Source organism: Falco cherrug, chromosome 2, assembly GCF_023634085.1.
Source record: "Falco cherrug isolate bFalChe1 chromosome 2, bFalChe1.pri, whole genome shotgun sequence".
Classification (NCBI taxonomy): Eukaryota; Metazoa; Chordata; class Aves; order Falconiformes; family Falconidae; genus Falco; species Falco cherrug.
Window position 1 is genome coordinate 83,584,882 of NC_073698.1, and position 144,179 is coordinate 83,729,060.

The 144,179-nt window shown below is 44.9% G+C and overlaps 1 protein-coding gene across 1 annotated transcript; it reads right to left on the reverse strand.

Moving 5' to 3' along the window:
- Nucleotides 1-11,385: 11,385 nt before the first annotated feature.
- Nucleotides 11,386-114,925, reverse strand: TSPAN7 (tetraspanin 7). The gene is made up of 8 exons (XM_055703116.1): nt 114,774-114,925; nt 30,631-30,819; nt 28,339-28,413; nt 26,792-26,887; nt 24,838-24,993; nt 20,341-20,424; nt 12,828-12,900; nt 11,386-12,505 (listed from the first exon to the last, which is right to left on the reverse strand). The coding sequence occupies exons 1-7, from the start codon at nt 114,852-114,854 to the stop codon at nt 12,832-12,834; spliced, it is 750 nt and encodes a 249-aa protein (XP_055559091.1). The 5' UTR covers nt 114,855-114,925; the 3' UTR covers nt 11,386-12,505; nt 12,828-12,831.
- Between the last annotated feature and the right edge of the window lie 29,254 nt (nt 114,926-144,179).

The window sequence follows — 144,179 nt, forward strand, 5'->3', positions numbered from 1 at the left end:
GCCTTAACGAGCCCTGGCTGCACTGTGTAGCGGGCAGAGCTCTGCCTGGGAGAGCTGGAGCTGCTCTGGGCTTCAGACGCTGGTGAACAAGCTTGTTTAACAGGAGGAATATGTAAAACCCTGGTCTTGTGCTGTGGTCATGACTATATAATGAGAAATCTTTCTCTTAAGCCTGTGGTTTTGGTGCTGAGACCTTCATGTTGAGTCCCTCCGATGATCAGTGTCTGTGTGTTTCAGCAATACCTCGTCTACACGTGGGCTCATTAGTAAGAGTGAGATTTACAGAAACAACCACCGCTGGAGAGAGGGGGGCTCCTCTCTTCCTGCATTTGTCTCCCTGGCTCCCAACTAGAAGTGTTCCTGGGATGAAGGGAGTGGACTCGAAAATATTTGGCATCCAGCATAACTTGTTTTCCCCCGGTGGAGCTGGCAGATCAAACAGCAGAAACCAAACTGGGACCAGTTTCAGGTGACTGCCCTTTGTTTCCCATGGATTTCAGAGCTGCCTCCATGACAGGCTAATGAGGGCTGCTGGGTGCCAGGCGCTGCCGGGGAGTGCCACTGCGCATCCTTCCCCGTGATTGAACTGCCACCGTATCACAAAGCAGTGAGAATAACTTTGATACACTCAGGAGGTGAAATGGCAAGTACAACTGTGAAGCTTGAAAGGGAAGCGCCAGAAAGCAGAGTACAAGCTACTGCTTGTCATTTAGCAGAGACAAACATGAGTGCAACCAAAACAACAGTGTTATCCGATTAGCAAGCACCTGCAACCCGACAGGAGCAGATCTGCAAAGGCAGGGGATCTGTCAGCTGCTCTTGCAACACCACTGCAAGTGCCACAATACATTAAGTGGGAATAAAGGGTGGTGGTGTAACAGGTGTAATTGCAACAGTGCTGAAAGGGACACTGTCAGAGCTTGCAGACCTGAAATTAGATCTCCCAATCTCCTGCGTGGGTGTGTGGGAGATGCAATGTTGTATTGCACTGAGGCTCTGACTGATGGCTTTGCTGTGGCATCCAAGGATGCAACAATCCTGCGCTCAGGCACAGGGCTTGCAAAACTCAGCATCCCCTTTGCTCGTGGTCCAGAGCAAACAGAGGACTTACGCGACTGGGAATACTTCAAAGAAAGCAGCTGGTACACACATGCTTGGGACCTCTCTGCTGCCCTGCCAAATACATCTCTGCTGCCCTGGAAAGCCACCTCTCAGAAACACGTATCAGCTTTGAAAGCACTCAGTCACTTTTAACTGGTCTTTCCCTAGCCACATATTCTCCCCTCTGATAATGCAAAAAATGTATTCAATTTCAGTCAGAGTATAAGTTATACAGGTATATTACACAATGATGATGATGATGATGACAATGATGATATGTGGCATAATAGCTGTCTTTTACACACATAATACAGAAGTGAGTAGCACCACACACTTACTTCACACTTTACAGAAAATACTCAGTATATGAAATGTCACCTAAGCATGGTTTATCTGATCATATTTCTTCCCTGAAGGATAAGTGGTGAAAACAAACAACACTGATAAATTGGAATGTCCTTATAGGGTTTTTCACGGCTAGGAGTTCTTCTGCTGATTAACCTGCACAAAACAGAAAAGATATGGTTCACATGAGGGACCGGTGTATTGTGCCCATCTTCTGCTTTAAAGATTTTACAAGACAGCCTATTAGGCTGCTACCAGTTTAGTCAATCAGCCCTTCGTTGTTAGGCTGTCTTGAGACAGTTCCTTAGATGCAAAGATGTGCCTCCTCACTAGTACGTTCCCCAGGTGGCACACGTGTGCATCTTTCTCAAGGAATCAAAATGCTGAGAATGCTAACTGGGGGATAAAACCCAAAAACCTTGGTCTTTGCACATGGTGTTGAAAATTGCACTGTCAGTACCAACATGGGGCTGGAAGGGACTGCCAGGGCTGGGAAACACCTCTCTTCTAGACCCCTGCACCTGGGCCTGTGGGTTGTGTCCTCCACAGCATGACTCTGATTTGATCAACTAGACTGGAATGTCAACTCCAGCATGGCAGAAAAGCCAGGCCCTTTGCTGTTTGCCCCCATGCCATTTTGGTGGACTCACCACAGAAGGGCTGAATTTCCAAATGTCTTTTGGGTGCTGGAACCCCATAACGCTGCCAGGTGAAGCCCTGCTCTCCACCAGCCTGTGTTTGCCAGGGAAGGGATGGACATGCCCAGTGGGGGGAACAGGGGATGGGGACTTGAGCCTTCTCTGGACATTGGTTGGCAGCTCCCTGGCATGTTGGTGCCCGGGGGAGCAGCTCAGCCTGGGTGAAGCGGGGTGTTGATTACACCGTGCTATGCACAGCTGCCCTTTGACACAGCCCAGCAACGCGGCCTTGCCAGAAGATGAATGAGGCCCTACAGATGGAAGAGGCCTCCTTACCTGCTAAACCTGTCCTTGCCTTCTGCCGGCAGTAGGAACGCGCTACATACAGTGCCTTGCTGCGATCCATGTCTTAAAAGCAGCTTATTTTTCCCTGGAGAGATGACAGTTTGCTGTGAGTTTTTGGACATGTACGCACACAGCACACCTTCCACAAGCACAAGACCACAAGCAGAGAACTAGCATGCCCTTGGAAAACTTACTCTGCTTACAAAGAAAAGGGGCTCCAATTATTCTCAAATGCAAGACACCGGTTGGCAAGAGAGAAAGGGAGGCTGAGGAACAGTAACAGCCACAGTTTGTCCACTCTGGGAATAAGCCAGTGGCAAACACAACAGCGCATTTGTGTCCCAGGTAAAAATTCCCTCCTGTCTATTGTAACTACGCAGGGTGTCCAGCGTTTGAAACTCTGCTGGGACAAGCAGCTGTGTGCAAACACCTTCAGCGCTACAGGCAAGTTCATTGCAGGCAGCAATGCAGCGAGAATGTTGGCGCTGACCTGACTGCTGGCTGGACAGGTTGAGCTTCGACCTTATACCGGACTGTCACACTGCTGTGCCACCTCAGGCCAAGAAGAATAGTTCACGGCATTTCCAGCATTCATTTTTAACACAACCATTCTTTGAGCATCCAGCTGCAGGCTGCTCAAGGGGAAAGCAAGAGTGTGGCCATCAGGGACTAGGGGCTGGAGCCCATGGCTTGCCCTGCAGTACTGCTGCTGCAGCCGCTGCCCTGATCTGAACCAGGTACGTGGTGCTTGTTTGGGCTGGAATTTCAGTGCCTTTTGCAGAAACATGGTTTGACTCCAGAAAAGAGCTATTATTAATCATCTCAGTCATACAAAGAGAGCTGCATTTGCCATTATTTAACCAAGCATCAGTTGATCTACTAGGAAATAATAAAAAGAAAACCAGCAGAAGAACAGTTCAGGTTCAGAAATTACTGCAATTTCAGGGTTGGGTTTTGGTTTTTTTTTTTTCTTTTTTGTTTCTTTTCTTTTTTAAAGGGAGACTGCAACTCTGTAGCTGGAAGAATCTGAGCTCCTTACTCCAGTGGCAGCCTGCATTTCTGTGTATTTCCCACCCTACCGTTACTACATCCCTTCCTATTAGGGAAAGTTAGGCACATCACATTCACCTCAAGACTTACTCGAAGACTTGGGATAAAATGCAAAAAATGAGCAAAGCTGTCCATCTCCTTGCTCTGCCAGCCTTTACTCTTGAACTGCTGCTGTGCACAGCTGTCCTCAGGAAGCCTGGCAAAGCCATCCGGGCAGGGAGCCAGGGCGAAGAGGAGGTGCTGGATGTGCTGCCCCACGGCAGTGGCAGCATCCTGGGAAGGACAGCGACTACCTCACAGGCTGCCAGGGGCTGACAGACCTGGCCCAGGGGCTGGTGAGGGGTAGCCTGTAGGTAATAGCTGTCCAGACTTCACGTTTGCTGTGCCTATCTGGGATAGGTTCCTTAAATACTGTATAAATGGGAATTTTGCAGGGCAGGTAATTTATAGGGAGGGTTTATGAGCATCTCCCACTTCAGTAAGTGCACCTGTGTACAGGGTCTCAGCTCCTACTGGACCAAAACATACTCACCCTGTAACTCCACTTATTTTTGAGCATGGAGCTGCCTTTATGTCTTAAGAGTCTGACCTGTCCTAGCTGCAGATATTAGTGGCTACTGTTTCTTGGCACTGTGGCTATGATGGCATTAAAGGATACTTTCCTCTCCAAGCTTCAACCATTCCTGCAAAATTTCCTTTCCTGATATTGCAAGAAAATGAATGATGGAAAATACAGACTCCACCATGCTGTATCGATCCATAGGAGGCCTATCGAGCCCTGATCTTCCTTGGTTCTGTGGTAAGATCACACCAAATCTTTACCCATTTTATTTGTTGAAAAAAGCAAAAATCAACCAAAAAAAAGAGGCAACTCTCTAAGAAGTGAAAACTGCAAATACATTATTTTTAAATATCATTATATCATCAAAATATATAAAAAACGTAATCCTTGAGCCCAGATACTTTAAATGTGGTAGTTAAGTGATCACTAATTCAAGTTTCAAATCTAATTACAGTCAGTTGAACTTCTGAAAACTTCTAAACTGAAAACAATTATTCCCCCCCGCCTTGTCTGCCAACCTTTCCAGCAAAAACTGAGGAATAAAACTCTAGTGAATATTAAACTGAGGGACCTTTTCTTTCCCTTTATATTAAAATCATGACACAGCATGGGAATCAGCCTCCCCAGGGGGCAGGTGCTCTGTGTGGTACCTCAGAGGATGGTTATGGTTCCACATGAAAAAAATATTTTTCCCGATGTCCTTTTTTTTAAAGTTAAGTAATTACATCCAAACAAATACATGCTCGAAGAAGCTTACAGATGCAAAATTAGGCATCCATAATCTATGAAATGCCAAAATCAAGACTGCCTAAAGCAACTGTAGTGCAGCCCTGTGCTCATTGCACTGATCCCGATCGCCTCCACACTGCCTAATTCTCTTCTTATTTTCTGCCCCTGTTTGTTCCTATCCTTACACCGACAGCCTTAGCTCCATGGCGTGACTGTATTTCCTTGACATATCCAGTGAGACGGTGCTCTGATACTGCACTATTGCCTCCAGGCAGTACCACAGTGCAAGCTAAGCAATCATTAACATTTACTGCTCGTCCGAATGTTTTATCTTGCTGCACACAGCATGGAGCAGCAGTGGAGCCACGACCACTGCAGAGGCGTTTGGTACAGCTGGCTATTAAAGTTTGTGTTGGCTCCAGAGCTGGCTGCCATGCTTGCCTCCAGCGCTCACATGATGCCCCTGTGGCTGCAGCATCATCTCCCAGCAGCCCTTGTCCCCACCATGGGGTGGAAGGTCCCTGCTCCCAGGAGAGCACAGAGGGGCCTGGAAAGGAGAAGAGGCTGGAGGTGTCTTTTTGACTTGGAGTGGGAATGGGCTCCCTAGCAAATAAGTGTACGATGGCAGTGGGAGAAGTGGGCAAGGAAGATCTTACCTGCAACACGTAAATTTGCTGCTGGCCCCCTCAATTAGACCTCCCATGACCTGCTGTCTTTCCACAGGGAGAATGCCCTGAGGGCCAAGCTCCCCAGCTTCATCCTGGACCCCTTCTTCCTAATTTGGTAGCCCAGCTTGGAGGGGAGGATTCAGCTCTTCGCTTGAATCATCAGGTTCATAAATGTAATGGGGAAGCTTTTGAAGCCTGAAGTGCAGGATGCAACGCCAGCAGCCCCCTGGTAGGCAGCGGCAGCCTGGGTCCCCACCAGATCCGGGCTAAGCAGGGGCCACACCTGGGTCCAGAGGGGAGCACTGTCCCAGGGAGCAGCACGGGTGCTCCCAGGGCAGGGGAAAGGGAATTGCTGTTTCTTCTGCTTAGTCTGTGAGGGCTCTCCCCTGACAGAGAGTACTAGCCTGCACCAGGCTTACCACCTTGAGGAGAACCAGGCAGCCGTGATGACCACGGATGGGCTGTCAGAGCAGGCCAGCCACTGAACTGAGAAGTCAACTTGATTTTTGCATTTGTACCAATGCTGAAAAATCTCGCTGAAAATGCCAACAATCAAATAGGAGCAATGGGGAAGGGCTGCTGTCACCTGGTACTGTTCCCTGTGGTGCCAGTGGGTTTAGCAGTGAAGGGAAGGCAGCAGGGACACACAGCCCTCCACCGCTCAGCTGCCAAACAGCTCTCAGACAGTAAAATCACCGTGTCCAGACAACCACGAGCCAAATTCCACCACCACATGTTCCACCCTGTCAAGCTGTATGGACACATTGAGCAAAAGGTAGCAGCCAGCACTAGCGCATCTCCACTGGCTTCCTAAGCTTTGCACCCAGGGACAAACGAGGCACTAGTCTTTTTGTATGCTTTGCTTCACCTCCTTAATGAGTAAGAAATCAAGTCTATTGCAATAATGCAAGCAAATTATTAATGGCCTTTCATTCTGAAGCAACCAGCTCCAGTGTTTACCAGAGTAGGATTGCCTCCTGTTTGTGACCATCCTGCTGCTCGCGTTGTCAAACAACATGGTTTTAAAACAACATTCATCTGAAGTGGATTATTACTGGGTTGACTACCCCTTGGGGTGTAATGAAAAGCATTCATTAATTCTCAGGGCAGGAGGGCTAATTACTTTTTTATAAAAAACCGTGCTAATTGCCAATAACTTCTTTATTAAATGGGTCTCATAGAGATGATTTTGATTGGCTTTTTGATTTCCCTTTCACATTGTAGCATCTAAAAAGCATAGGCCAAACAAGAAGGGAGCATCTAGGTTATCCTGGTAAGCATCGGGCAGACACCCCACCATTACAAGGACCAGTGGACTACGCCAGTCTACTACGCTCAGTTCAGCACTCGAGCTTGCTGTGGTGCCGGCCAGGGATTTCTGAGCCTCATACCTTCACGCTGCCTCATGCTTCCACACGGCAGGTGGGGACCTGTTTTCCACACTCCACAAGGCACGGCACTGATTTTGGCAGGCTCCTTGTGCCGGGGCGGCAGAGGGAGTGCACAGGGCTCGGACTGGTTCCCTGCAGGGCTGAGTTCCACCTTGCCCGCAGGGAGGAGACAGTCCCTGGCCCTGCAAGTACCAGGGCTGCAAGAAGGTAAACGGAGTAGCACACAGCCGTAACCCACGGCCTAAGTGTACCAGTTCCTATACTTGGTAGAAGGGCTCATTCATCTGACATTTGGGTCACACTGAACTCCAGGATGATGAAAATTCTGGGCAATTTTTTGTTCGCTTTTAATTACAAACAACTACAGGGCTGAAGATACCAAATAATCAACATAAGCACTAACTGGTTCTCATGAGCAAGCAGTAACTTACAAATGCGAAATTAAAGGTAAATCCCGCAGAAGCACGGTAAGCCCACGGGAGCCAGAGTAGGAACCTACCAGTGTCAAACTGCTCCTGCAAAGCCTCAAGTAGTGCCATGGATTGATGCTGGCCATGAATTTCCTTGCATGTGCACCACAGTAGTTTCTAGCAGTCTGACACCTGCAGACTCCCACAAAAGGCTGCTGTCACCATCAGGAGGACATAAGAGGTGTCCTGGCAGGCAACATTCCCTCTGGACCAGACCACAGACCTCCCTGCTGTGGGCCTGAGCTACTGAGCCTGCTCATCTTGGAGCTGGAGATTGCTGTGCCACCGTGTTGGACACATGATCAGGTTGAAATACTTCCCATTTCAAAGCATTTTGCCTGAAAAAAAAAGAAGTTTATATAGTTTTTGCTCTTTTTTCTCCCCCTATCCCAGCCTCACAGTTCTCCTACTGGGCATCAGCCTTCTCTCACATCAGGTTTTCTGATTCTCTACCCAAGAAGATAAACCACACAAGCCATGGCTTCCATGCAAGCCAGAAAACTGTCCTTGCTTCCCCCTCTGGAAATGATTGCAATTTAAAAAATATGTTTTTTACTTGGATGAATAATAGGGCCTTCAAAACCAACTTTTCATTTCTGAGTGTCCTGGGAGGTTTTGATAGGGCTGGATTCCCAAAAGGTACGTTGCTCAGCACTTTTTGAAAGCTAGAGCATTTTGGAAATGCCTCCAGGGGGTTGCCCAAAATCTCCTGCTTCTGAAAGCCTTGCCCAAGATACTGTTATATGAGCAAGGTGAATAAAAAATAGCATTGTGGTGATTTAGTAGTTGCATTGGGAATGTACCTCACATTAGGAGTTACACTGTCATACAGTGCACCAGGGATGTTATATATGTGTGTGTATATACACAGCCCAGTTATCAATTACAAAACCCGACTGCAATCTAAAATAAATACTCAGTGTCACCTATAGATAGCTTCAGCAGAGACCAAAAATAGCCACACCGCAGTTACCATGGAGCAGAACAGACTCCAGAGCTTCAGGAGATGCTGCTTCGGCATGGCTTGCTTTTAACGAGCTTGCATGTACCAAGTATCTCCAGTCATGCCAGACAAAAATGAAACGTCCTTTCAATAAAACGTTTCCTGGCTGCAACAGGAACAGGTGCAATGACAAGCAAAAGGCAAAAGCAACAGCTTTTTTTCTCCAAAATTAGGCCAAGCTGGTAAAAGCAGCTTGCAGAAAGTTGAGCAGATTTTACATGTTTGGGGGGCAAAATGCTTTTACTTACAAAAAAGCAGAAGTGTCATTTGTATGCCAAGTCATGAAGATTTCTATTTTTGTTACACAGGTTCATACTGAAGCAGCCCTAACTCAGCCCTCCTAGGAGTCCGACATCCTGATCAATCCTGCCCCTCCAGCTGGATGCCAAATATTTTATGCACGGGGCTTGGCTGGCAGCCAATTGATTTGCTAATCTTAAAATTATCTTAAACAGTAAAGAGCCATTAAAGTCGAGGGAAAGAGCCACAGAAGACAGAATCATTTTAGCCCCTGCACTGGGTCCTCCAAGAAGCAACAGGCTGAAGTCCCATAAGCAGTCCCGCAAAGCCAGTCTCCGCCGTAGCGATGCTACTGGGGACGTGTAGGGATGGCAGCAGCCAGCAAGGTCCTCCAGCACGGCCGCCTGCTCCTTGAGCCACAGTTTAACACTATGGTGAAAAATCACCTCCACAGCAACATACTATCCTCTTGGCAGTGCTCGAGGCTGTCCTCCTCAGCAGAAGCAAGCCCTGGGAGGCAGCTCAGGATGGGGTGCATGTGCCAGCTAAGGCCGGTGGTCCACCCTGCAGCCAAACCAAGCTAGCAGCTCACCGGGACCAAACGAGGTGGTCTCAATGCCCTTTCTTCCTCCTCCCAGAGTCCCGCTCTATCTCCCACTCTCCTCATCCACCAGTCATGCCCCATTTCTCCCACCCCTCTTGGGACTCATCCAGTTGCCCCATCACCCATTTTGACTCCCAAACCTGCCCAACCTTCTTTTGCCCAGCTTGGGTCTGCTGATTGCAGTGAATGCAGTTTGCCCGGGGAGGGATCACGCAGCCCAAGCCAGCCCAGTGCAGCAGGAGCTGGCTCCCTCCACCACTGATTCAGTTCATGCCAGAAGGTGGACCTCAGCCCCTGAGGCAAAGCCCCCCTGGTACCCTGTGACAGCTTCACCTCTGGAGGGAAAATCCTGCACATCTATGCTCAGCTGACATTAATGCACACTCAGCAGCTCTGGCTTTGTTTCCTTTCCATTGCCACACTTCTCCCTCCAGGACAGAGGAATGTAAGTGCAGCAATGCTGTGCCTGGGGAAGGGGATGCCACAGTGCCAGCTCGTGCAGCCCTCCCTGCCAGAGCGGCTGCGTGGCCCCAGCCTGAGCCAGGGGGATTTCGCTGGGGATGCCCTGGGTGGATCCTTCACCAGCCTGATCCACTCCATGGAAGCTTTCGAGAGCCCAGTCAAAACACCTACCCCATACAAGCAAGACTACTGCTGGGCTGACGGAAGCAGTTGAGCACACACTGAAGGGCTTTGCTGAGTAGACTTAATTCAATGCTTACACCTTAAAGGTGAGCACATGCTTTACTGAATGGGGATGAGCAAGCTGAAGCAGTTTGGGGGCCCGCTGACCCATCATCCAACATCAGCATCTTCAAAAGAAACAGCTCTTGGCACAAACAACTCCTTCTTTCAGGAAAAAGAGAAAAAAAAAAAGAAAAAGAAAAAAACCAGAGTAAAGGCTAGTGCTTTTCCACTCTGGAAGGTCATTGGTGGCTCCTGAGGGAGGAGGCAGCAGCCTTGTCCCCCTCCCTCCCCTCTGTGGGGCAGGGGAGACCTGCCCAGGGATGAATAGGGAAGGGAAACTGGGGCGGCTGCTGGGCCAGTTCTTTCTGGTGTGGAAAAATATCCCCCTGCGAACTTCCTGAGCCTGCGGGAGAAGGGCATCACTCCAGCATGGCGTAGCCCCAGCAACCGAGTGAGCAGCTGCAATTTTTTAAGCCCTCAGAAGGGACTGCAAATGTGAGTGCTGCAACCTGTGCCGAGTGGCTTTGTCCCCAGAAAAGTACACACAAACTACACAGCATTTATGCAGGACCTGTATTGCTGTTCTCTATGTTTAAAGATGGCCCGCTCCCTCACAGCGGATGCTTTATTGCAGGCAGATTTAAATTTGTGGACCAGCTTCCTCTTCCCTTATTTACAAATCTCTATTTGTAGATTAATAAAAAAGTTGATTCTCTTTCCTGCTTTGGAAGCAGGCTCTGAATAAAACCAAAGATGCCACCAGGGTTTTTAAGACCTGCCGCCTTGGCACATACCAACAGGTTTTTGCCCGTGTGGCTGCAAGCCCTTTTTATAGTTGTGTGTGACAGCACACTGACCGCACCAGCACCACTCAAATGTCCATCGAGGGCTGATGCTGGAGACACCACGTAACTGGGTGGATGGCACTGATGGATGGACCCTGGCGGCTGTACGGGCTGTGTGGACACAGGCGCTGTGCAGCTCCTCCACAGCCAGGAGGCTACAAGGCATCCCTCCTCGAGTCTTCTCTGTCCGTGTTGCTAGTGTAAAGGCTTGGTCCAAAACTTCCAGGTTTAAACTTTCATGGGCTTTCCATCAGATCTTCAACATTTCAGGTATTAAATGAGAAAGAGGTAAGTGTCTGCCTTTCCACGAATGCAGCAAAGACGCATTCCTCCCCAAATCTCCCTTCTCCCCACCCTCACCACAACCAGAGAAATGCTTAGTGCCAGAATCACACACAGTGCTAAGGATGGGATAATTAAATATTGCATACTGTTATCAGTCACAGGAAGAAAAATTGCAAAGCAGAGGGTATGTGTCTGTCACGTGGAGAAACCAGCTGTGGAAGGTTTTTCTAGGAGATCTGAAACGATTCCAGCTCTTTCTCTTTTTTTCCCAGGGTAGTAACATTTTTCTGTCACAAGCAAGTTAGTTGTTAAAATATGCATAAAGACATGTCACTCCAAGCTATGCACTTGTATTTCATGTTCACTTCCCCACTCGGAAGAGTTTTTCCATGACTAAGGAACAAAAAGGAAGCGGCTAGAAATCTGTAATGGTTCCATTTATTAATACGTATATCACAAATACTCACAATATCAATGCATTCTCGTTGGCATGCTAGACAGAGGCATTATTAAAAAAGTCCTATTTTTTTAAAAAGGTTTTAAACTTTTGCTTTCCCCCAAAAATATTTCATATGCCTGTTTTTTTTTTTTGTGATTTTTTTTGTGTGTGTGTTTTTATTTTGATTTGATTCAACAATGTATTTGGTGGCTGCAACCTCAATGCAAAAGAAAAAAAAAAAAGAAAAAGAACAGGAAAAAAGTAGGAAGGCCGCAGTACAGCACAGTTCAATTAGTTCATAACTACCTAATAAAAATAAAGGAAGCAAAATTCCTGCCTTCACAGTAAGCAACAACACAGCTTAATAACAGTATTACACAGGATCAGGTTCAGAGGCAAAATGCACTAGACAAAGCCTATCGGGATACGCACTAGGCATACAACACTGAGTAAGAATCAAAGATGTAGAAGAACATCAGGAATAATGGTTCCCTTCAAGCACAACATTTTAACATCATTTTCAAGTATCTTTATGTTATGTTACTGATTCCTTTGTTTTTGGGGAAGGGGGGCAGGCGTGGGGAAGGGGGAAAGGATGAAAATCTTAGTAAAGCAATAAACAAAACAAGAAATTAAGATAAACCCAAAAGAATATATATTTCATATACCGGTTTATATGGAAGTGTGCAACACTTATTAACCATGGTGAAAGGCTAATTATGCCCTCCAGTCACTACATGCACAGCCCAATCAATGCTGTTAATGAATTACCTTTGTTAACTTACGATGCAACTACTGTGTGACCAAGAACATACATACGGTGCCGTCCTACACCGAGCCGCGGGGATGGGGTCTGGGTCTGGAGGCCGAGGGGACTCGGCTGCTCTTGGTGGCACCGCGGTACTTCACAGAATGGTACACTACGCATGGGACAGAGTTCGGGAGGTGGGGTGCGAGTGTGCGCGCGCACGTGCTTGCTTGTGGGGGTGTGGGTGTGCGTGCGTGCGAGAGACAGTGTGTGCTATAACATTCATTTTAGTCTTTCTCCAATTCTGCAGCTCCTGATCTTCAGACAGGCTCTGGACTTCACACTCCTGAAAGACCTAGAGAACAGGGGGGATAAAAAAAAAAGACAAGTGGGTTGCTTTGGCTGATAACAGTGTTCATGGCAGTTATGTTGTCCTCTCTTTTCAAGAACAAAACTGAAATGACAAAACATTCAACAGGCCATTTCCCCCTTCTTTTCCCACCAGACAGCATATCAGGATGAAAAACCCAAAGCAAAGAATCCTGTGGGAAGACTAAATTCTCAATGAACACACTAAGCATCTAAAACTTGCCCGCCACGTTCAGCAGAAGCAGCACAGCCACAACCATGTACCCGGGTGTACACGGCACGTTGCACAGAAAGCGGGGAAAGCTCACCTTGTTACACCATCTCGTACTGGTTAGCAGTAATAAACCGGGACAGACAGCATGCCAGCAGCATCCCAATCAACTGTTCCAGAAAAGAATAGAAGAAGAATAGAATTTAAGTTAAATTAAATGAATGCAGAGCAAAGGAGAGGCCATGGTAAGCAAAGACTTCATGTTCTGGAGTTACTATGCACAACATAGTTATGCCCTGTTTTAGGGACTGCTCTAATCAGAAAACCAGCATTAAAGCCTCCTGTCTTTCTTCATTGGATCTTCTTGATTTTTATCAGAACGTCTTTATTTAATAGGCAGCATGCCTTTTTGCTACTTTTCAATCCCGTTGTCATTGCCTGGCCAAGTCAGACGTGGATGGGTAAACCGGTGGGGGGTATCAGTCAGCACACTACCAGCTGAGCTTCACTCATGAGGTCCACATGGGTCCCTCACCACCACCCACCACCACCACAAGCTGGCAGCCCCCTTAACTTTGTTACCAGCGTGCTGGGGAAAAGCTTCCTAATGCCCCAGAGCTGTTATGCTTTCTTTACATACGATGCAGCACTGGAGAAATGAGTGTTATAAATCTGGAAATAAATAAAAAAAAAGGTCTTTCACTATTCCCTTGGCTGTCACTCAGATTATTGAAAACAGATCCCTGGCTTCCACTCGTCAATAAGCACTCAGTCATTTCAGCGTTTTGCCTATTGCAGTTTGTTAACGTTTCCTGCATATGCCAACAGTGTTAATATACTATAAATAATTCAACCTCGCTTTTCTCATTTGGATCGGTCAATTAATTAACTTATGAGCATATCCAGATTGCTACAGCTCATCCCTGCCTACGGGGGTGAGGTGAGAGGGCTGTCCCTGCAGATGGACCAGCCTTCCCAGGACCGGGCTCCAAGCGAGCGCTGTCACAGCTGCTCCAGCTGGCTCGCCCCTGCCCGTGGGGTCACCTCTGCCCATCTCCTGCTGCGGGCAGCGTGCATCGCAAGGGAGTGGTGCTTAAGAAGGGGGATCACAACCTTTCAGCAGCAGCCAAGTTCCCTCAGATCCCACAGAGCACGTGTAGATAGCTCCTGGCTGGCTGCTCGCCCAAACCGGCTCCTTCTATTTCACGCTTGGGATTGCATGTCCTTTCCTCTCAACTGTCAGTGCTCCCCGTTAATGTGATCATCATCAAAATATACATCTTCTCTACCAGCCAATTGCTTGATTTGAGCTGGCATCAGCCCAGAGCAAGACCAAGCCAGGGTACCTCAAATCCAGATAAACTGTTTTCTGCCTCTGAGATGTCACATTCCTGGTCAGGCCATGCTCTATTTGACAGATATTTGATCCCTCTCCTGTTTCAGTGTCCACCAGAACTGTTCTGGGCATCTCAAAAGGGTACAGAGGCACCTTTAAAAGCAGGCTGAACCCCACTGTCCCCAACAGGAACTCCCCAGTTCTGGCACCAAATACAAAGGATGACACTGCCTTGGTTATAACCAGATATGGGGCAGAAAACACCTGACCAACCTCCAATAAAAACCTAAGCTACTAGGGTTCAGGGGCTGTATTTTCAGCTGCCAGAAGAGATGTGGGCACTGAATACCCTCTTCAGCTTTGAAAATCTCACTTGATACCAAGAAGACATTTTAGCCATCTTGTTGTCTCTTCTACTAAAGTTCTCTAGATGGGTGTTCAAACAGGAAACTTATTTGGTAGCTGGAATGCTCATGCCCTCACCCAGGAGTCCATGGGCCAGTGATGATGAGGATGCCAGCATTGCCTGTCTGGGCTTTGGATTTCCACGCTTAAATACTCCAGTCACTGGGAGGATGATTTTACCAATCTGGCAATTTAGAAAGTGTTGCTGAAACCCCACCACATTCTGCAGGTTTACTGGAGAGGCTTCAACACTCCCACTGCTGACTTGTGTGATGTTTCTTTAGCTCAGTTTTGTATTAGAGAATGACATTTCCATGATCTCCATTTTGGAGAACAGTATGTATTTCTCTGCATCGACAGGCAGAACAGAGTAAGTGCCTCTGGGTGGCCCTGTCCTACCCGCTTCGCTATTGCTTTTCTGTGTTTGTGGTAACTTTCAGTCTTTTTTCACCTTCCTCTGCTGGTCTGAGAAGTTACTTCTCTGCCTTGCTGCATTTTTCGTTACAATGAACTTCACAATTATTTTCACTGAGCAAACTGCGGCCCAGACCCAAGTCAGTTCCTCCCTCATCCTACAATGGCCAACAATGTGCATGCATTCAGCCTTTTCTTTTTTTTAAAGCCTGTGCCATGAGTTATCTAGTATTGCTCCCGACCACAATCTGCCTGTATCAGATTTACAAGGGGAAAGATGCTGCAGCCCGTACAAATAGGGAGCCATGGGCTTTTCTTTCCCCCTACAGCTGTAGCAGGCCTCCCCAGATACATTTAATTAGAGATTCTTCTGTTTTACATAGGCAGTAACTCTAATTAATCAGTGCATCTAAGCTTTGTAGCATTTGCAGGCATGTGGCAATGTTTTGATTTACTCACGTTACTTGTAAGATGAATGTCAGGCTACACATGAATGTAACTTTCTGGTCTTTGGCCCACATTAGTTCTTGGCTCTGAATGTATGCTGCTTTATGCATTTAAGTGGTTACAGTACCATAGCATTAAACTTCTCTGTTTCAAAATTTCAAGAATAATGCCACTGCATACACATTTCACACAGCACTTCCAGCTATTACCAGGATATAGCAGAGCTAAAGTACCTTAAAAGTACTTTGAACACATATAAAAACATGTATTTTCCAAGGCGTGCAGACTTCCACGTCTAACCACAAGAGCACTGTCCCTTGTGCAGCCAAGAAGAGGCAATACTGTATTAAGCTGCTGAATTTTCCTCATGGTGCTCATTACAGTCATAACTACAGTTCACTGCATTTAAATCTGGTTAGAGGCTCCCAGTCTGCGAACCACAAATGAGCGCTCTCCACCCCCCTCAGCTCTCTGCATTTGCTTGATCACTTGCAACCTCTGCTCTTCAGACAGTTGGAAGCCCCTGTGCAGCAGGTCCTTGCAGCTCCTCTGAAAACACAGAGGAACTGGCATGAAAGGATTCCTGCAAAGAAACTACTTGCTAGAAGTTGCATTCATTTCCTTTCACTTCCATTGTCCCTCAAATGCACATCTCAACTTTTATCCACTTCTTAAGTTTTTTTATTTTATTTTATAGTCCTAGTTTTTTGAGTGCCAAGATGCCAGACTTGGTTCTGGTTTTGTATTCTTCCTCACTTTCCCCCATTCTTCCCTTTTTTCTAAGATTATCATAGTCTTCTGAGCTATTACATGGAAAACTGAGATTTGCCTTGGAACCTCTGGTCTTGCTGCAGGAAACTTGAAAATACTGACAGTCTTTGGTTTAGAGCACAGGGAAACCCACATCCCTCAGGCGCATCTCCTATAATATCATCCTGTTGGCCAAATCTCATTCCAGACAACAGAATGCAGTGTGTGAATTCTTCATCTCTCCATGGTTTCAAGGAGTCATCACAGGCATATCTCTGTTCTGACCACTGAAATCCACCCAGAGCAACTTCTTATCAATCTTACTGGCCTACCATATACATGATAACTATTTTTTAAATATAGTTATTTTGCAGGAGTTAACATTGACTGAAAGCTGTCCTGCATGACATATTTATTACATCTTACTATACTGAAGAGAAACTGAACTGCAATTTGAATTTCTATTTTATTTCAGGTCTTGGTATCTTCACCATTTCTCATTCTTTGAGAGAATTTCTATAAATAGAAATGTGTTGAACTAACTTAGAATTCATCAGCAGATCAGGTAAGCTAAAACTGGTTTTTTTATTCATCAGGAATATTTTTTTAGCTCAATGATTTACCTTGCCATATTCTGAAAATGAAAATCTCCAAGCATCCAGGTTCCCTGGTTTTATTTTAGAAGACAGACAATTTTCTACGTCACATTTTGCTTACCTGAGTCAGCCTCCTGTGCCATGGTATGCCTCTGGCACAGGTCCTAACTCCATGCTGAATCCACAGTGATCAGTTTTTAGAAGGAACCCAGTCTTATATCAGATTTCAAGTTGCATACTGGGTCCTGATATGGAACCCACTCCCTAACCCTGGTGCAAGGGTGACAGAGGTGTGTAATCCTGTGCTAGGGCCAAGTCTCAGCCTCTCTATACTCAGACAGGAGTTGCAGCAGACAAGGATGATGTCTGTGCCAGAACTGCGCCCACAGTCAGGCAGAGCTACTCACATTAACACTGACAGCAAAGAGGGCAGGTGGATGTGCACTGTAGAGAGGGACTGTAGCTGCATGAGAACTTATCTTCAAATGACAGGAACCGTGCGTGCTCAACAACTGGTTCTGGGCACGTGGACAACTCCTGGCTTCCAGTCCTTCAGTACAAAGGGAGTAACTTGGCATTAACACTTCCCTGAGACTCCCCTCCTCAGGGAGTCTACTGCAACCATAATCTATAAACCACTCCAGACTCTGTCTTTTGCATCCCTTAAGCCAACGCCTACACTGTAGTTTTATCTGGGCAAAACTCTTCATCATCTATGCTGCTTGCATAATTTTATTCTCTGTTGGGCACAACACTGCGATCACTCTGCTGCTCTGAAGAGCACGTGCTAAACTGAAATTATTCCAGCTGGAAGTCAGCACTGGCATCTGAGTCCAAAAACAATCAAACTGCATTTTATTGTTATTATTTCAAACCCAAGGAGCAGTGCAGACAATGTCAGCAACACATCAGGTTTTTTTTTAAACTCTGACTCTGACTGGGAGGTCTGTGCCAGGCCTGTAAGATGTGCAATGCCATTACATCAACCTTCCCTATTTCTGGGAATCAGCACATTCCCCATGCTAGTCAACACCTAACAAATCATGTGAAGGAAAGGCCCTTGAGCATGCTTTACTGTAGAAGAGCAACATGATCTAATTTGTCTTCTATTTAGATTAAACCCATTCTCAGTAGGAACGGCGAAACCTCGCCTACAGCTGGAGCACTGCCTGCATTACTGCCAGCCACAGTTAACCTGAAATCAATTTGTAAACAACGTCCTTAATTGGGTCCAGCAAAACAGATTAGGCAGTAAATTATAACTGGCCGCCTTCTATTCTTCACACCCCAGGAGAGCTGCATTTTTGTCCTCTGCATCCCCTCTCTTCTCCTTTTTACACATTCCCAAACACCCCAAGCAGCTGGATATCTACTGTGAGTGCCAGAGCCTTGCACATTCGCAGGGGGAGGCGCATCCCCAGCTGGCAGCAGGACACACACTGCCATCAGGCAGCACGAGCTGCCAATGCCACATCAAAATATACTTTGGTTTTCACCTGGACTGGCAGTGGCAAAGTGCCCTCCCCGCTGTGCTGCCTGCAGCCTGTCATGCTAATCTCACCCTGTGCCAAAGGGCTCCTGCTGCAGGGGCCACACTGCCTGCACTGCCCGCACTGCCCGCCTGCCTTGTTGTACGGAGCTCACAAACAACTGGTGACCTAGAGTAAACATCCAGACACATCCCAAAATACTAACAATTCCAGCTGCACTCTTGCAATGGTCTCCCTTCCAGCTGCAAACAATTTTCAGGCAAGACAAGATGATGCTTTGCCTGTTGTATGTATGACATGCTGATTAAAGGTTTTCAAGTAGCACTGGTCCTGCTCAGCAGCATATGAATTGTACAATTCTGCTCATCTGTTTTTCTTTTGGATAGTTCTATGAGATGCTTTGTAACTGCCTGGCTGTCTAGAAACCAAACTGAAATAAGAGCTCAGAGTCCCATAGCAGTAATCAAGTCATAATCAAGGTTGGAGAAGAGAATCAAGGTAACGTGACCATTCACCAAGAACTAGAGTAGCCTATTAAAGAAAAAAACAAAAGTGAACTCCCCCTGCTCCATGCACCAACAGCTCCAGACTGGTGGTTTCACCGCTTCAGGATTCTGAAGACCTGACACTCACGCACATGCTCTGGGCGGCTGGCAGTATGATGAACCAACATTTACGCCCACATGAAAAGGCCTGACAGGCCAAATCATGGGTTTCTCATATCTAACACCTAAGCTACAAGGCATCAGATTTCCAGATATGCCCACAGCAGTGCAGTTAGCTGGTTTGAGGCCAAACAGGTTTAGGTCTTGCTCAAGTTGTGCATATGTTGACTGAGAGGACATGGTGGCCATTTTCCACAGGGCTTGGGGACAGTTTTACTGAAGAACCTGGAGGCCATTGTAACTGCTGAGCAAATTAAAACTCAGAGATGTAACTAAGCCACCTTGCAGCCAAGCATGGGCTGATCACATGGGGCAGCAGGGGCACGAGGGCAACCACAGCCCTCCCATTAATTCACCTGCCCATCACTGGCAACAGCACTGGCAAACCTCTTGTTTCCAGTGCAGCACAGTGTAAACCTATAACTTGCTAACTGAATTAATGAGTTTTAAGAAGTCAAATAATTTTTCCTAGCACCTCATTTTTCCCAACAAGTGGATAAACACAAGACATTCAACAGATACATTCGTATTTTCAGCGTTGCCTCAGGACCCAGATCTGTAATATTTGTGAATGAAGCAAATGAAAGTTGCATGACAGGTTTTGAATATGACATTTGCCATTGTACTATGTACTGTCCACAGAGAGAGTACTTCTCAGGTAGAAGTGGTTCAGGCATCACACATGTCGCTGTATGTTTTGCTGAACCATTCTGCAAACACTTTTGCATTGCCCATGTTTCCCTCCCTCTCATTTCTGCATGTTTCCAGGAGAGTCCTAGTCATCACACACGAAGTGACTAGTACAAAGGACCATCTCACTGAAAGATGCAGGTGTTTTCCTGCCCCTTCTTCATCAGAAGATTCTGACCAGACCTTTAGTTTTCCTAACTAATGTCTAGGTCAAGGCAGTCTGAGCATTAGGGAGCAGCAAACACCTTCTTAGCTCCCTTCTTGTCCCTCCCATGCCAAACTCCTTTTGGTGCAGGCAAGATGTTTAATAACCTGATCTTGCCAGATCTCTGCTCAATGTTCAGTGCTAAAAGAAAAAAAAATAAATAAAATTGGTCACCGAAACCAGGTGACCCCTCCAGACTCCAGGTCTAGGATAAGGAGGCCTGAAGGTATACTCTTACTTGAATTCTAGACTCCTTTAAGAAAAAATAAGAGTGCTTAGAAGATAGAAGCCTATCCAAACAGTGGATAAGCTATTTGTCTTCTTAGCTGTTTATGCTCCATTTAAGCCAATGTTTTATTGGGTTAACCTCTATTTGACCCAGTGGAGGGACAAGTTGTTTTCCTTGAGCTAGTCATTAGCTCAACCGTAACTGATATTCCCAAGGAGAAACTTCATTTAAGTTGAAAAAAAGAAAATCAATGAACAGATGACCTCAGGACTAATGAGCTTGCTGAGTTCAGTCCCTTTCCATAATCCTTCCTTCCTTGAAGTCTGGGTACAGAAAAAGAGAGGGGGGAAGAAAGGGGGAAAGGCAAGCATTTATGCACTTACCTGTGAGAATGCAATCCCAAAAGCCACTCCAGCTATGATTCCCATATTTGTCTCCATAAAACTGGTCACCAAGTCATAACAGCCCTGGAAAACAAACATAATCACTCCTTGTATTGACCTTCCCTCCCATGAATGCATACATACAAATTTCTCATTTAAAATGGGCTTAAGCTAGACAATATTTTTGTGGCAATTTCCGAAAACGTCACTGTTTTATTTAATAGCAAATCTGAGTGGATGATGGGAAATGGTGGCAAAACCAGTGCTTAGAAACAAATGTATTTCAGTACTTTTTAAAAGCTAAGTGTGATGCTACACTCATTTTTATAGGTCTTATTAAAGAAACCCAGTCTGCATTATTTAAAAATACATTAATATAGCCTTGACCTGAAAACAAACCAGTAACAGTATAAGGTAATGTTACAGTACAATACAAGTGTCAAAGATGAATACATGATGCTGATTTCCTCATACTTCATATATTTAATACAAGCATGCTTCAGGTGTCCAGTGAGGCAATGTGCTTGCCTTCGCCTGTCAAAGGACACCAGGCAAGGTACGGAGTAGTATGTACTTTAAACCTTATAGCAAAGTTATCAAGGGTTTTGTACAAAGTTTGTTGGTTCATTTGCCCTTGGACATAAATTCCCTGTCCTGCTCCCCAAACGTAATTTTTTACCTCTAGCTCAGACCCTGACTCCATCAGCTGACGTGCTTCATTGTGCCTCAATTCACAGCCCACACTGAGGCCAGAAGATTCATATATATTTCTGCCTTTCTCTTGGATAGGCTTTTTTGAGATGTCCCCTTCAGTATGACAATTTTTGCCAAATTTCTCCCCTCACCTAGTCTACCACTCAAAAAAGTATTTGAAATCATCTTTCCTAGTTTGTGATGCCTAAATGAATCTAAACAAGTGAAAAGAAGAAAGATGACATCTTGAAGAAAAAGAAGACAACGTCTACTTTTTCTTTCATTACTAACGCATCTGCACACCCAATCCAAAGCTACCTCTCAGCCCCTTTTGCCATTCTTCCTTAAATGACCAACACCACTCACCACTTAAGGCCAGTCCCAAGGCATTTTATTTGATGTTATAACTTCATCCACTTTATCAGAAGTTGGAAAAAGCAAAAGTAACAGTGATTTCCCTTTCGCAGTTTGGACTTCCATCCCATAAGAGAGCAGTGTCTCCACATTCCCCCTCCATCCACATACCCCTCATTTCTGCAAACACTGTAGGAACTCTTTACGTGACCTCAGAGCATTAGGTGCTTGTAAAAAATAAGAGCTAGAAGGAAAGGACAATGTCCTTTGTTAGATACAGGCCATTCATTAACTGAATTGTACCTCTTTTATAATATCAGAAGACATTTTATTTAATCCTGAGAGTAATGAAGTGGTAAACCTAACAGTAGCTGAGGACCAGCACATTCTGAAATACATATTAATCCTTATATATGTCTTACAACAGTGTACCGTATGTCACATTCAAGCTTGCTTATTTAACACATCAAGCAACCACAGTTGTGTGTGTCTTACGTATTATGAAATGAGATTAGATTTCTCAAGCAGTATTTTCATTCTGTCTGACATTCCTTAATGTTCTCCCAGCTCTTCTGAAATTTGTTCTGTTCAACAGCCTTCAAGAGATGCAACATCTAACAGCAATGGTAATTTGAGGGAGACAGAAGATCATGTTAAAAAAACATGCAAGTGAGAGAGTTTTGATCACTCTCCTCATTTGAAGACTATGCTTCCCAAAATCACAATAATCTCTTTCCTGAAGTACACTGCAAAAATACAGCTTAACTGCTCAGTCCTTACTGTGTACCGAGGGAGAGTGCAAGAAGCACCCAAGAGTTGCATACACAGTACAGATGTATGTGAAGCACTGTGTGGGCACATCCTTGACTCCACGCATCTGGTCCTTTATTAAGATTTTAGAGAGAAGTCATTCTTGAGGTTTATTGGTAATGAACTCTGAGGATTAAAAGCACTATATGAACATTAATTAGCTAATCCTAATGGCAGCTCTTAAAGTTAGGTATTAGTCCCATCTGAGATAAAACTGACAGAGAGACTAAATGATTTACCCAAGGTCACTAAGCAAGTTTGTAGCAGAATTGGCAAAGAAAATCCAGGAATGCTGTCTTTTAGTCCTGCAATTAGATCATTACTTTAATCCTCTTTGGATAATTCAATCATTAGTTCTCATAAATTGCTAGCAATGATTAGCTCATAAAGAACTTGCCTTACTGATAGTTTTGCAAGACCCACCCAAAAAGATGTACCTCAAATATACTTATACACAGGAATGGTAACAAAGGTCTTCCACAACACAGAGAATATGTATCTTCCTTTTTCTCCAACACACAGAGAGCAGAATGCCAGTTTCCCAGACAAGCAAGGGGCTTGGGTCAGAGGCAGTGACATTTGCTTGCTACCTGAAGTGAAAGCACTGGTCTACACAGTATTTCCTCCTGCTTGCTTTTTATTCCCATGCCTCTTTCAGAAACATCCCACCTTTCTCAAAACATTTGGGACAACTGTGATCTCACGACTGCTAAACAAAAATATTTACAACGTTTGACTACAAATTGCTATCTCAGTACCACAGGACATCCAAACTTCCTCTAGGTAATTAAATCAAGTAATTAAATCAACTGCTTCCTCAGGAACTAGCAGTCCTTTTCTGTCAGGTGACGCATGCATTTGACAGGAAAGCAAGGAGCAAGCATGAGTGGAAGTGAGTTACTAGCCCTGGACTAGCACAAGCTCATTCATCCCTCATCCGCTTTCTACAATTTAGCAGGCATCCTTTGCCAAGAGGAACTCGCAGGGGGACAGGGATTTCTCTGTGCATGCAGAGCATACAGAGCAAGCCTGGCACTTCGGGAAACACTGGATCACTGCTGGGAATGCAAATGCCACCTGCCCAGTTATGCAGCCCTGAAAAGTCCGGAGCGAGTGGCCATCCCGAACTGAAGAGGTGGGACCTGCTGACAGAGTACCAGTTACACCAGAAAGCTTCCTGGCTGGAAAGGTGGGCAGAAGCAAGGGCTCAGAGTGGGCTGCCCAGGAGGCGCTCTGTCTGCAGTGGATGCTGGCTGTACTACATATCCCCTAGATCCACCCCACCGTGCCTCTCACCCTCTTTCCACTTCTGCAAAAACAGAAAGTTCCTGCAAAGTCACAAAGTGCGACTGGATGAAGTGGGTCCTCCTTTACACTCCCGTAATCCAGCAAGATTCTTTTGCTGGTGGTGAGTGAGTTTCTTAACAGGGAGACGTCACTAATGTTCCACATATGTCTGCAACAAGTGGCTCTCATTAAACTATTACAAAAAAGAAAGGCTTAATGGAAAATAATTCCCTAGTCTCTTTTTTTTTTAATACATGTTGGAAAATGTCCATTTGACTAGTTTTCAAAGAAAGGTGTTTGAGGCTGTGCTCAGCCACCACTCCAACCTCCTGATTCAGAAGTGACTGAGGTGAAAAAGACAAGAAGAGAAGACAGAGAGGCATTTCCATATTTCCCGTTACCTACTCAGGACTTGCATTTATTTTCTTAAATTCAACTCTGAAAACAAAACCAGAAAAGAAAATAATCCTCAAGTCTCACTAAAAACTATGCTGCAACTTAGCATGGTAATTTGGCCACAATATCATTCCTTTTGCCAACAAACTTGTCTGTTGCCTCTCTTGCAAATCTCAAGTGAGAAAATAAAAACTGATGATGCACTAGCACTTAAAGCAGTAACTTGAGCTGTATTTCTGCAATGCTGTGACTGCTAAATACGCTGCATTATTTTCTCTTTATTCCTCTCTTTCTTTGTGTTTTCTGTACTTTTATTCTCCAATTATGCCTTTTCTTCCTGTTTTCCCAACCTGCTTTCCCAAGCCTATCCTGTTTTTGGCTGTGCTATACTTGCAGCAACAAAATTTCAAAGATTTTAAGAGTCACTGTAAACGTACCAGCCAACCACAACACTTGTTGTCAATTACCCAGTTTTTCCTCTGTTTGGGATGACAGTTGGGCTCCGGCACTGAAATTACTTTTTGAACATAAGCAAGAGTAAAACCTGTCCTTCCCTCCACCTAGCTATGTCTTTGGCCTCAAGAAAACCCCACAGCATTCAGCAGGAGCAAACAGGGAAGCAAAGAAGCACTGACAGATCTAACCCTCAAGGGCACACTCCACCCTGTGCCTAGCCAGTGTTGTCTCTGTGTGCAGTGCCATATCTCAACCTCTGCTGTGAGGAAGGGGAACAAATCCCCTCCTCATCAGAAATGCTGCTGCACCTGGTCATTTGAGAAATTCCGGCTTAAAGAATTTGCAAGCAAGGGTGAGGCAAAGCCCATACCATCACTCAAGCCCAATATACACATTATCAAACAACCATTTGAAATGAAATGCAGTTGTAAGCAGCCATATGCTCCACTGGTGTACTGGACGGTTTCATAATAATTGCCTCTGGCACAACATTACTGGTACCTTCTGGTTTACTTTAGTGGCAGCCACAGTCATATTGCGCAGATCCTGAGTATTACAGTCACTGGAGTTCATGCAACAGCTTGTAGGAATGCCGTGTTTGAAGAAGTAAGGGCTGGTGCTCCAGTTGGTGTAACTCTGAATGCCGCAGCAGCTCAGCTATGAGGAATAAGAGGCAGATTTTAAACAAACAAACACAGAATCATCACTGCTCACTTAATAAGCTCATAATTGAAATAAAGACAGGTTGTCTTCAGTTTTGAAAAGTAGATACCACCCCCTACGCCATTTATCACAAAAGCATCAGGAACGGCATTTACAGAAGATGGGAGCAGATGACCTACTAAAAAAAAGGTATTTTATAAGCAGAACTATTATTTGTAAGACTTGACAAAGGTCCAGCTATAAATCCATTTTTTTTCAGTTGAAGGTCTGTTAGTTTTCTTTCTCATTTGTTTATTTCCTTTGTTTATTTAGCTACTGATTAAAGATGACCCTGGGAATTCAAGACAGAGCCTCACAATGCAGTCAAAAAAAAGGCCTTAAAAACCCCAAAGCATTACATAGAATTACATGTAACACATACAGGGTCAAACTAGTACAAATTGCTAAGGTGAAGCAAGTCTTTCTAACTCATCAAAATAATTTCTAGGAGAATTTACTGAGCTGTGAATAGAAGGAGACCGTAGGTTCATAGAATGTGTCTATGAAATCAGCTGAAAAAACCCTAAGTTGGGAAGAATGTTCTGCTCTGGATGCTAAGCTAGAAGACAGTCACTCAAAGATATACAGTATGTGCTGAATTTTCTGTCATGAAAAGGGCTTATAAATGCAGTTCCTATACAAACAGAGCTACAAATGCAATGAACATTTTGCTACGACAGAAACACTGAACAATTACTCAAAACTATTTAGTTTAGCCAACTCCAAGGAATCAGAATTTCAAAATACAGGTTAACGTTAGGCAAACAGACAATTTGATGGCAGAATATACTCAGTTTAGAGCACCACAGTCATCTGCTAACCCAGAGAAGCCAGGTGAGAGGTACAGTTTCAAACATGCTAAGGGGTCCAACATAACATTTGTAATTTCTAAAGAAGATCCAGAAGTCATCAATACAATCACATTAAAATTTCAGCCATTCAGCAAGTTACAGTCATATGAAAAGCAAATTGGCTCATAGAATGTATGGCGAGCTGAAGGGATAGCTTCTCGCTATGGTTTCCAATAGGAATTTAAATGTGAATTTTATTGCTCTGTGCTGCAGCTGGTGGACTTGGTCCCTTGTGGTTGGCATCTCCAACTAGTTTGGCTGTGCTGTGGCATTTGCTCATGCCCTGTGCCCTGCTGGAAGGCAAGGCAACCTCCCATTGCTCTGCTACCGCACGCTATGGGTCAGAAAGGCTCTTCCACTGAACACCTATTCCACCCCTCCAGCACGGCCAGAGAACAGCTTTCATTGCCAATCTCAGCAGCACATTTGTTCACCCCTTTTTCCTCTGGAGAAAATAAACTCTGTTCCTCCCCTTAACTTACTAATCCCCTTTGCCAGCATCTCACTGTACTAGTGAAGAGAACTGTGGCAGTTTATCCATGCTACAGGATGCAAGATTATAAATCTTGTCTCATCCAGATCAAATTTACAACATTTCGTAATACTATTACAGATCCCCTAAAGAACAAGGTGTGTTCTTAAGAAATAAAACTGGACCCTAAACCTAATTCAAGATCTGGGACCAACAACAAGCAAGTGGGACAGTCCCTGTCTCTACTAGATAGCTTGTTCATCAAAACTTAGGCATCTTGGACAAGCATATCAGTTGAAATTTTTTTTCTTTAGATCTGCTTTTCCAGCTTCTAATTTTGCTTGCAATATACAGCTTGCAGATTGATCTAATCTAGACGTATGCTTTGTCTCTCTTTATTATTAATTTTAATATCCAATTTTAGACTTACACTTTCCTGTACGTTATCCACTGCATGGCTCCGCTCATCGTTCTTGTTGTAATTCTGGATTGCTTCAGTATATGTCCTAAGGAAAGTATCCTTGATCTGTGAGGGCAAGGAAAAAAATACAGCCCACATGAGCAATGAAAAGCATAACATTCGAGGCATTTTTTGCAGGAAGCAAATACAATACCTAACAAGGCACTCAAACTACCCCTTCACACTCATTTTTAAGTGTGCTTTCAGAGCTGGCAGAACTCTCTCTTAACTGTCAGGAGTAATTCATGCCATTTTTCAACTGGGGTCTACTGGACATAGAAAGAAAACTACCCCAGCAAACTGCTACATTTTAAAAAAACAGAAAATGACTTAACCTTTAAGAAAGATATCCTTTGATGCTTTTTTCCCCAAACACTTTGTTCCAGCACTAAGCTGAAGGAGATTGTGTGCTTCTCTCAGCCCACGGATGCCCAGTGGGAGCCAAAGCTTGTGCAAGTGCCTTAGTGGCAGAAGTCAGTGGCATCAAATGAAGACATGAATTCCCTGACCAGGCAGCAGCCCTTGTCCCCAGCACCAAAGGTGTTTGGGTAAGGGACAAGAGGTCTTTCAGCTGAAGAAGTTCAGGCACATCACCAGGGAAGGCACAAGGGTGGTAAAGGGGCTGGGTAGCAGATAATTTGGGCAGCCCACATGGCTGTGACCTTCACAAGAGACTTCCTCTCCTACAGAGGGGTAGCAGCCTGGCACTGAGGCTGCCACAGGTTAGGCCAGATGAAATGGCAATCCTCAGCAGATAGACAGGAATTTCAGGATCAAATTAAAACTATTCACCACTTGCAAGGGAAGACACCTGAAAAGCCTATAGCAAGGGAAACCTCATGTCAAAAGAAGAGACTAGAAATCAAGGAAGGTCTCTGGGGTTGTCCTGGTTCAGCATTAATGGCATGCAGGTCCGTGGACTTAAAGCTGGAGACAGACCTGATTACAGTGGCTAAAGCAGAAGTGCTACTACAAATCTAGACCATCACATTTTCGAAAGCTTCTTCCTGTCCCAAGTTCCTACCTCACTATTTCTAATCTTTCCTTTTTCTCAGGATAGAAACAAAATCCCATCCCATGCACTCCCTCCCCCCGAAATAAAAAGATTTACAAAACATCGTCTGGCCTGATGCAGAAATGCTCTCTGCTTTACATAAACAAGCACTTGCCTGGCTGAAGAAGCTGTGTTTAAGAAAAGTGTTTAATCTATTTTGCAGCCCTCAGCATATGTAAAAGAGTAAAGAAGATCTTACATGATGGACACAAAAAACCTCATAGCTCCAGAGAAAATTATCAGGCAGCTGAGGCCAAGAGCTTTGGCTAAATCCCTTCATCTGGAATTGCATCAGTTTTTAAGAACTGCACATGTTATTGTTGCACATCAGCCACATCCCTGGAGATGCGTATGGAGCCACCGAGCTCAGTGACCTACACATTCTCCACGCTCCAGAGAACTTCCCAGCAGCGCCTGCCCAGGGAGGCACTGACATATGCAAACTCAGCACATTTCCACCTACCTCGTGACGAAACACAAACCCTGAAATGCCAGCCACTAGCTCAGCCAGGAACACCAGGGACAAAAACATGGCATACTGGAAAAGAAGGAGGCAAGCGAAGTCAGGACATGACAGCCTTTTGTCTCAGCACAGATACTGTTCAGTTATCACATAAAATACAACTTTCTGCTCTAGACACCCCTCAAAGATGTTAAGAAACCAAAGGTCTTTTGGAGGCCATACACAGGTTACTACCTGAATATATTATATGTGTTTATACAACTCAGAGACGATATGTATTGTCTAATTATCGGCTTTTCTGACTTTTCTGTTCCCACATTTCTTAGTGTTCTCTTAGGAATTAAAACACACTCACATGCCAGAGACGGACCAAAGTCATTCAGGTTTTGATCTTGCAACAAGGAATACAAACAGACCCTCCATGTTCGCATAGCACTCTGCTATAGTAAATAGGCTTCTCCAGGTGTTTTGGTTCACCTTTATCTATCTTACTGCTAGACTGGGATTTGCTGCCTGATTCCTGAAGTTTCTCCAATGAACGAACTGAACCACTGACTTCACTGGCAATATTCTCATGATAATACTAGACAGATGCTTCAAATACTTTGCTGACCCAAGGCCCATGTTTGGCTTTAGGAGCAGCATTTGGATCTGGAGCTAAATAAACCTTGAAAACAGTGCTTTCAGTGTAGAGACTCAGAAACTATTAAAAATACATCTAAGCAGAAATATGGAAGGTAAAGAAAAAAATGCAAAGTGGGATAGTAAAATTTGAAGTTGGGTATTAATCTTCTGGAGGGAAAATTACTTTTTTCTCCACATGCTAAATAACAATTAATTAAAAAAGGAAACATCTTAAATTAAATTCAGTCCTAGCAGGACTTTGCAGAAAGAGGGAAATTTATTTTTAATGGAAGGTTGTTGGGGAAGGGAAGACAACAGTGAAGGCAGAACCAGAAGAGTAATTCTCTCCAATTAATGCAGGTGTCAAATCACTGCCTGTATTCTGTTCAGAAGAGAAAGAAAATTTTGAAGTATTTTTTACGTGTACAATGAAAATAAAACCATGTGCTTGAAACAGCACATGCCACTGTTAGTGGCATGCCTAAGTTACATGACTTATGGAGCAGCTAGCAGAGCCTGATTTCCTATGGATTTATATCATCATTCACCTTTATCCCTTTCCCATCTGGACTGCAGTAACTCCAACAAGCCTCTACACGTGCCCTGACAGCACATCACCAGCAAAAGACAGCAGTGGTGCACCTATGACAGCATTAGGTACGTGCTGACTGGCTACCAGCATATACCTGCTGACTGCTTTGCAGCTGCTACCTCTCCCCTACTGTGCCATCAACTGAAGAAATTTAACTCTCTTTAAGATGTCCTTTTTTAAAATCCAGTTCAAACTGGAGAAGAATCATCCCATCTCCTTAGAAAACCAGCCCCAAAATACTGTAGCAGCAGATGCATTGTACTGTCAAGCCCCTTTCCACCGTCTCAGTACTTCACAAGTGCTATTTCCACCCTTCAAATCATTACACATGGAGGATTTTGCTCCTGAATATTCCTAGAAACACAGTTTATCATATAGGTTCGTTTAACCTATAGTTATTTTGCATTTTAAGGTAGACTGGAAAACAGAACAGAGAAACTTATAGAGAAGTTAAACTGGACTGAGAGACAGCTGCTGTACCTCTGCTTAGTGTACCTTGAGTCCATGCTGCTTTTGAGATGAGGACAAACACACCATACAAAGCTTTGTTTTCTGGGGTTGACTTGTTTCATTCCAGTGAATGTTAGGAGAAAAAGAAAGGCTGGTGTGCTTTTAGAAGGTGCCAACTATTTTCTCCATATATTTCACATCAGAGTATTACAATGACCCCTTTAAAATATACTTCAAATGAATTTCACATTTACGATGCTTTGGACATTTTTAAGATTGTAAATATACCTATCTGTCTGGCTCACAGAAAAACCAGAATGATTGTAGAATTACTCACAGAGTAATTCATCAGCAGCATTTCACCCTGCTCCCAACAACATATGGGCCTGTACGCTGTGCGGTAGCAAAATTCATTCATACTCAATCAACAGCTGGTTTTGGCAAAGATTTTTTCCCCCTTCTTTGTCCAAAAGACGCATGTGTTGAACATTAAGATCAATAAAATCTGGCTTATGTGCCTAAACCCCCACATTAACATCTGGTGAAGCTTGGCAGGGGGTGAGGGGAATCCCAATACATCAGCAAAACCTCTTCCTCTCTTGCTTAAGGCACTTTGGCATGCTTACCAGTTTCAGCATCCATGGGCTCCCACGACAAGTGGCAAAGCAGCCGAAAAGCCCAAAGACAATGATTGTGGTACCCGTTCCGATGAGCACATAGGGAGCATTGGTCGAATTCTCAGCAATGAGAGAGATGTATGTGCCAAGGGTAAGTTTGCCCCAGACGCCGACTGCGAGAAGGATAACGCCTGTGATCTGCAAAGCAAGAGGAGAAAGCTGTCAGGATCTACCAGGGAAGGCATCCAAATTCAGTACACAGTGACCCTGAAGAGATTCATTGGTGCTGTTGTGTGGGCAGAAGGAAGCCTCAAGACTTTTACTAACTCCAGAGGGATGGATAGAGAAAATTAATTTCCAGCATCTGGAGATGTTATGTTAAGACTGCCGCTGGAGGACAAACATCTAGAACTAATCACTGTACAGCTGACAAGTGGCAAGGGAGTACGCAGTGTACCACCTGCAGGAACAGGCTCTCTGCTCCTACAGCACACTGAGAGAGGTGGCCAACTCCATCACTCTCAACAAAAGCCAACAATAACTGCTGCCACCTCACACCTCCTGAGTTTTGCCACAAAAACTGCCTGAACCTCAAAACTCTGCTGCTTGACATCCCGTCCTTCTCAGTGCCAAAGTTTCAGGAACACAAGCATTCCTTGCAGTGCGTTATTCTGGCAAGTGAGCCTTCCCCAGGCTATACAGCAAGTGACCCCCCTGGCTGTGCAGAAGACTTCCCCCCTGACATGGAGTGGGAGGACACCAGTAGGTCCTGGGAGCACCCAGCCTCTTGCTGGAGGTGCACAAACAGAGGCTGCCATGCTGCAGGGCAGCTGGGGCAGCAAACTCCCAGCACCGGCAGGGATGGCGGGGCAGCCCATGGTATGCTACACACCAACACTGAGCAGTGGCCACAACAGGGATGATGATGCCTGCACCATCTGCTGATCATCACTTGATGCTGACATGCCTGCTTCAAGACTGCACACACATAACTCATTCCCACAGTACAAGCAAAGACGGGACACAAAGGGCCAATCCTAAGTGCCAGCTCTGCAAACACTTCCCGAATTCCCCAAAACCTTCTTACTGGCTCCTCCAGACTACTGCAAAAGGGCAAGAGCAAGAAGAAATGTCCTGACAGTATTATTTTGCTCGCTTTCCAAGTTTTCTCCTGCAAATATCTTTATACTGCTGTGAAATGTTGAAATTCAACACCACTATACCTGGGTTGCTCTGCAGTTGTTTGTGGAGGGGATTCTTACCCAGTTATATTGCACCTAAAAACTCCCAACTGAGCTACACTGTAAGATCTTTCAGCTACTTTTCATATAGGTTGTTGTGAATTAATTCAGGGAAAGCCTTCTCAAAGTAAAAAAGGAAAGCAGCTTTTTGGCTTTTTTACCTAGGCTGGTTCTAAAAGGACTATGCAGGGTGCATCCCCGTCACTGCCTTCCCACCGCACCTTTCCGCTATCCTGCAGCTCAGCAGCAGCAGGTAAAAGAGCCTGTCCTCTGCTCGACCTGTGTCTGCGGCAGTAGCAGCAAGTGCTGCTCTGCTACAGCACTTCTCCCTCTCTGGAGAGGGAACTGCATTCAGCAGAGCTGCTGAATAATCAGAGTCACCTAAGGAAAATACCAGGAGGAGGGAGGATACCAAACAGATGCTCTGAAGAAAGATACAGGGGTAGGAATGCAGGAAAAAAGAAGAAACCAAAGGAACAGAGAATAAAGAACGAAACAGAGGTGAGGGGACCAGGCAGGCAAAAGCAAATTAACATGTCCTCAGAGAGAGAAGAACCTTTCTATACCAGAGAGAAAATAATCCCACCTGGCAATTTTGGCACTTCCCACCTCATCCCCTACCCTTACCCATACCCGTCAGAGCTGTAGGGAAGGCATGCAATCATGGAATCATAGAATTGTTTCGGTTGGAAAAGACCTTTAAGAGCATTGAGTCCAACTGTTAACCCAAGACTGCCAAGTCCATCACCAAACTATGTCCCTAAATACCACATCTACATGTCTTTTAAATACCTCTAGGGCTGGTGACTCAACCACTTCCCTGGGCAGCCTGTTCCATTGCTTGACAACCCTTTCAGCAAAGAAATTTTTCCTAATATCCAATCTAAATGTCCCTGGGTGCAACTTGAGGCTGTTTCCTCTTGTCCTATCCCTTGTTATGTGGGACAAGAGACTGACCCCCATCTCGCTACAACCTCCTTTCAGGCAGTTGTAGATAGCAAGAAGGTCTCCCCTGAGCCTCCTTTTCTCCAGGCTAAACAACCCCAGTTCCCTCAGCTGCTCCTCATAAGACTTGTGCTCTAAACCTTCACCAGGTTCGTTGCCCTTCTCTGGACACGCTCCAACACCTCCATGTCCCTCTTGCAGTGAGGGAGCCAAAACTGAAGAGCATTCAAGGTGCGGCCTCACCAGTGCTCAGCACAGGGGGATGATCCCTTCCCTTGTCCTGCTGGACACACTATTTCTGGTACAAACCAGGATGCTGTTGGCTTTCTTGGCCACCTGGGCACACTGCTGGCTCATGTTCAGCTGGCTGTTGACCAACACCCCCAGGTCTTTTTGCACTGGGCAGCTTTCCAGCCACTCTTCCCCAAACTGTAGCGCTGTGTGGGGTTGGTGTGACCCAAGTGCAGGGCCCAGCACTAAGCCTTGTTGAACCTCATACAACTGGCCTCGGCCCATCCACACAGCCTGTCCAGATCCCTCTGCAGAGCCTTCCTGCCTTCAGGCAGATCAACGCTCCCCCTGCAATTTGGTGTCACCTGTAAACTCACTGAGGGTGCACTTGATCCCCTCATCCAGATATTAAACAGAACTGGTCCCAATACTGAGCTCTGAGAACACCACTGATCATCTGTCACCAACTGGATGTAACTCCATTTACCACCACTCTGGGACTGACCATCCAGCCAGTTGCTAACTCAGCAAACAGTACACTCATTCAAGCCACAGGCAGCCAGTTTCTCCAGGAGAATGCTATAAGAAAGGGTTTCAAAGGTTTTACTGAAGTCCAGGTAGGCAACATCCACAGCCTTTCCCTTGTTCACTAAGCAGGTCACCTTGTCATAGGTCAGGTTAGTCAAGCAGGACTTTCATAAACCCCTGCTGGCTGGGCCTGATCACCTGGTTGTCCTGCATGTGCTGCATGATGGCACTCAGGATGACCTGCTCCATAACCTTCCCCAGCACCGAGGTCAGGCTGACAGGGCTGTAGTTCCCTGGATCCTCCTTCCGTCCCTCTTTGTAGACTGGTGTCACACTGGCTAGCTTCCAGTAACTGGGTCACCCCTGGTTAGCCAGGACTGCTGATAAATGATTGAAAGTGGCTTGGCAAGCACTCCTGCCAGCTTCCTCAGTACCCTTGGGTGGGTCCCATCCGTCCCCATAGACCCGTGTGTGTCTTAGGTGGTGCAGCAGATCGCTGACCATTTCCCCTTGGATTGTGGGGGATTTGTTCTGCTCCCTGTCCCCGTCTTCCAGCTCAGGGGGGCTGGGTACCCTGAGAACAGCTGGTCTTACTATTAAGGACTGAGGCAAAGGAGGCATTAAGTACCTCAGCCTTTCCCTCAGCCTTTGTCACTATGTTTTTCCCTGCATCTGATAAAAGATGGAGATTCTCCCTAGCCCTCCTTCTGTCACTGATGTATTTGTAGAAACATTTTTTATTGCCTTTTATGGCAGTAGACAGGTTAAGTTCTAGTTGGGCTTTGGCCCTTCTGATTTTCTCTCTGCATAACCTCATGACAACTTTGTAGTCCTCCTGAGTTTCCTGCCCCTTCTTCAGAAGGTCATAAACTCTCCTTTTTTCCCTGAGTTCCAGCCAAAGTGCTCTGTTCAGCCAGGACAGTCTTCTATCCCACCAGCTCATCTTTTGCACATGGGGATTGCCTGCTTCTCCGCCTTGAGCATTTCCTTCTTGCAGAATGTCCAGCCTTCCTGGACTCCTTTGCCCTTCAGGACTGCCTCCCAAAGGACTCTGCCAACCAGGCTCCTCAACAGGCCAAAGTCTGCTCTCTGGAAGTCCAAGGTAGTGGTTCTGCTGACACCCCTCCCTACTTCTCCAAGAATCAAAAACTCTTGTAATTTTGTGATTGCTGTGCCCAAAACAGCCTCCAACTGTCACATCACCCACAAGTCCTTCCCTGTCCATAGACGACTGGTCCAGCAGGCACCTTCCCTAGCTGGCTCACTCCCCAGCTGTGTCATGAAGTTATCTTCCACACACTCCAGGAACCTCCTGGGCTCTTTCCTCTCTGCTGTATTGTATTTCCAGCAGACATCTAGATGGTAAGTTGAAGTCCCCTGCAAGAACAAGGGCTAGCGATTGTGAGGCTTCTCCCAGCTGCTCATAGAATATTTCATCTGCCTGTTCATCCTGGTTGGGTGGTCTGTAACAGACTCCCACCATGACATCTGCCTTGTTGGCTTTCCCCCTGATTCTTATGCATAAACACTCAAGCCTATGGTCACTATCATTAAGGTCTAGATAACTAAAACACTCCGTTAACATACAGGGGTACTCCACCACCTCTCCTTCCTTGCCTATCCCTTCTGAAGAGTTTATAGACATCCACTGAACACTCCAGTTAAGTAAGTCATCCCACCATGTTTCCATGATGGCAATTATGTCATAGTTTTTCTGTTGCACAGTGGCTTCTGGCTCCTCCTGTTTGTTGCCCATGCTGCGTGCACTGGTATAGATACACTTCAGCTGGGCTATTGATCCTGACACCTTTTTTGTGGGAGAAGCCCTAACTCCTGTGTGACTGTTCTCAATCACTTCTGTGGTTTCTGACACACACATCAATAACTCTTGTGTCTTTGCTGCTGCATGGATCTCTGTCCCCTACCTCCACTGAGATGGCAGACTGAAGGACCTCACTAGCACACTGTCCCTCAAACACTGGTGTGCTGCCTGCAGGCTTATCTCTAGTGACTCTAGTTTTATCCCCTCACCCCTTCAAATCTAGTATAAAGCTCTTTCAATGAGCCTCGCTAACTCCTGTGCAAAGAGCCTTTTACTTCTTTGGGACAGGTGTACCCCATCTGTTGCCAGCAGGCCTGGTGTTGCATAAACCGAACCATGACCAAACCCCCCCAAATTCTGCGCGGTGACACCAGCCTCAGAGACAGATATTGATGTGCTGGCTCTTCCTGTTTCTCCACTCATCATTCTGTGCAACTGGAGGGATTCAGGAGAACACTACTTGTGCTCCTGATACCTTAACTAGTTGTCCCAAGGCCCTGAAGTCTCTCCTGATTGCTCTTGGACTGCTTGTTGCAACTTCAGTGCTGCCTGCCTGAAAAATGGATAATGGATAGTAATTTGAGGGCTGCATAAAAGTAGGAATCTTTGTCTTCACATCTTTAACCCAGGCCCCAGGGAGGCAACAGAATTCCCTGAGAAGTGGGTCCAGTCTGTGTATTGGGCCTTCTGTTCCCTTCAGATGGGAGTCTCCTATGACAGTGACCCATCTTTTTTTCTTTATGGAAGCAGTTTTGATGCAGGGGCATAGGCTAACTTAACCTCAGTGACAGCTCCATGCCAGATGAACCATCGTCCTCTCTATTGTTCTGTTCTACTTGCAGACCCTCATACCTATTATGCACGGGCATCTGGGAAGATGGGAGAGTCACAGAGGAGACAGCCTGCTGTGCCCGGCTGGACCTTGTCACCATTGCCCCTCATCCCTTCAGTCACGGTGTTCAGCCAGGCAGAGAGAGCACGGGGAATCCTCTCTCTCACGTGTCCTGCCTGCCTGTCGGGCCTGTCCCGGGGAAGGTGGGGTGCGATTCCACTGGTCCCTCTCTCTCTTGCACTCCCTGATGCTCCTCAGCCTGCTCGCCTCCTCCCAGTGCTCTGTCACCAAGCAGGGGAGTCCCTCTCCCTGGGTGCACCTCCCACAGGACCGCTCACTGCTGCTGGCCGGTACTGGTGTCAGAGCAGGGCACAGCCAGCAGCCCGGCACCTGGGGGGCTGCCTGTTCCCACTGGAGCTCTGTCTGGGTAGCTGTGCCAGTCGTGATGTGTGCAGAGCTCAGAGCGGCCATGGCTTTCTACTGGGGGGAAACTATTGCTCCCTGGTCAAGTTGGCAGGGCTTCAGTGCCTGCCCTGGATGCTCTTCTGCCCAAACTGCCATGCCATGCCATGTTTGTGTGCCTTGGTTGCTGGCACTCCCCAGGGGCTTCTTCTATATATAGGTGTGTGGGGCTTGGTCGACATTGCTCCTGTCTCTCCCCAGGTCCCGCCAGGTGCTGTGGCATGAGCTGCGAGCTCCCAGGAGCTCTCTCTGCTCCCCCTGAGGTTCCTCCAGTTTGGGAAAACCCACTGTACACCACGCTGGAGTGCTCCACTGCAGATTGTGCTGGCACCAGAGCCACCTCAGTGACTCCACCGACAACATGGCCCCACCTGGCTCCTACTCAGAGCACACCAGCAAGCAACACTGCCAGGGAAACCCATCACATCCCACTGTCTCCCTAAACCTCTCCTGCTCCCCCCCTACCAGCCACAGCAGGCATCAGCATTTCTGTCACACCTTTGGGACAGGGTTAGCAGAAGAGACTCCTGCTCTCCTGCCCATGGTGGTGGTAGGAATAAATCCAGCTCCTCACTATCTTTCAGTGCAACTGCACAAAAAGTGCTGATTCCTTGCTCTTGTACCCCACCAACTAACAGCTGAACATAAAAAAAATCATCAAGTAGCTTACCTACCCTACAGGCACCAAACACCTCCACTGAGTCTGGTCCCATCCACATACAACACTATCTTCACGTCTCTCCCTCTTCTCCCTAAGAAAAGCTTTTTCAGAGGTGCAGATTAATCAGCAAATTCCAAAAGTGAGCTCTGGGGGACTCGGAAATCCGCAAAACAACTTTTGGTTTCTCGCCTCCAGTTTGACAAAGGGCTGGTTTCTGTGCCTGAGCTGCTGAAAGTTTTACCGCTGTCCCCGGGGAGACATAAAAGCAGCCTTCGCTGCCAAAAAGAACAAGCAGTTTCACATTTGAAAGAGAACTCAAGCCTTGTAATAAAAAGCATTTTTAGTTGGCTGTTTGAAACAATTACTAAACCTTTACCATCCATTTTAGGAGTTTGCTTTCCCCCTGTCTCAGGGGGGGCTATCCAATTTATGGTACATGCAGACTTTGGAAAAAAAAGAGCAAAGTCTCTCAGTGGTTTATACCCCTTCTGCTTCTTAATAGAGCTCTGATTTACATGGATTTAAGGAAATCCCTCAGTTTGTGGGGAGGTCTAAACCCTCAGCAAGTTTGGTACTGTGCAGAAGGGTTGGGATGTTTCCACAAAGACACGCTGCAGATGCACCTTGGGTTGCAGCAGCACCTGCTAGAATTTCACTCATGAAGAGGAAAAACCAGAAGGCTTCCCTGCAAACCTTTTCATGACCTTTATTCAAAAGAGCACAGGCAGTAGTATGACTAACATCCTCCTCCACCCAAAGGCATACCTTGTTTCCTTATTTTCAAGATAGACTTTTAATCCCTATCTCTCTGCTCCATCACACAATCAAAAGGACAATCAATGTACTGGCCTCTGGTTTGGTTTGGTTTTTAGGTTTGTTCTCTTTAAAAGCAGGAGGGACAATGGCAGATGGAAAACCAGGATAGCACTGGCCTGAAAACAAGACAGCAGGAATACACACCGCTCCTGCCACTCACCATCACTACACGCATCTTCTCCTATTCTACCTCTTGCCTCAACAGGCTGTGGAAAACAGCCCTGTATGGTTGTACCTGATTAATTAAACAATTCCTTCATTTGACCCAAAACCACCAGGCCAGCCTAATTCTGTGTCCAGTGTGACCTGTGGGTCAGGCCCAATAGGTGCAAGAGCTTGGTGATGTGGGACCATTTGCATCTGAAAAGTCTAAAAGGAAGCTCAGAGCACCTCCTGCAATGCACAGACCCTCCCCAGTCTTCCCCGCTCCCTTCCCACTGCAATGTTTCCATTCAGACCACGATCATATAATTCACTGGCAAAATGGAAAATGATTAGGAAACCATCAAGATAAACAGTGGCAGATAGATATATGGATATGATCAATACACCTTCTCCTGGAGACGTACAAATTATTTCAGACACCCTGGTAGTCAGAGGAAGAACAATCACAAGCCTTTCAAGTTTTACAGCCCCCCCCACCCCCCCCCGAGCCAAGATTCATCATCCAGAGCAGTTTTATTTATAAACACTTGGAACAGCCAGCAAGGAGCAAGACAGCAGCAGTCCTACTCCACCAGTGGACTTCTACAGCAAAACCTGGCCTTCGTGTGGCCCCTCCAAGAAATAAGATTTGTCCTGGAAATGGTATGATGACTACAGCCTGTGCTTAAGGGTGGCACAACACCACTCCAGATCCTAAGAAGACAAAAGACATGAACTAGCAGCTGCAGAGCCTACAGTTCTCCAAATGAGACGTCCGGAGTGGTAAAGAAAAACAAGCATTAGCACAGGGCAGGGAGGGGAGGGGAGAAGTTTGCTTCTAAAAAGCGACCACGGGAGAGATCCTGCCCAAATGTAAGGAGCTGTGGGAGAACCATCAGTAGCTGCTCTCTGGAGGGCTGGGACCCCGTTCCCCAGGGGGCAGAAGGATCAGAGTGGTCTCCCTGAGCCTTGACCCTGTCTTATGCAACACCAGCTGTGATGAATGCGATGTGATGAAGGCAACCCTGGCTTTTACCGCCTCGCTCAAGCACCTCTGGCTTTGTGGGTTGTTGGTTTTTCTTATGGTTTCAAACTCAGAGTCTGAATATGCACAGAAGCAGCAGATCGGAGGAAGGATGCACAGGGAAGGGCGGCCTAGATAGCTCAGCCATTTGCAGTATTTACCAGCCATCATGTACCAAACCATCCCCTTGGCTAACGACAGGACTGCCTCCATGGCACAGTGCAAGGCAGGAGCCCTGGCACAGGCAGGAGGCCTGGAAGCACCCTGTGGGCACACTGCTGACCTTGGGACAGGGTTAATGAAGTCCACCGAGGAATATCCAGGGCTGGGCTGGCAGCGCCTGGGGTTGCAGCTGTGTTGGGGAGCTCTGCTCACTTGCCGCCATTCCTGGGACCACTGACACGGGGACACTGCCCTCCCAAAGCAGATCTCTGACCACCCCTTCATCACAGCGCTGGGTTCCACATATGGTGAGGGGCCTGAGGCTGAGCAACCGACGCTGCACACGGACAGAGCCAGGCAGGTGAAACACACCCTCCATGCTTACGGATGTGAAACTCACAGCGTGGATGGAAAAACAGAAGCTGTGATTATTACACGATAAAGTTATCCAGCTTTTTGTGCCATCCTGTTGTCTGGTGTGGTTAAGGGAAAGCGAGAGAGAAAAGAACCCCAAAATACCAGGTTTCAAGACCTGTCACAAACACACCCAATGCTTTGATTTGGAAAAGAGCTCTGAAGTTTTCCCTGGACTTTATACAAACCTTGGTTTAAGCACTAATAGCCCACACCTGGATAAAACAGTCAAAGCATGCATCCATTCCCAGACAGCACCATCAGAGATTGGTGCCAGCAGCCAGGGCAGGCCTGGTGTGTCCATGCTTAGGGCCAGTTCCTACTGTCCCCAGGAACTTGGACATGTTTTGTGTCCCCGAATGGGTTTGCAAGCAGTTTGTGCTGGGTTTTGTCGGTTCTTTTGAATGCTTGCAAACTATCCCACCTCTCACACTATTTTGATGGATGCTCTCTTTCTGCACACATTTCCAGGTCAAAGTGCTTCGTTTCTCCTCCTGCCCTATGGCACTCTCCTTCCAGCCTTGTGTGCAGCTGCTGTCAGGAGAGACCTGGGACTCGGAGGCCACCCCGCAAGGAAACATCCCAGCCACGAAATTTTCGTGCTCTGCCTGAGGCACTCCCCATCCCTGACACCCCCCCACAGAACCTCCTGCTAGCAGCCACCACCAAATCTGTTCTTATTTTGCTTTGGTGACTGCCCCACTACCAGCGCTGCTGTAATGCTGCTGCAGCACAAAGGCAACCCTTGTTGACATGGGGACCAGCAGGCTGAGACCCCTGGGGCAGCTTCTGTCCCCTGGCTGCACACCACACCACCAGACTGGGCGGTGCAGCTGTCATCTCCTGCTTGCCCCCGGGTGGCAGAAGTTGCTGTCAGTCTCAGAAAAGCAAAGGTTTGCAAGTTACTGATACCTGCTCCAGGCTTACAGGCTGAGATGCGCCAAACTGAGGGAAGCTGAGAAAATTAAGACACCCTTTGATATACTGTTACTGCACCGACCTTTTAAGACCAACAGCCCTGAATCACTTTTTTTGGGGGACCAGAAAAGGGACACCCACCCACCCACCTTGCAACTTCGGTTTCTTTTCTGTGCTCTTTCTCCAGCCTCCAACTTTATTAGAAAGCTATTTCATCCAGGATTTCACCAAAGGTAGATCATGTCTTCCTTAAAAAAAGTCACTGTGGTGGAAGCCCCTGGGCTCACATTTCCTCAGCCAGAAAATCTGAGATGTAGCATTCAATAAAACATTATTAGGCCTGCCCTTCATTTAGGTCAAACATCTTAAAGGTTAAAGAAACCCCAACGTAGGAGATATCCAAGTAGGACAAGGATTGTAAAGACTACACACAACTAGAAATTGCATTGTTTCCTGCTAGCAGGTCTCACATTTCATTGCATCTGAACTTGGGCTTGGCAAACACACCCCAGAAACCCTCGGCCGTTGAGATGGCAGGAAATGAAGCACCTGGCATCCAGCCAGCATCAATTCACCACAGCCATGCATCTATTCTCACATCTGAATGAACTGGGGATTGTCAGTAGGACAGCAAGACTGTGTGTGGACCACCAAAGCATCTCTTCTTGCCTTGTCCTGCCTCTGCTCAAGCACGGTATCACAGACATACCTTACCAGTCACTAATTTCTGTCAAAGGGAGGCTTTCTGGCTCTTTTGCCCTCCTTCATTGTTGATACATACAGATGTTTCCAATGTTATCTGCAGTATTGCCCCCAGTTCTGGAGCTGATTCGATGTGATGAAAATTCAACATGCTACAGGCAGGCAGAAATACAACTGAACTTAATGTTAGGTCTAACTTCACTTGTCCAATAAACCATCTGCTTTTAAGAGACACACATACAAAGCTATGGCTAACAGCATTAATACAAAGGTATGTGCTGCAGCTTTATAGGAAGCAGGGAAAGTAATACTCTGATAACACTGGCCATTGCTGAAATCAGAACTAATGCTAAACACATGCAGTTTCTCAATAAAGGGCAACAAAAAAATCTCTAAGATTGACTTCTTTCAATAGTGCCAGGACAAAGATTAAACTACCAACCCCCTCCTTCTGGGTAACAGTGATGATATATGTAAATAAGAGAAGAGGATTCAGAGAATAACTTTTCAAAGTGAACTACCTTCAATTCTGTAAGAATTAGGCAGGAAAACACTATGTACTCCTCCAAACTGAATGCACGCTACATCCTAATGGAGTTTGTTGTCTTCATACCCCCAATCTCACAAAGCATTGGTAGCATGGTATAAAGGGAGCTGCTGCCTTAAATTGAGATAGGAGATATGAAAGCTGCTACATCGCACATCCACAGAGACTCAAGAGGCCCAAATGCAGAGGAATTAATTTATACGCAGGGCTTCCATATGGAACATTTACAGTTTATCAATTACAGAGGTGAAGATAAATGTGCAGCAGTAATTGCTAGTTTATTTGTCTACATAATTCATGTCCTCCTGTTCATTACAGATGTCAGCTATTTTGATTCCTAAGCTCTGGCAAAATAAAACTTGGAACCCAATCCTGAGGGATACGGAGCACACGGCAATCCCTACTGCTTTCGAAAGCAGTGGGAAGAGCTCTCAGCACTTCCCTGGACCAGTTCTTTATCCACAGAACTGAGATGCAGGAGGGCAGCTTCATTAATCAAGATCTCATTGTAGGTGTCATTTTTCTATTTAATTTCATTTTTGCAACCTTGCTAATTGAATGTAAAATTTGTGACACTTAAAAAGAGATCCAAAGTGTCAGCAGAGTTAGATGCAAGGAAAATACCCATGTTGGTGATATTTTCAGCTTTTCGATTCCAATACTTCCTTTTCCAGACACCATCCTCCCTGCATTTTGGTAAGAGGTACGCCATCTCTACAGAGCTATACTGCAACCTTCTCCTCAAACAGGCTAGCGGAAGTCTGTATGTAAAATGGATGAAGCCAGGGGAAGGCAGACAAGAACTAATGCAATCCATCTTGGCTGAAGCTGAAAGGTCTAGCAATAGGTTTAGCAGGCTATGAGGAAACGAGAGAGGACTAAGGCACACAGCTAATTAGATCTGCCAGACATTTCCCCAAAGGAGAGAAACTTTTTCACAAAGAAAATGGTCGACCTTGACAGCATCCAGAACGAATCCTGCATTAAAAGCATGTCCAGAGAGGCTTAAAAATAACTGGCCTACCTCTGAAAATTTTATAACTTTCCCAAAATAGGCAAGGGATCATATTCAAAATGTTCTTGCTTTACAGCCTGCCAAGCAACAGCAGTGGCTGGCTTTGAATCTTCTTCTGCCTCAGCCTCTGGGCTCTCATCAGGCAGGCAGGTGACTAAAACAAACATAAATCTTCCTTTGAGCTTCAATGTCTGCTCTTCAGAGGCAGGAGCAAAGCAATAAAAAAAGATACAATGCAACATGGAGATGCAGGTAAGCCAGCAACACGGATGAATTCTCTATTCTCACATCTGGTGATCTTGACACCTACAAAACCAGCTCGGGTTACCTTTTGCACAGGACAGACCTCTGCTGGAGCTAGTAAGAAATGAAGATGTCACAAGCTGTATCTTTGGAAGAAGGCAACTCTTTCATGTCCTTACACACCCAATTGGAAAAAAAAATAAATTACGCCCATTCACAGAAAAAATTCAAACACAAAACCACCACCAAAGGTGTAGTTGCCAATGGTGCTGCCTAGGATTTCCACTAAAAATAAAGATGCTTTACAAACAACAACAACAACAAAGAAATTCTGATGATAGACAGAAACATGTTTCTGGTAAAACTTCCTTGACTGTTTTAAAAATCTGCTGTTATTATACTCTACTCAGTTAAAAGTCTGCTCAAGAAAAACTGCAAGCCAACTAATAACCACTTCCAGACCACTTGCAAACTGAGAGACAGCCTGTAAAGGTTACTATGTTAGGAGAAAACACCTTCAATGGCCATTCCAGTCCATAACTGCCCTAGCACCTTCCAGTCCCTGACTTCACCCTTTCTTAGTACACCCCCCAGTACCCAACATGACAAATTTTTGTCTCCCTGCTCTTCTAACCCAGGCCCAGCCCTCCTCTTCCTTTCCTTTCCTGCTAGAGTTTCCCATGTAAATAATCCCTTCCTAAGAAAATCCAGCCAAAAGGATTTAAAGAAAAAATGCCGTAAGATAGTTAGATTACATTCCTCTCTATGACCCACTGCCTGTCTCACCTGGGTAGGCTGCAACTCTTTGGGCTCAGGGTTGTCTCTTCCTGTTGCACATGCAGGATGTCCAGCACAATGGGTCTTGTTTTATCCCTTCACCCCAGAAATCCGAGTTACAATACCTGCTGCTCAGCATCCATCCAGTACTAGCTGCTGTCACAAAATTGATTATCCACCACAGCTTTTGCTGTTACCATCCAAAACTGTGTTTCCTATGTATTAAAACTACTGGCCCACACCCTCCTTGCCAAAATGGTTATCAGGGATACCAGCACGTGCAAACTACAGCCACCCGGATGCTGCCTCTGTTCTCATGTCACCACTAGGTCAAAGCTGAGTATCTCGTGCCCCTGCCTCAGGGCACAGCCACCAGATTTGCCGTGAAATACAGTGGAGGAGATTTTGGTTAGTCATGCTGATGTTAAGCTTAACAACCTGTCCTTGCACAGCTACTTTCTGTAAGTGGACTACCATCCTACTTCCTTTGCAAAAATATTTTCAAGTGCTTTTCCTTGCTGGGACACTGTACATGAATAGTTGTCCTGGGTGAGCTGCCACCAGATTAACGTCCTCAGAAGTCAAACTGTAGTGCTGATAAAAACCCCAAATATATATGAAAGGAAAGTAAAATACTGACTCTCAGATAGATGCTGAATTCAATACTATGTTATCATGGAGGTGACCTGGCTACTCACCACTGACCCTGCAGACGACAGTGTTTGTACTCATCCCTAACTTTAACAGTGCCTCTATCAACTACAAGGAAGCAGACCTAATGACCTCTTAAAGGAAGGAAACTTTTTATATACAACCCAGGTGTTTCCCAGCACCCCCACCAACCCATACACTAACCATACACCATTTTTTTCCATGCAGGCTAGGGCAGAAATGACAACCAGGGCTGTGTCACTTATTCTGTAGGGAAAACAGGTTAAAAATCACAGAGAGGCAATTGCAACCTTTTCCTTGCAACCAGTAGAAGAGGTCAGTGATCATTTAATGAACAGCAGGGAAGAAAATACCAAGAGTCATTTTGTTTGCTGCAGGTTGAAGACTTCAGTATGGCCCAAGAAGTCCTAAAAGCACTAATTCAGCGTAGTGATGGGGGGGAACACAATGCAAGAACTTGAAAACACTCTTGCAGTGTGGCTCACAACTGATCATGTCTTGCTAATACAGAGGGAAATACCTATTCTTATAGAATTTTCCTATAAGGAAATAATCACATGCCACTTGTAGGAAGATTCAGGAAGAATAATGACAGCTGGGACCTGATATCCTTAATAAGACCATGCACATAATGAATGGTTCCAATAAACAGTCATATTCTTATGGTGAAAACCCAGCTTTATCACACCTTGTACTTACAGAAAAATACTTGAAAATCTTAGTAAAATTAAGGTCTTCATCACGAGGCTTATGCTTATTTTTATGTAAGACACTTCATTAAATGAGAAAAAATATTCTGTTTTACAGTTTAGTCACCAGTGGCTCTATTAATTGATGTATCTTTTAAGTCGGCTGCAGACAAAAATGTGGTCATCTCTGGATAAAAATAAAATTTGAAAATACATTTCTGCTGGGAATTTTCAGACCTAATTTCTTGAAACATATCTTTAAATATGCATGACTGAACGTCTCAGAAAAAGAACTTACAGTTTGGAGACATCAAAAGCGGCATCCCACTCTGCAAGCTAAAATGCGTAATTAGAAAAAGGAGGTGCCTTCAGCACCCATGGTTAGCTTGTGGAGCACGGCGTAGAGCCCTGCAGCCATTCGCGCTTCCCAAATACTGATTCATCATGTGCCCTGGCTCCTACACATGTCAACTGTCATCACTTGTGAAGAAGATGCATGGTGGTCTGTGGCCACCAGAACAAAATACAGGTGGGGGCGGGGGGGGGGGGGGGGGCGGGAGGCAAGACTGCTTTGGACTGAGCTTGTGGGGGCACAGGCTGTTCCCAGAAAGCGGCTGGGCAGCTTCAACTTCGACCTGCTCAGCAGGCAGAGCCTCTGCAGAGCTGTAGCCTGCAGCAGGCAGATGGCTGGCTGCAGGTCACCTTTTGTCCAAGCTGTGATGGAAGTGGGACCAGGCCTCACCTTCCCTCACCTTCCCTTCCTCTGTTGAGCTGTGGTTAGACAGCAGGCAGCCATAGCCTCCCTTCTTACAACTCAGGCTTACAGAGCTCAGTTTTCAGGGCCACCAGCTGGACAAAGGCTAAGGCACAAAGCCAGGACTGAGACCACTGCTCAAGCCTGACATTGTACCAATGGGTGTTTCACATTCCCTGTCTCCATCCCCTTCCCAGAGGTACATGATGACAGTGGAGGCCAACCATGTAGACCTGACACAGCAATGAGGCAGCATCTTTGCAGCATGCCTCTGGTCCACATGTCTCCAGGATGCTCCGCAAATGCTGCATCTGCACTGCTGAAACCTCATCTGCAGCTAAGCTGCTCTTTCCTTGATTTTTCTTCTGAATATGCTTCTTCCTTTATCATGTATTTGCTCTGAAGAGGGCCCAGTCTTGTCTGGTATTTAGCTAGAGTTCTACTCTTGCTACCAAAGTCTGGATATGGCTTGTCCATGGATGTCATTCAAATTCACAGCATTCAAGGAGTGCTCATCACACTGCAACTGAATTCCAGCACAGCAAAAGGCTAATGGACAGGAAAGCAGAGGTGGTGTTCCTGTACATGACAAAAGAAAATGCAAACTTCCTGGCTTAATCAGTCTCAATGGTTCAGGCAGCCTTTGGGATGGGAGGAGTCAAGAAGAGGTAATGAAATCACCATCTAGATTTGACAGCAGGCAGAGCATGCACGGAGGAATCCAGCCCTGGCATCCTATGTGTGGATGAACACAAGCAAAGAGAGCAACCCACATCACCAGTCACCCCATCTTAGTGTCTGTTTCACAAAAGAAGACTTTTGTTTACATCTGCTGCTCTCAAAGATGACAGTGCCCACCTCTCTTTCTACTCTTGGGCAATGCAGTTACTGGCGAACAAGAACATTGCCACAGAGCTTGAGAGTCACTATCAGGACTGATGTCCAGTGAACTACCCTTCTAGACTACAGGAAGATTCTCCTTCCCAGAATTCATATCACAGGAGAGTTGTGCCGCTCTTCAAGCTCTGTCTTTCCGCTATTCATTGTCAGACTTCAAGAGATGGAGCAATTGCACTTGGTGGACTCTCAGTCTCAGCACTGGATTTCCAGGCTCTCCCTTCTGGTCTCAGGTGAGGAACGGGAACCTGCTTTGAAGATTTCGATAGTCAGACAAAAGAGCCCTGTAACAGCTCGTCCTTATAATGAATAAATCATTTTGGCCACCGATGACCTCAGAGCTGCTAGCATAGCTCTCCCCCAGCAGCAGCTTGGAGAGCGGACTGCAGCATCGCCTGCAGCCTGGCATTGCCCTGCCACACCACAGCTCTCAGTGCTGGGGCTGCGCTCTGCCTGGGAGCTGATGGGGCTACAGGGGCAGCACTGCCCTGCCCTGCCTGGTCCATCCCTGCCCTGCCCTGCCCTGCCCTGCACACAGGGTAGCACTGGTGGTACAGCACCTCAAGTCACCAGCTTGCCAAGCTGGATACAGACCAACTCAGACCCTTTCAAATTATTTAAACCTCCACATTCGCTTGGCTAAAGAAATCAGCAGGTCCTCCTCAAAATTAGGAGTCTCCCTCTATGTCTGAAATTTGTGGCCACCATGTGGCCTGTTCTTCTGTTTACTTGCTTGTTTAACAAACATTTAAGGCAAGCTAGGCTTACTTTCTTCCAATGCCCATCTCTTTTAGAGATGTCCTTCCCTCCTTGCCAAACATCTGTGCTTTTAAAATTGTCAAAATCTATTTTTGAGTGATTAACACTGTATTGAAAATTGCCAATTGAAAATACGCCAGCAAGGTAACTTCAGACACCTGTATACTCAGTTCAATATCAGTGAGTAAGCACACTCCTAACCACAGAAACAGCGGCTATTTTGAAGGTCTAATACTATATATAGCAAAATAGAAGGAACAAACTGATCATCAGCAAACTGCGACAGCCACAGAATATTTGGGACCTGAAAGCTTTTGGAAGCTTACATGCAGCCGCTGTCCCTCATATGCACGCTTTCACATCCCTGCAGTAGCGATATATAAAGATGACAGAAATGTGGTTTACACAGCGTAACACAGTTTGACCTCAAACTTTAAAACAGTTCTCCAATATTACAAAAGATAATAAATGCATGCTAATCAAGACTAGAGGTTTTGAAAGAGGAATTTAAAGGTCTTTTCCAACCTAAACAATTTATGATTCTGTGATTCTATCCCCTATACAAATCCTTTATTGTTTCTTAAATGCTCTTGTTGATTGCTTGCCTCCCAATAAATCTAGGCAAAATCTAAACTTCTATAATCTATAATGTGAAGAAAGAAAAGGAAGAAAATGAAACACCCTGAAAAATGGCCTCTAGTGCTATCCATGCCCACCTGACTAGCACTATGTTCAAAGCCCATGCTGACACAAGAACGTTCTAGACTTCAGTGGGAAAGAATCTCTTGTACCTCAGGACTGACCAGGGCAGGGAAGACTCTGAGTCTTGGACAAAGTCCAAATTATTTCAATAGACTGACTTTGGTGGATCAGTCAGCACAGGAATTCCTCCCTGCGCATGTAACAGTCTTCAGACATGCAGCAACAAACTATGGCATCATACTGCATCTTAAACCCAAGCGAATCATCAAAACTTCTTCACCTCTCAACAGGAATAAAACAAAAAACAGAACATGCAGTGAGCATACAGTGACCACATGGTGCAGTTATCCAGCTCTAGAGAGGAAGAAAATATAATGTATGCATCCTGAGTCAAACGTACAGAAAAACCCAGACTCTTTTTGCACTAGCACACGTGTTAGATAACAGCAGGCACCATGAAAGCCGTCAGAACAGATACAGTCAGTAAAGACTCTGCAAAACTCTGAAGGGGAAAAAGGAAGATCTTCCAGGGAATTGTTTCACCCACCTAACACACATACATGGTCAGCACATGGAAAAAGGATTCTCCATTGCACCATTACCAGCAATGTGATGGTGCAAAGGTAGCAACCAGGCCTACTGGGCACACAAAAACTCTTGAGCAGATGCAGAGCCGTATCAGTCCAATTCCATCCTTAAGCAGGCACTAGTCTGCCACTGTCCACACCACTATTATATTTCTGTAATCATGACTTCACTGATCTTACACAGCTTCCTTCTGAATATAATGAGAGGCAGTAATGACATCCACAGCAGCCCAAGACCCAAAGTGATTTCTCACTTTGCTGACTGTGGGGACTGGAGGAAAAGCAGGGTTATCAGTTTATCTGCTCGTCTTACAAAGTTAAGATACAGCAGCAAGAAAACATTAAAAGAATTAAAAAGTGATTTACAAGCTTATTAATCACTGCACACAACAGCAGTAGTGTGAAACTCTTGGAATCACTTCAAGCCTCTATGCTCATAACAACCTCCAGAAATAGCAGAATACAGCATTGAAGTGTGTGATAATAGATACACAATGAAATTCAGTAGTACCAAATACAAGGTCATGCTGATGGGACCAATGCCAGAACTTTCAGGCTCCTAAATTTGCACATAATAGTGGAGGAAAAAGATTTCTGAATGCCAGCTGACCACAGTGTTCATGAGGAACCACTTATGGCATACGCATAGAGAAAAAGTCATGTGCAACACCATGGTGCATCTCCAAAGGCAAGGTACTTCCAGAAGCGGCTGCACACGGGCTGTCACTGCACAAGGCACCAGTGAGCCCCATCTGCAATGGTGTAATGCAATCTGCAATGGATGTAAGACTGGTTATCTCCATTTGAGAAAGGTGAGGTGGTACTGCAGCAGGTACAAAGAAAGACTGCCAGGATGATGAGGCAATGGAGAGTCTCTCTAGCAGGAGGCAAGACCATGGCTTTCAAGGCCTCGTATGAAGTGGGATAAAGAGAGGAGATGCCTGTAAAGGGATTACACACCAAGGCCAAGAGAGAGCTATTTACATCACAGGACAACTGTGCTGGGAACAAAGCAGGCACACGTTGGCCACGAATGTATTCAAGGTGGAAATCAGAGTAAAAGAGATAGTGAGCAGCCACCTCCTCTGGGAAGAGCGAGGTGGGAGGGAAGGAGGTGAAGCCGGAAACACGACCGAAAGATGACAGCTGGGCAGCTTTCATCCCTCTGCCCATGGGAGAGGGCTGCTGGGCAGCTGCACAAGTGGAGAGTAGAGGGGCTCTGCTGAAATCCATAATTGACTGGAGCCTGTGAAGAGGAAGCAGGGGGCCAGGGGGGGGCTCATAACCTCCACCCGTGCAGTGCCAGGCTGCCTCTGCCAAGAAGGTCGTCAGCTGCAGCATTCATTTCAGTTCAATCCGTACAAAAATAAGCTCAGGAGCACATGTAATGATCTGATAAGGGCTTTGTTTAAAGTTTAAAAAGGATTTTATCATTGCAACCAAACCCCTAATGTACTGATTCCATTTTATGGAAAATCACTGGTTATTTACAGTCTCCTAATCATACTCAGAATTAGCTGAAATCTTCCATTCCTACTGCAGGACTGCTGTTATTTAGACAGGATACGTTTCTTTCATAATTGAGACTTCTGGTTCTTTCCTTCTCTCCTTTTGCATGAGCCATGTTTTCCTCTACAGCTCTTCCAGGCGTCGTGCTGCAGTGAACTTCACTGGTGGATACAGGTTTGCTTTCAGTAAGCAGTGCACGTGTGGTGGATCCCCACTAAGCGCACATGGGCCATCATGAGAAACCAAGTGTTCTTGTTTCAGCATCCCCAAGTCAGCCCTTCAAAACCAGTTATGTTCTCCATAACTATCTGCATTTGCTCTCACCCACACCTTGGCTACTGCCGCTCCTCCCAAAAAACAGGAAAGCAACACAGCCAAGTAAGAGAAAGAGGTAACAAAACAAGGCTAAGGAGGGCAAAAGTATGGTTTGCTCCACCCTACACTAACCTGTTTTCTCCCAGTCAATGTCCAGCACTCTGGCTCTGCACCTACACAGCAGTTTTCCATACTGCTCTGTTTTCTGTTTGTGTATGGCTCTGTTTTTCATGTGCTGCTCCTACTAAAGAAGCCAAAGTCAAAGCCAGAAGTCATGTTTAATGCTCCTGCTTTGTTAGGAAGGAAGTGTCTGCCCAAATCCCAACAGAAAGGTATTCCCATGGACCATGGTGCACAGATGCTCTGTGCACTCTCCTGTGCTGCTGGGAGAAGGATTTAATAACCAAGATTGCTCTCTCAAGGCCTACCTTCCAAACAGCTAAAAAGGAGGAGGAAGGTGGCAGATGAAATTCAAATTTGTCAGTTCCTCCAAGCCTACACAGTAGACACACAACATGCGCATCCAGTTCCTAACTTCTAAAGTTTTTTTACGTGTCCAAGTGTGCATTTTTAGAATACACAATCCTTAAAATCAGCAACTGCCTACAGATAAATCAGATACATGGGACCCCAAAACAACTCTTTGTGAATGTCAGGGGCCTTCTGTGTGAGACCAGCTGCCAGCTACAGTGACCATCAGCTCCTTTCTTTGCAGGTCTGGCAGGGATACAATGTCTGTATCTGCAAGCAAGTTGAATATTCCAGGAGGTGATGCTCGACTGTGCATGTGAAGCTATGCAATCAGAATGTCCTTATCCTCAGTGGAAAAAAAGATGACTGCTCCACAAGACGGACTGGTCGAAAGGGGCAAGTGACAAAATGGCAGCTTTGAAGAACTGCAGAAGAGAAGCTACAAATCCCTAGCATGCTCCTAGCATTTAGCACAAGGCTGCAGTGAACTGGCCTTGCATGACACCATTTTATTAAATAAAAAATATTCCCAAAATTCGACATTATCACCCGCCACATTTGACATACCATAGCTTATAAATACTATTTCAAAATAGTTTATGATCTGTAAGCATTCACCAGAAGTCCATGGATTACATTAAAAGAAACAACTGAATTGTGTTTTATATTTCTATACATGCTCACATACTGTTGCTTAAGTGTTGAGATACTGGAGTGCTTGTTTGTTGGTATCGCATTTGTGTATGTGTCTGAAAATAAGGGCATATCCCTCACATATAAGTTGTTTTTTGCTACACATTATAATTGCTTAATGAAAATACTGACATTTTCGAGTGTGTGTATGACTGTATGTGTTTGCAAGTAAAAAAAACCCCAACGGGTGTTTTTGTCTAGCCTTGCACTCAAACTGCTGAAATTTTGTAAATTTCAGAAATTCCAGCTAAAAAAAAACCAAAAGAAGCCAGCCAGAGCAGGAACAAAATTTTTAAAATTTCAACCCAGATGTTTGAAGTTTTGAATTTCTGTGTTGTTATTAAAAAAGACAAAAAAGACAGAAAACACCAGATAATCATACGAAGTGACACTACCAGATTGCTGATAACACACATGTAACTATATTTTAATGCTCTTTTGAGACACAAACTAACCTGCAGCTCTATTCTCCATCAAGATGGGCAGGACATCAGGAAAGCTTTTTAGCCATAGGTCTCCCACCGCTTAAACTCATCTTATGTTCTGGTGTGGTCCAGAAGCTGTAGGACACAGGCAGGATTCCCTCATCCCAGCCAGAAGCTTTGCTGCAGCTCCTGTGGGAGCACAGGGTCTCATGCCCTCGTGATTAGTGGCTGAGCTGCTGTGAGTCCCTTCAGAAGAGCCTCAGGAGGCCAATGGCTGCTGCCCCCAGCTGCAGACGGCTCATCCCCGCTGACGTTACCTCCATCTGTCCTGTAAAATGGCCTTTGTCAAAACCAGTGGAATACCTGAATACTTCAGAGCAGGAACGCTCCTGCTATGTGAGATGCAATGTAAGATTCGCAGAAGGTATGGATTATTATTCATTTTTTAATCAGACTCTTAGATTTCTATGTAAAATACTTGTGGCTCGCTTGCTCCCTTCTCCTTCAAGTTTTCTTTTCTTGAAGCAACCACAATGATGTCCTGAATGACAGGTGGACCAATTGTATGGGACTTTGCATACCTTACTGGTATGAAAGTTGATTCACTTTTAAATACTTTAAGACTTCTTTGTTCGTATTAATCTCATCAGCTCTAATCAGGTTTTGATATACCATTACATATTACTAACCAAATCTGTAATCAAAGCAAATAAATGAAGTAGGTGGATTGTTCGAAGAAAGGAGAGATGAGGACTTTATCATGATCCATAGCTTTGGCACACAGTTTCGGAATCTAACTTGCAGAGCCTGGCTGGGCCACTCAGAGCAGCCACTGGAAAGGCAGAGGTGAGTAGCCATCCCACTGGCTCTTGGTGCTGCTCTTTGGTCCCCCAAATGTGAGATAAATGCCCCACAGTAAGAGAAAGAGATGAGGTTTGTACTGTGTGGCAGCTCTTCTGAGCATCCCTTAAAGCACCTGTAACTAAGAACTGGAGCAAACCCCTCCATGCATTTCAGCTTCACTGGAAATAGGGCTAATAAAAAAAGCCTATGTTTACATACAGCAGGGAAGAAATATGTTGAGGAAGCAATTTCATTTTCAAGCTTGAATGGAAGTACCGCAATTAATGGAAAGTAAAATGATAAATATAAAAATTAGGCATTAAAAAAACTGTTATATGTTTTAGAACAGCAATTAAAGGAAATGATTCAGTGTAGAGTGCCCATTGAAAAGATTAAAGAAAACCATCGTCTCTTTCTCAAGAAGAATTACAGTTTGAAGGGAGGTTTCATGGTAATATAATGATAGTTTATTTACAGATATTAAATATTTATCTTACTAGCATTGATATTAGCAGTAAGGCAAGCTAATGTTACCATCATTATACACATCATTCTGTTTTATTTCATTTGACTGGTTGTTGTAAAATTCATGTTTGCACTGTTGCCAGTCACTGGTCATTTAAGTCTCATCTATGATTTTTAAAGGTTCCAATTTGGGGAGCTACCTACTAACAAGAGAAAATAGAAGGCATTACAAGGCTGAGCATGAGCCATACAAATTCCTGGTTGATGACTCTCTTACACGCGTTTACCAAGCCTTCCTATTTTACTTCACCAGCTCTTAAGACACACTGTCAGCAGCTGTCACTACGATCGTACTGTGACTGGCTCCAGGCAGGGATGTAGCTCCCAAATTTGCCATCCTATCTGGCTGTAGCTGAGGCTCACTCTTAATCAAGGATGACATACCAGCAACATGCTGGCTTACCAAATGGGCTGCACTGGGCTACACTAAGCTTAAGGTATTGGAGCCTGGCAGCCCAGCAATGAAGCAGCAGCTGTATAGCAAGGCAGGCAACAGCAAATGAAGTTGCTACACTCACCCACATATAATGAAAAAAAACCCCAAAAAACCCTTGACATAAAACACTATGGGAGAAAATCTGACATACCTTTTCCATTTCATGTTGCCAAGCACATTGTTAACACACATTACAGTGCTTTTACTTCCAAACTCCAGCCATATACATTAAAGGAGCACATCCTCCTCCTTAATTAACATATAAAGATATAAAGACCTGCATTTTAATATGGATTATATCAACAGGTGGACCTCACGGTGAAACAGAGAAAGGTCTTAAAGGATTAGTCAGGATGGGTTTGGTACCGTGCTCTGTGTATGTTGAGATACAACAGAGACGGCACGGCCTGTTTTGTTCTGCTGACGGTACTAAAGTAAGAGATGGGAGGAATGTACTCTGAACAATCTAGCAGTCATAAATAAAGACAACGTGGGCATTTGAACGAGATGAGGAGGCCATGAGTAAGGAGGTTTTGCAAGCTCTGGAAACAAGTTCAAGTGAGGAAGAAGATTGAGCGACCCCCAAAACTGAGGCGTAAGAACGGAATGACCACCCAAAAGTCTCCCCAAAAGATGATTCTAGAAGACTCCATCTCAAGCTCTGCCTAAACCCCGCCTATTATGAATATGATGATTAGATGACGAAAATACATGAATATGTATGTAAAGATGTTGTAACCTCTCACAAAAACTGTATAAATTATCTGACTTTCACTGGAAACTTTGGAGCTAGTTTGTCCGGTGCAGACTGGCTAGCCTCCCCAGCGTTGCATGAAATAAATACTTTTGCTGCTTAAAGACAAAACTCTGAGCATTTACTCTGTGCCATTTTGGCATCAATGGCTTCCAAGTATACCAGGCTGTTGGGGAGCTCTCCTGCCTTAACATTGTTGAGGGCAAAGCTAGGGAACTGTGGACTTTCCTAGGCTTCACAGGGAGAAAATGCTCAACAGACTGCTTCCAGCTGTGACAGCCCTGACAAACAGCTCCAGTACATTCTGCTTCTTCAAATACATGTTATTCCCATCTAAAGTGTTACCAACAGGAAGTGCTCCAAGATCAATCTCTGGAGAAGAAGACACAGCCCAACAAGTAACAGGAACTTCTCTGAGAGAGTCTACATCACTGTTGGCTTCCTCAGCCTGTAAGTCTTTCTTGGACTTCAAGACTATGCCTACAGGTGTAGATCAGTGTAACAGAAATCAGTGTAAGACTTTATAGAAGCAGAAGGTGATTTTATTTTATGAAACTCCAAAACAGATTTTACTTACTCTCACATTCAAATACTCATAAGCACCAAGACTTATGTGTTCAACCAACTGGTATGGCCAGGACCACCTGTGTATACACACCACAGAGGTCAACAGATGCTGGCTGCCTAGTCCTCAGAACATCTCCTGAGTTCTTCTCAATGGGAGATAAAAAAGTGATTTGGGGCTCATCGTCCATATCATTTAGGAGTGAATATTGTTCAGAAAACTTCTGCCTCATTATTTGTTTTACTCCTTTTGGAAGTCTTAGATAAAAGTTCCTGAATTTCACAGTTTTTTTGTTTTCTTTATCTGGGCATCTTATGGCTGCAGTCTTGTTCTTCACCTTATCCTATCTTTAGGTCAAGGTTTTTTTCCTCTTCTTGCCATTTGATTCCTTGACTGAACTCATACAAAGGGTAATCCATACCAAAACATGCTCTTCACTCTAACCCTTGTTGTGCTGTTCCTTACAGAAGTTTCACACACAGACATTTCCATTCATACTTTACTGACAGTGATCTTGGTACTTCAGTTACAAGTTTCTATACTGCAAAGACCTGATGCATTTTACAGTGCATTTTGCTGCATTGTAGCTGCAGAAATGTCTTCATTATGACTACAAAGCATTCCAAAACATAACATGTCGAGAAACATGAAAATCTAGAATTAATAAGAATGGAACTTTTTTATTTGTGCCCAAAGGGACAGATTTCCAAAAAGATATTTCAGTTACACACTGAATTAAGCACACAAGGGCTGAAACTCACTAACCTGTAGGTTACTCAAACACCATGCATGACATGAATGAAATACCAAATGAATGCCCTCTCAATTAAAAAAAAAAAAAAAGCACCTTTCTGTAATATAGCAAGAAAGAAAAACAGTATCTGATTTACAGAGTTTTTTGCACAATGCAAATCACTCACAGCTAACCCCTTATACAATTACACCATCCCAACAGACCAGGCAACAAGGTTTGTCTTTCAGGCCACCAGGTTCCTAGGCTCCAGGCTCTAGGTTCCCAGTTTATATCTTACTAGAGAAATTACAGAAGAAACAAACAAACAAGCATTTCCATGCTGTTGGCGTTAGAAGGGGACTTGATGCATCTCTTCCAAGAGCAGTATGGCATTGTTTAGTAGCCAGCAACATAAGACAGATGATTGGGAGCTCTGGATGCTCTCTCTGGTCTGGGAAGAGGAGCACACTTTGGTTAGAAGTAAAGCAACCCAGACTTATTTGAACATTAAGATGTGTGCCATTCATAAAGGCAAAAAAACATGACTGGATGCTAAGGCAAAAATGGATAAATGAGTGTTCAGACAAGAACATATCACAAGAATATTTAACATCAGATAAACAATGCCACTGCAAGATGAAACTGCCTACAAAACAAAGCTTAGGCAACAGCATGCCCCAAAAGATGCTTCCTTTTTAGTCAGAGAATTAGTTTCTTTGACTGAGTGCAAGGGTCACAGCTCTGCAAAACTGGACTGACTCATGAGACCTGGAACAAGAAGGCACCGCACAACATTTGTCACATTACTGCACACAGGGTATCCCCTTGGCCCTCACCGGGAAAAAACTTATTAGCACATCCTAGACAAGGCTGAAAACAAACCTGAAGGAAGTCTGGTAAGTTTGGAATAGTTAGATGTGGTCTGCTCTTGCTACTTACTCCCCAGGTACGCCATACACATAATAAAAGGATGTTAAGTTCTCAAAAGTTAGTTTTCCTTTCACTAGAATGTCCCATGTAGACTGGGAAGCCAGAAGGTGAGAATGTTCGTACAAGTACACTGCCCTCCTAGTACCTAAATATTATTGCCAGCACCAGTCAAGGCCTGGCTCTAAAGTAATTAATTCTCGGGAGAAGTTTCACCTTAGCTATTTTGTGCTACAGTTGCCAGCACAGCAGAACACCCTGTTACTGAGGGAGCAAGAACAGAAAGAATATAAATAAAGGCCTACAGGAAAACATAAACAGAGAAAAAAAGCGTATGTAAGTGCAAACAAAGCATATCTTCAAAAGCAAACGTTCTCCTGAAGAAAATCAGCTGAAGTTTGTTATCTGGCAGGAACAGTTTTGGTCTATATCATCACCCACCAATGAAAAATAAACAAAACTGTTTCAAGGAGGCTCTGCCATTTTTCTCTCAGCCTTTTCCATCTTTGGCTGCTATTTTGCTCCATCTCTGTGTTTTATACCCCTCACAGGTGCTCGGGCATCCCCTGCCAGGCATGCCTGCCAGGCACTTGGGATCTACAGCCCAGAGGTAAGTTTGCTCTCTTCTAAATGCCAGTCCAACACAAAGGGAAGCCAAAAAACACCCATCGGGAAGCCACCAAATGATTCAGTGCCTCTAGGTCGCCTCCCTCCATGGAGGGGCATTCAAAAGCCACTCGTGATCTGCTGGGTACAGAAAGATAGAACAGAAAGGCTCTTTTCCACTATGCTTTATTACTTGCTTTCTTACATCATATAAAGAATACTTAAGACTAGCTTTCAAGCAAAGCAATGCTTAAACTATAATGAAAAAATTCCTTCCTACATACTTTGTCGTCTCACCCAACAGGACTGCTCAAAACCAGCCAAATTCCCCTCTGTGCTAAAATGGGAAAGTAGGCTGAACTCACTTTGATTGAATTTGATGATAAATTCAGATCTTCTGAAACACATTTACACGTTGAAGATGTGTTGAAGAAAACATTTTCTTGTTCAAATGGCTATTTTAATGTCAACACAAATAAATACATCCCTGCTGCATCACTATAGGAATTGCACTGTTTAAGGAAGTGAATATAAGAAGAAAGTAAAACCGATTAGAACGTTTTAATATTTTTTTCACTGTGCAAGCTGATCAAGTGACAACAGAAATGGAAAACCAAGCCCTGACTATTGAAAAAAAGAATTACTGCAGCATCTATGATCAGGCATACCACTAGGTATGAGCCATTGCCTCCTCCTTTTGGAATGGCTGGCACCTGGGAGCAAGCCATCAGCAAGGTATTATCTTCACTGTTATTTCTTAAACTCATAATGTCCCATTAAAATGCAACAATATTATGAAAATATTCCTTTCGAAACTTAAAACCAGCATTAATTTTCAAATCAAGATCACCAGTGTATGTACATCTTTAGCAGAATTGCCTGCACTGCCGCTGCTACAAGAAGCCAAAAAAATGTTCTATTAATTTAAGATGTCCTTTTTTAACATAAAAATATTTTTTCTAGCTTGCCTCGCTTGCTTTATCAAATGAAGGCACAGAGGTAAGTAGGAAGTGGGATAAAGCCATGCAGGATGGCTTACTGAAGCTTAGTTATTGCAAATTAACGCAAATAACTCTGAAAAGCTGACTCACTTTTTATACAACAGAAATACTGCTGGAACCATCTAAGTTCCCTTCAGTAAACCTGCTGACAGAGTGCCACATGGAAAACACAAAAAACAGCTGTACCGAAACGGTCTGATAATAAAGGAGCTGGCAACACGGGAGAAGCTGCAATGGCCTTTGCTGATAGGAGTTACTAGAGAAATTCTGCAAGCAATGTAGCCGACATTTTTATAAGCATCACAAAAAATAGGAATATCCTATGGGAAGTTAACGGTGCTGAACCTGGCTAACACTGTCACATAGAGGACACTGGAGGAAAGGGAAGCATTTCCCACCAAAACACAAGGAACAAGATTAACTGTGTAGGGTCCTCAGCATATGAATACAGATCTCTGCCATACACTGGTCTCAGCCATCACGAATTATAGATGAAAGACCTGTACCAGCTGCTCAGAAGGTGAATATTAGCTACCAATGCAATGCAGGTGTGAGAAGCACTTGTGCAAATGATGTATTTCCAGCAGGGATGTGGAAATATGGGTGCTACAGAACAAATCACTGATGAAATCGCCTCTGGAGTGTAGTATGATTCTGGATGTCCATGTTCAAACATGACATAATGAAACTGTGAAAGACCTAGAGAAGAAATGCTCAGCTCTCCCACCCCTGATCAACCTCATGTATGAGGGAAGAACAGAAGAATGTGTCTTGCCCTGCTGAACGCAGTGACACCTGAAAGTAACTCCAACTGTCTTCGAGCTCAGCTAGTTTCCCTTGTTTACTTCCAGGGAACTGCATGGGTACAAAACCACAACTGTATTGTCTTAGGCTAAAATTCATACAAATAACTTTCTGAACGGCCTTTCAACAGGATTCTTGGAGGCAACAGCCAGTTAGCTCTGAGACAGAGTTTGGTCAATACATGAAGGCATCAGATGATGTAGCTACCAGTGGTAGTAGGGAGTCAGGCTCTTTTCTCCAGGAGGTGCTTTTCATCGCACATTTCTACAGTTCTAGAAATATCGACATACTACAAAATCATATTCATGTTAGGTCTTTTTCAGTGTTAAAATGTACCAATAATTAGTCTTTTACCCTGGCTGGCTGCCCCCAAATCCCAGCTCTCTGCAAGAGACTTCTGCTCTGCCTGCCCTGCACTCGGCACAGAGAAGAACCTGAGCCCCGAAGTGGACTAAAGTTTGCAGTGGTCTGTGCTGTCTAGGGGCCCTGGTAATCCTGTATTCAAGATGCACCGTGGTGTACGCCCACCCTGTTTGGACGCCAAGTCTAACGCATGCATTTTGTGGCAGCAAAGCCTAGAAAAGGAACAAAGGTGGTGTGAGAAAGGAAGCTCTTATATTTTGTATTTAAAAACTTCATCAGAAGACTGAAGCTTCCCAAACTCCAGCGTGTGATTCCACATCAAGGTCACCGGTGCCTGCAGGGAGCCTCCAAAACCACCAAGTGCTGCAGAAACCAGTTTCCCAAGCTGTCCAGTGGGTTCCTTGTCTTCCTCCAGCAGCAGCACAAGTCACACTCACAATGGTGCAAGTGCAAACTCTAAGTGTAGTTCCCAGCCATGCTCTTAACTCTTTTTCACAAGCACGCATGACCCATGTGACTATGTGGATCATGCATAAAACTGGCTAAACAGCCAGTTTAAACTAGAGCTGGCTAGAAAACAAAAGGATAGGTATTTTTGTGGGGAAGATCTCATTCCGGTTTACAGGTTTTATATTCCAACTTGACAATGCCTGCTAAACTTTCCACCCACTGCACTGAAGCATCAAGCATATGGCCCTCTCCAAAGCCATCCAGCATTACTTGAACAGAGTTTTCAGGTCTCACCTTTCCTTTTTTAACATGTGAGTCCTTAGCTCCCCCAAGGGCAAAGAGCACTCACATCCATGAAATAATGCCTGCCTGACTCTGCAGAAACACTGAAATAAAGGTTCAGAAGTCTCCATCCACAGAGGCGCTTGGTAGAATATAGGCTGCATACCTGAACAGGTTTTAGGTATCTAAATGCTAAGCCATAGCTGTGAGATCCCATGTCCTCTATCTCCTTCGTTGATCCCTCAGTCCAAAACGCCAGTGTTGACACTTGACTGTCAGCACTGTTAAACCATGAATACTGCACCCAAGGATGGGCATCACAGGGAAGAGGATAAAATACAGAGGCAGCATATATAACTACTATAAACCAGATTATTAGAGGTTATAAAATGTCCAGCATGTAAAGAGGGAAATTTTAAAAAGCTACACAATATTCAGAAGGGATAATGCCATAGAGAAGAGGCACTCCATTTCCAAAGACTCTTTCATTGCACAGAGGTCCAGCAACCAGACCATCTGAAAACCCCAGGACTGGTCTGCACCTTTGGGTACTTAAACATCTTTAGAAACCTGACTCTACATAAATATCACCTTTTCTGACCACTCTTGTGCCTGCATTAATCTGTCCCTTCTCTTATATCACTTGACACTTGTTCATTTTTTTAATTTAATCTTTTTTAGAATAACATACTGGAATATTCAGTATTTCAGCTCCCTACTCTTAGCCTTCTAATATAGACACAAATTACTTACAGTGGATTTTTAACATAGATGTGTAACTAGAAACACCAGCAGAGACGGTTCCTGTAAGGAAAAGATCACATTAAATATACTCTGCAAAGAACAAAATCAGTGACATTTTGACCATCAGGCCTTGAGGAATGATCTGTACTTCCTGCTCACAGTGCTGTGCCTGGTGCTGGGCTGATGCTAAGCAGATGGCTGCCGAGCCTTTTTTGCTGGTGCTGAGCCATCATGTTGTTTTTTCCTGCTTGTGACAGTTGGGTTCTTTATTTATTTAGAACGTGGCCTTAGACACTTGTGATCAGGGCATGATGGAAATGCAAACACACGAACAATAAGATGATGTTGCAGTTGTAAGGGGCTACTCATGATCAAACCTTGATTTTCTGCAGCCAATTTTCCATTTGCCACCTCTCACCTAATAAAGCCTACCCTATTGTTTCTTCAGCTTACAACTGCTAATGAAATGCTTGAGTGCTTCTAGGGGAGCTGATATTAATATGTTTTTCCTAGGAGTCTTCTTCCTTTACAAATAGTGCTGAGGATGTCAGCAGAGCTCCTGCAACCTTTTTTGTTATGCACAAAGGGTAGGAATTCAAACAAAATGGTGCAAAGACAAGAGTCTTAATTAAAAATCTGTAACAGTGAAAGGGATTAAATACAGATGCAGAATTATTAAATGCTAATTTTCACACAATTGTTCAGAAGATACAGTTTTACTAACTAATAAGATGCCCATTTTTCCTTGTTAAATCAGTTCCTCCAAAACCAGTAACTTTTTTAAAGCTTTCCTATCACCAAGCTTCTCACAGATGCTCTTGTTTTGACGTTAGTTTTGAGAAAAAGCAAAACAAGAACCACATACACATGAACTAAAGTAGAAATAAACCCCATTCAACTCTAAACTAAGATCTACACAAATTACGCTGCAAAGAATCAATAACCATTCTGCTTTTTCCATGCATGTTTAAACAGACCTAATCCCATACCTACAGGCGGCAGGTTTAACAATTACAAGATAATCATCAGACAGACTTTACATTAGCCAGATGTCCAGAACTATACTGTTAATCTCAACTGTAGTTTTACCTCCAAATTTATGCTCCAAAATTTACCTCCAAAATTCTGTCTTCTGCCCCCCATGCCTCATTTTTAAATTCTTCCATTATTCATTCCATAGCTTTTTATTATCCTCCCCTTAACTTGGTATGATCAGTTAAGTTCCAGTAGATGAACACATTCTCCATACAAACAGAAAATCCAACATTGCCACATTGCTGCCTGGTATTTACATGTAAAATGGTAAATCTTATAAGAAGAAAATTAAAATGACATCAATTTATACTTTGCATTAAGTGGATCAGACATCTCCTCTCTCCCTTCCCCCGCTCCCTCCCACCCCCTGAAGCTTAAATGACGACAGCAGCACTTAATCTTTTTTGCTGAAGAATGTTAACAGCACTGGGCATGTGTATTGCTCCTCTAAGTTTCTCGGTTATTAAATACTTTTTTTGCTTGGTTGCATTCAGGCTTAGAGTCATGTTAAAAATAAATAAATACAATGCAATTACTAATAGTCAGTTCTCAACCAACTGTTAAGAGTTTCAAAGGTAGCTAGAGAGTGCAGTAAATGTTTAAGCAGAAGTTCTGATGAAATATATTTCCTTTATTTTGATTTTAGAGGTGAAACACAACAAAAATGCAACATTTCTAATGACTGACTGATGTCATGCAGCAGGGCAATGAAAACTTCAGGAATACTCTACATAATTGACCTGCTTCTAAAAATACTTTGATCAAAATTAAACGTGAAGCCGCTCCCTTTACCCCATACAAACTCACAACTAAATCTGGTATGTTTTGCTCAAATGGTTCTCTCCCACAAAACCCCCAATGAGTATATTCAAGTGGCTTAAGCTCCTGCCTCTGTTCTGGTCCCTGGTCTGAAAAACAAGAGGGTGTTTCCCATCCTCTGATCCCAGGCCAGCTCCCAAGGGGATTGCATTTTTTTTCTGCAGGCACCTATGGGTGGCACAGGGAAAGTGGGAGAAAATGTTCCCACCAAAAATTGCCCATCCTGCTGGCAGCACCGCAGGTAGCCCGTCAGTCGGCTTTCTCCGCTTTCTGCCTCTTGCCCTCCTCTCACTCCTGCCTCCTGGAAAGCAAGACAAAACCAGCACATTTTCTAACGCACGTTTGGTTTCTTGACAGTCTGTGTCTCATCTGACAATGAAGAGGCAGGCAGAAATGGGGCAGCAGCAGAGAGGTTGCTGCTGTACCAGGCAACACCTGCCAGGGGTGCACCTACTGCTCCAGCATATTTTGTCATCTCCAACACCGATGGCCACCAGGAGGACAGCAAAACAAAACTCAGGGCAGCAGAGAGATGAGACCCAGGTGAGGGCCAAAACAACCAGGGCCACAAAGCCAGACCCTGCAGAGCTGCAGCGTGGGCTGCTCCTGCTGGTTGCCTTCTTCAGGTCATGCACGGTCCCCAGGCCAAACAGCTCTGACCAAGGCCTTGCATCCTGGAAACTGGGGACTTAAATCAGGCTTTGGTGGGTCAAGAGAGCACCTTGATAGATGATGGACTCTGCAGGTATGGAGCTACATTAAAGTAGGAAACTCAAAGTTGCAAACTTGCTGGGGTTCCAGAAGGTACCATGTAACATGACAAAGCTTCGGTGATGCCACCACTCGGCTAAGCATCACTCACACAGCTCCCACATCACCAACTGCACAGGCATATGAGGCCAAAGAAGCCAAGGAAAAGCAGCACGTCAAAGAGTAAAGCCAGTGGAAGGGTAAACCACTGGCCACAGAGGATTAGTCCTCCCACTCTCCAGCCTCCTCCCCTGCCAAACAAACCAAACCAAACCAAACCAAAATGAGAGTAGAGAGAGCTGAGCCAACAGCCAAAGCTGTGTAGGAGTGCCTGGGTGTTTCTCCTGAAAGCCAAGATGTAAATAAACTGTCTCCCCACCCCAGAGGCCATGCATACTGGTTTCCCTCAGGCAGAGGTGGCAGAACCCAAATGTGGGGCTCAGCGTCTCCCTGCCCAGTGCAGAAGGCCCCAGCATGGTGGGGATGTGGCACCCAGCCCGGACAGAGATGATGGAAAGGAGCCCTGGCTGGGCTGAGCAGGAAGGGCAGAAGGAAGGCCCCTGCTGGGGATTTTAACAGCAAGGGCACAATGCGTAGGAAGAGGAGTGTGAAGGCTGTTCTTCCATTGGGCAGGGGACAAGAGACAACGGCCTCTGTCCCCTGACTTCTGGGGGAAAGAGGAAGACGGGAGCAAGTGATGCATGACGAAGGCACAGCATGCGTGTGGTGTGGATCACAATCGTGTCTCTGACACCGTGCAATACTCCACCTCACAGCAACCACTGGTACCTGCTGGCTCCCTGGAAATGTGATTTGTACTCCACTGAATAAATTCCTCATTTCCTTTTCCAGCTATCTCAAATGACAGTCAGTCCTCTTATCTCAGCAAAGCACATTAGCAGAATGAATATCACCCAAGGCAACTGTGTTAATTTTTTTTTGGAGGAGGAGGAGCTCGCGTCAGAGTAGCTAGCACAAACGACATTGCCAAGAAGGTATAAAATAGCTCCAGGAATGGCCAAGAGGAACCTGATGACTAAGGGAGTGCCCTCAAGAAGGCTTTGGGTTATTCAGTGATATGTAACCCATGGCAGCAGGAAAGCAAAAGGCTTTAAATGAAGAAGGCAGGTCAGCATATGTTGAAGCGACATATACAGGCAGTCAGCTGTGCTGCTAATCAATCATTATCCTTCACCCTCTTACAGATGGAGCTTTATATCAAATGCCATTTATAAGCCCTTTACAAAGGGACTTTGCAAAGCACTTGGAGAAAGATGGAAATGACAGTAATCTGCACCCCACAACACACTGGTATCACTCCAATGTGAGATTTGGGCTGAGTCTGTGAGCTCCAAGCTCTGATTTTCCAGTAAACATACAGGTCTCACACCACAGTTCCCGTGACTGTGAGTCACCCATAAATCTTCTATCTAGCAGGAATGCTTAATGCAGCACAGACTTGACAAAATAAAGACAGGTGAAATTCAGTTCTTACAGAATCAAAATACATCTTTTCAGAGAATGTGTAGTAAGCACGTTCATGGCCAGACTGGTATTTGCACCAGGAACATGCTGATGCAATGTGGTGTTCCTGGACAGATTTCTGTAGTTGTGATCATGTTTTGGTTTTCTTCTTCAGAGAAGTGGAGTCATCAAGCTTGCCCCACAGTTCCTCTCTCATGGCCTGAGCCAAATTTTCTGAGCTCTACACCTATGCAGCAGCACTTCAGCTTAAATGACTTAAGAAAGATGTCCTTTTCATACTCCTCCTCCTCGCAAGGGAAAGCCCACATCACACTGCTCCAGCAGGTCACCATAAGCAGACCACAGCCACCACTGTCCATGCAGCACTGTCATCCTAAATTTGTTTCCTGACACATGATTAGCAACTCAAATGTTTTTCTGGAGGCCCTTCCCTCTCTGTGTTCTCCTGTACTCTGCTTCTTCCCACTGGCATCCAAGCGTCCTGAATATATCACTGGAAAAGGATCCACAATCATGATGACAGCAAAGTAAATTCCACCTTCCGGCTTACCGCCCCTTGTCCATTTGTGAACCGTGTTTTCTGCAGCTCCCGTTCAGCCAACCTCACCAAGACTATGGGCTGCTGGCAGGTGGGGGGCACTACCGCATGATCATCACCACGCTGGCAGCCAGTTCCACTTGGAAATCACTTTGCCAACAAGGAACAGAGGAAATGCAGACTGACAAGACAAAAAGTGAAGAGCAATAAAGTAAGACAGAAAATGAAGAAATGGAAGGAAAGGAAACAGCGACCACTACCACAATGTTTCTATTGATATTTTACAGCCCATCTGTGGAGTCCTATACGCTTTACTAGTGTATCTCTTTTTTAAGAAGAGACGTAAAGAAAATGAATCACTGGTATGGAAATGCTTCTTGCTGTCACTACAGCTGGCTAATATCCTTGTTACGTCTTTAATTGCCCCTGTTCTACTGTAAACCAACCCTCTCCTCCAAAACAATACCATCAGCTATTTAAAAAAGAAAATTTAAGTAAGTAAGACCACAAGTAAGACAGCCCTCTCCCAGAAAAATACACAAAACCCATTGCCCTATAAAGACACCACCAGTGATCTGGTTTATGACATGAAATGCCTGAAAAATTACAGATAAAGCTGATAATTCACCTTTAAGATGGCTAAGTGACCATTTTGTCCTCAGACATCTGCATATGATGTAGGATATCATCCTGTGGAGCTTTGACATCTGCTAAGCAAAGCCCAAATCCCCTCTTGTGTTCCAAACGCCAATAGATAATATAACCATTTGGCTCTTAAATTTAGGTCCACATTTCTAGCGGTCAGTACTAGATGCACAGCAACCTGCAAGCCAGTCTTGCTGAAGAAGACTTACCACAGCAGCCTCATCACCAGCAGAGGCAGCTCCTCCACCAGAGCCTGCTCGAGTGATGGGGCACAGAAAACAGCCCAGGAGCCTGCCCGAGCCCCAGTACACCTGTGCCCACAACCCACAGGTCAGGCGCACCCCACAGCAGGGATGCCGTTGCCCTCCGTTTGGGCTGGCTGGCAGGTGCAGCAGGCAGACCTGAGATGGCAGCATGCTGGGTGGCCCTGGCTGCCCACCTGGTAGAGGAGCCCATCCATTTGGCTCTCAGACCCTGCTGTCGCAGAGGCTGCACAGAGCCACGAGGCAGTCAAAAGTAACAGCATTTCGTTTGGACATGTTCAAAGTGCTGTGCAAATAGAGGGATTAATTAATCCCCACAACAACAGCGCAAGGTAAGCACCACTCTCCAGATGGAGAAGAATATGACAGAGGCAGTGTGGAAAAGCCAAGAATAAAATGCAGGTCTGTGTGCCTTGTCAGAGTTGATTTCAGTCCCTCAGGCCTCACAGGAAAACATTTGCCCTTAAAGGAGGAGTGATTTATGGTGAACTGGATCTCAACCTTGACCTGTTTTAACAATTATAACTGGACAGGAAAAAAATCTCTCCCAAATCTTAAATGAAAGTTTTAAATAAAAATCTGTTCTAATGCAGAGGCACTTTCTGTACAAAAGGAAGCAACTGCAAACCCCTCCTGGCTTAGTGGTGGCATGTTCCCGAGTTAATTTTCCCCAGAGTGATGCTAAAAGCAAGCAGTGCTGGGATGTTTTTACCAATAGGCTGTGCTACTGGCTATTTTCATATAAGTTCATATGCCATGTACAACAGCAAGCAAAGACCTGTCCTGTCACTAGATTGAATCGCTAAATTGCAGCAAATGTAGCTAAAATACACAAAATCAGCACTTTCATACAGAAGTGACTGGTGCAACTACTCCAGAGGTGTTACACAATACTGAAGTGCCATGAAACACCCCCCCTACCAAGGTGTGGGCTACACTGTAGAAGAATTTGGAGCCACTACACGACATGAAACCCAACGTTTCAGCATACCAAGTATTCTGCATTCACACAAAAGCCAGCTGACAGGACGGAGAGCAAAAACTACTCTGCCACACAGAAAACGGTAGTTGCTATGAAGGTGACACTGTTCTCTAAGGCAGGAGGTAGACCAAGACCCCCCTGGGTTCACTGAAAAGCCACGATCTATGCACTTGCTCCTTCCCCACAAAAGCATTGAGCGGACTTACATATGATCGTTTATTCACTGGTGAGCAGGAAATTATTACTATGTAGGTTAAGATTAAGTTGTCTTGAACACAAAAGACTGCAGAGTGCAGTTTTATTGCTTGGGAGATCTTGCAGCAGTTCATAGGCTCATACTGTCCTTCCTGCTGCCTTTGCCTACTAACAAAGAGCTTCCCCTCGATTTCTGCTTAAAAACATCCAAGCATTTAAACATCTAATCAAGTCTAGTTGTCTTTCACAGTGGGAAAACACATATGGTAAATATTTTACCCAATAAACTATAATGGACTTGGGTATAATTCAGACTACTAAACATCCTTGTAAAATCCATGTTTTAATTTTTAGGGGCTTTTTTTTCTACAATGTGGGATGGCACACTGACACTATGAACAAGGATGAAACGTCTCTGTAACAGTCTATCTAGAAAAAGGCTCTGTGGATATCATTACCAAAGTCACTGTGGAAAACAATTCCAAAATCAGAGATTAAACTCACGGTCTTATCAGTGGCTGGACAAGGAAAACTAATCTGGGCACCTTCCTACGGTGTGATTTCTGTTAAAACTTTCCAAAGCAAACCACCAAGGATGGGGATGATAAGATCAAGGTATCATGATGTTACTTCCTTTTTCTGCCCTGACACCTTTCTCTGGTGCTCAGTCCTTTTGGTCACAGCCTGCCTCCATCAGCCAGAGCAACAGACACAACACACAGCTGCCCTTCAAGATAAGATGCTTGGTCCAGAGGCACGGTATCTCCTACTGCGCTGCAGCGTTTTTGTTCTTCCCAAAACACCCTCCGTGGTCCCATCTGTGCTGCATGGCTGGAGCATGTTAAGGCTCATGGGGCTGGGACTTTGCCTGTTTAGGGGAAGGCAGAGGGCTGTGGCAAGAGCTCATCTGTGTCCGTTCACCAAGAGCTCAAGCCTTTATTTCAGTGGTGACTGATCCTGTGGCTAGCGTGGCTGCAGCAAGTTGCTTGAGCCCTGTCCATGATTGCTCCCTTGTAACCAGTTCTCCTAGGAACAACTGCCTGAAACCACAGCTGCTTTCTAAAGCATCTTAGCGAAACCCACTTCCACCTGGGCAGTAGCTTCCCAACAGGTTTCTTAAAGATGTGTAGATGTGGCACTTAGGGACATGGTTTGTGGTGGACTTGGCAGTGCTGGGATAACAGCTGGACTCAGTGATCTTTTCCAACCTAAACAATTCTGATTCTAGGACCTAGCAAGTCTCCTGTGCTGTGAAGTCCGCAGCAGGCTTTGGCATCATCAGCCACTATCAAGAAGCACATCCTGGGCAGCCTGAAGCCCACTGCAGTCTCTCTGTAGCCCTCATAAGTTTCCTTGTGAGCTGGGCCAGGGCTCCACAGGTATTTCAGTAGGACATACATACACATTGTGGCTCTCGTGGAATTCAGGTTGCCATAAAACTGTCCCATCTGCTGAACATGGCCAGTCTTTCTTAAAGTTTCTTCTACACAGAGTTCAGTTCTGCAATGCCAATAGACATAAACCTTCACACTTGCCTCATGTTTTCTTTGGGGGCAGCCAGCAGGGCTGTTTGAAGAGCCATCCCTGTTCCTGCTCTGCCCTGCCTCCAGGGCATCTAGCAACAAACTGAGTGCTGGGATGTGCGGCCACCTACTCTGCCAGAAAAGTCAGAGATGAATAAATGGCAACTGTGTCTGAGAAATAAAGCTGGGAAATCCTTCAAACAAAATCCAGTATGGAGGGGGCTTTGGAACAAGCAAACAACAACAACAAAAAAAAAAAAAGGAAGGGAGAAAAAAAAAGGAGATATTTGTAGCTGTTGGTTCATTTGATTGCCAGAGAAACACGGGGCAAGCTGCTGATAATGCCATGCCATCAACATAAGAACAGGCAAGACGGCACAGATTGCAAAACCAGGAGTCACGGTGGAAAAGCCCCTTCGTGAACACAGTGCTTCCTGCTGCACAGCTAAGAGGCTCTGGGGATTACGCTTCCCAGTGTTAGCTGGCTAGTTTCTTATCTTGGGACTGGAGATTGCAGAGGAAAAGAAACATGGGTTTTCAGGCACTGTGCCTAAAACTGGAACGAGAGTGCAATCTGCAGTATGCCACATGAAATTAATCACTATCACTTTACACTCCCACTGAGGTCTCACTACTCTTACCCAGTGAGAAGGCAGAAACTGGTATCACAAGGGGAACCTGTGAATAGAAAACAAACCATTACAAGCCAAACTGCCCTTTCTATTAACAACACTTTATTCATCTATTCCTGCTACTAGTTTTCACAGAGAAACCACATTATTCGTTAGTGACACAGCACTGAGTATCCAGGGGGGGTTCACTGACACCTTCTCAGCAGCCACATACAAACCTCAAGCCCCTGTGCTGGAACTGCACTGAGCACACATACTGCTGCACCTGCCACACATGTATGCGCATCTACTGCCCATTTTGCTTGTTCTATCCTCATTTCTGTCTCTATTCAGCACTTAAGAAGGGAAGGAAAGGGAAGGAACAAAAAAGACAAGTCATTTCTAGCAAAAGCAAAAATAAGTTTATTTGTAGCTGAGAATGACAACACGATTTTTTTCCAGACTTAGCCATTTTCTTAGAGCTACCCAGCACACTACCTCATTGGGGGAATTAATTGTTAGAGCAAGAAAATATCGAAGAGCCAGCCAACAGTCTTCACCTCTTTTGCAACATTGCTATATTATCAGCCTTATGCTCTCTAAGCATCAAAGCAGATCTTAGTGAAATTTCACTGGCAACATTTTAAATCAAGATGCACCATATTAATGCAAGCTTATGATTTAATTCAGAGAGAGAGATAAACAAACACAGTTTACTGAAGGGTCTGGCCTGCTCAAATCCCATCCTTCTCGAGGTGTTCCTACTCGGGGGGGGCAACCACTCCAAAATACAATACCGAGAGCCAATTCAGTTTCTTTTCCAGCGAAGCTACTAAAGCTTCAAAATCTAATGTCCGAGCTACACTCTGGGCAAGATTTTAAGCAAATTAACTGCATTACCTGGTGCTGCCACCAGATGTCAGAGAGCAATAGAGAAAAATTAGTTGTAGCTGTCCTAAATCAAAAAGCTGGCATTATAAAGGGGAGGTATCAAAGTCAGCTCAACCATGCCATCTCTTTGACAGTTATGTCCACATGATTCTACCCCTATTTACTGCAACATGTCTTATCACACCATAGTATCTTACACGCAGTGAGTCTTTTTCAAATAAACATCCCTACACTTTGAGAGTGCTTGTCAGGGGATAGGGAAAAAGGAAAAAAAAAAGGGGGAAAAAAAAAAGAAAGAAAAAAAAAAAGAAGCAAGCTTGGTTTTCTGAAGCTGGAAATTCAAAAGAAAACCCTAAGGTAATGCAATAGCGTTATGTAGGTCTTAAAGGCACATGGCTCAGAAATACCCAGCTTCCAACTTTTAAGATCAGCTTTGTGCTCATGTAACAATATTATTACATATACTGTTATCTTCTCTCTTTTAATTATGATGCTGTTGGCAGCAAATTTTACACACTTTATTCAGATCCCCACCCTCTCCAAATCCCCTGTCAGTGATGAATAAAATACAGAAGGATGCATTACAGACTTTACAGCAGTCATATTCTTACTGCCAAATTTGAAGAGTCCCTTTAAGACACTGTAGCAGAGACTGAGAGTAGGAATTGGAATATGTGATGGGGAACGAGGGCATACAAGGAGACTGCAGCATGCGTTTGAAACCACAAATCATACACAGTATGTTTTGTACACAGTACAGAAAGTACGCAGTACATACAAAGTACAATTGGATTTGGATGGCAAGCTAGGAATGTTAAAAAAAGCTACCCTTACACTCACTGCCCTGCATCCTCCGTATGTCACCTTTCCGGAAAGGCATCAGACAGCTTTTCAAATCCTACTACAACTATACTTTGTATCCTTTCAATACAATGGATACAAGGCTTGGAGGATGCTGCAGCCTCTGACATGTTGTAAAATATTTACACTTTCTTGTAAAGAGAGTAACAATATTAAAAACTGGTATCTTCCACCCTTTCCAAGTAAGATGGAAGTGCTACAAGACCCAAGGGAAATGAAAAATTCCCACTTCTCTTGCAGTGCAGATCTTGTTTAGGAGTAGTCCAAGAACATGATTAAAGCTATGGCTGTTTAAATTGCAACTTTGACTGGCTTCAAGCAGAAAAATTTGAAGGCCCAGAGGAAAAAAATACTTCTATGGCAGGTTGAGTGACTGAAAAACATGTTTAACACTTGAAGACATTCAAGGACTGAAACAGGGCTGAGAGTGCACATCAGGTGAGGAGAGAGAAGCCTGGCAAAGCAGCCAATAGCATATTGCAAATAAATTATTTTTCTGGAAGTTCCACATGTATGATTTTATACATTGCATTAGATGCATATATATACACATCTACATCCAAGTACGAAAAATCTAAGGAGCTCCATTTTGAAGGGGTAATTTGCCAGCCCCGAGGGTGGAGTTAGTGGGCAACCCCTCACAAAACCTGTCTTAGGACCTGAGCGATACGTGAGAGGACCAGCAGCTGGGAACACAGCTGATGCCCTGGAAACCTGTGAGCAGATGGAAACTGGAGCAATGGATGTCAGCAGGGGAACGGTGCGGGTAGCACTTTGTTCCGGATGCTTCGTGCTGAACGCAGGAGATTATCGGTTATGTGAGCAGCAGATATATGGGCAGCAGTTCCAGCTACAGTGGATGCTCTGCTTCCTGTCCTAATCCCTCTCCCAGGTGATGAGGGCAGCAGACACAACGCTTTCCTTTGCTGTCTGGAACACAGCACAGTATGGAGTATAAGGTAAACAGAGCATCAACAAATTGGTTTGTGCCAGCCTTGGCATACAACACTCAGTACAAGAGGCACACGGTACAGTCTAATGAAAATTGCTTCAGAGAGTTTGAGTACCAAATGTCTCAGCGAGGAGATGGCCCCATCCTTCTGTTAAGCCATAACACCAGGGAATTCCCATGACACTGAAGAGCAGTTCTGCTTGTTGTGGTGTATCTAGCTGTTGCATGCTATAAATACAGCCACTAAGGCTGTACGTTAGTTCCACAGCATGTCAGGCAGCAGACACTTTCTAGTATCATACACTGCGAGCAGTACTTCCTCCCAAAAATTCCTTTGGGTTACGGTGACCTGGGTGTGAAGCAGTTGCTTAGGATTACAGTGTTGTTATCTGATGCCAAATGCTTTTTAGAGCAATCTTTTGTACCAAACAAATCTATTCTATAAACAACATTTGCAAAATTTCCCAAAATGTACCTGCGTCCTTATTTATTTATGAACCAGTGAATAATTCATGAAAGAGGGCAGACAAAGGGAAGATAGGGGAACAAACAAGGTGCTCAGGATTATAACGTATGTACAGATTTGAAGAAAAACATTTGACTTTGAAAGATAAGACTGCAAAGTTATCTGACAGCATTGGCTTTAAAGCCTTATGATGTCATTTCATGCTTCCAAATGCACATCACCAGCCACAGGAGAGATTAATGGTTCAGAGCTGCACCACAGAGATCCAGGCACAGACCCGCTGAGCTCGCTGTGTGCTTTTTCACATAAATGGCCTCACCTTTGCATAACAGAGTGGGAGGCTGTACGAAGTGCACAGGAATTAGATGAGACTCCATCCAAACCAGTAACTTGAATTAAAGGTAAAGCCTGGAGAGCTGTGCTCTAAGGGCGACTGCAGCTGCAAAGGAGGGCCATCAGGGCACAACCCAAATCCCGCGATAAACAAACCTGAACACTTAATTTGACAGATCAAAAAAACCCCAAACCCTGAAAAAAAGCCACCAAAGGTTGCTAGTACCCACTATTCTTCCAGATGCTGTTTGTCCAGCTCTCTAACCAAATGCAGGTCAGGCCAATCACATCCTGCAACTGCAGACACCAAAAGGAGTTCATGTTTCAAGCTCTTACTGCTGGCATTTGAGTTTGATAGAATGAGGTCAAAATCAGTCTTGCTCAGTCTGATATGATGCAGAGTTCTGGATTCTACTCTTCTCACCAAGAAGATGTGAGACCTCATTCTCCTTTCCCAGAGTCATGCTGTTAAAAACTGCCAGAGAAGTGCTAGTGCTGTAGGATGACATGCCAGCAGCAAAAACCCCCACCCCTTAACTATGGTGAACGTTTTCAGAGAGAGGAAGCACATTCACAACCACCACTGAACGAAATAATGGAAATGGATAACATGCCAGACGAGGCAGGTACCAAACCATTTCAGTTAACTGCACCCCCAAAAACCTATTAAAAGGCAGTACAAATCCTGAGGTACTGGTCTATCATGTTGTAAATAAAAAGAAAAACATACTGAACAGGATGTGGCATCCTACTTTAGCTCCTGCAAAAGCAACATTTGGCAGCATACACTGTCACGATCTCTTCTCCATGAAATAGGCTCTGGTAAACGGTGGAAGTCAGAGAGTCAGAGGGTACATAATTTTGCCCATCCATCAGTGCTGAAAGCAATCTTAGCTAAAAATGACCTGGGATTTTATGACATAAAGTAAAAAAAAAAAAAAAAAAAGCCTCCAGTGAAAAAGGAGCTCCCAATCTCGTAAGAGTTCCTGTATTCCCAAGAGGTTCAAGCAGAGCAGACTAACATTGTAACGACATGGGTTAAAGTGATGCACTGAGACCATCTCCAGAAAGGGATCTTCACATATTCTGATTAGTAAGGTCTTTTAATTAGATGAAAGCTTACTATAAAATTGAAGAGTTGCACAGAAACATCAATAAGGCCTCTTAATGCTTCAACATACCTCCTGCAACTTACTCAGACCAATCTGCTGCTGAATTACAAAAATAAAGCCACAAATCAGTCTGAAATCCAGGTTAAGAAAGCCAGCTCGTTTTGGCGCTGGGAACATACTTACAGTCATTAAAGCAAAAACCCTATAGCTCTGCGTATTTACTGCTCCAGACAGTCTGAATCCCTGCGACAGAGGCAAGCGGCTGCCATCGCCGCAAGCTAACCACACTGCTGGTGTCGCACCAGGGCCACCGCCGCTGCCGAGGCGGTGTGAAGGCAGCAGCAGCTCTGTGGCACATTCACCAGTAGCTCTCCAAAAACGACCCGCTCCCACACCACAGCCACCATGTAACTGCGGACCGGCATGCAAGGAGGGACACGGGAGGAGCAGCCTGCCCTCCCAGCGTGGTGGCCCACCTCTGCTCCTGCCGCCTGGCATCCCAGTGGTCGTGCTTGGCTGACAGTGGGTAGCACGGGTGGCACCTGGTCCTTCTCAATGTAAAAAAACCCCAGGGCAAGATCTTACAGCAGGGGAAAGGGGTATTTATTTCAACTCCCTACAGATCTGAGGGACCTTTCAGAGAAAGTGAGGCCGGAGCTGCGGAGCTGGTAGGGCACCTGCTGCCTGCCACGGTCCCTGCCTGCAGTTTCCATAGGAAGGCAGGTGACCAGCAAGCAGCACAGCTACCAGGCTGCACCCGCTTCCCTGGGGCACTGGCCATGAAACAGTAACTGCTGCCCGTTTATTCTTCAACCCCCAATGTTTCACAGGAATGAAAAGCAAAGTAGAGCAGGGGGAGATTATTCTTAAAATGTTTTCCTTGACCTGGAGAAAGCAACCCCTTGGTACAGACCTCCTGCTGGCCTACTCTCGGTCAAAACAACCAAAAGGGCTGCTGAACATATTTCCATCTCAAAGTTGTTTACACAGTTTTGTCCTTCCCTGAGGCACTTTCCTTCCCATGATTAGCAGCGATGTGTGAAGATACTTTGGTATCAGTACCCTTTCCTGGGAAGTGTTCCAGTCCACCAGCCCCGAATGACTGCTGTGAAGGGCAGCATTAGCCCCAGCCCTTCTTCTGGTGCATTTCCCATCCCGTACAGGTCCCCAGGTTTCCTCCAGCACAATCAGAAGCAGGCAAAGAGGCACACGTGGTCTGCAGCAATGGGCAGGTGGTTTTTCAGTGTGACTCTGCCAGACCATCACTGTAAGACTCATACATAATGACAAGACAAAATGATGCCACACAACCCTGAACATTAAAGACTGCAGAACAAGTCAATTCTAAGGAGATACTTAACATAAAATCAGTGCTAAGTAGATGGGGAAAAGGAGATGGAGAAGGAATGACAAATAAAGCTAGCAAGCTAGTGCACCCAGCCATACCACATCTTAGTTACTTTTCAGTCCACGCAAGCTGCCTCGCTTCGAATCAATTCCAGATGCACCTAACTAAATCTGATCAAAGTTGCTGTAATTACTTGTATCCTTAAAGTTATCAACTCATCAGTAAGAATGAAACGGAGGCAGCTCATCAAACACTTCTCATTATTACAGTCTTTCACAGCAGGAGCTTGCCTATCTCCATTCTCCCCAGCTGTCACATCTAAGATGAATATAAAGAAGTGCAAAAGTACTGTGAAAAGTACCTACCGCAAAACTCACACATTGGCAAGGGATCTGGGGATATAAGCAGTACTTGAACCTACATTTGCCTTCAGTCTACGAAATATATTAGCTTTCCAGTCTATGAGGCCATTTACCATGATGGCTTTCAATGCCAATGTTCCTGAATGTCAGCATCTAGTTGCTTGTTCTTGAAGATTTGAAGCCAGGAATGTGGCCATACCAGTATCTGCTACTTGTCAGCTTCCAAAAGGCTTACATTTATGACTGATTTACATTTCCACGCATGATTTTTATGTGAAATTAATATTTTCAAGTGAGGAACCTGCACTTAGACCAACTTCATTTTGGACAATCATTCACTGTTGCAATTTAACTATAGTCAGAATGAAGAGAAAGCCAGCATATTAGCATCCCATGAGTTTTCACTTCTGCAGGAAAGCTCCAGATCCCTCTGTATAAAAAATATTTTTATAGTTTTCCCTTCCCATATAGCCACACCTCTTTGGATGCTGCATCCACGGATATTCCCGTAAGCAATCAAGGAAGCATGATCTTGATGAAACCAGCAAGAAATGGAGGACCCATAAAACTGCCACTAATGCGTCACTGTAAAAGCAAAAAGAGATGTCAAGTAGGTTTTCCCCTTTTTTTCTTGTTCTTGGTTCTATTCCACACTGACATTAGTGAAGGAGACGAGGAAGTAGGGGACATGCTTATTAAAATGTGCAGCACACAAGTCTGGAGGGAATGCAATTATACTGGAGGACAAGATTATATGAGATTATTTCATCATTTGAAGACATGGTTTGAAATTCAACATGGCTAGAAGTACAGTTATTATGCATACCCAGAAATAACTAACTGCACAAATAGAAGTTGGGGAAAACTGTTCAGACAACAGCTCTTCAGAGAAAGATTTGGGGTGGAGCAGACCATAAGGTGAAGGTGACTCAGGGAAGTCACACTGTCACTGTAACTGTTGCTGTTATGAAAACTGAACACGCTAGAATGTATAAACAGGAGCACACATCACCTACAATATAGGTCATCCTTCTGCTCTGCTTGGCTTCGTAAAGTCCCAGATGAGTATTACCTGCTGCACTGAGTACTTAAAAAAAAAAAAAAAAAGGGGGAGGGCGGGTGCAAAGGAAGAGAGGTTAAGAATAAGAAAGATATCTAGAAAATATGACTTGTCAGGAGAAGTTAAAGAAAATTGTGTTGTTTTCATCTAGAGAGGAGAATGCTATGGGCAGGGTGATAATGGACATCTACGTACACAGAAACACGCTACAAAAGTCAATAGAACGACCTGTTCTCCATAACCACAGCAGATAAGGAATAATGGGCTGGAATTGGAGCAAGAACAACTCAGATCAAACATTGTAAAACCTACATATAATGATAATAAAGCACAGGAATAGATTTTCTGCAGTTCTTCAAACACAGGGTAGATTAATACCAGTGATGAATGTCTGAAATATTCATGATCATACCCAGGAGCAGAAAGAAGAACTTGATCACCTCCTGGCATTCCCCCTCCAACCCATTTTTTCCTAGTTCTCCATGAATCTCAGCTTCACAACTGTAAGCACTAAGAGCTACAACAATATTATAACCGTAAGAGCTACAACAAACCCCAGTGAAGTTTACATGCATCGAGTACCTCATTTATACTGAAAATTAAATCACAAACAGTCTGTGCTATCTGGTCAATATGATGGCAGGGAAATGCCTTTTACTAACAACAGGATTCAACTGACATAAGTTTAGCAGAACAACAGAAATTTCAGCCACCTATCACTCTCATCCCCCAGCAGAGCTAACAGAGAAATGCGCACAGTCGGTGCCTGCTTTGGGATGTCAGGGGCATGGACTGTACCAGCTGGGCAGGCAGCTTCAAGGCCAGCTCAGGGTTTGGCTGGAATTGTGAGATTTCGTATACAGGCAATACAGTAAAATTTGTACGTGTGCACCATAACATTTGCCTGTGTATGCTGCATCTCACTCAGAAACCCATGCTTACACTTCCAGCTGTCTCCTGATCTGTGCAGCCAGCCACAAAGCGAAGATGTTCTTACAGCACCAGCACATGAAATCTCAGATGGATTTGAGGTTTCTCTCCTTAAAAGGTTTTGGCTACATTCTTTACTACATAAGGGAGCACAGCATCCCAGTGTGCTTCAGGGCTCTCACCGATGTTAGCCCGTATGGGACGTCAGCGTATTTTTAGAGTAACGCTTCTCTGAAAATTGTATCATTAGCCCTGGCTCTAGAGCCACTCCCCCAACACCTCAGGGTCCTACTGGAGTGGAACAGTTCATGTTATAACCCCACTGAAACACCAGGCCTAACTTCTCGCAAATAAGAAAAGCATAACCTTTCCAACTGTATTTCAGGTTTGGCATCTGCCCATTTTCAAACGGATTTTCTCCTCCTGGGGCATGGCCTCTCTGGAAAACATTACAAAGCAGTGCTGTCCCACAGTTCATGGGCCTTTTGCATTGGTACAGGAGATCAGCAGTTGCTTTCTTACACTGTCAGCATTCATTCCAGCCCTCTTGGGGCAGGGAGGGTGAGGAAAGCATACACAATTCCCCTACTGCGGAGCATGGAGATAATTTCTTCTAATGAGAGAACTCTAAATATTTGGAAGTCAGCATCCATTATTATTCTGGAAACTTCACATGGCTATAGAAGATGGGTTGATTCTGGCAAAAATTTCTTCATAACAGAAGAACATTATCAGGCAAGCACAGAGACACTTTCCTGCTTTTCAGTGTAATAACGCCAACAGATACATTACAGCAGGATTTCTACAGCCAGACAGCTCAGCTAGCTCTGAAGGGGAAAAAAGGCAAACTTTTACATGTGAACATCCCAAATGAAGTGCATTCAGATATCCCTTCTCCTCCCCTAGATGACCCTGTGGAAAAGATTTCTGCCAAAAATGGCACAGAACTTCAACTGAAAAATAAAATTCATATTCACCTGTGTCTTTCAGATGCTGATACAATCTAGGTGACTTCTCCCTGAAATGACTTTGGGAGAAAGGAATAGAGAAAGGAGAAAAAAAGAAAGGGGTAAAAAAAAAAAAAATTGTACTGGAATTTACTTTGGGAACAAATGCTATGTCAGCTGGAAGAAACCCATACTGGGGTTGAAACAGTACTTTGCTCTGTTCAGCTGTACAGACTTCTCTGACTGGAGATGGCTGCGCTCAAGGATAATTGGGAACATGCTGAAATTGGCATCAGAGGCTCAGTCTAGTCATAAGTTGAAGACTTAGAGGCAGTGAGATCACGCTTAAAGGTCTTGAAAACCTGCAGTCAGGACAGCATTTTGGGGAAGGTTTCCTATTTAGTTCCAAAATGTCTTCCTAAGCCTGCTGAAAATGTTCCAGAACAAAGTCGATACTTTCCTCAAATACTTGTCTCAGAGCAACCCCAAGCTACACTTCACTTGATCAAAATGTAGTTAATTCACAGACTTTGCTTAGCCAGCACCACAGACTACATCTGTTGGCCTATTGATGGGACTCACAAAGCAGGGTGATTGCTTTACCTGTTTATCAATTTTGCACATGCCTAGTTGTGGTTAAAAGATTAGCTTTGAAATTGCAAAATTCCTGTATGAGAGAAAACCAGAAGGTCAAACAAATAACAATTTTAGTCACACTCTCTTCTTGATATGAATTTGCATGGTATTGGGAGAAGCAGAAAAGGAAGACACGTAACAGAGATGATGCACAGATTTGCAAGAAATTGTTCATCAACCCAAACCCTGACAGGCAGAGGGGCCAAGAGGAATTTAATTTCAGAGGAAAATTTCAAATTAAAAACATCCAGTCACCAGCACAAAAAATTACAAGAGGTCACATTTCCAGTTGCAAACTTCTGCTTAGACACATAAAATCCAAGGTATTCCTCTTTCCCTTGGTATGCGGTGCAGACACAAATGGGAATTGCTGCTGAAGAAGTTCATTTGCTCTAGGCATTGAAGGTGATCATGTTACTCTTAATTACCTAAGAAAATTCCACTGACACTGTGATTTTCAGAACAAGAACAAATACATGATGCAGGGAAACAACAGTGCTTTGGGACTTCAACAGATCACACTACTCTGTTCACAGGATGCTGTGACCTCTCTTTCTGAAACTTGGTTCCAAGGGAATCAGGGATCAAACAGGCCCACCTACTGTTTCTACCTTGCTGTGATGTGGCTTCCTTTCCTTCCTTGCATCCACCACTCATGAAGGAAGAGAAATAATGGGATTTCACTTCCCATCAGTCTGTGATGATGCAAAGGAGTAATGAAAGTTATAGGGTAGGAGTTAGCAAGAATATTGCATCATTGTTCTAGCTGTTATATAGGATCCACATCCCTGCTAGGATACAATAAACAACTAGTTTTCTGACAGTAACAGCATTAATTTTCTCTTTCCAGCCACCTTTGTTTTGAAATTAGGAACCACTTTTATTCTTCCACAGCCCAGGAAGATAAGGGCTTTCTCTGCCTACACATGTGTTTATTTAGCATGGATCCAGGATACATTATTTGCTGAATTTCTTTGAACTTGCTTTTGGTTACCAGGCCGTCATCCAAAATGCTCTTCAAGAAGAAATTTCTCGCTTCGTAATATCAAAAGCTGGTGAAACTCAGGAATAAAGCAAGACCTTTGCTTCTAATACACGTCAAAAGGACCAGGGAAGTGGGACTGAGAAAACAGTTTTCTTTAGGAATATACTCAGGAGTTTTTACTGACCTTGACTCGAACTGTGATTGTCTAAATCAAGATTTAGATCTTTGTCTTCCAGGACAGGCAGGCAGACAATGGCAGCCTCAAAGGAGATCAATAGTACAGTACAAGAAATGGGCACCTTCATTCATATCATGGCACTCCCCGGGATACCCAAGTAGGAACAGCTTTGTCCTGTTCCCAACGTGGGTCAGACAAATGGTCAGGCACTCGCCCTAGCCAGTGTCCAGCAACCTCCACTCGATCTTCATTCTCCTCACTTGAAATAGTTCTGCACCGTGTGAGTTTCAGTGCAGAGAGGGTTTGTAAGTAGCCATGCAGATGACCCTGAAGCAATCAAAAGCAGCCATGGTCCTTGCCTCAGCAAACTGCATTTGCTCTTGCAATGTTACATTTTCTTTGCTGTCTCCACTGGGGACTGATTTGACCTGATGTATGACCTGCAGTCCTCACCAAAATTGCCTTCTCTCTGTTCTATGTTTTCCTTCCAGGGTGACTGTTTGATCTAGCCTTTACACAGGAGTCTTCAAGGGCAGAGGGCAAAGGGGAGCTCCAGGAAGGATGGAGGAGAGAAAAATCACACCAGCATGTGGATGGCAGCACAGACTGGAGCTGACACCAGAACAGTCAGACCTTTCTCTCACTGGTGGGGATGACTTGCATGGCAGAAGGTGAAAGTTAGTGCCGTTGAACTTTACATTAATCACTGCCGCCGGGAGATGAGCAGCAGTTGCCCGGCCCCTGTCAGTGTGGTGCACAAGGATATCACTCAAGGGCGGCTGGTCGCTCCTGCGATGGCAGCACGCTGCATCAGCAGTCCTGAAAATTGGACCATTGTGTAACAGAGTTGGAAACTGCCGCAGTTAAAGCAAGGAAGGATGACAGCATGTAAAATCAGCACCCTTCGCTTTCCAGAAAAACACAGAACAAAGCCAGAAAACTTTTAAGGAAAAGATACTCAAGAACTTGGGAGCAAAATTCACTCACATTGGTAAAATGTCTTTCCTTCTCCCTGAAGGCTGTCACTGTCTCAAGGGGCAGAGCAGGTGAGGACACCGCACTTTGTCTACACACTACTTCACCACCAAGGACGCATCACTGCATCACTGTAGGAAAAACACACCGTACTAGCACGTCAAGTCGCAAACATGCAGCCTTTTACATTAAGAGCAAAACCAGCTCTTTCGATTTGAAACAGCAGCAGTTTGGGAGCTTCTCGTTCACGAGCTCAAGAGCATGTGCCATTCCCTAAAAAGCTGAAATTGCTATTGCTTCAGAAGCAGCTCTGCACAGGCCACACTCCCACAATATACTTCACATTTCTCTGCCTACACGAGTCCCCCTGCACAGCCAGGAAGAGGGCAGGCACCAGATGCTCTCAATGCAGCTTTCTGTTTCCTAATGCTGTGCTTCCCAGCCAAAAACAAAACAGCCCCAAACAACCCACTGGCTTACAGGTACTGCACATCCCATCTGTTTCATCATCTAAAGCCAAGCTCCATGCTGCAGAAGCAGCTACACCTTGAAAGAGAAAGGTTCACTGAGGTAAAACAGTGCAAAGGAAAATTAAGGAGGGCAGAGGCTCTCGTCAGGAAAGCATTCTGGCACGTCTCCTCCTCAGTGGCTTGGCCCCCTGAGCAGAATACAAATGAAGAGCATCACTGACAAGCCAGTATAACATCTCAGTCCCCTTTACAAGCCATCCATTCGGCTCAAGGCACAGAGACAGTGCAGGCATTGTCAGAAACACACTGGTCACAAACAGAATAAGAGGGAGGCTCACAGACATACATCACCCTATTGAGACTGAACACAGCCTTAAAAATATACTAACAGACACAGCTATTAACATGCCTGCACAAAACGGAATATGGGCAGAGCATTCAAAAGTGCTTGTTCATTCCTTATCCTCCATTTCAAGCTATAACGTCACCCTGTAATTAGCTGAAATAGCCTCTATTCTGCTCAACTTCTCTACTGATGAGAAGCTCACAAGAAGCAAGGATCATCAGGAAAGGTTTAAAAATACACCAGAATTTTACAGCAACAGCAAGAGAAATAAAGCACACACTTACTTTGTCTGCTTTTTTTTTTTTTTTAATCTTGCAAGTGCTCGTTAGCAAGGATGTCACCAGTTTCACTATGCAAGGTAGTTCGTAAAAATTGTCACTCTGGCTTCAGAATGAACCTAGTGGAAAATTTTTATTCCTAGGAAACCTATTTTGGGAAAGTAATAAACCACTGGGCAGGGCAAAGGCTAGAAGCGTTAAAAAAACAACCTGGAGACACTGTGCTATTTCTGACGTTATTGAGGATTTTTGTTTGGTTGCTCCATCACTGCAGGTGTCAAACAGTAAAGTTGATTCTCAGAGACAGCACTCTTCACACAGAGCAGCTAAAGCTGGACCATCTGTTGCGGAGAAACTGCAATGGGGGTGAAAGGAACTACCCTAACCAGCCAGCATCAGTGGCAGAATGGGGACCACCACCCACTCGTCCTACAGTCCAGCGCAAGGGCTTGGCCCACTGCAGGCTGCTCGTGGCCAGTGGCTTGTAGCCAGCGCTCAGTCAGCACAGCGCTGCCCGAAAGGGACGAGGGAGCCTCTCACCCTTCTTTAAGGAGCCTGGCTGTCTGGGGAAACAGGAGGTCTCCCCCTCGTCTCGCCGTGTGATGAAAGGGGATGGCAAGGGTGGGTAAGTGGCAGGTGGGGGTAAAATATGCCTCAAGGGTGTCTGAGTGCTGCCCCTGTGTCCTAAAGTGGGGGGGAGCTGAGAAGCCCTGGGGAAGGAGCCTGCAGGAGCTGTAAGCTGCAGCCCTCAGCTACAAGAGGAGCCCACAGTTTGTGGGTGCCAGGGCGTCTCACCACACCTGCAGCTAAGCAACCACACTGCTGTTCTCATCCAGCTATCCATCTATTGTCTAGGGTGTTTTTCTTCAGAAAGAACTTTTTCCTGTATTATTTCGCTTCTGATCTATATGACTACAGAAAGCCAGTGCTTTCCTCTGCAAAGATACGGACCAACTGAGTTCTGCTTAGGCTTGAAGGAAGCAAACCACTCGTGAAGCGTCGCCCTACACCTCACTTCATCCAAACTGCACCATTACAAACCCCCCCTCTGGAAAGGTGAGAAGCAGCTCTCTTCTGCTGCCAGCAGATACACCAAAGTGAAGAAAATTACTGTACACAGCACAGAAAATCATTCCTTTGGCAGCAGTTAAGAAAATGCTATTCATCCTGTACACAGCCTGGATGCTCCTGCATAATAAGGAGAGCAATTGAACAGTCTTTTAAGAAGTTTACTGGGTCACATTTCTCCTGGACTAAGGCCAGCACTCCCATTATTCCCCAGTGATGGGTGCACGTTGCACAAATACTGTACTGGTCGCAATCCTTATTTCTCACTGATGCTGAGGCTGCCTGAAAACAGAAATATGACCCCTGACATTACTTAGAATGTAAAACATGCTTCCAGAGGTTGTTTAGGGCAAATTAATAAACCCGCTATCCTTGCCTCTTAAGCGGCTGAATGGTCACGAGAAGTGGAGCTTGCACACTTCAGTGTGAACCGGGATGGGTTTGTCCCAAGTCAAAATAGTACACACTGTTCCTCATAGGCTTGGATGAGAACGAGAAGCAAAGTAAAAATACAGTGAGGGGTAGGATAATGTGAGAACTTGATTATGCAAGCCATTAAACTTAATGGCACTAGTCATTTGAGGACAAATTACACCAGCGAGTATGGCTTTGCAGAAAAGTGGACTGAGGATACATTGTACTTTCCAACTAGAGATTCATGCAGCTTTCTAAGGCAGTCAGTCCTCCCCCCTGCCACAATCAAGGAACCACATTTTCCAAACGGCATGTGATGCAAGATGCTGGGGGCAAGAGCCAGTACAGTGGCACTGCCGTTCTCTCCACAGATGAGCTCAATGCCTTGAGACAATCATCGACTGAATTTAGTGGTTCTCTGGAGAGCCAGCAAAACACAGAGACATCAACAGTTGCACAATCAGTGTCTGAGACTCTCTAGGTCAACACGAGTTGCTAGTAAGCAATGTATCTTTTGCAAAAGGAAGCAATTTCTTAGAGAAGGTGACAGAAAATCTCCCTAAGCAAACCCTGGGGGGAAAAAAAAAAGGGGAAAAAAAAAAAAAGAAAAGCCGAAGAAGGAGTTGGAGAAAATGACAAAGGGATACCCATTTTTTGAAGTCCCCTTTGAAGAACCCTGTTTGCTGCCCTGGCTGTGATAAACAGTCCACCCCCAGGCAGCAGCGCCGCAGCTCTCCTGCTCCTGGCACAGCAACCAGCACTGGACCCTGCCGCAGAGCCAGACCCAACCAGCAGTGCTGCCCAACGTTACCCGCCACAGCCTCTGCCCCCACGTCCAGGGAGGAAAGCAGAGCTATGGGAAGGATGCTGGATAGCCAAACAGACTGGGAAAGAGGTAGAACACCTTGCATTCTTAAATTAGCCTCTTCTGTATCTGAACATACAAAGCTACGCAAAGGACACAGAATTAAAGAGAAAAAAACTCCAATAGAACAAAATAAAGAACAACTGTTTTTCCCTTCTGCTTAGCTGTACTATTGGGTTTCCCACCTGTTTAACCAACAGGTCTTCTAAAAAAGTTTTCTTTGTTTTTTCTTTAATGATTCAAAAATTATTTAAAAAATATTTAAGAACACAGTGCTTTGGGTACTAGTATTTAAGCAAAGCTCACGAAGAGCTACATTTCAACAACTGTTTCCACAAACTGAGGGTAATAAAGCTATAGAGAATGGCCTGCGCACAGAAAGGAGAAAGGATCTGTGCACATTAAGAATCAGCAGCTGTTGTGCATCTGGAGGAGGGCAGGAGCAAAAAAAAAACTACCATAAAACCCAACCTCTGATTCAGCCATGGAAAATCAGCCTCCCCCTGCACAGTATCACAGCTGGCTCACTCTGGACATTGTGGACTAAGAAGCGCTGCTGAGAGAAGATGCAACACAGCTCATTCAGTAGCACTTTACACAGCCAACCGACTTGCAGAGTACTTGGTTTAGTGACTTGGTGAGGCCAGTTGGCTTTCCTATCCCGAGCTTGACTGCACGAGACCTCAGCTCAGCTGGGGTGGTGAGCTGTCCCTTCACAAGCAGAAGGCACGCACGGAAGGTAGACTCTACAGCAGACAAAATAAACAGGCACAGAGGTACATTTGCAAAGTCTGGCGAAGAGATTCACTCCTTGCTCCCATTAGACTAATGGGCAGAAGCGCAAGGCGCTGTTGTTTATGCTGCCCAGGTTTAGGCACTTTTGGACAATTTTGCCTAGAAGGTCCATCTGGGACAATTTTAAAACATTTCAGATCTAAAATCAAGAAGGGGAAAGTAAGGGGGGAAAAGGCAGAAAAAGAAAAGAGGAAAAGAACCTTTGAATGTCTTCTATTAATAGAGTTGAAGAGCCCCAGTAGCTTAATTTCATGCCCAAGACCTACTATATAGTAATAGCACTGTCACTGTACTTAGCAGAAAGAGCCATTTCGTGCCATACTGGTGAAATGTATCCTTTAAGGCATTACTGAAAAGCCTGCAGGAAAGCTTCACTTTCTTCTTTTGAAGAAACTATCAGCAGTTGACCCTTTTATTGGGGTAGCTACGCACGAGCTTAGCAAAATTCTGTGCACTCTTTTGCTGATGCTTTTGTAAGAGCTACTAATCAGCAGTGCACAGACTTGCCTAACAGCCCACCTACTACAAAAAAGGCAAACAAGCAGGGCTTTGCTTCTGCAAGAGGCCACGCACTGGCAAGAGCAGCAGAGCAAGGTCCTGCCTACAGCAGTGCTATGGTACTGAGCCCCCCAGCTCCCACCAGGGTGGCCAGCAGAAAGGGAGGATCTCCTCAGCATCCTTCTGCAAAAGCTTCTTGGCTCGGGCAGCTTCAGAAGCAATAAGGCCTCCCTTCTTGTTGCCTGCATGAGCAAGGAGCAATGGCAGCACTTTGAGCAGGAGCTCCCTCCCAAAAGCACCCTGGAGATGGGACAGCTCAGCTCCGAAGTGGCTTCCTCCAAGAGAGATTTAAAAACAGACAGTTGTTCAGGCAAGAGGCAGCAAAACAGGTGCTATGTAGATTTTCTCATTGCTCCAAGTTACATTTTCAAGTCTTCCATAAGCCTCCTCTGTTGGGACACCCACCAAAAACTTGGCTGTGAAGAGGCTGCAGCTGTGCAGGACTGCACTGATTTCTGGCACAACCCCCAACTCCAGGGCAAGGACACAAAAAACAGATGGAAATGTAGACACTGCACCATAGACACTTGCAATGTGCCATCTCTCCGCTTTGCACAGCAGCAGTTTAGTTCTCTAGTTCTACAGACACGCCAAACTGTACCGATACCCTCCTTTTCTGCCTGTCCACTGGTACAATCCAACAGTGTTTCTGCAGTACCATCAGCAGTACCACAGTTCCCAGGAGAAAACCTGAGCCAGCTCAACAATTCTGACACGTTTCCCACAAAAGAGGTAATTTTAACCATGCTGGGTATGCTACAGGCAACATTTATATCTGCACAGGTTTAAACAAGCAGAGTTCAGTTTCCAGTACATGTGGATCAAGCTGCAGTGAAAAACTTAAGCTTGTGACACTTGTAGGAAGGAAGGCTGGGCTGATAAGTGGTGACTCAGACAAGCTGGCACTGAGGAGCAAGCTGACAAACATTTAATTAACAAATTAACTTTCTACTCTCTTAAATAAGCATTACAGACTTGCAAACATCTAAGAATATAGCATTCAATTTCTACCTAGAAGGCTACGCCTGACATTTCTCCAAGCTTCACTTCCCAGTTTCCATTAAAAACAAGTTTACCTACTGCATCATGAGATATTTTGCTGACAACAACATTTTGCTCTGTACATTTCTATGTAGCCGCAGGGTGTATTAGCCAATTCCTCTGAGTCACTTCTAGCAGTGTCTCACTATCAGTAGCACCAATTTGTGCGAGTGCCTGTTTGCTTGGCTGTCCTCCAACCAAACCAGCTTTTTTGACTAAATCTCCTGGTCCCTTTCCAAGCAAATAAGAGTCAGGAGGCTTGCAGAAAGTCCTCTTCCCACCGGGAGAGGGACTCAGCAACAAAATCTCAGAGACCACCTTCAGAACTGACTTGGAAGAAGGAAAAGAAAATGGATAGGAGTAACAGAGATCCATGTATCTCGCCATAGGAGTTTTAATAACTTGGTACCTTTATAAAAATCTCAACCTTCCAAATTTGGGAGGGGTGTGTGTGGAGTTAACCCGTGCCAATAATGACCGTTGAAGGACATTTCCAGAAAACACACAACTTTGAAAAGAAGTGGCTAAAGCTACAAAAAGGCATCTTCATGTGCTAACCTGATCCATTAAGACAGTGAACCAAACATCTGTCCAGAAGATTTTAACTCCTGTTCTGCTTTTTGGTCATCGTCTTTTCCACACTTCCAATGTTGGAAAAAAGATTTACCATTAGCAAATTTTAAGAGCTTTTAAAACAAATTTGGCTCGTGTTTCCCAAGCTAAGTCATCTGCAAGTTCAGGCAGACCTGAGCAGCCATCTTCCTTTTTGAGCATCTGCTCTTACACTGGCCGACACAATGTGTCAAACACAACGGCCCCGATTCCCCCCGCAGCCATTATTCAAGTAAAATAATGACCGTCATCTGCTTAACCAGCAGATGAAAGCAACATCTCCAAACACTGCTCAGACAGGTCCCTTGGGCCAGGACCCTTCTATAACCCTTGCAAAAGCAAGCCACCTATTACACACTTACAGCAGGAACCGGTAACAGACATTTAATTGTAATTAACAGTTTGCTGAAGGGAAGGCAGAAGTAGCAGGGCCAGAACACAAAGGGAAGAGATGCTTCCCCTCTTTTTCTGGGACGGGGAACAAGGACTAGAGAACACCGGTGATTTGAAAGAGCAAACAGTGGCCAGCTGAACTGCCCTGGGGAGTCCTAACATAACGGGGAAAACATTTCTCGGCCAGGAAAAGCAACCTGAGAAGGAGGAGCTTCCCATCAGACAAAGCTAATCCTAAAAGCCCCAACGGACATGCAGTAAGGAAAGTAGGAAGCAATCCCATTCCTCCTCCATTTTCCCCAGGGCACTCTTTCCATCCTCCATGCCTCAGCACCCTGTGAATGCTTCCTCGCTGGAGCAATGGGTTTGCTTACTGCATTACCATCAGCAGGAAAATCTGGGTTGTTTATTGTCCCTCTCAGGGAGGGCGATCCCGTATTAGGAAGATTAAGGTCAGCCTCTAAGCGCATGACATGATAATCTCCTGCAGGCGTCAAAGGGGCTGTGACAGAGACGCGGCACACATCCTTCCCCAGCTCCGCACCCGCAGATAGCAACCGTGCCAGCCAGCCCCCGCACCACTCCTGCACGCTCAGCTCACTCCTTGGGTGCTGCCGGCCATGGCGCACCCCACTAGCTACCTGCCCTTAACAACACATCGATGCTGGAGCCTGCAACCTCTGCCCAGAGCCCTGCAGCTCAGCTGCTCAACTACAGGGCACAAGCCCACGGGGTCTGCAGGACCTCCCCAGGCTGCTGGGCTTGTCTGCTGCCTAACCCCCCCACCTTCCTCACCAAGACACAAAATTTCAGTCAAAATATACCAGCACTGCTTTGGCATCCCCTCCATCTTCCCAGCACAATGCAATATGCTCTCTTCTGTGCTTTCTGAACAGCTTGTAAGCCAAGCTCCTTTTTTCAAATGTTAAACAAACTATACTGGGAAAGTCATGAATGATTCCAGTGAAGTGGGGGGAAAAAAGATATCTTTGTTTTCTGAGAACAGCAGCTGTTATTTCCCTCCTGAAGGAATAAACAACTCCTCTGTACATTTTGGGAGAGCAGGATTTGGACTTTTTAAAACTATTATTTACCTCATAAAACTAAAAGTGTAATTTCATTTCACCCTGAATAAGATAAGTAAACACACACCATAGTTAAAAGCACAGCAGCATCACAGAAAAAAAAAACCACCAAGCCCCACCAACCCCAAAACTTACTTCTTGCCCAGAATATCACTTTACTGCTGACTTAGGAGAGAAATATTCAGGTATTCTTAACAAGCCTGATCAGAATAATTTTCTTCAACAGCAAACCAGAATTCAAGTTTCTGGATGCTCACCCACTGCAGCTCACAGCATTTCTAGTATTTCACAAGCAAAGCCATGGGCTTCCACTTGCACGCTGTCCCGACAGGAGGCCTTACAGTGCAAAAACTACAGTGCAAACCAGGCACACCATAAGCAGGCAACACAGTGTCCGGTTACCCACTGTCTGAATCCCCTTGATGCTTGTAGCTGCTTTATTTCTTTGGTGATGGTCCCCACACTACTTAGATCAACCTTAGATCATCCCTTCCTCGCTGCCTCCATTTGCAGAGGAGACTCCAGCCCATAGCTCTTGTGCACCCAGGGGACTGCAGCACTGATTTTTAGCACACGTTATCACTCTTGCTCTCGTTTCACGAATGAGCAACAGCTTCGTATGCTTGTCTTCCCTCCAAATACTTAATTGCTTGATGTATTGAGAAACCACCTTTTAAAATTATTATGCAGCTCTGTTTCACTAGCCTCAGTCTCCCAGAATCAAAACCCATCATGCACAATCAAGCCAAAGGAATCTTTTATGGTGGCATCACAAGCAAAGGAATAAGATTCCTATGAAGTAAGAAAACTGCTCTTAGCAAGTTCAGAATGGTTGGTACTTTTTGTCTCAGCCTTTCTTCTTTAGAGACAAAAGCATTTTTTCCAGACTTTCCTGGTACCGACTTTCTACCAGAACCTCAAGTGGGCAAATCACTATGTTCATTCTCAAAAGGCCAGCCTTACTGCAGATTTTGTACCTCATACAGAGAGGGAAGAAAATAGCCCACAGTACGGTTTTGAAATCAGTGCAAATGCAGCTAATATTTAAATAAGAAAACTTTCTTAAGTATATCTTTACATATAGAAATCCAACCTGTTTTGATTCTCCTTTTCTAATCCCCTCTCCTATTTCCTCTCTAAGCCAGCAAAGCCAGCTAGAAAGATCAGTCCATGTGATGCAGCACAAGAGTTACCGTTTGGTATTAGAACGTAGCCCCTCCACCCCCAAACCATTCCTGCTTCCAAGGGCTGCGGTAAGATGCTGGCTATACCAGGTATCTGCTTAGCACTAATCTCAAGGTCAAATTTTCTTTTAACATCCACTTCCTCCAGAAAACGATGAGTTTGCTCTACCAAAGGTAACTCAAAATCCAAGTATCTTAGCTACACACAAAAATATGGGGGTGTCAAGTGAGAAAAGTAACGAAGCCCCCTTGGAGAGAATCACAGTAACTGCTGAAATATTAATGAAGCTCTTTATTTGAGAGAGTCTAAAAGGGACTTTGAATAATGCATTGCAAGCAATGGTACATCAGAAGTGGCTTTTTTATGCGAGAGGCAGCTGGCATTTTAAAAATAGACAACTTTCAACTTGATGGGGGTAGCTTACCAGCGGAGGAAATTATCCACAAATGCACCATCATTTAAGGGAACAAAGCAGATAAACAGGCAGAGTACAAAGAAATTTTATTAGTACAAATGTTCTGAAACAGTCCTCTGCTGTCAGCACAGGCTTGCCCACCATAAGCGCAGCTTCACTATTATTGGGTGTCTCAACATATTCTGTTCTTTACTGTCATCAGAAAAGTCTCTTTAAGCTACTCCGCAATGAGCACGGTCTGGCAAAGATCTATTGATTTGCTTCTGTAAAAAGAAAAGATTCTCTGTCCCCCCCAGGCAGCACATGAATTTCTGAAATTTATTTTTAAAAATAGCTTAATAATAGCTTTCTAATTCAATAGAAGCAAAAGAAGTGGGAGAAAATGGCATTGTAATAGGAATGGGGTGGAAAGTAAGACCCCTGGAGCCTGCTCAGCTGTACAGCTAACTGGAGCATGTGGAGTCTTTGGCTTTAGGATTATGGTCCTACCCCCACAGCACGAACACCTCTAGCAGCAGCATATAAAACAGCCACACGCAATGCAGCTAGCAAACTGCCTGGCACATTTGGGGTTTCAGTGTTTACACTTACTAACAGCAACATGACTGACGGACAAAGATGTTGCTGTAGCTGGCTTTGTGACAAGTCCCCCGGAAGGTGTCACAAGTCCTTGCAGTCAGAGACGTTTTCTAAGTATCCTTGATATGCGCTCCCTTTCCCTACGCAGCCAGGATATAAAATGCATCTTTAAAATACAGTTGTGTGGGCATATCCAGAGGCACAGGGCTTGATTCAAGGCACAGGTGCCCGTGTACTGGGCTCTGCCTGCACGTTTACGTTGCTAAGGGCCAACATCATTGGCACCTTTCTTTTTCGGTGGAAGCACATAAATCTCAATGCCCCCAAGAGCCATGACATTACGAAGCTATTTGGGAAAGGGGCTAACGGGAGTTTTGCAGCCACCCAACTGGAGGCTCCTCTCCCCGCCCTCACTGCTGCGCTGCCCCCCCTGCCCCCGTCAGCCCCTCCGATCCTGCTGCAGAGACCGACCTGCAGATAAGGGGGTTTCATGCCATGATGGCATGTTACAAGGCAGCACAGGGATGTCTTCCCCTACCCATTCCCAGGCGTTCTTCTACCCCAACACAATCCCCTGTGAGACCTGCTGATCCCAGAGACTGGCCTGCCCCCACCCCATTTCCCCCTCACACACATCATCACCCACCCCACCCCAGTAAATGAAGTGGGAGCAGCAGGGTAGCAGCTCCCCGCCCTGAGGGATGGGGAGCTGAAGGGGGAGTAGAGAGGAGCATGAACTGGGCCCACAGCCAAGGCTACACACCACGTACTACAGCGTTTTAGTTACCTGGTATCATACACAGGCAGAACAGCAGTGCTCCCACAGTACTGGTACATTGCCCATCACTGCATGTATATGGGCACACTGCTACTGAGGCAGACAACCTTAGGAAAAGTGAAATGTCCCAGCAAGCAGGTGCACAGGGCAATAGAACAGCATGCTTTGCCAGCCCCATCTCCTTTTCCATCTGCCTGATTTATTCTATCTAGCCACTGATTTATTTTACTGGCCATCAAACGACTGGTTGGTTGCCTCAAGCATCAGTTTCTCTTTGCCCTTCTCTTCCCCATTAACTTTTACCTTCCTCCTCCCCACGTTCCCCTCCTCTCTCTTTGTTAACCCATCTTTTCTCCTTTTACATCTTTGCCTGCACAACCGAATTCTGTCAGTCATTTTGCATACCCACGTTTCACATGGCTAGAAGCAGGCAGCTGACAGCACTAACAGCCACGCTCCTGGCGAGCGAAACGATCTGAAGGAAGAAAAGCCCGAAGGAAAGTAAGAACAACCACCCACCCCAAAAGCATTATGTGTTACCACGGCCTTAAAGAAACTTCCAAAATGGCATTAGGAGGTAAGGGTTGGGACCCCTGATGCAGCCAGTTTCCTTGCTCCCAGCCCACACTGAGGGGTAAGCAAAGCGCTGCTGCCCTGCCACAGCCACCTGGTACCCTGAGACCCGCAGCATCGACCGAGGATAATGCACAAACACAATGTGACACAGCCTGGGGCTTGACTTGTTTTCAAAACAAGCTTTGCCTTGCCTGGGCATGGGGGGAGACATCTGGTCACCACTAACACCGCAGGCAGTCTGCCCACACCACCTCCTCTTAGGAATACCTGGGGGGTGCTTCCAATATTCACACGTGATGGTTCATCTATTCACAGAGAGACCATACTGCCCAGGGGGTTTAGCTGTGAATGAGGTGACAAGAAAGCTTTTTAGGGCTTGCAGCCCAATTTGCACTCTCGACCTCTCTGTGCATGCTGGTGCCTCATCCAATGCCATTCCCTCCTGTGTCAGCACAACACTGCACCAAAGTTTATGCTTTTGCATCCCCTTCACACATATTTTTCATTTTTTCACCTCTCCTCTCTTTCCCCTCCCTTTTGTTTAATGCAATGCAGCCTTTTCCCCTCCTGCACACTGCTGAATGTAGGAAAAAAGACCAACACAACTGCAGGGCAGAGAGGGGACTCGAGCGAGAGGGCGAGCAATGCCGCCATGGGCACAGGTGCCAAGGAGGGCAGGGCAGGTGACTGTACTGAGCGTACACAGTAAATAACCATGGCCTCATCGGGAAAGCATTACAAATCCAAGGTATCCAAGGTACAGCTTGCACTGGACAGATTTAGCGTGGTTGTGATATTCAGCATTGGCATAAACCCTTCTAGCCTGTGGCTGGACCCCCCGCCACTGCAGTGCAGTTGTCCCCTCCCTGTGTTAGCAGTGCCCAAGAGCCAGACCCCCTGCAACATGTAACTCTCCAAAAATGTTGAACAAAAGTAAAAAAACACAGGGAAAACAGCCTGTATGACTGTTGGGACTGTACCACAGCCTAAAAGCCACAGCAGCATGTGGACTCCTGATGAGGCGGGTAGTGTTTCACGTAGAGGGAGCCCACAGAGCGATGGCAGTTCAACTAAACCAAACTAAACCCGTATGTTAAACCTTTAAGCTGGGTGGAAAAAAAACATAATAAAAAGAGAGATTATTTACCAGGAGTTTTTAAACAAAAGGCAATGGGGAAGTGCAAAAGCGTACTGTGTTTAGGATGATTCTTTCCCTGGGGACCAGGTCATAAAATCTCTGCAGCCTCTAGCCAGGGACAGGACAAGAGTGGCAAAATGCAAGGGTTAAAAACAAAGAAGTCTGAATAAATTGTTCCATTTTAAAAAGACATGGGAAAATAGCGAACCAGAACAAATGCATATACTTGTACACAAGATGGTGGAAGTCTAAAACACATGATGCAGACTAAGGTGGGGGGGGCTTAAGTGTTTGGTTTTAAATGAGGATGCCAACACAATAGCCACATCAGGAACCTGATGAAATGGAGGTAGTAATGGGGATTGTTAAAAAAACCCTTCTACTTATTACTTGGAAAGAGAAACTGGATCCTATCGGTGGAGAAACAGCACTGCCTTTGCAATGTGATGTCCAAAGGTCATCCAAAAAGCCAAAGAAATCTACTGCCTTTCTACAGAAGAATGATCCCAAAGCATGGGAGCCTGTTGGAAAGGAAATGAGAGAATCACGTCAAGTTGATATACTTTGAGGGGTGTGGGATGATTGCTTAAACATATCCATCTGGAAGTACAAGGCAAATAGTAACTGTCAGAGGAGACAACCGAAAGACCAAACTAAGCTGCTGCCGTGGCTACCCTTATATTAAAAGACAAATGCTGCAGATCCATCCCTCACGCCCCACCAGGGCTGCATCCCAGGTAAGCTTCATGGCAGCTGTCTGGGAAGGGACTACCTGATGGGACAGAGGGAACCTAAAGGTTAGCCAAAGAGAAGTATTAAGAATGGGATAAATGTTTTGCTGCTTTATATGACCAGAACATAAGCTAAAGGCAACAGAAGCAAGTGAACTTTGAACTTCTGGATCACTTCCAGAATATTCAATATTATTGCTGTTGTTGTTGTTGTTATTATTATTATTTAGGTTAGATGTACATACAAATACCATGTTATCATTAGGCATTTCAGGACAAACTGTTCACTACTTGTCTTGCTATTCCTGAAGCTGGGAGCCTCAAAGGTGCAACCCAGGTGTGTTGCAGAAACACTGGCAGGTAGGTCAGGAGCAAAGATATAAAACTTCAGTAGTCAGTAACTACAGCACTTCATAAAAAGGGTTTCAAAACAAGTGATGCTAGAGGTTTTCCTCCTTCAAATATCTTTCTATGTCATCAGAGATAAGTCACCTAAATTCTTCCTATTCTTCTAGATGAATCATCTTTCACATGTTGTTTGTTGGAATACAAAGCATAGTAAAATATTCTGTCTTTAAAGGCATCCTTACTTACTCTGCCCAACTTGAAACATAAATTAGTAAAAGTGTAAAAAATCCACAGTGTCCTCCTACAAAAGGAAACAAATACAAACCTCTACACTTTACAGTCATCCTGTGGTTTTCTTGCCAGTTTCAAAGTCAGGTAAAAAGTTCATGGTTCACTGTAACAGACCTCACCAGTGAGCTAGAGAAAAGGCCAGCAACGGATAGTGTTATGACACCAATATTCTCCTTCCTAAGCAGGTAATGAACTGTCTTTTCCTCTAGCAGTGCTTGCCAAGCCTACACAAAAGGAACCCGCCAATTTTTATCTATCTGCAAGGCTGACTTATGAGGTCAAAGTATTATTACAACGATCTTTTTACCTGTCAACTTGCGATATACACAAAGATCTTTGAAAAGGAAAGAAAGGTACTACATTTAAACTCTGGTGTGAAGTTTTGGAGGAAGGTGGTCATTAAATTCAGAGTCTGTCTAAGCTATACAGCCCTTACCATCATTTCTTAGGTAACTTCTCATGTCCATCAGTAACAGATTTTAGATATATCAGCCAGTGTATGAGCAGCAGCCAAGCTAGTGTAGGGCACAACAGGGAAGCACCTTCCTTGCCACCCAGCTCCTGATCCCTCTGTCAGAACAAGGAGGGGAAGAGCAGGCTCCTGACTGCTACAGGGAGACAAATGACCTGCACTCGTTTGTTAGTGGCTTTCCACCCCCTCCCTCCTCACCAGGGCACTAACAAATTAATGAGGTATTTCTCAAGAGCAGAGCTTAAGGAGGGAAGAGCAAGGGAGAGTTAACATTAAATACTTTGATGCCTTCAGCAGCTTAGGTACAGAAGCAGGTGCTCCCTCCTTTGCCGCTCCCCAGAAGATATGCCACAGCACTCCATCACAGAGCTAACAGAACAGGAGAGCCAGAAAAGGCTCAGCTGTCAGCTTCATCAAGGGTAAGTGCATTCGACCATTTTTGCAAAGCCATGTATTCTCTGGCTCCTGGAGCAAGTGGGGATAAACAGATCTTTTCCTCCCCTGAAAGACCAACAACGTATTTCTAGTCCTATCTCCGCAAATGAGACAAAAAAGTGAAAAAGCAGGGCATGGGACTGGGAATCCAGCCTTTAAATTCACTGCTCTGAAAATACCCTGCAGCAGTTCTAGCTCCCCACAGGAGAGGCAAACTGACCTGAGTTCTTAACCTGGTCAGTTCACAAGGGAAAATAAATTCCCAGTAAGAACTCTGCAGCAATTCATCTATACTGTGTCAAATGCTAGTTGAGGGATTCTGGACAAATTAGAAAAAAACCCAAACAACCAAAAACAAAACCCCAAAAAACCCCAAACCCACAAAATTTAAAAAAATTATCTGACTTCTTAGATAAACTATAAAATAATTAGCTCCTGTGAAGAAATAAGAAGTATATCTACCTACCTACCTGTCTATCCATGAAAAACCTATCTCCTTGAACACCTGAATATCACTACACCGCACCACAGAAGCACACCAACCTGTCTATGAGGTGCCTTCATAGAAACCAGAAGTTCAAACGTTGTGGAGAGTTGAGCTGAGGGACATCTAGGGCACACTTACAGTGCACCATGGAGCACTGTGGGGCAGCTGTGCAACCAAAACCAACAAGGTCAAATGTGTGTGTCCCTGGTCTGCAGCCAACGAGCTCTCCTGAGAAGCAAGGAAGAGCCCAGCTTTAACCACGACCACGTTACTTCCATGATGCAGGTACCTGAGCAATAGCACACTGTGCTAGGAAGACAGGTCTAGCTGAGACAGAGCTCCGCTGCCTTTACAAAGAACTGGGCGTTGCAGTCCTAATTCAAGTTTGGACCTTCCTTACCTTTGAGCTGGTTTCTGCCAGACTAGGAGCCTAGCACAGGATTACTCTCAGAAGGCTGTACCCAGAAATAGGGCTCTGCGGATGTATCGCACAAAGACCGTGCAGTTGTCTTGCGTATGCCCAAGATGGAAACACCCCTAAGGCAGACGACAGACTACTTTCCTTCAGACAGAACAAGCCCTGAAATGACCTTCCAGCTTCAGGCCAGTAAGGTGAAAGTGAAAGGATATAGAAAAGGATATAGAAAAATTGCCCATGGGACTCACATCATATCCAAGAAGGGCTTTTAGTTCATCATGAACAGAGCCCCTCTGCCTTTCTAGTGCTGAGCACAGGCAGAACAGTCTCACTAGTACAAGCAGGCAGGTTTGGGAAGAAAGCTGACAGAATGAGAGATCTTTGTGCTGGAATCCTGTGATCACCTGAAGAGTGATATTTCTGAAATATCTCAGCCCTTGCCTGGAAACTCAGCAGAAGGCAGTACGGTCATTAGAGTCCTGAAAGCTATTTATTTCTATAAGCTGAAGGGAATGCTTCAAAGAAAATGACCTTCTGTGGAGGAAAAGGAGTTCAGAAACGCAGAATGGCACAAAGAAGGCTTTAATTGCCTTTGAGATTACTTAATACCAAATGAGGAAAAAGATGGTTTAAATGGAGGGAAGGCAGTTTCCAAAATAAGAAGTCTCACATTAATTGGCAAGATGCTCCCGATGTACCGCTTGTATCTTTCTATTTCTTGAATGACTAGAAAAGCTTCTAAGGGCTTTACCCTCGACTCAGGCAAGTGTGTCTGCGTGGGGCAAGGGGAGAGGTGGAGTTTTCACTGCCTTGGTTTCCTCTTCTCTCCCAGGGGAATTCAGAGGCAGTCTCCGTGGATCTTTTCATAACATGTTGCCAACTTTTTCTGTTTATGCTCAAAAGACAGAAGTCAAGACAGCAGGAACTACTGTCATCACAGTGATGCAGCACTAGAAAAGTGCAACTTTTGTAAGCCAAGTTGCGAGGCAAATGCTTCCAGGCCAGGCTGAGAAGTGTCCTCCCCTTGCTCAGCAGCCCAAGGATAAGGCTTCAGCCTGACAAGATCACCTCAGGTCATCTTCCACATCATTCCCTGGGTACCTGTAATGTGTTTTATCTACTACTGGTAGTTATCCTACACTTGAGAAGTCAGAACATCACATCATCCCACAGTTGACATAAGTTCTAGATACCTTACATGACGCAAGGACTGCTTAGCCTCTGTCCATCTAGGGGGTCGGAAAAGGGTTTAAATTCAGAACTGTGGTAGGGGGAGAACTGAATGAAATGTTATCTTCTAAACTGGAAGCTCCTGGGACAACAACAACAAAAAGAAAAGATCCACAAAGCGAAGATTTTCCCACATCTGACAGGGAACTTCTCAGTAGGAAGTTTCTCCCACTTTTATTCATGTGAAAAAGGAGTTTCCTGCCTCCCAGATATGTGGTTTCTTAGTGTCAAGAGGAGACAGATACCGGTATATACTGCAGAGCCCTCTGAAAGGCCTGAACTACCAAATCACGATCACACAGCCACATCTAGGATCTCCTGGCCTTTGCCTGCTGGCACCTTGACAAACATCCAACATAATACAGCACACAAAGCAAGCTGTAATTTCAGTGGTTGTGGCCAAGCCTTAACCACCTTAGCAGAATTAAAGATGTACCTCCACAGACTGTGTTTAAGCTCACAGCTTTCTTCATCCACGCTTTTTCCCTGCCCTCTTAGAGATATGCCTACTGCTACAGAAGAAAACCAAGCAAGAGCGTAGAGGATGCTGCCAGGCCAGTGTTCAGAAGAGATGGCCCCAGTACAGGAGCTCTGCAAGGCAGACACTTTCTGACACATCCCCCTATCCTCTTCAGCTTTTTGCCCATCATGGTACCTAAGCATTTTAGTGCCGGAGGAAAGATAAGAGGGGGAAAAACTGGTCTGAAATGTCTGCAACTAATTCTGTTCTTCCTCCTTCAGTTTTGCATTACTTGCTACATTTTAAGGCCATTCTGTGGAAAAGCATACATGGAAGCAAGATTACATAATGGAACTGGCTGCTCTTTTCTGCATACTTTCTCACACAGTACTTTTGATTACAGGATAAGCTAAAAAAAAGGAGAGAAAACCAGCAAGCACAGCAATTTTATCCAAGAAGAGGTATAATTTCAATATTATTGATATAGCCCAACATGAACCACATACGTTCATTTTCAAATATGCCAAGTCTCGGAATAAAGACTACCAAAAATTAGATTTCCACAATTCCAGTGCCAGCTGTGCTCCCTGCTGGGAAACATTCATGATGCAATCCAAAACATGTATGAGGATAACACTGGCTCCTACCCCTATGATCCCCTTCCTGTCCTAGCTAGCATGGGCCATCTGTTACTGTTTAGCAGGCAGCCCCACTAGATACTAGATTGGTACTACTTACACGAAAAGGATGAAATAAACTGCCAGCAAAAATGGCATTAAGAAGTCTTTCCTAAGCAACTTGTAATTTACCATTTGAGAAGTGTAATTTAAACTGCGCCACATAAGGTGATAAAAGATACCAAAGCACAAACTAAGCCACAGGCCAGTCTCTGTCTCCACATGATACCACTTACGGAGAAGCACGAAACAGAAATCATGCTGTAGATTACCTGAAAATTCTCTTTTCTAGGTAGTGAGGTCCAAGAATGCCAGAGAAATTAACAACCTTTTGCTGAGTCCCCTTCCACTCTTGTTCACCAGATCATACAAGAGGGTAAGAACAAAACAGTGACTGCTCTAAACAATTCTGCTCTACTCTCAGCTTGATCAGCTGAGCAATAGCCATTACAGGAGACAAAAGGATAAAACTGCACAAGGACCATCAGAAGAAAACCAGCCTGCCATTCACCCAAACCCACTCAGCTTCAAGATGCACTCTAGGATAAACGGTCACTTCTTTCCATGATTTGTCCCTGCCTACACCCACCAAACAACAAAATATACCTTGATCTATGGCTACTGAAAAATCTTAATTTAACTCTGACACAAAACCAAGGGCAGGAGCATTAAATTCTTCCAGAAGGGCCTCCCTGGGGTGTGGGAGAAACCTCAGACCTACGGTACAGGTTACAGAACAGGCTTTCAGCATGAACAAACTCCCTTCTTCTTGAAGATACCCCCAAACTAAATGCTTCCTCCAAGCAGTAAGTTACCTGAAGCCCTTATCCTCACAACCTGTTCTAGCCTTAAAGAGCAGCTTGGGAAGCCCACTCTGTCCTTCCCAGCGCAGCTGCCACCCCCACATGGACTGTACTTTGTAGCTGCCTGATTAAAATTTAGCAAAGAAAACTGCTGGTAATTCTTTGCAGCTGTCATAGCACCCACTGTATGAGTAAATTAAGAGAGAAATCCTTCTTTAGCTAAGAAGCCAGTCCAATTCCTAGGACCTCTTGAGAATCTCACTCAGAAAATCTGGCAGAATCCACAGATCACACATTCTGCATACTGGTTTTTAACCAGAGCTCCATGTTAGCAAAACCTTGCTCTGTATCTTCATGTCTGCAGCAGGGTAAAAGCAAGCAAACTAGCTTTTTCTGGACGTCAACATTTAAACTTGATGCTGCTTGCCACGCTTGGTGCATAGCATGGAGATAACAGATCAGTGACACATGAGGCGGATGGGGACATTCTGAAGCAGGCACACTGAGTTTCCTTCCTTTGGGGTAGGCGCATCACCGTGCTTGCTCCCCAGCCAAATGATCTTTCCAAATAAGAGGTGGATATCCACCTACAGAAATGGGCACTTACTTCCTTGAAGGAAAACTATCCCCTCTATGCCCTGCATGAGGGCGGAATTTTTTTCCCCCCACGAAATGGCTTGCCTGATCTATGAAGTCAGGAAAGTTGCCTGGATCATCGCCAGCTATGGAAGCCCACTCACCTGAGGCCCTGCTGCCATGCACTGGCAGCTCTGCTCCCTGTTCCAAGATACTGGGCAACCTGGAATGCTTTTTCCAGTGCACTGTGTATGCAACTTCGGAATAAAGAAGCATGACGGTCTAGCAGTCTCATAGTTCAGATACAGCCAGCTGCTCCATCCAATAATCTCTTTCCACAAGCACTATGCGTTAGACTTCTCAGAAATATTCCCATACTCTACGAGCTACCTTAACAAGTTGGTAAAATGCAATTTTTATTTCAGCTTGTTATTCCTGCAATTGAAATAAGATGTCAAAGCGAGTGCTACAATGTAATAATTATTACAGTCAGGGACATAAAATAACTGAATCACAGCTGTGCCAAATTTGGCTGAACTGTTCCTTAGACATATTGCTTGACTTGCATCAGTGTCTCCACCTGTAAGATAGGCATGCCAACCATTATTTTTTAAGGACTACCACTGGTAAACAAACCCAAAGATTTAGTTTTCCCATAAGTAATTACGCTTCTTAAGAACAGCAGTATTTGAAGAACAGAGAAAACATAATAAACAACTGTCAATGTTGTAACCCCCCCACCTTATCAACAAACAGGGAACAGCCAGGCTCCATTTTTTTCTGAATTTAATCCAAAAAACGTGCACTCTGCCATGCCCTCTGATGCAGGCCATAATACTCAGCATTTATTCATCCACCAGCTGACTCACGTGTGACCTCGCAGTACTCAGTCTCATCAACACATCTACAGATTTGAGTCTTTTGCTCCCACATTCTTTAGTTTAGGCTTTGTTTTTATTGAAGCTGCAAAATTTTAAATGCAATTCTACATCTTTTGGGGTCCATGTAAGCTTCAGTGGAACCATCATACTGGAGGAGCACACATCTTGTGAAATGATGTTGTGCTGCAAAATCAAAGGGCATCCGAAGCAAGTCTATAGTGACAGAAGGCAGAACTTAACAAGTCTTCTGTCTTGACAGAGGAAGGGAAAAATGGTTTATCCTGCTGAGATATCCTGCACAAGAATGAGCGGTAAACCCTCCCAAACCCAACTCTATGGGAATTCTGTGGGATCCAAGCCAGAATAACCTTCTGCTTCAACAAACCTGAATATTAAGCACGAGTGAGTTTCAAAAACAACCAGCTGACTGTGTAAGACAGTCTGGTCCTATATGGTTCCCACCGATTTTAAGCAAAGCAAGATGACTTTGCAAGATATTTTATATATTTCATATGGTCAAAACTCAGTCCACCCACATGTACTCATCAACCTCAGCTGATTTAAATGTCTTTAAATACGATATCCTTTTGCTTACCAGTATTGCACTAACATACAATATAGAGCAAATATGCTTTCAAAAGGCAAATGTTACTGCCACACAGACCCGGGCTTGGGTGCACAACTGACTGGCTGCTGAATGGTACCAGAAGAAAAACTGGTTAACTGTTTCTCACTGATGAGGTGGCTCTTATTTTTATATCATTAATAGCTTGATTGATTGCCTAAGAGCAAAAGCTTAGCATGAAACTCTCCTCGATATCCCTCAGATTTAAAGGTCTGCCATTTTATGTAATTTACATATACGATGGTGGTGGAAAAAATAAGAAGTCTTGGTCTAACACCTGGCATGAAACTGCAAAGCCGAGCCACTTCATGAAATTAAAAGAATAAATCAACAAAGTGGTTGCGGCTTGGTTATATTCTTGATCATTTGAGGCTTGCACTGCTCTAGGAAAAAGACCAGCTCTTTGCTTTAATACTGGATATTCTTCAGGGTACAGGGATTAATCCTGCCTGGTCCCCTGGCAATCTGAGGTCAGTGAGGGAGGAGGGAGGGAGCACTTTAAATCTGATACTTCTGTTAAAAAATAGCTATGGAGCAGCATGCTCAGGTTTCCATAAGACAGGGACTGGTTTGGTTTTTTTTGTGTTAAAGAGCACCTGTTTATCTGTGTATTACATGCATACCATGCCAGCTCACAGAAACTGAGGCAACTTTTCCATATCATTTTGAACAATTTCACTACCTTAAAATTATCTCTCCCACAGATGTACCTATTTTAAGTACAACCATCTTTCACGTCAGAAAGCAACTAGCCATTGCTCACAAAACACAAAACTCCTGGAAGTGGGAGGTTTTATTTTTGTTGCTAGTTTCAGTTGAAAATAACGCACCTGCTGGATGAAATACCCGGTTTATTACCATACTGGTTGGCCCAGCAGATCTCCTGCAGCTTCTAATTTCACAGATCAGCGAGCACAGTAGGCAGCCCACCCCCACGCCTGCCCACCCCAGGGCAGACCCTGGCGGTGTTCTCCCCCCTGCCAGGCAGCTGCTGGCTCAGCCCCAGCTGCGGCAGGGACCACCTCGGATGGGGCAAGGTCCAACGGTCCTGCCTTGCATGCCTCTCTGGTGAGCGTGCCCACAAACATGGCTGAGGGTGGGTGAGCCCAGCGCTGGGTAGCGGGGCAGAGGGCATTGAGCTGCCCTTTCCACACTGTGAGGATGCTCAGTGAAAGCATCACTTTGAAGTTGGGAGAGCAAAGGGGAAAGCTTTAAAAAGGAGTATTCTTCATATGAAGTATTTGTCTACAAGCTCATGGGCAAAGACAACAGCTAACCCATCCTGCCAGCAAGAGTTTTGCAATAGCACTCTGAAAGCTGCACAAAGATCCTGCACATACCCAGTAAACAGAGCAAGGTCTTGCTGCCTCCTAGAAAGGCTGTATGTGTCCCCAGATTTACTTGCCGTGGCAAACTAAACCCATAATGCACTCCTCATAAATTAGGGTTTTTTTTCTTTTTGAAAGGTGTGACATTCCATTAGTAAATCCTGATCCAATCCCTCTGCATCGTCCCTTGTTTTATAAGAACACACAGCAAGGAACACACTGGAGCCTAGCTTGTATGTTCCAGGAAATAATACCAAAATACTCAACAACCAGCTCCCAGACATATTGAAGTCCTGGTTCTTTCTTTAGTTTTTAAACTGCACTTGACTGGGGGGGGAAAAAAAAAAAAAAAAAAAAAAAGCAACAAACACTCTAAAGTCTGCAGGTGATGTACAGATGGTCCGTAAGTTGTTCTGGGACAAGAGAGATCAATTTAAGCCCTTCAGCAGTTTTTCCTGAAGTATACTGGAAAAAGAAACTCGGTCCCAGATAACAGGCAAACTGATCTTTACATTAGCAAGTAACAGCAAACTGGATCTGCTTCAACTGACTCAAAGATGCAGCTACGTACAAAAATGCGGCTCTAACATAGTAAAAATGCACCTGTAAACCACGAGGAAATTAAAAAAAAAACCCTCTAACCATGCCAAATATCAGCTGCTGGTTATCTACAAGACATTATTTTGCAGGTAAATTAAATCATGCTCTACAGCAATCAGTGTGCACCTGGACCAGTAAGTCTCACATCCAGCACAGGGCAGCTGTACCAGTAAAAATGATCCCAGCGATGAGACACAGTCATCAGGGCGAGCATCGAGGTACTGAGAGGGTAACCTATCTGTACTTCTGTTTCCTCTTTGTTTTCAAAGGGAAACAGAAGTGACATGCACTTAATGATGTCGTCCTTCCAAGCCTTAACTACTACGGAAGGGAACTGCATACAGGGGAATAGAGTTTCCACCTTTTCTTCTGTTAATACATAACTGGAAAGTGTCCTCTCTTTTATCTTGATTTTTGCAAGAATAAAAGCCACAATGTTCCTGATGATTTCCGGTGGTTTGATTGTCCTTTGATGCAGTGGTGGTAACAGCAAGTTGTAATGAAAATGCTTTGGCCACGAGACTATTAAGGAACCCAACAGAAACCATGGGATCTACCCCCCTCCCCTTCACCATAGGAAATCTGCAGCAATCCTCCATTTCAAATATGGAACTGATCTGCACGTGCTTCCATAAACTGTATACAATGTCCTTCATGTTTTCTTTGATGAGGTCAGAGTAAAGTACTTGGCCAGCCCCAGGCAAGCTGCACATTGTCATGCACCTTTGCCTTATCTTCAGAAATGGACAAAAATCCCAATCCAGGGATACATCCTTCCCAATCCAGGAGTATATCCTTGCAGACTGCATGGGCCCACAGACCCCAGATTCCCCATCTCTGCTACCAACTTTCAACTCTGGCTGGGCTGCAAGCCCCAGATATGATTTTGAAGCCAACACGCTTCGTAGATCTCCACAAGGGCAAGCCTTGGTTCTGCCTAATTGGACAGATTTCAACACATGCCATGACACAACCCATGATGCTATAAACTGGCCTAATTTTCAAGTCCAGCTACAAAAAATGTTGACGTTACCCGCCATATTCAGTAAGTTTTGTTTCTTTGAAAACTTATTTTTTTTTAGGATTTCCTAAATCATCAACAGTTTCCATCCCTGAGAGGACTACTTCCATCAAAAAAACCCAGGTTTTGATATAGCTCCCATTTATTTTTAGAAACACACAAAATGAGCACTTTTTCATATCCTGTTGCCAAAAATGCTGAAATTTGCTAAACATTTCAAAGTTGTTGACAGGCAAAGGCCAACCTATCAGAAATTCCAGCCAAATGATAAATGTTTTTAAAATGTAGCAAAGGATTAAATCAGCATGGCCTAGCTGAAACTTCAGTTGTAGGGAACACACTTAGGTCCTTGCAATAAGAATGATTTCTCGTATGCTAGAGATGAGTTGTAAACATACTTTGCTGGTGGCGTTCAGAGCAATTTTCTGTTTCCAGGTATTATATTCTCTGAAGCAGTATCTGTAAACTGGTCAGAACAAGATAGTTAAGAACTTGTGAGCTTCACTGATGACTTCAATCCTGCAGCATCAGCAGATCTGAGCTGCTCATTTCTGTTCAAAGGCAGTAAGGCACTGAGTGGGTTATAAGGCTCATACAGCAGGCGATTCCTTCACTTCCCAGTTTTAGGGAAATGTAAGTGCTCCTCCTCCTATGGTGTTTACAGGGTTTCACCCTCTCCTCTCCTCCTTCTGTGCTGCACCATAGAAGCACGCCAACCTTTTCCTTAGGTCTGCTCCCAAGAGCCACAGACTGCTGCAGATTAAGTCCATCACCTCATTATTCCCATCACCACATACTCCTAGCAAATAAACTCTTAAATAAACCTGCCTGAATATTTAAAAAAGAACATTTCACCTTGATCCATCCAAATCCACATGCAGCCCAAACCAAACCCAACCTTTTCTCAAAGCTCACAGCAAATAACTTGCAGAACTAAATGATGACAAGACACAATTTCAGCCTTCTGCCCAGCCTGGGCTGCTCTGCAGAGTCCTCCTGCCTTGTGGTACATCCAGCCCGGCCTCCGGGAGGGGGTCACCGCAGGCAGTGCAGTCATCAGCCACCACCTCAACTTGGCATGGCAATTCAGGGAGATGGGGAAAGCATGAAACGGAGAGGGAAGGTGGTTGCTTGCTTCTTTTAAGGATTTTAGTGCTGTCCCCAGAACCATATAGATGAAAAAATAACATCTGGAAAACATCTTGCAAAACACTACATGGAAATTACAGCAAAATTAATATTAACAGCATCAAATCCATTCTTTTACTACAGCTTCTAAAAATCCTGTGGCCTGCTCCCAGAGCTCCAAGAACCAGCTCAGCTGTGAAATAACGATAATCCAGTAAGACTCAAGCGTGCCATGCCTCAGAGCCCCTTTAGTACAAGAGAAATTTAAATGCTTCCCTCTCATAACCCAGAACTGTTATAAAGATAGAACATATAAGTGATCTGCCCACCACAGTGAAAGAGAGCTAAGATGGAAAGAGGTCTGCTCTACTGATGTGAAGGATCTATTCGCCAAGAGATGATTAAATGCTAATTAATAGTGATCAGCCCAAAGAAAAAATTTATGCAATTAAAATCGGCCTTACAGTAACTGTCATCTGCTCCCTGTAGTCACCTCTAGAGTCCTGTATTTTATTCTAAAGATTCAGTCACCTAGGTTTGCAAGACACTGAGGTCAACAGGATTTTCACTCACCGATTTGGTGGATGCAGAACAGACTCAGTACTACAGTTAAGCTAGCATCTCTGTAACAAGAATCATTTGACTTAAAAGGCACGTGGAAGATTGAAGGAGATGTTTCTGCAAGCTCACATGCACAAAGAGCTTTTCTAGATATTCATCTGTTAACTCATTGGCACATAAATTTGTAAGACAGTTGCAACAACCAAAGAAACGATGATAAAAATCCAGAGATGGAGACAACTAATGGTACCAGGTAACCTAATTTACCTCCCTGACAGCACAGGGAATTGATAAATAGTCACATAATCAGAGATAAAATCAGATTCTTGGAACCATTTTAAATTCCCTTGGTTTACCTATAATAATTGCCTCTGTTTCCTTGATGAGCAAGGCTGGTATGAACCAGCACCCAAGAAAAAGGACTCTACTGCCTCGTTGATGGAAAAGTGCTAACAAGGTCTCCCCAGCACCCTTCCCTAGATTTTGCATTTACACTGCTTAGGCCACACAACAGGTTGCTTAGAGCAGGAGTGAATGCTGAACAGCCAAAGTGTTTACTACACATCCAGCAGTACTCCAGCACACCTCTATCCCGTCACCTGTGCAAAAACAAGGACTTCTGCCACTTGCTTGTTCATGAATGCATCCTATGTCTTCCCAAACGTAACTGAAACACTTCAAGTCACCCACTGTCCCTCTTCCCCAGTCCAAACTGAACAGTTAATGTGAAAAAGTTGCCATCCCCAAACTAGAGAACTGTCCAGATACAAACTTCAAAGTGAAGGTGTAGCAGGTATCTCGTCAAGACAAGCACAGTTATACTAACAGCAAGAAAAGAAGAAGCATTTAACCAGCAGCAAAGTCAATTACACCCTTAAATGAGGTGTACAATGCTGATTTTTACCATACATGCACAATTTTCAGAACATGAATGGGAATCGGCAATGCATAAACTACATCGACTCGCCAACTCCTCTGCTCCAAAATACATGAGCTGACTACACTCATAAAAACAGTTCCCCGCCAAGGAGGAGAACACCATGAGCTCCCTGCCATGTCTGAAGGGACAACTAATGCCACAGGGCAGCTCCCCCAATGCTGTCCCACCCAGGGGTGACCCCAGGGGACAGGCAGTAACTGCCCTGGCAGCTCCTCCCAGCACACCTGTGAGAACAGCCCCAGCACTTGCTTCTGCGCGCAAGTGGAAGTCATGGCTTTATCTTCTCTGTTTACTCACGCTTAGCAGAGTTGCCATGCTGGCATGGGTCTCCTCCACTACGACTGTCATTAAGGGGGTTTTAAACTGAGCTATGATAAAAAAAAAAAAAAAAATCCCACCAAAAAACCTGCAAAACTAAGCCAAATCAGTTGAGTACCCCAATAGGGAACTCAGAAAGCTGACTCTGGAGCTGTTTGTAAACACCATCCAGCTTGCTTTTTTTTTTTTTTAATCCAGTTATTTGTTTAGCCAACAGAATTCACCTTGGGCTATGCTCACAAGAAAACACCCTTATATTTAATCTTTCATGTATGTCATTATGAAAACAGAATAGAAAGCAACTGACTTGAGGCAACTGCACGAGGTTTGTGCCTAAACAATGGAGCACTTTAGATCCAACATGATGGAGATTCTGTGCATTTTTGAGAGTGCAATTTTTCTGGATTTCAGGTAACTGTACAAATAATAGAAATTATTTCTAAAAGTATAGCAACAGTGACTTTGCATCAATGGAACCATCAAAAGATTGAGCGATGTGGGAAACAAACCATGTGGGAAAGCTAAAACATTTCCCAAAATTCTTCCTTTAAAACTGTCTCCTAACAGATACTAAAAAAAAATAAAAGAAAAATCATAGGCATAGTAAGAGGTATGAAAAAGACCAGACACATGCAGAAACCAATGCAGAAGCACTGGAAAGAAGTTCTGGGGATAAAAACAGCAATTTCAGCAACCCAGCTGGCCATTCATAGCGAAAATGACTAATGCCACCAGTAACTCAAAGAGACACGCAAATTTAATCCCATATTATAATGCACGGCTCAAACGGCTGCATTTGAAGATGGGTCAGCAGTTCAGCCATAAATTTGTGTTACAGAGCAGGCCATCATGCTTGCTCTTTGTCTTGGGCATTTCCCAGAAAACGGCTTTGTGAGCTCCTGAAAAGGTGGGTGGACGCCCCCGGCGCCATACTGCTGCAGCATGAGGACCGGGAGCTGCCCACCCCAACACTGCAACCCAGCCCAGCCCACCACCAGCAACCTCCTTTCTGGGGAAACCTAAGAGAAGAGGGAGATGGGGGAGCTGTTTCTCTCCAAAGCAGACACCAGCCCTCCCCACACACCCCGTGCCAGAGGGGGCCTGAGCCTGTTGTCCTTCACAGGGCCATCTTCTGACCACCTGACTGCTCCATGCCGGCAACGTCACATTCCCGTGGCCACCAAAGGAACTGGCTGGAAGAAGATTAATGATAGGGCAGCATACAATTTCAAGCTATTTAAAAATCACAGCACGGGCTGTGGCCTTGCAGCCAAGCGACACTTACCTGGTTCCACCACGCTCCAGTCCACGGCTTTCCTGCCATCAGCTAACCTCCAAGGGGTCATACCAGGATGCACAGGTCCATTCTCCAAGCAATAAAATCTCAGAAAACTAAACTACTACTTTTAGTAGTAAATAGGTACCTTAGTTCTAATTTTATCACATAGCAAAAGACAATGCAAGTTCTAAGAACCTAATTTAGTATCCAAAACATCAACCTTGGTTGAAGATGCTCTTCAGATCAGTGACCCGTCTTGGAAAAATACCTGAATGGAAACTGTACCTATATGCTTTTATTATATTAATTAACAGCAAGAAACCTCCACACCAGCAGGACAACACACACAAAGCACTCATCTGAATGCCAAGTGCCTCACAGGGCCTAAAATCAGAAGCTAATCACTTTGCTATGGTGTCTGTTTGGGGCAACAACAAGCTTTGCATGGAAGATGAAACATTTCTGGCCACCCTATAACTTTAAGGATCAGTGCATGCACCCTTTAAAGTTCCCTCCCAAAACACATTGAGTCAGGCTGTTAATGTGATGAAAAAATACATTTCAAAGCCTACAATGAAATATTAAATATATGTACATTTTAAGAAGAACTAGATAAATATAATGTGCTGGGGGTGTTTAAAGGTTTCCCTCCCCTACAAAATATTCACTTTGAATTCTAATGCAAAATTCACCCTCCCTTAAAAACAAGACAGGTTATAGCTTGGATTTCTATGCAAGCAAATTATTATACCCAAAAGAAAAAATATAAATAGCTAACAGCCAAGCAGTGCTTTTATTGCCTTTTTTTTAATCTACTACTTCCAAACCAGACCAGATGCATTCACTACAGAATTCTGATTAGCAAAAAAATGGCTGTTGAATTTTTATTACTATGTCCCTCAAGGACCAAAAGTGGTAACCCTAGGCATTTAATGTGTACTATGAATAACAATACATATGAGCACATAAAAAGCTTGTTATCTCTGTTTATGGATTTTTTTTACCATGTTGATACATTTACAGAAAGAAGTTGGGAAGTACGGTGAGGGGGAGGAGAGGAAGCTATTAAAATAACAAATACCATTAAATAAAACCTATTCAGGAAGAAACAAGCTATGCAGTACGAAATTTGAATGAACCATGTCTCTTCATTACTGCCCTGCAGCTCCCATGTAGTCAGTGGAGCCTCATTTAAAGCTTATACTAAACGCATTCATCTGCATACATCTCACTCATTGATACAAATGCAATTCATATTTAACCCTGACAAACAACCACTCACGGTAAGAACATTCTGCATACACAGATCATCTTCTTTTACAAGCAATGTAAACACAGAGAAGTCCTTCTGGATGTTTCAGAACAGCTCACTGGATTCAAAGAAGCATGTTCTCCCCCATCCCCTCACACCACAACCCATAACCGCCTGGCCAGATATCCGAAGGGTTTCCACCACAGGACCACTTTCCTCCCTATGTTATATGGCAACTCCATCCCCGCAGCTAGAAAAAAACTGTACAAACTGCAGCTAAGCAACGCAGGGCTTTCTCCTTCAGAAATCTGCTTACAACCTCTCAAAAAAACATGCGGGGAAGCCATCAGAATAAAATTCTACAAACCAGCCATTTGTGGCACTGGCATGGTCTCCTTCTGGTATTTAGATAAGTCCAAGAAATAATTTTTTTAAATAGTTCCTCCTATTGAATCCTTCCCATATTTTCAGCTCTGAGAATTCACAGGGACCAAATTTGAGTTACGCTGACTCTGGAGCCAGCAGCTTGTGAGAGTACAAAGAGCACCCCAGACAATAATGGAGGGGGGCTGAGACAGCTGCACATCCCTCGGCTCTCCAACCTGCCTGCAAAAGGAAAATGAGGCTACAGCCAGAGCACACCAAGTTTCTGCTCTACTCATGGTGCAGCTTGCTCCAATTTATATTTAATGGGTTGATTCAAAACCCAGAAAGGGGCCAAAAATGTGAATTATTTTTTGTTCTTCCGTGCTAAAAGGAAGAACAACTAACAAAGACTTTGGGTCTGGTGTCAACTGCTCTGGACCTTTACCACGCTCTGTGTTGTCTTCTCCCATCGAGATCTGCCTAGGTTTCCCTAGGTAGGTGGCTCAGGAAAGCAGATGCAACAGCAAGAATCATGGAAAAGAAATTCCTTCTCTTTTGCTCATGGTTGGAGGATTCTGTCTCCAACCATTTATTTCTTCCTTCTTTTCCAGGCTCAAGGAAGTGGACAAGCAAACACCCTGACGGCTGGCAACTGTTAAGTAGCTAGAAGAGCCTCATTAGTGGGCCATGCCCTTGGAGAAGACTGGGACACGCAGGAGCCTGACAGACAGTTCAGAGGAAGAGAATTTGCACTAGAGCATCCCACCAGCACAGACGCATTGCTGTAGCCCAAACCAGAGCTCAGCTGTGTTATGCCAGGTCCCAGCTGTCGACCTGGCCTGGCATCACGACAGCCTACAGCGCCAATGCACTTAGCCAGCTGCTTGGCTCAACATACAGTTATCTCTTTTTTTAATGAGATCAGCGTTCGTGAAATGTGCTAGCTCAATGGGCACACCGATTTAAGCCCTCTGTTTATTCAGGCTACAGCAGATAGAGCAGTGACTTTTAAAAAAGATGTAATCTGAAAAGATACCGCAGCTGCTCGTTACTCACAGGAGGAAGAGGGGTTTCTTATAGATCCGTTAAGAACCAAGGACTGGAAAGGATGAATCTTGAAATTGTGGTAAGCGTGTAAACTTATCAATCTACTTCCTTGATACTAGCGTGAAGGATCTACTTTGCCAACAAAAAACCAAGATGATTCCGGCTTCCTATCCATTTCAGCCACCACACACATCTGCTGCAGTTACCACCAAAACAGTCAAAAAAGAAGGGGGACGGAGGTGGTGGGGTGTATGTTAAATACTGGGGGGTGGGGGGGTCAGTAACACAGAGGTACTGCTGGAAGTACGGATTAGAAAATGACTTCTGGTTATGCTTTTTTAAAAAAATAAATAAATAAGCCTATGAAGTTAAAGTGGAAACAGTTAAAGTCGTACATTCACTATGAAGATGTAAACCCTTATTGCCGCGAATATGTGATTCTTTGTTCAGAATACACTTTTAAGCAGAACGATGGAAATTCGAGTTACGCCGTTTCACAGGCACTTCTCACAGCACACAGCTACTAAACCGAGAACACACCATCCCCTGCCCTTGCTAGGAAGCGACAAACCCGCTTCAGCGCACTGTATCAACGATGTGCAGATTACGCTCCCTAAGAGCACACAGCGGGGCCGTTATCGCGGGTTGTCACCCTGTACCGCCGAGATCCCTAACCTGCAGCCTGCCGCCGGGATGGGCTGCTCGTGCCAGCGATCCGCCGAGCACTCGGGCCGGGACGCTGCGAAAAGCGCCGGCCCCCGGGGTCGCCTGAAAAACCCGGCTCGCCGTCAGCCAGCCACCGCCGCTCCATTAATGCATCTGGGTCACAGAAATGGTTTACGGGAGCCCGAGCCGGGTTACGAAACGCGGCGCGGCGGGTGCAGCGGGCGGCGGCGGCCAGCGCCGCTGCGCCCAGGTGAGAGCCGGGCCCGGCACCGGGGGGCGCGGGGGGCGCCGGGGGCGGGACGGGGATGCGGCAGGCAGCGGGGAGACGGGCGGCGAGGTCGCCCCGCAGCCCCCCCCCCGCCCCGGTCCCGCCGGCCAGGGAGGCGGCGGGGAGAGGGGCGGCCATGGCAGCAGGCGGGGAGACCCCTGCAACTTTCCCCCGCGGGGGCTCGGGGGGATTTGCTCGTCGCAAGCAAAGGCCAAAAAAAATATTATTTTGTATATAGGTGTGTATGTATATGCGTGCGGATATAAATACACATACGTATGCATGGCCATATGTATTCCGGCACCAAGGGCGCTGCGTCCCCGCACGGCACATCGGTGCCATCCCGGCGGAGCCCCGCAGCCCGCAACAGCGGCCCCGCCGCCCGCCCCGGGCAGGTGGGGGCCGCGGCCGCCGCGGGGGTGCCGGGCCCTGCCCGGGCGTCGGTCGGTGGCCGCGCCGCGCCGCGCCGCACTCACCCAGAAGACGAAGGAGTAGATGATGAGGAGGGTTTTCAGACACGTTATCACGGGTTTGGTCTCCATTCTCCTCGATGCCATAATACTGAGATCCCGGCTGCAGGCTGGGCGCGGGAGGAGGAGGAGGAGGAGGAGGAGGAGGGAGGGAGGGAGGGAGGGAGGGAGGGGAGGCGGGCGGGGGGGGCGGAGGGAGGTGAGCTCAGCGCTGGGCTCGCCCCGCCGCGCCGCTCGCCTCGGCCCGGCTCGCCGCGCCGCCTGCCGCCGCCCCCCGCCGCCGCCGGAGAGAGCGCGGCCCGCCCCGCCGCCAGGGGGTGCTGCCCCGCGGGGCGCCGCGGGGGGGAGGCGGGGGCTCTGCGGGGGGGCCCGGCGCGCCGGCGGCCCCCGCTGCTGCGGCCTCTCAGCCCCGGCTGGCGCGCTGCAGCGTCGTCGGCCGGGGCTGCCCGCAGGGCCCCGGGCTCTGGCCGCAGCGTGGGAGACTGCTGGAGTATCTCCGTGTGTGTGTGTGTGGGGGGAAGCTTGAGTTTTTTTAAGACGAAGTGAAAGACCCCCCTGGCCGCCCCCTTCTCCCGCGAAGGCGCTCAGAGGCTTTGCTTGGGCTGCTCAGGGGCAGGGGAGGTGGGGCTGGAACGTGGAAGCTGGACAGGGAATTCCCGGCGTGGGAGAAAATCTCTTTCAGTCTCATGGTGCCGACACCGATCTGGAGGCCGCGGCGGGCGCAGGCAGCGCAGGTGTAACGGGTTCGGTTACAGCCGGGACACGGGGGCCCGGCTGCCAAGGAGAGCAGGAGCTCTGCAGTGACACGGCCCGAGGGGCCAGGGCTGCTCCGGCTCTGCCCCTGACAGGCCTCTCTGGCAGCTCACTGCGAGGCGTTGAGGCAGCAGGATCTATGGATGTTCCCTCACAAGGGCAGGTCATGAAGCTGGGATGCTGCTGGAGCTCGGCCCCTAACCTTCGCTCCACCTCTGCCTTGCATCTGAACTCTGCCCTAAGACTAATCTGGAAATTGAACCCCAGCCTAAACGGATCGGTAGCCTCATGCTGCTGTATGTCTCTGAGACCCTGAGCTGCAGCTGGAACAGACCTGGCCTGTCTCTACCGGGCCAGGATGGGCCTCGAGTGGCCACACACCCTGCAGAGAGAGCAATGCTCCAGCGAGAGCCTGCTTCATATTGCCACTGCAGCTACCAGCCCACCCCAAAATCCAGCAGGGAATGGACAGCAGAGAAGCAACCCTATCAGTCAAAGGAAAGGGATCTGATCCTGCAGAGCCCTAGCAGCAGAGCAGCGGTGTGGGTCTCACTGGCCTCCTCCAGGTGGGATAAGAGGCTTGTGGTGTGCCTGCCTTCAAGAAAAGCATGGCCAGAATGAGTGCACATGTACCCCAGTAGCCTGAACCGCTGCACCAAGACCACGGGCAGGCATGGAGGGAATGCTTTCAGGTTCTCCTTTCAGTAGTTCATGTTTTGGAGGAGGGTATGTGTACATGGGAGTGAACACTGGAGCATAGCATGTTGCCCCTAAATGTTGTGCCTGCACATCCCCCAGAGCAGTGCTCCAAACTGTACCTTTTATTGCATTAGAACTGAAACAAGGTCAATACTAAGCATCGTTAGCCCCTCAAGCTACAAAACCAATGTAGTTTGTGCAGACATACCAAAGTGACAAACCAGACTTCACCATTCAGGCAACAGGGTTTAAAAACAGAGAGAAAAGATGGTCCTGGAGCAAGTGCTTTTGTAATATGCGGACATTTTGCCATTCAGACTGCTGCAAGATTTTGCTGGGTTTGACTTATGACTTTAAGAATTGGCTGTATTAATGGATAGCCTACTGTTTCCCAAAACAATGAAGGCATTTAAAGGATGTTTGGAGGGAGAAAATTCTGCAGGAGATACTGTTTTTTTAAGCATTCACCACTTCTGTGGAAAATTCAGATGACAGGTACATTAATCTTTATTGACTTGGCCATTAAAATGTAAATAAGTGCAGTAACTGCAAAAAATTATATTGATGCTAACAACAGTTATTCACTGTACAAAAACTACAGTAAGATTTTGACAGAAAATAGCTAAGCAAGAGCAGGAGAGACTTCTCTTCCTGCCCCTCACACATGGGCTTAGAAAAAATAAATGCTGCTGTCACAGGCCAGGGGACAGAAACCATTTCTTCCAGTAGCTATGGTTATACTTCTCTTCAGGTGTTTTTAAGAAAGTATGAAATAAAATATAATATCAACCATAATTTAAATATCCAGTCAACAGAAAGCATGTATGGCTATTTTGGTAGATGCTGATCTTGACAGAGACTCACTTTTTTTGCCAATAGCACATGATTTTAGGTCACTCTATCTTGTAGTGCCTAATTTGAGATACAGCCCCCGAGTCTTCCCACAAGGGTGTATTGGGGATTTAAACTGCATAAATGCCTACAGAGCCTCCCTTTACAGTGTTGTTAAAACTCAGAGGGTTTTGTGCCAGGGAACTTGCACAAGGAAACCAGAGAGAAAACAGAGGTGCAAGAAGAGAAGTCCACATCAGGAAATATGGCTTCTTCCTCCACAAATGTCAGTCCCTAGAGGGGATGATGTCCTGAGAACTGAGAAACAGAGACTCCATGTTCTCTCTGCTCAATCCTACAGTCTCCTGCTGAGACTGTCTTTGGAGAAACGCTGAGTTGCTTTTTGACATGCAATCAAGCAGCATACACTTTACTGGATGTAGATGCAAATTTTGGATTAAAAATGAGAATGTCTGAATAGAGCTGGACATAAGTCTGCCTGGTTACAGCAAACACAGCAAAAAAATATGACAAGACCACCAAGCCATCAAACACTGTAGGCTTAGATAGAATTGCCAAACAATTTCTAGCCTTCATGTGTGCATTGGAAACACATTTACCTTTTAAAATGATTTTGTCATATTTTCGTAGTTTTGGGAGTACAGATTTTCAAGTATTTCTTGGAACAAAATCAAAGCAAGTCTTGCTAAAGCAAAATACATTTTCACTTCTGTAATCCATGTTTGCAAATTTGGGAACATAATTGCTCTTCACATCCCCACAGAGAGGACATTCTTGTAGTTATTCAAAACAGGACATTTTTGCCTAGCTGTGTCATTTGAAAAATATTTCTTCAAAACACTAGCAGTTTGCAGGGTATTCTTCTCACAATCAGTGCCCGTGATCTCCTTTTTCTTCATAATGCACAGGGAATATTCTCTTAATAAGTCTGTCTGCAGAGCATCAATCTAGAAGGAGCTCCTTCATCCCACAACCAAAGTGCATTGTATTGCAGAAAGTCAAAATGAGGACTTCCATCCTTACCTGAAGTTGACATTGGTTATTTGATAGTTAAAGAGAAACTTTCTGGGGAAAGTGGTGGAAAGATGCAACAGCTGTTGTATCAAGTGTGATAAGGCCTTGCACCCTTCCACAGTTACAGCAGGTGTAATGAAATGTGGTGCTTTCTTCTCTTCATGCCCGCTCTGGCCTTCTCTGGATTCCCTGTGGTGCTGTTGCTGCTGCAGCTTCATACTGGCCTTTATTGGGCATTCAGGCTTGTAATTCATGCTCACTTCAGCCTCCCTGGAGAGCAGAGGTTTGAGGATTTTTTCTTCTTCTCTTGTTCCTTCTCTCTCCATGTTGCCTGCCAGTGGCTGTCCTCAGCTGGCAGTACCTGCAGCCTGCATTCGTCCAGTGCAGAGTAGAGACAATCTTTTGGCAAAACGCAGAAAGCAGTGGGGGAAAAATAAGTGTCTGATAACTTTGCTGTGCTTGTGTGTCTTGAGTGAGTTCATGTGGCTCTGTATAGGTCCCACTAACACCTCCAGATCATAATTGAGCTCTAAGAAAGCAGGGCTCTTGGTCAGCGGCCAGTTTATTACATGGCTTGGTAGCTGCATGCTTTTGGGAGGTGCATCGATGGGACCAAGCTGTCAGTCCCAAGCCCCAAAATGTGTCTTCTAATGAAGCCTCAGGCTTTTTATGTCCTCAAGGAAGCCACAGGGGGTACACAGCCAGTGTCAGAGAATGATCTGTCAGAAGAGACCCTGTAAAGAGACAAATGTAGTATTGACAATGTCAACCAAGGTACGCCCATTTATAACAACTGATGAAGAAGATCCAGTTTCCTGCAGCACAGACATAAGGGAGCAAATACACACATTGGCTTCAGTAGTTTAGCAACAGTTATGAGGTAGGATGAAGTGCATATTCAGCACCAAGGCAGGAAAAAGGTCTCATGGCATGCTCTGCAGTATTGAGAACATACTGCCATCTCAAACTGGTGAGCAAGCAGTACATGTTTACAGAGGAAGAAGTAGTAATACTAGGAAACTTTCTTAGAACTTTTAAGAGTCTTAGGATGCTTTATAGGAAAGCACGTCACACTTTATGAATTGTGCTCTGTGTACGCATGCTCTTACGTTAGGCAAAAAAGAAATGTTGGAATAAGAATCAAAAGAAGCAGTTGTAGGAGAAAAAAAGTGGTAAAAGGAGTGAACTTCATACCTTTAACAACACGAAGTAATCGATGACAAGGTCAAAACTGGTACAGAGATTACCAAAACTGAGGCAAAGATTACACTCAGTCCTCCTAGAACCCAGATGGCAACTGGATTTATTCACTTGCCATGTGTGGTTTCATGCTGTTTTGTAATAATTCCTAGATGATAAAGAAAGGTCTCTGCCATGCTGCGATCTTCCTTTACGCCTGGCTTGTTCCTTCCTATGCAGACAATGAAGTTCTTGATTCTTTGCATTGTTACTTCCAAAGCTTGAACAGCTTTGTCCCAAAAGCCAGCAAGCTGTGTGGAGGCAGGAGGGAGTGTGTGGTGTCCTTTATCCCATTTCCCTTCAGAGCAGGCATGTAGTAGCTGGCTTTTATCAGTAATGACGATACAAATACACTTTTCATAATTTTTCCTGTTTCTCAGGAAAGACTTTGATTTAAAAGGGAAGTTTGTAGCTGTTTTGTAGGCAGGCAATTCCGATGGCTTGCGATGACTTTCCGGATTACTCTAAAGATATGCAAAGTGTCCTTTCTGAAGGGAGTGGAACAGACATATGTTTGTGGCTAAGTGTAAGTACCACAACAGGATGCATTAAAATCCTCAGCATTTACAGAGAAAGGGTGGAGGACTTGCAAAAGAAGTCAGAAAGCAGAAAAATACTCAAAGAGCATATCTGTACTATTTCAGGAGAAGCATTATTACATGTCCAGATGATAGAAGTTTTGACACACAGCAAGAAAAATGGAGCCATACAATTTTATAATCTTCATTTTAGCAATAAAATGACAATGCTGCACATTTACCAAGTCACTCAGATTGGTTTGTCACACTGTGTTTTCTCTTTTGTTTAAATTGTTTTCTTTCCTTGTGAGTTCTGAATACCAGCACCAGATTCTGTCCTAGTGTCCCTGGAATACCCAAACATTTTCTTAAGGTCAGCAGGTAATTCACGATTACTTTGAGAGGAATTAGATAATTTCTTCTTCTGGAAAGATCAATGTGAGGGGTTAAGAAGCACCTGTGAGGTCCCCCTTGTCCATGGTTTTCTGTTATTTAACTTCTGTCAAGAAGTGTGGTGGAGCTGCACCTTAACATTTGAACACCACAGCATTCAATACTGTTTGCATTTTCCTCCTTTTCCTTTCTTGACTGTACTGTGATTTGTTTCCACTAGATTCCTCCTAAGTCTGCCCTGAAGCAAATGCAGGCAGAACTGGGGATCCCGGCCTGTTCTCCAGCACTAGCAGAAATCACCTATTGTCATCAAAGGTTTGTAAGTGTTCACATAAGAAGGAGGGGCAAGCAAGGAAATCCCAGCTTTTCTGTTGTAGAGGTGCAGCTATCCCCTTATGTGACAGATGCAGATGCAGACCCCTGACTGACATGTAAGTGTCTGCATATTGCGGTATTTTCTGCCCAGCAAAACACCAGGGTAAGAGACCAGTCAGCCTGGCTACCTGCAAGAATCTGCCTGGCCCTCTACCTAGTCTCTGACAGCAGCCACTGCTAGGTACATGGGGAGGATCCTAACAAACCTCTAGCCAGGGGTTCTCCTAAGTCTGTTGCCCCAGCTGCAGACACTGGATTATTTGTGTGAGCCATACAAGCCCTGAAGCAACCACTCCAAAGAGTTACAACTGCTTGCATTGGCAATGTTTGTCCCCCAGTTTTGGAAAAGCCTCGTTTTCCCTGAGGCTTGCTTTTCCTTACATACATTTCAGGCCTAGCTCCAGAGGAAGGGAAACCGTGACTTAAGCCTTACGTAACTATTTAAACAGAAAGGGAATCCTGACCGTCCTCAGCTTATGGACAGGGGGATGGAGAAAGCTCAGGTGTGAGACAGCTGATGGACTATGGCCTACACAGATGCTGCCAAGGGAGGTCATGATATGGAACTTTCACTGCAATGAAAAGTGATACTACGTTAGTGTGACACAACAACGTAGGACGAGGCAAAGCACTGTAAGAAGAGGGCCATGTCAGGGACCTGCTAATTCTGCCGCTGACTTCAGGACACAACTGGAAGGACTTGATTCCCAGTGGGAGAATGAAAGAAAGATACCCTGGGAGACCCAGAGCAATCCTGACTTTATAAGGGACTGTGTGAAGACCACCACAGAGGTCACAGTCAGCCCAAGAGCTCTTTGATAAGTAGCCACACTCAGGTTGGCAAAATGAGGCCATGCACACAGTGAAGGGAACTTTGAAGTACGCTGCATGAATTTTGAGCCAATGTGTTTTCTCTTGGTGTGGTACCTAGGCTTCCTTTCCCTCCTCTAAACAATGACTCTTCTTCATGCCTTCAGAAAACAAGTAGCCATGTATTTTACAACAGCATGCTAGTGATAGAAAGAAAAAATTCCAACAGTTTAATAGTCAGCATATTTTGGCAAATAGAATTAAGATGTGTAAGGCAATAACATTTGAAAAACAATGCATTACAGGTATGTGTAATGACAACAAATATTAAAACAACCAAAGAAACAAGACTAATACTTAGAGCATATCTTGTGCCCATATCAGTACCAGTCTAGGCAGAGGTCTTGATTTTTAAGGACAGCCTGTTGCATGTTCCATACAGATGTCTGCTACATGAGCATGCAAAAGGTCTAGCTCCAGCTTAGGGGCCCAGTTGTTGTTTCTGGTGAAGCAGACTCCTTCCCTGCGATGCTAGGGAGTGAAGCAGATGTGAACTGTTTTCTCTGACACCACTTGTTTCTTGGATGAGCTGACAGGTGGATGAGAGCATCTCTTCTTCCCTTGTGGAGGATTTTTTGCTTTGCACCCACATCCCTTCCTTCTGGAAGGGCAATCTGGGCACCATCTCCTGAAGACATCCTTCGCTTAGTCCTCTCAGGTCCCTTCAGTGAGCAGCCTCATTTCCTCCACAACCATATGACAATTTCCTAAGCCCATCTTGTGGGGAGCTCTGTTCCTCTAAAATGGAAGAACAGCAGTCGGTGTTTGACACTCAGTCTGTGTCAGTCCTACCAGCCATAACAGGCACTACCTGCCAGGCCCCTAGCACACCTTCCTGCCCTTCCTAGGGTCTTGACTGCTTGGGCTCAGGGCCAGCTTAGGTAACGGGTGCAGGCATCAGATCTTGAATCAAGAAGGTGTTTGAGAAGACACTGTGAGAAACTTTGGTGGGAATGGCTGCCTTTCTCTCAGGAGGTGCTTTTAAGCTGGGCACTCTGCCTAAGCTACACTGCAGCTACATTGCAGCCGTGCCCATGCCCATGCCTATGCTCCCTCCTGGCTGGCCACCCACCCTAGATGGACTCGGGTCAAGGAATGCAAGAAGCATATGCAGCCTGTTCACAAAGTCTCCCTGGCACTGGAAACAAAGTGCCATATGCTCAAGCAGCAGAAACAAAAGACGAGCTCAAAGCAAAAGGACTCAAGAGCAGAAGGGCAAGGAGGTGCACACAGGGAGAGAGCACCAGGACATCTTGCTTCATGCTCCCCCCATCCTTCTCATGGGCACTAGTGGGTAGCACAGAGCTACGTCCTCTCTCTGCCATTTTGAGGGGGTGCCTCTTCCACTTCACTTTCTGATACCCTGCCCCCAAAGTGGTAACTGCTTATGGGCATCTTCCTCTGTCTCCTGCTGCTTCTGGACATAATCACCCCACTCGTCTGCCTTACAGTCTCTCCTAGGCCCTTGCTGTGTTGACTGCCTGCTCAGCCCACTGTGCAGGTGAAACCAATAGCAGTATTGGCAACAAGCCTCAGGGCAAAGAGATCAGGCCCTGTACATGTGTCATTGTCCCCAGCACAGAGCATGGCAGGCAAGCGCCGGTCCCACTGGCACTGATGCATAAGGCACAAAGGTTACCTGCGTCACCGGCTTGTCACACTGGGTCTGCCGGAACCAGACTTAGACTGTAGATATGCAGATGTTTAATTAACACAGGATCAACTAGGGCTTTGCTTTTAAAACTCGTATAGTTGATGCTGATAATGTGTTGTAACAGTTAATTGCCTTTGACATGTATGATTTCCATGTTTGTCCTGAATTGTGTGTATTTGTTAATATTTCCTCTTTTCATGGCAACCAACAGAAATACAGCTGTATTAGGAACTGAGATAAATGGTTTATTGACTCATTTGAAAACATTTTTAATGATGTAAAATTCACTTATATTCAATACTTGATCTCATATGGCAAAAGGAAACATAAAAAAGGGGCTGCATAAACATCAACACTACAATGCACTGCAGAAATAATCTCTGAAGATCTCCCTATGCTCTCCAGCTCCTCCTGGGGCTTCTGACCTGGTACACAAGAGTTGCAGATTAGCATCAGAATATTCCATATATTCCTGCCATCATGGTGACTTCATGGATGAGGGATGCAAAGTGTGTCATCAGTCCCTGGGAGTCACTGCAGGCATCCCAATGACACTGGTGTGAATGTCCCCTGTGAGGAAGAGCAACTCAGCAAGTCTCTTATTCATCACTTTGGTGCCTGAGAACCTACAGGCTTTAGAAAATGAAGTCTCTGTCACTTCTCTTTTTCCATTTCAGGGAGGCAATTTGCTTGTTTTCCTTCCACCTTGCATTTTACAGCCCTCTCCAAGTCCCAGCCCAGCCTGCAGACATGTGCAGGATCTTTTATCCCACAGGCCACCTTTGGAGAGGTTGTGCCATGGCAGTTGCACCATGTATGTAAGTGAAGGAGCCACATGGACTGCACAAGACACACGAAGAAGCCAGGCTAAATAATGCACTGTCTTTTTACTAGGTTTTGGTGACCTCAGAAGCACATCAAGGGCCTCTATAATGCTTCTGAATTACTGACAGGATATTATTCCTGTGCAGGAACAGGACAAAAAAGATGCATGGTGGGTGCGCCACGGAGGTGGTACCACAGGAAGACGACTTCACCGTTTCCATGCATGAATAAGAGAACCAGGTACACCTTGCAGGGACATGTATTGATGCAGGATTTGTTTTTTAGTGCCTGGATAACACCACTGACATTCAGAGCATTGCTGTAGTTGGTAAAGTAGTATCAAATAAAATAAAGAGTTCTATATTTAATTTCTCCTGAAGATTTTTCTGTCAAATTGGGTCAACTTCTAAGTAAAGAAAGAGAACGTTTTAAACTGTCAGCACTGCAAATGTAGCCTGGGATTTGAAAATTACTTTTGTGCTTAGATATGTTGTGGACACTGAATTTGCCAAGCAGAATTGTGGGTGCATAAGATATAATGGTATATAATCCAAAACTTGATCCTTTCTGTTTGCTTAGTTTACCGTTATTTTAGCAAATAGTTGTTTTGATGGGGTTTGGGGGTAATACGAGCAAATAAAAGCTCCATAAAGATATTTTTGCCAACACTGAAATTAAATAAAAACCCAACATCTCCCACTATTTTAAGCAGTAGCATTTGTCACCTTTATGAAAATACTCCCTGTTATAGACATGAAAGCAGATCATAAAACTGCTCTGCCCAGATCTGCAGGGGAATCAAACAGATGGCAGGGCCCACTGCAGTTTGGATGAAGATTTCATAGCGAGATACGCAAGAATATACTAAAGTGGTTTCAAGGTCAGTGATGAGGTGAAAACTGTGACCAGATTTTCTTCAGCTATGAACATGTGCAGTCTTTCTCACACATTTAAAAGAAATGCATCAAACAGAAATTCCTTCACTACCAGGAGCCAATACCCTCAGTGCAAGTTGATATTGCAACAGGGGGAAAGTTTGCTTGCTTAACTGGCATTTTTAAAATGCATATTCTATGCATTTTTTTTTCAAATATTTGTTCATGACTATTTATATGTGTATTTGTGAGTATGTATTTTTTTAATTCAGTTAGATCTGCAGGTGGTCCTACAGCAGACTGTAAATAATATTAGTTGTGAATTTTGGCAACAAAAATTATTCTCAGATAATGGTTATTGTTATTCAATTAGTTCTGGGACCAACATGCAACTAGAGCTGTTGGCAGCTGATATTTTCCTCTGTGCTTTTGTCTTTTATGCCCTCAGAAATCTCTGAATTGAGTAGTTACGGCTTTAAATGGAAAATTTCCTCCCTGATTTGTTGTGTCCTTTTAAAAATAAACCCCCCTAGCGATCTAGCTTGTGATATCTATTAGGCTCAGCTACACAGATCTGGAGGCTCTATTTCTCTCTTGTTTATGTCATTAGTCTGGTTTTAGTTAATTTTCACTTCCAGATGTCTCTTGTGCCTGTTTTTTTCTGGTTAACAGGTCATAAATTACTTTGATAGGGCAGAGCTCTTTGCTCTGTTTTACTTCTTTGATTTCTGGATACGTTTTACAGAGCCTGGTCCCTCATCACAAAATAGCTTTTACTGGCTTAAAACACAGATTTCACTGCAGTTATTTAGTGGCATGAAATATGCACAACTGACTGAAGAATCAGGCTTGTAGTCTGAGCGCTTGTTTCTTCTTTCATTAAAGGGGCACCAAGACCTGCTCTGGCGAGGACTGGCTTCAGCTCCCAGACCATGAGAAATGCAAAGGCTCTGGTTAGCGTGGCTGAAAGAATGGAGGGGTGGGTTGCTGTTATGAAGGATGACTCCTGCTTGCTAGGTTAGGATGTTTTCTTCAGAAAACAATGCTAAACTGCATCGTGTTTAGTATCTCCCTTCCGTGAGAGGCAAGGGTTTTGGCTTCACTCATTATCAGTGAAAGAGATGTTGTACAACAGCATTAGTGGACCTGCAATGGGGTTCGTTGCCAAGCAAATTCATTTCTGTGCTGCATCGTCTTCTGCTGAATCACTTCTGATCCCGAGGTTTCCCTGTGAGGGAGTGGAGGATGGTGCCAGGGTCCAGGTAGCTCCTACAATTTTTTTTCTGCAGGGGTTTCTGAAGAAAGGTGGTTGGGGTGCAGTGGCATCAATTCTGCCTTAGTAGACTTGAGCAGATCCCCACAACACTTCAGTTATGGGTGGGCTAGATGCCTTTGCATATGGATATTTAGTTGCTGGATTACATAAAGCACTGCTGCAATCAAATACTTCCTGCTGCTTTTCCAGAGAACTACTGCAGGGATACTCACAGTTTGCATTCAAGCATCCCAGGGCACGTTGTACTTTTCTCTAGAGGCTTTGAGAACGTAAAGAGGTGAGATCTAGTGGTCTTAGCCTGAGAACTGGTCCTCAGGTATTAAATTTGAGTGGCAGGGACAGCCCCTGGCCTGTTCTGTGCTGCCATTTCCCCATTGGTAGCCCAGGGCTAACTAACGTTCAGCTGTAGGTGGTCAAAAAGAATATAAATGCTTCTAAAATTTCCCAAAACTTAGAAAAATATGCAGGGTTATTACTACTTCTTTTCTAACCAAAAATACCCTGATTCAGGGGCCTGCTCTTTGCAGTTACCATCTTCAGATGTTCTTGGTGGGACAAGTCAACTTACAGCAACATTTGCTTCATTTAGGGACCAGCTGCAGGTCCCTCTTGGGCATCTTCTTCCTGCTGACCAACTCACCTGAACAGAGGTTGAGAAAAGCAGTTTCAGAGCAGCTGATGCACATACCAGCTGCTATCACTGAGGTTGCATATTAATTGTTGTTCAGACTTGCATTGTCAAATGCACTATTTTTGGTTTTATGCTAGTCAGCCGAGGTCTTGAGCTCATGCTGATCAAGGATCATGAAGGAGACTATGCAGCAAGTCAGTGAGATTTGTATGCTGAAAGTCACTTGTGCTTTGAGAGCCTGCCAAAAATAATGTTTCAGAGGGCATGTATAACACTGCCAAAATCAAGCTGATGAATGGCTGTATCATTGAATTTGGATGCAGAATGAGGGTCAAGTTCAGAACAGTCTAGCAGTAGGCTATTGACACAATCTAAGCAGGATAAGACCAGGGCATTTTGTAATCAACACTTGTTAAAAAGAAGTTGTTTAGCCCTGTTTTATTCTAAAGAGCAGTAGGGGTGGGGCAGAAAGAAATTAAATCTGGAAGGTAGATGACAAGGCAAGTTTAGGGCCACACAGTACCAGGCTTATCTGAGCGTTTGGGAATTTTGTCTAGTTAGGCACAGTAAAACAGGGAAGGGAAATGGTGATGGTCTGTTCTGGAACCTGTATACATCTAGGAGTTGCTTCTGCAACACTCGTGTTCACTCTTCTAGAAGTAAAGTTGTTCATGGTTAATATTAATTCAAAACACAGGAATAAGAAGTCTATAGATGAAATATTGCATGCTATTTTTCCTGAAAATGAGAGGAGTTTGAATTTAAATAATGAAGCTTAGTTCTGAAAGCATACAGCCTTGCATTTCATTTTTTTGTTGAAGAAATATATGTCCCTGGGTAACAGGCAGGTGATGCAGCAAGAAGTATCACTTTTTTCCTATCTGGAGAAAGATGGCAAAGAAAAGCACAGATTAGATACAGAAACGTCAGGTCTTGGCTGAATACCCTCCTCACTTAGCTTTTGCTTTTCAATTCCATTTACATTCTTCTCTTTAATCAGTCGCAGCTTTCCCAATGCTTTTGACTGAAAGAGCTTTTTTATGGCAAGTTACTTTGGGCTGAAGCCAGTTTTAAGCAGTTTTATAGTCAAGGACCACATGACCAAGAGACGTACCACAGAAATACAGGTACACCATGACAACTGCTGAGAAGAAAATGAAGAGCTTACCTAAGAGATAATACTGCTTGAAGTAGCTGCCAACCGTGATACTGCTAATTGCTGTTAACTTAAGAAAAGTGTAATATCATTTCTAACACACACAAAGAACAGTGCATGGAGATATGTTGGGAATGTCATGGACAATGTAATTAAAATAACTGAATAGATGGTAATTGTGGCTACATCCTACTATGATTTTTGTGACCTCAGTGGTATCCTTTCTTATACATCAGTCATAAGCTCTTGGAGTGATGACTAGCCAGTCCAAATGTGTGGAAATAGGGCCAGTCCTTGGTGTGTCTCTATGTCCAGATAAAATAATAAGACAGATGACAAAGAAAACCACATAATGTAAATTGGTTGTTTGTAACCCGAAAACTCATGTGAGAGCTCATGATGCACATGGCTCTATGGAAAACAAATGCAATAAGAGAACAGCAAACATGTAATTAAATGGAGTTTAGATCTGAGGCTGTCTATCCAAAATCATCTGTATAGTGTCACCGTAATACCTAGCAATGGACAAATCCACCCCGTTGGATCTGGACATACCGGTTTAATAAATATTACTTGTTTCTACATCTGTGCTTAAACTACTAAATGGCTTGTATGAGGTAAATTAAATCTTATGGCAGAACATTACATTAGAAACATTAGCTAAGCTTTACAGACCCAAATGACTGCAGGGCTATTCCAAATCACAAATGATGGTTTATACCAATCTTTTTATTAATTTATTGACTGCCCCTAAACTGGAGAGTTGCTCTTCAGATAAAATGTCTCAGTTAAAAGAACTGAACTCCAGGAAGACAGAAGAGTTAGATTCAACATAGCAAAGAGGGTGATGAGGATTGAAGACTTTGTGAATGATGTATTAGTTTGCAGTTTGAATTCAGCTCCAGCAGAAAACTTGCCAAGATGCCCAATTCTCTTTCCACACTTATCTCTGTACAGAAAAGCTGGTAGCTGCCCATTTCGTTCAGTGAACAGTCAGATTTTGAACCATGTACTAAATAGTTATCAGTGTCTCTCTTTTCCACCCAAACAAGTTATCTTTAACGTCAAAGCTAGAGCAGGGCTGAGCGCATGAGGAATTGGTCTTTAGCTGCAACCTTATGCCCAGTTCCTGCTCAGAGGCCTCATTCTGTGCTCCTGGGATGGACCACGAACACTTTATCTCTGATCGAGGACTTCACCATGTCTCAAGGATTCCTCTTCTTCCTTACTGCTGCCAGCCATCAGTCATGTGAGTCTGGTCTAAAAGGCTTGGCTGCTTTGTTGCCTGGTCTCCCCATGCTTCCTCACATTCTCTCAAATACCCCCTGCATACACAGTGAGGGTTAAACCAGACTGGTACCAATTCCTGCAGCATCCGTGTCTGTGTACAATTACTGATGCACTATGGTCCCTCTCCAAATAGGCCTGCAAACAAACAGTGGCAATTCAAAAAGGAAAAAAGGAAGGGGATGCAAGCCTGACTGAACAGGATCTCTGTCTGCTTAGGCACAAATATTTGAGAACTTTTCTTCACCATTTTATCAGTTCATTTCCAGCTATATACTTAACTACTTACTTAATTGATCACTCACTGTCAGTGTCTATGATCAAAAAATACCGTATGTTTCATTCTCCTAGGAGAAACTGAAGGTGATGATGTTGCAAAGCCTGGAGGGTGAAGGTCAGACTTCACAGGATGAGGGAGGAAGAAGAGGTGGCTATATTTTTATTAGACAAAGAGATCACATTTGTAAAGGTCAGATCTTTCATTTCCTAGGTACAATCCAACCAGTGCTTTGAAATGCATTGCTGTTCTCCTGTAAAGAAACCTAAAATTAGGCCAGTTTATGAAGTAGCACTCAACACTACAGTTTACATGGCATCTCGTCTTTTGAGAGTCGTAAAAAGCAAATTTATACAAAGAGGTGTTGCCTTGCAACAGGTGTCAGATTCTTTTAGAATCAGAGATTGGAAATGAACATCTCAGCAATGGTTAAACCTGCTTTGTGTTTGAAGAGCAGGAAGTTAAATGACTAGCCTGTGTCAATTTTTCCTTCTTCAGCTGTGCAGCAGTGCTAAAACCAGACATAAACAGCAACAGCTTGCCTGCTCTTATGAATTCAGGTTGCCCTGGTTTGTACGGCTGTATGTGCGTGTGCATGTGTATGCACATTTACCCTGGGTGAATGGAAAGAAGAGCTCCACCTGGAAAAACTAATGTATTTTGGGGCTGTTACAGGCTTAGAGGGACACTGGCAAAGGCTGGTTAGTGCAGCTGTGAAAAATGTGGCTCATAAATCAGAAAAAAAGGACTGCAATGCATCTGGAGTAGTCAGTTGTGCTTTATGAGTAGGGTACGCTGGGGGAGTGAGTCATGCTGCTGGACACAGAGTACAGATGTATATGCTGTATATAGTTGGTGTTGAAGAAGACCCACATGGCTAGGCTTGTCTTTGCTGTATTATACAGACAGCCCTTGGTGTGGTCTAACCTAACCAGCTCAGCGGCCTTTTTTATAGAATTTATCAAAATGAATAATAGAGCAAACATAAACCGAAGCAAGCATGCTATTTAGTTTATTTACAAAACTAATAGAAATGGAAAAATACAGTAATAAAATTATGTTCTCATCTAAGAATGAATCAATAGATTAATAGCTTCAAAGTGCTTCCGTACCAAATTAACACAATAAGCAATCAAATCAAATGATGGGGCTGTCACTTCCAGTCATTGTCATTAATGAAGTTGTACTGAGTGAATCAGAGGAAGGGTTGTTTGCTTTCAGACCAAAAGTATCTGGCATCCTACCCAAAACACTCCTTCCATTTGGCTGGGCAGCCACACAGGTTGCACCATGTGTTTGGTTTGGACTTAGACCCTTACCAAGCAAGAATGACAGAGATGAGCGATATTCCTCTTCCAGCATAAGTTGTGTGCAGCTATCCAGGTGTAAAGACTAAGTCTTGCCATAACATTTCTTAAACTCTTGTGGCTGTTTCAGGGTGATGGGTTTCATTAGTAATTCCCCTGGCTGTGCACACAGTTTGTAGGTTAGCAGATCTACCCTCTTCAGGCAGGCGGGATCGCTAAATACTGCATGATGGCAGCTTTTGAACAGCTTTGACCTCATCAGAACTTCCTGACTAACTCAGTGGCAGGCTGACATTTATTTTTATGAAACTGTGAAAGGTGTTTCTCCCTAAGCTGTACAAAACCACTCATTTGTAACCACGGGACGAGGGTGGCAGGAGGAAGAGAGAAAATAATTGGACTGAAGTCAACCTCACAGAAGAGGTAACTCAGTGAGGAGCCCGTGGCAGTGCCTGGGAGCTGAGTGAGTGCCTGCTGGCCCAGGCTGGCCCATGCTGAGTCCCTGGAGCAGAGCTGCTCAGGCACCACTTGATTCACTGCCAGTGACACACAAATTAATGGGAGGCAGTATGGGGAAAAACGGGGAGGGATGGGGAGCATACTGCTCTACAGTCCCACAGAGGATACGCGCTAGGAGAAGCTGTGCTTTTTGGTGACTGTAGTATTCCCTTCTTGAAACAAAGCTGAACCCTGATGAGTGCCAGGGATAAGAAGTGCTGGATTTATCCCGTGTAGAGATATGCTGAGAAAAAAGTCTCTGGATATTTCTCTTACTTAAATACCTCACTAAGAGAGTTCAAAGGCAGATACTAGTGGGATTTATCAAAAGAAAGAGCTTGCAGCCCATCAGAGAACAACAATGTGCTCCCAAGGAATATGAAGATAAGTTACTATAATTTCATGCTGTGTTATTTTATTCCTATAGAAAAACTATTATTTGTTTTCACAAATTTATAACAGTGACAATACAAATTATGGTTTGATGTCACAGGCAGTCTCACGGTTTAGCTATTAGGGAAAGAGAAAGGTAATTGCAGCATGTACAATGACAATAAAATAGCAAAGCTGGGTGGTTATGTTAGCAATTATTCCTGATGTGTGCATGTTTCCACTATATCTAATTTTCAAGAGGAAGATTCCTTTTAAAGAAAAATCCTTCCTAGAATTCTAATGAGGGCCAAAGGAAATGGATGGTGAACCTCGTGGTGAGTTGGGTGAGCAGCATGAATGAGAGGTAGTGGGAAAGTTAGCTGAGATGTCACTTGTTGCTGCCTGACAGCTTTAGGGTGAGGATGTCAGTCAAGAACTGACTCTGAAAAGAGCAGGCATTAGCCTGGTTGTCATTGCTGGGGAAGTAGCTGGAGTGCTGCAATCTTTGTATATGCAGTGAACAGACAATGCAGGAAAGCAGTTCAACATCACTCCTCTGAGCAGATCTCCATAAGCAACAAATAGAAATTTCTAGCAGGTGGTGAGAGGAAAGCCCCCGCAGCAAGTCTGTGTGGGTGGCTAGTAGGACCGCAGTGGCCTGCTTTTCTGATACTGTTCTAAAAAGCTGGGAGGACACTGAAGACAATGTCTCTAAGACAATGGCACTGACTTTAGTTAACTCTTTTAAGTGAGAGTGAGCCAACAGAAGATGGGTTGTGGGACAAAATAAAATGCTGTAGGGCATTCTGACTATTGCAGTAGGTGCTTGTTTACCATGGCTGTGAATGCTGTTATTAAAATAAATATTTGTTGCTAAGATACCCTGTTAGTTCAATAGCCTTGAAATCTAGTTTGTGTCATTAGGCTGGAGGTGCAGATATTTTATAGATATGTCATTACAGGCATTGCAGGCAGACTTAGGAGGCAGGGAGGGAAACTCCCCAAACACTAATAAGAAGGAAAGTAGTTACTAGCAGCAGCTGTGACCTGGAGGGCAAAGCTATGCTTGGAAGACAAGCAGCTTGCCAAACGGGAATGAGAGAAGAGCAAGCAGGAAAACAGTGGTAGAAGAGGCAGAAGAAAAGCAGCAGGATGAGCCACAAGGGAAGGGAGCGTACAGCCTGATAAATGCCACCGCAGCTGCAGCACTGCTGACTTAGCCTGTGCTCACGTCAGCCAGTGAGGAGAAGCAGCAAAGACCTTGGAGACCAGGGAATGGCCTTCTGACACCAAGGATCCGTTACCCTTACTACATGAATTTCGGGGGTTTTACTCGAGTCTGGCTCTGGACTTGTCCCATGAGCTGAGGTCCAGTCAGTGGCTGGAGCACCACAGATGTACTCCTTCAGTGTGTCTCCTGAGTTAGTGGTGTCCAAGCACAAATACCCAAAGATACCTAATTTAGGTCAGCAAAAGCCTAATTTAGGTCAGCACAAGCCTACCTTTTAGGCCTCTAGCCCATGGCCTGGGAAAATTTATTCCAGCCTTCCTAAACCAAATTCTTTGTACCATTCAGAGAGGAAAAGAGGTGTCCCTAGAAACTTCCAGATATGAATTCAGCATCTTTGATTGAGCATCTCTCTCTCTCTCCATTGATAATTTAAGAAATGAGTAGGAAATGCTGGATGACTCATTCCACCAGAGGTATTGCTTTTCTGAGGAGGAGCAGCAGCTTTTTAAAGAAAAGGCAGTGGCAGTAGCGTGTCTTTTTCTTCATCTGCCTCTCTTTATCATCTCACCATGTAATAAGACTAGGGGGTGGGAAATTTGCCTTGAGTGTGAGCAGCCTTGGCTCTGTGCTTTCCTCAGTCTAAGAAGATCTGGTTTTGTCTGATATGGGAGTGTGTCAACCTCAGTATGGAGGGGAGCCAGGGAGGGAGTGTGAGGAACCCTCTGTTCCTCCTGCTGACAGGGGATCGCTCTGCAATCATTAATGGGGTTTAGCTCCCAAACCTGATAGGGCTCAGCAGGAAAGCTAGCAAGAGGGAGTCGGAGTCTCATCTGGGAAGTGGCAGGAGGCTCTGCTCCTTGCAATGTCAGTAATAACACAAGTGGTCATGGAGTAGGATCCAGGGTGTTCTGGGACAAGACACCAATTGCCCTTTCTTAAAGTGGCTAACTGAAGCAATTTTCCTCATGCCTCTTCTGCTTCTGGCTCCATCACCCTCACCTTCCAGCCAGCGAGGGTCAGGGTGAGCAGGGAGGTTGTCTGCATGTTTAGGTGTCTACCAGAACAGGTCGCAGGGGTGTTCTGCACCCTGCTCACACACGCAGGCACCAGAAGGGTCCCAGTCTGCAGATTTCCTTACCAGCAAGCACATGAAAGCTTGAAAAACGCCACTCCCTTCTTGCTAGAGGCTGAGTCAAAAGTCTGAGTCAAAAGACCAGGGCTAGATCCTGGTTTCAGACACAGAAGTCCTGGGGCAATGCTGGCACACAAAGGAAATTTCCCAGATATTCCCCCTACTTCTTGGGGCTTTGACAGCTGATATCTTATTAGCATTTATATTTGTCAATTCCGTTAATACCATTTCATTACAAAGGGCTTTGCCAGATGGTAACCCTTGCTGTAGCAGTTTAAGATGTTATTGCCTCCAGCTGCCTGCTCTGTCCCTCTGTTCAAAGTTATGACCTTGTAAGAGTCAGCAGAAGAGGATGTACACCCAACTGCATCTGCTCCCATTCACAATCTTGCCTGTTAAGGCCTTCAGCTAATGCTGTGGACCATAATTTGAAGCAACCAAGGAACAGGTGACATTTCCTTCTCCACACATTGCTAAGGGGGCGATAACCTTTGCAACCGGGAGTGAGTGACAGCAGAAGCTGGTCACATATTAAAGCAGTAGCTCAAGTTTCTCAAAGCTCATGTGTGGCAGTTGTAAGCTGCGCTGGTCCTAGAAGGACTTATATAGTAATATAGGTACACTGATTTGAACAGAACTGTTTGTGTGCGGGTGTGTAGCTGTATCACCATTTCTGCTCTTTGTGCTCCTAAGGAAAGCAAAGCTGTATTTTATGAACAAGCCCAACTATCCCAGAGAACATGAACTCTTGCCAGTACAGCTGGATCTGCACCAGAGGCTTCTGCTGACACAGCTAAGACAGTCAAGGTTTATTCTTCCTCTCCCTCCTATCAAAACACCAGGCTGGAAAATATCTGTTGTAGAGACTGGAATAAAAGCAATCACAATAGTTTGTCTTTTCTGCAGTGCTCCAATTTAAACAGGGTCATATAGGCAGCGTCCATGGGTGCAGCTGTACTGCTGAGGCCAATATCAGTGCCCTGCAGAATCTGACTAGTGGCAATGTAGTGCAGCTGCAAAATCAGAGAGCCCAGTTGTGGCTGGGCTCTGGCTGCACAGCTCCTAGCTTTGGTGGACAGAGCAACCAGCATGTTCACGTGAGAGCAGAAATGGGCCAGAGATGCCCCGCAGCCACAGCCTCTGAAAACGAAATACTGGGAGGGTACATGAAGAAGAGGAGCTCGCAGGTACATCCAGCTGCTGTACTCTCTGCTGGTATAACCATTTTTTACTTGTAGAGAGAGAAGCGATTCTGGCAGAGTATAAATATTGCCGTAACACTCCTGAGAATGGTGTTGGGGGAGAAACATGTGGATTAGCAGGGATGGCTGGTGAGCACTTGTGTCACCTCTCTGCAGGGTGATGGAAATATTTGGTTACTACTAACCTATCCTAGGGAATGGAAGTCCTCAATCCTTTTCCTTCTCACTGCTGTTTAATAGTGAGAGTGGTGAACCATATGGTGTCCTCTGCAGTCTTCCGGCCAAGAACCTCTGGACAAATTACTAAACTAATTAAAGCCAAGCAAGTAAAATCTTGATCCTACCGACTTCAGTGGGGCATGGATTTTACTTTATGTGCGCAAACTTGCCCATGTGTATAATGTCCTTTCATACTGTGTTCTGCTGTTGTGTAATAGTTCAATTATTTGCCAGTATTAATGTTTAACGTAGATTTCCCCCCCCCCCACTTCTAATGTAGAGTTAATTGATTCCATTTCTGCCCTGAGTTTCTGGTAACTGAACCATACTTCCTTTGCAGAAGGATGATGTATGGGGATGTTATTATCTGAACCCGGGACCAGGAGACAAAGAACCCAATGTGCCATTGCCTACCTCTCCTGCAGCTGTTTAAAGCAGCCAGCAGTATATGTAATGCTCCTGCCCTCTCAGCTGGTGTTAGTCTGTGCTCGCCTTTCAGTGGTGTGAAGTACAACCCGTTTTACTGACCAGTGGTAGATGAGGTCCACAGACCAAGACTTTCTGATCTTGCCTCTCCTAATAACTCCTCAGTAGCCTTGGGCATTTCACTTACTGTCACTCCCCTTTTTCTCGTATTTATGAATCGGGGATAATATTTATAAACTCTCTTGGTTGTTATGATGACCATTAATTCCTGTTCGTGCACTGCTCTGGAGATTAATGTATTGTGCAAGTACTAAGTGTAATTTAATTATCGAATATTCAGAATTATTTGACTCTAAGGGCTATTTTTATCTCTTGTTTCTTAGCCTGTACAGAAAACGTACCTATATCTTTCAGTCTGCAGAAGACTCTGTTAATGGCAAAAGGAATATATGCCTGGAATCTGGCTGCTGTAGAAATGAGACTCTAGATGCCTAGAAACCAAAGAAGGATTTGCACCGTCTTCTATACCCACTAGTGCACCTTCTTTCTTCCCTGTCACCTCCCTTCCTTTCTTAGCATCACATAGTGTGATTTTCCCACCTGTTGCTACATTAAACCTACGTGTAGGTTCTGCCCATCTGGAAACAGTTTTGTTGGTCCCAGATCTTACTTTCAAAACTCATTTAATTTCCGTTTTCAGATCTTATGCTAATGAATTCATATATTTTTCAAGTTTTAGACTAAGGGAAATAAATTCTGGTTTTTTAACAATTTATGACTGAAAATCATTGAGGGTTTGGCTGAACTCTATGTGCATGGCTCAGATAAAGAGTTTCTATGTCATCAGATATGAGTCAGTCATGGCTCAGCTGAGGATGTTGCTTGGCCTCTGGCTGTCTTCACTGACACATGACATGGATCGTGTGTGTGTGTTGTCTGTTTGTGTGTGTGTGTTTGTGTGCACTTGTGGAAACAGTCAGAAAGCTGCGCTTCACCTGTTTTGTGCTGACCTGCCCTCCCAGGGACATTGATGAAAAGCAGTGCCTGTGCTGTGGGGACCAAGGGGACCACCACTAAGGAAGCTGTATCTGCTCATTGTCATTATTATACCTCTTCTCTCTGATGATGCTGGATTGTTTTCACGCTCTAGAGAAGAGCAACTCCTGCTCTGTAGAGAATTCAGAAGGACCTCCTTCTCCATGTCTATAGCAGTCAGGGAGAGCAGGGTCCTAATATTTGTAGTCCGCTAAAAAAAAATCATACTGCAAAAGCCATAGTGAGGATTTAAGGAAATGGATGAGAGTTGCATGGTCAGCCACTCATGTTTACAACCAGATAGGATCAATGTTCAGGCAACAAAAGTTTACAATAAGTTTCTCTACTCGATATTTCTCTTCTATAGACAGTTTTGGTGAGTCTACAGAGACTAATTCAAGAAATGCCCGTATTTCTTAAATTCTTAAATCTGTGCTTTGGCAGTGATTCTGTTCAGGGAGAACCAGATAAAACCTAAAAGAGTCAGTGACCATCCTCTGCTACAAAATTGGCACAGTTGCTGCAAATGAACTGAGGGAAAAGGAGACCAGTATGCTTATACTGGAGTGGAGAGAGGACCAGGAGACTTTTCAGACTGTCACCTAACCTAACTGTTGCTTTTGAGATCACCCTGCCTCATGTGAGGCATGATTCAGGATGCTATAAAGCCTTCATTGCCTCAGGCAGCATCTTTTTCCAGAGGAGCAGTAGGAAGAAAACACAAATGTAGTAAGTTATGAAGCAATACAGAGCTATCAATCGGTTTTGCTGGCCTAGTCCCTAAGAGGAGGCCACAGAGGCAGACCGAGATAAATGGGCATTGCTCCATCTTTGTCTTGATTCATGCACAAAGCCAAACGTCAGTTCTTTTTCGGGGCGGTGGGGGTCGTGGGGAGCTGTGCAATGTTTTTTGTCCCAGAAAAGCCAAAGTACCTGGAAAGGGGTTTCTTCCCTCTGCTGAGGGGTGGCTCTGAGCAGACTGAGAATGGTGAGGCTGGGGAGAGGAAAAGCCTGTAACAGACAGGTGATACCGGTTTGAAATATTTCATATGCAGCTTTTTCTGGGCAAGGTTAGTGGATTCTCTGGGTGTGCCCTCCTGGATACAAAGGGACATTGAAATGGAGCCTCTGGGGAGAGACGTGAGCTCTCCCCTGTGCTAAAGAAGATTAAGACTCAACAGGGGCTTGGCTGAGTGGGAGGTAATTTCTCGTGTAGCAACAACAGTGTACATGCGCGTGCAAACATGCCAGAGCAGACTGGACTCAGCAGCGAGGACAGCACTGGCTGCGCTGGTGGTGGAGTCGGACACGGGTTTGTGTGTGTGTATAGGTGCAGTCATGTGTTCCGTAAAACTGAAGTGGTTGTGCTGAGGACGAATGTGTCTGAAGAAGGAACATTGCGTGCTAAGCGTGAGGTACGGAGGTCAGCAAGCAAGGCTCCTACTAAGGGAGCAGCAAGGGAAAGAGGAATCAGCTGCAGAAAGGGGCAGCCTGACATACGAGGAAAAATGGTGTGAAGAAACTCATTGAGGCAGCTGTGAATGGAACCCCAAAACTAGGAAACCCTGCTGTATAATACTGTGTATCTACATATATTACTATAGGATGGGAAGCACAAGACTCTCATGTTGGGTGAACAGTGACAGTTTAAGAGTAAAAATGTGGAGAACTGATGGCAGACAGCGTGGCTCTGTGCTTGTAAGGAGAAATGCATGTAAAGGACAGGAACAAAAGGATACAAAAATAGCTGTATACTGTACCCAGTAGCTACAGAAAAGAAATATTACTCTGAGAAAGCAAAGCTTGTGGCTTACTGGGAGGATAAAACCCCGCAAAAGGGTTTTCCACTGGAAAAGGAAGAGGTAACCTGTTCAGAAGAGAGTGTCTTCAGTGACATCATAGTTTTTTCTTGGTATGACAGTTACTGTGTTGAGTCTTGGGGTATGAATTGTGCTACAGTAACACAAATAATTAAATGTGTCTGAATAGAATAGACTGAGAGAAAGGAGTACCAGAGAGTGAAAGGTGGGAAATTGTCATTCCACAGAAGAAAGGGGTTGAGTAACAGTCAGAACGACTCTTTGTATATTCCCAGCATGTCCATGCAGCAGCTACAGCAGTAATTTAGTAATCAGTTAGAGTCAGGGTGCATTTGAGCTGTTACAAAATACATGGTTTGATTTGGTTCCACACCACAGCTCTTCTGCTATCGCTGTTATGGTTTTCCATTACTATATAATATTCTGACTAACAGTATTTTAATAGCACACTGTGAGCAGCTCTGTGCTCTGCCCAAAACACAATATTTAAAAAAAGAACTGTGGATTTTTAACTCACTCATATTTTACTACTAAGGTTATTGTATTTCTTATAGCACTCCAATAATTTTCTTCAGAGGTCACAGTGGCCTTTTGCTAATAGGCAGTATAACAAGTTGCTCCATTATAACATAGCCTCATCTTCCAAAGTATAAAACTTGGCAGCTGAGAAGTAGAAATGGAGACAACATCAGGGACTTTCCCAGAGACTTTCTGAGCAGTCAGATATGAATTAATTACAGTATGGGCAGAAATTTGTGGTGTCTATTGCTTCAGAATGTAAACCAGAAAAATGTCCATCAGGAAAGCTGATATGATCTCAGATGAGACTATATAAAAATCTGAACTAGGACATTTGCACATTGGCTAAGCCTGGAGAAAGAACTCACAGGAGCGGTTAATGCAAGCACAGATATTGACCCTCATCCCAGTGCCCGAGTGGGTTCATTCACTGTTTCAGCTCAGCTCCAGACGGAGTTCAGCACCATGCAGAGATAGTTTCATGGGTCGTTCCAGCTGGGGCACACTGTTCAGCCCACCTCCCAGACACCGCTGAATTGTTTTCCAGCCTTGAGTGTATAGAGGCTACATGTGAAGAAAAATAAAGCTATTTGCACCTGGAGTGCTTGAGGGAGCTTGTGGGATGTGCCCTCTGACTCAGGCTGCTCTGCCACCCCTGCAGCGGAACCGTGAGTCTGTTCCAGCTCCCGGACAGCCTGCCGATACAAATGTCCAGCAGCAAGGGTACGAAAAACTATCATTAGTAGCTCTTCAACACAGCGGTTTGGAAGCAGCGTAGGAAAACACAAAACCCCTGATTGCAGGAAGCTAGGATAGAGTCCTAGCACCCCAGGAGAAATTGAAACCCGTGTACTAACATCCCCATCCTGAACAAGTTGCAAAGTCTTTCAGCTGCTGTGGTGGCATGTGGCTGAGTATGCCATTAATAGAGAGGGCATGACATCTCACTGAAGTCACATCTCCAGACTGAACATAACTAGGTGAGCGTGTCATCTACAGTAAAACAGGATACAAGCATGACTGTGTATCAGGATATGTTTCTGGATGACACAGTCATGGAAATGACCACCTGTCAGCTGTGCACAATTTAGGAACGTGGCACAGGGTCTTCATCAGACAGGAAGACACGTGACAGGACATCAGACTATGCGGTGTTATAGACAGCCTGCCTGTAACATGATTGAGAAGGGCTGTCCATGTACGAACTGGTACACTTCTAATTCAGCATGGCACCAGATTTGTATCAAGTCAGGTGCTGACCCATTTAAATTAATTTTTTACCAATTTTTTAATTCTTGGAAAACCTGAACTTCTGTTTTATGTAGATGCGGTTATATTTTTGCTAGAGAGCAACGGCCCCTTCTATCCTCCTTGGGCTTTCCAATTTTGTACTGATAATCTCAAAGCAAAACCTCATTAATGTCTTTTGAAAATAGGTCACAGAGTTGCGGGTTTTGTCAGAGCAGCTGATTTTGCATTCCAGACTCGGTGAGCATCGCACAAGCCAACACAGGGGCTTGGCACAGCAGTACTCATAAGTTCCAAGATGATTTGCCTGTCAGGCACCCGTTTAAATGGCATCATGTCTGTGATAAGCAACTCTATCCTCATTATCCTCTCTTAAAAGCCTATACCACTTACTGATTACTTCATGAGTGGATAAGGGCCCTGTAATTTTACATTTCTTAATGCTTTCCATTACAAACGACCATCGTGACATTTAATGAAAAAGTTCATATGTTCATTCTTTTTGGGGGGTGGGGGGGTGGGGGGGAAAGTTGTGTGTGTGGCTGGCTAGATTTTCAGCAGCAGCAAAGCCTTTTGGCTGGAAAAGTGCAATTCTTGTTAGATTTTGACTGATTAATTGTGAGAAAGTATATTGTCCCCACAAAAATTACCCTTACTTTTCATCTTTGGGAAAACTTGGTTTCTTGCCAGCATCAGCTTTCAGAGGATGGGCTGTGGCTGTAGAAAAACTGCTCATCTCACTCCTCTCGGGATGCCCCAGTAGCTCTACTGAAGCAAACAGTGATGAGAAGAGGAACAGGCCAGGGGTCTTCCCACTCCCTGTACAATCACACATTTATCTGAGCCCAGTACACAGCAGCAGAGCACCTTCTCTTCTGGGGCACTGTGTTAAACAGCAGTGTTCCCATTCCTCCTTTCAGCTCCTCGCTCCCCACACATGCCATGGAGACCCCCTGTCTATAGAAAGCGAGTCAGGAGCAGGCTGAGGGTGGCAGTCCTGAATCCGTCCATCCCCCAGCCTGGAGGGCACACTTGGGGCTCATTCAGTAGAACCTGGGGAGCTGTGAGTGCACCAGACGTGCCCGTTTCAGGGAAGCCCTGTAGACCCCATTGACTACAGTGGCAGGGTAGGTAAGTGGCTCATGTGTAGACAGCTAGTCAAGCAACACCTAAACTTAGGTGTCTGGGTCTGGAGCCAAGTTGCATCCTCTACCTCTGTGCCTGGAGTTCAAGTTCCTCTCACAATGGCAGCAGGTTGTTATATATATATACACACATATATATGTATATATAAGTGTGTGTGTCTGTCTGTATGTATATGTGTATATATACATATAATCGGTTCTTTATCATTTTCCACTATGTGGGAAAAAAAACTGTGGAATTACATTACAAAAACCCCAAACACCCAAAACCTTTGTGTTAAGAAATAACTTTTCAAGTTGTGAAGTCAGGTACTTGAAAATTAGAAGTGCTGTATGTAGTTACCCCCACAACATCTAATTCAGTTATCTTGTGAATATTTTGTAATTTTCTAGATTTTACAGTATTATAATTTTTTCATTTTTCAAATGAAAATTCAAATTTGAAATGATTTCATTTCAAATCACTTTCTTCCAATGTTTAATGATACATTATTAATACAAATATGGCAATACAAATATCACTGAACAAACCCTATATTTATTTATGTTGTGTAGTCAAATGCTTGGAAGTTAGGAAATGCCAGATGCACACACTGCAAGCACAGTGAGATACATTCTCTATCCCAGAAATCTTATGAATCAAATTAATACAAGATGAAGCATCTGCTACGGGGATAGGATGGGAAGACAAAAATAATAGTGACCAAGACAAGGTACATAAACTAGATATAAGCACTGAGAGAAAATGAGTGATTGCCTTTATTTTCTTCTAAGTGGTTTCAGGAGACCTCTTAGCCTTGCTGCTGTTGACATTCCTGGAATAATATTCCGTATATTGTCTATACCCCTGGATCTTCTGAAATAGCATCATCAGAAACAGTGTGCCTGTTGGGAGTCAGACATGCTTTCCACAAATACCTGTTGACAGACTCATCCCTGGTGTTAGGAATTTACAGTATTAACTGGGAATTCCTCTAGCAGAAGTGCTGCAAGTAAAGAAGGGACATTTCATGTTACATGACCCTCCAGTGTAAAGGGTAGCCCACCCTGAGCCCACCACCTTGAAAAGCCAGTGCCTTGCAGCACAGATCCTGCCATGAGTGGCCTCACATCGCTGTGAAGTGGCATGTGCTCGCATTAATGTTCTTCATAGTGACTTCATTCTGAGTGTCATTTTCAGGGACAGATTTCTGAGCATGGGTGTGTGCACACGACAACGAATATTGTATGCAGAGTTGTGATCCCAGTCTTTGCGTCTTTGTGTGTAAGTACCTCCTGCTGTCTCCGGTGCCAGAAGATGACATTGACACTGCCTAGGACTCCCCATGGGATATTTTAGACATTGAGGAGAGAGAAAAGAGGATATAAAATAGGATTAGGTTCTCAATTCTTTCTCCTTACCAGTTGTTGTGCCAGAACATTACCTCTAAGACAACTCCTGATCTCTTTGTGGTGTCTACGTTTTTATGCTCATGTTCACACATCTTGTTAACAGGAATGTAAAAACAGTCAGTCACGTGATTTCCTCTCCCTCTTGCTAGACTGGATGAAGGCCACTCTTTTGCCCCAAAGGCACCTTCCTCCAGCAGGCTCTGTAGAGCATCCCAAGCTGCTTTGTGCTACAAGTTTCTGCTGAGGGTACTGGTGGATAAGTAGACTACTGGGAATGGTGGGGAAGCCTTTCAAAAAACTGCCTGAATTAATGGTTCATCTATCTGTCTACTAATTTCAGTTCCAGATCCATTTCTTTACTGTGGGACCTAGGGGTATTTCCCAGCTTCCGGATCTGTGTGTGCCTTCTTCCCACTCCAGACCTGGGGCTGAGTCAAGACTTGGATATGCACCAGCCTCCTGCCCGCACACCCCAAATTCCAAAAGCCTGCGTGAGCTGGCTAGAGAGGAGCAGTGACATGCTTTGCCTGCTCTTCTAACTGAAAGAAAAGAAGGTCTGCAGGGCTCGCCACGGTGCCAGCGTGGCTTATGCTGCCTTAGCAGCACCCAGTCATGAGCACTACATACTCCACTACAATCTGTTCTCAGTTTCTGGTGCATTGGATGATTCATAACACAGGGGAGAAGAATAACTAGATATAAACAGCAACTCTCACCATGCACCTATTAATCATCTCTGAGTATTATTGTCCCACCACATTCCTCCCACTAGCTGATAGCACTCCAGAGTGTTCATGTCCCATATACTTGTGCAGCAAAAGGTGGCTAAACATGCACAGAGCCGTGACCATGTGCATTTGCAGTTCTCCCAATAACCAGCGATTGCCCCTTGGTTCCTCCCGGAATCTCAGCAATCCACTCCCCACCCATGCGCCTGCCATCTGCTTCAGGCTTTTTGGTGCCACTGTAGCCGAGTGAGAACAACTGTGCACAGATCATCCTCGGAAACATGTCAAATGTTGCTTACTTTCCAGTCCAGAAGGAGGAACTGTGGGAAAGGTGTGGAGAGCTCCCCTTGCCTGGTTTCTGAGAGTTTTGAAAAAATATCTCTTCTGTAATGATCAACACCACGGAAATGATCTGGCTTACAAAATGCTCTTCTTCCCTCCTAC

Coding starts and splice junctions, on each gene's coding strand:
- TSPAN7 (XM_055703116.1), bottom strand. CDS start 114,854: ATGGCATCGAGGAGAATGGAGACCAAACCCGTGATAACGTGTCTGAAA. Junction 28,414..30,630: donor GCCCATGGATGCTGAAACTG/GTAAGCATGCCA, acceptor CTTCTTTTCCAG/TATGCCATGTTTTTGTCCCT. Junction 12,901..20,340: donor TTGGGATTGCATTCTCACAG/GTAAGTGCATAA, acceptor TTTCTGGAACAG/TTGATTGGGATGCTGCTGGC.